This window comes from Podarcis liolepis (genome assembly GCF_965112155.1).
Source record: "Podarcis liolepis genome assembly, chromosome: 1".
NCBI classification, from domain to species: Eukaryota; Metazoa; Chordata; class Lepidosauria; order Squamata; family Lacertidae; genus Podarcis; species Podarcis liolepis.
In genome coordinates, this window is record NC_139554.1 from 21,089,661 (window position 1) to 21,211,556 (window position 121,896).

The following is a 121,896-nucleotide window of genomic DNA, read 5'->3' on the forward strand; positions in this document are numbered from 1 at the left end:
TGTTTTTGTGTGTGTTTGTTTGTATTCTATAATTTGTGAAAACTTAATAAATATCTTTTTTTAAAAAAGAACTTTGCTTCAGGATGAGAACAGAAATCGTGCTCTGGGGGCGCAGCAGCAGCAGGAGGCAATTCTCTATCTTTGAGAATTCCTGGAGAACAGGCGAAGTCCCGGCAGACTGGAGGAGGGCAAATGTTGTCCCTATTTTCAAAAAGGGGAAAAGAGAGGACCCAAATAATTACCGCCCAGTCAGTCTGACATCAAGACCAGGGAAGATTCTGGAGCAGATCATTAAGCAAACAGTCTGTGAGCACCTAGAAAGGAATGCTGTGATCACCAATAGTCAGCATGGATTTCTGAAAAATAAGTCATGTCATACTAACCTGATCTCGTTTTTTGACAGAATTACAAGCCTGGTAGATGAAGGGAATGCAGTGGATGTAGCCTACCTTGATTTCAGCAAGGCATTCGACAAGGTGCCCCATGATATTCTTGTAAAGAAGCTGGTAAAATGCGGTCTTGACTATGCTACCACTCAGTGGATTTGTAACTGGCTGACTGACCGAACCCAAAGGGTGCTCATTAATGGTTCCTCTTCATCCTGGAGAAGAGTGACTAGTGGGGTGCCACAGGGTTCTGTCTTGGGCCCGGTCTTATTCAACATCTTTATCAACGACTTGGATGATGGACTCAAGGGCATCCTGATCAAATTTGCAGATGACACCAAACTGGGAGGGGTGGCTAACACCCCAGAGGACAGGATCACACTTCAAAACGACCTTGACAGATTAGAGAACTGGGCCAAAACAAACAAGATGAACTTTAACAGGGAGAAATGTAAAGTATTGCACTTGGGCAAAAAAAATGAGAGGCACAAATACAAGATGGGTGACACCTGGCTTGAGAGCAGTACATGTGAAAAGGATCTCGGAGTCTTGGTTGACCACAAACTTGACATGAGCCAACAGTGTGACGCGGCAGCTAAAAAAGCCAATGCAATTCTGAGCTGCATCAATAGGAGTATAGCATCTAGATCAAGAGAAGTAATAGTGCCACTGTATTCTGCTCTGGTCAGACCTCACCTGGAGTACTGTGTCCAGTTCTGGGCACCACAGTTCAAGAAGGACACTGACAAACTGGAACGTGTCCAGAGGAGGGCAACCAAATTGGTCAAAGGTCTGGAAACGATGCCTTATGAGGAACGGCTAAGGGAGCTGGGCATGTTTAGCCTGGAGAAGAGGAGGTTAAGGGGTGATATGATAGCCATGTTCAAATATATAAAAGGATGTCACATAGAGGAGGGAGAAAGGTTGTTTTCTGCTGCTCCAGAGAAGCGGACACGGAGCAATGGATCCAAACTACAAGAACATTAGGAAGAACTTAGAACTTAAACATTAGGAAGAACTTCCTGACAGTAAGAGCTGTTCGACAGTGGAATTTGCTGCCAAGGAGTGTGGTGGAGTCTCCTTTGGAGGTCTTTAAGCAGAGGCTTGACAACCATATGTCAGGAGTGCTCTGATGGTGTTTCCTGCTTGGCAGGGGGTTGGACTCGATGGCCCTTGTGGTCTATTCCAACTCTATGATTCTATGATTAGCTAAAGTGGTGCTTCAGGTTAAGAACAGTTTCAGGTTAAGAACGGACCTCCAGAACAAATTAAGTACTTAACCTGAGGTACCACTGTATGCCACATTCCACCCATTTCTCCCAAAAAGACTGTCTCTTGATCTTCCAATCTGGATTACCTCACAAGGTTAATTTAGCATGAGCATTTGGATCAGCTGTTAGCTGAAGAGCCAATATATACCATGTGAGCTGACTTATTAACATGAATGACGACCCTGAACCTCCCCAATTTGCTTTGTTACGCAAGGAGCTATTGTACATTAACATATTTGCAAGGCAGATGATGTGAAACACTCCCAAAACAACCCCTTTGGTTTGGTTTGTTAATCAGAAAATCAAACAATAGAAGCCATTATTTAGATAATAAATAACTTGAGGCAACCATGTAAAAGCTGGAGAGGTGGGGAAACAGGCAAGTTCATGCTGCTGGCTCTGACTTCTCAGGATTATCTCCCGTGTCTTTTCTGCTGATTAGAAAGAAGGTCTTCAGTAACCTTCTGTGCTCAAAGCAGCGGCTTTACCACTGAGCTGGAGTCCTTCCCCAAAGGAAAACTGTTCAAACTGTTGCAATCTCATAAAGGTCAGAGAGATGGGGAAACTGTGTTAGGCAAGTGGGCTAGACCAGCTCTAGCTTCTGATAGGCATCTCTCACGTCCTTCCTTTGTTTAAGAAACTATTCTGGCAATGCTGCTGATGATGTAGCATGATGCTGCAGAATATGATTGGTTATTTGGGACACTTAATTGAGGGAGTGGCTTGTTGACCACTGAGATTGCATTGGACTTCATTGAGGATTTTTCCATATAAGTATCAAGTAGTCAAGATTCAGAGCACATAGAAGCAGGAAGTCTGAGTGAGAAAGACCACCTTGCACTCTCAAACTTTAGGTACAACATTGGGTACTTTGCTGGAACTCTCACAGTGGGAAACAGATCATCATATGATCTATGAAGGTAACATACAATACTATGTTTTAAAATGGTTTTTTAAAAATCTGCGAGTTGCTTGTTGCCAGAATATTTTCCTGCTGTCCTTGCAAACACCTATTGAATTTCTTAAATCTTAACTTGGTATGTGTGCTTCTGGGCCGGGGGGATGCAAAAGCAATACTTTCATTAGCCCAGTGCTACAAGGATGAATGTTAAGGAGTGTACTTGTGGGGTGTGAGCATACATTTGAGGTGATCCTATGCAAAGGACTAGGTAAAAAAAGGTAAAAAAAGGTAAAGGACCCCTGGATGGATAAGTCCAGTCAAAGGTGACTATGGGGTTGTGGCACTCATCTCGCTTTCAGGCCAAGGGAGCTGGCGTCTGTGCACAGACAGCTTTCCGGGTCATGTGGCCAGCATGACTAAACCACTTCTGGCACAACAGAACACTGTGACGGAAGCCAGAGCACACGGAAACACTATGTACCTTACCCAATGGTACCTATTTATCTACTTGCACTTGCATGCCTTTGAACTGCTAGGTTGGCAGGAGCTGGGACAGAGCAATGGGAGCTCACCCCGTCCTGGGGATTCAAACCACTGACCTTCTGACTGGCAAGCCCAAGAGGCTCAGTGGTTTAGACCACAGCGCCACTATACCCATTGCAACTCGGGTCATTCCTTTCAGTTATTAACCTGTTTCTCATATGTACAAGGTGATTCAAAGCAATGCTTCAAATTAGCCTTTTAATGGAACCCCAGCTTGAGATTAAACTTGCCTGAATTTAAACCAATCCACTCTTGATTAAAACAATGTTCCATAGACAGCCAGACCACAACTCCAATTTGTCACAGAAATATTTTAAATTGGAAAAGTATGCACTATTTGCAGTGCCAGCAAACTACATCACTTTCTTAGGGTAAAATAAAGATAAACTTTGAATTATTAGCATGAAATTCCAGGCTCTGGCTTGCCAGTCAGAGATTTGAATCATGCAAATTGAACAAATAACTACTGACTGGTGAGCTTGGCATTGATACCAGGAAAGGTCCTAGAACAGATAATGAAACAGACTTAGAAAAGAATGCTGTGATTACTAAAACCCAACATGGGTTTCTCAAAAACAAGTCACGATAGATGAATCTCATTTCATTTTTTTTTAAATATAAACTTACAAGTTTGGTGGATCAGGGGAATGATGTGGATGTAGTGTATCTTGATTTCAGTAAGGCTTTTGACAAAGTCCCCCATGATATTCTGCATTATATTCTCCATATATATGTGCAGAGAAGCTGGTAACCTAACCTGTGGGCTGCATGAGATAACAGTTAGGTGGATTTGTAGCTGGTTGACTGACCAAACACAAAGAGTGCTCACTAACAGCTCCTTACCATCCAGGAAAAAAGGGGACAAGTGGGGTCTGCAGGGTTCTGTCCCCAGCTTGTTGTTGAGGGGATGCTAATTAAATTTGCAAATGACACCAAACTGGGAGGGGGAACTAATGCTGCAGAATACAGAATCGGGATTCAAAATGAACAGATTGGAAAACTGGGCTCAACCACGGGGAGGTTCTACACTTAGGTAGGAAGAACCAGCTGCACAAATATGAGATGGTGGACGCCTGGATTACTAGTAGTACAGGTGAAAAGGATCTAGGGGTCTTAGTAAACCACAAGCCTAGCATGAGTCAACGGTGTGATGCAGCAGCAAAAAAGCCAAATGCTATTCTAGGCTAGTCCCAGCAATGAGATAGGATCCACCACTGAACGGACTCCCATAGGTCAATCATCATAAAGAATGCCATCTGGAAAGCAAACACCTCAAGAGAGTTTCCTGTGTTCAGACATAATACCAATCCATGGCTTGTTTGGGTGGATGTTATGTTTGATGCACCTCTTACCTATGTATCCAGACACCATGTCTTCTTTCTTCAGAACTTTCTTTGCTTTTCTATTTTCTTGTCTCATGTGTCTGTAGGTTGGCAATTGTATGGAGCTTGGGGTAGTGGCAAACAAAGCATGGTTATACATGGCTGGGGAGTTCAGGCATAATGCCAAACAACAGTTAAAGCAAGTCCTGGTCTGTAAGGCAAGCAGTTTGTGGTTTGCTGCCCAAAACAAACCATGGTTAGTCTGCACTAGGTTCAGACATTCAAACAAACCACATTCTGGCTCAACAAACCACAGATTGGCTTTATATGCAAACTAGGCAATGACTATATTATTGTCACTGGATCTAGTAACAGAAATGTCATTCTTTACAGGTTACTTTCAGAGGAACACAATGCCTCATTTCAATCTGTACTTGATTTTTGCTGGACTCTTAGCTGTTGCTAACTGTCAGACCGGTCGACCAGGCAATTTATCCTATGAGAAGATAGCCCCAGGGAATGCTGAGTTTGCCTTTAAATTCTACCGCCAGGTTGCTGCAGAGGCTCCTAAGAAAAACATTTTATTTTCTCCTACAACCATTTCCATGCCCTTGGCTTTGCTGGTGCTGCCAGCCAAATCTACCACTCGGAGTCAGCTTTTGTCAGGACTTTGCTTTAACCAGACAGATATCAGCGAGCAGGAAATTCATAGAGGTTTCCGTCATCTTATCCAGAAGCTAAACAGTACTGAGGCCGAAATCCAACGGAGCATTGGGAATACCCTTTTCCCAAATAAGAAATTTAAGCTGCGGAAAAAGTTCTTGAATAATGTCAAATATTTTTATCAGGCTGATGTTCTTCCTACTAACTTCGAGAATGCTACAGAAGCCGAGAACCAAATCAATAACTACATAAAGGAGAAAACCCATGGAAAAATAACTGATATTGTCAAGGATCTTGATACAAGAGTTATATTGGTGATTATAAGTTTTCTTTACATGAGAGGTAAGTCAGATGGAGTTTACTTTATTATTATTGCAGGGTGTTGTAACTAACTTAAAATGTCCACTGCTTAAGCACTAGTGCTAGATACTGCTCAATCTGTTGTATCTGTTGCAGGAGAGCCAACTTGAATAAAATACTGGGGGGCCCAGGTAAGTCTTGCCCCACCAAATTGAGCACATGGCAGAGCACATGCAGACCATTTGAATGGCAATGTCTATCAACTTGAGGGCAGGGGAGGAAAAATGACCTTCTCCAATGGTATTGCCCTGCTGGTAATAACTAACCTTCAAGATTATCACTCTTTCTGCTTGTAATGAGATGGGTTCATTTGGGAAGAAGAGCTACAGAAACTGCGTTCAGCATAGCATGTAGTCTCCCGCCACCCCGGAGCTTTCCCTATTGGCTCAGAATAAGGCAAATACCATGGGTTTCTTCTGTATTCAGATGAATACTGAACCAAACCATGAGGGCAGACAGATCTGGGCCTTGTCAGACTAGAAGCAGGATGCATACAAGGTGGGATAATTCAAAGCAGGGCCCCTGAAGAACTCTGTAGTGCTTTGCAGATTCAGCTCTTTAAAAAAGAAAAAGAAAGCTTCTCGCGAGCATCAGCTAAAAAGTTGAAATATACTCAGAGTCGAGTGTGGATTTCATGCTCTTTATTCAGCTCATAGTAATGAGGAATGAAAGTTCCCCCACAATATCTGCTTTATATACATTATTTACACAATGGGCCGCACATGATTGGTAATTCCAGGATTCTCCTGTAGGCCAATCAGGTTGTGGATTCACTTCCTCCTGGAGCTGGATTGGGTGGCTCCTGCGGACCAGTCATACTGCTGCATTGTTCTAGGACCAATCAGACTGCTGCATTTTGGATGCTATTTAACTCAGTACATAACAAAAGTGTATTCTCTTAACTTCCTGCATACATAATTATTCCTGGGTTAAATGATGGGGGAAGGGAAAGCAAAAGGTGAGGGAAAAAAGAGCTCTATTGTGATTGATAGGTTAAACTTGTAATTGGGGCAATACTGTGGTACCTCGGGTTACATGCGCTTCAGATTACAGACTCCGCTAACCCAGAAATATTACCTCGAGTTAAGAACTTTGCTTCAGGATAAGAACAGAAATCGTGCTCCGGCGGCGTGGCGGCAGCAGGAGGCCCCATTAGCTGAAGTGGTGCTTCAGTTTAAGAACAGTTTCAGGTTAAGAATGGACCTCCGGAATGAATTAAGTTCTTAACCCGAGGTACCACTGTAGTTTTAACTGGAAAGCAAATCCCTTTTAGTTGTCCCTCCATGTCTTATTAAAAGTGTGCAGCACAAAGGACCCTGGCCCAGTTTGTTCACAATTTGGCAGGTTTCTGATCAAATGGCAGCTCTCTCATACTTGCAAAGGTCAGACCCACAAAGCACTACGGGATATTTAAGTGACTCATTTTTTTTGCCCACCCCAGAATTGTAACATCAGCCTTTGCTGGAAATAACACAGCATCTGTCCTTTTGAAATTTTGCAGGAAATTTTGCATGTGATCTTGCCTGCAAATTCCATTCAATTCCCCACCACTACCACCATAAGAAAGTTAATGGGAATTAGTTGCAACTTTGTAGACTTTATCAATGTTAGAGAGGCTGTTATGCCTACAAATTCCATCACGTTCTAGCAAAAGGGGGGGGGGAGAGTTACAATCACTGTTGTTCTTCAGATAATGAAGGGGAAGTGGACTAAGCAGATAGACTGACAGCTGAATCAAGCAGGTTACAATGAGACTTCTGGGTTGGTGCCTCCGGTAATGGTGGAATTCCTCTGATGGGGAGGAATTTGCTCCGTGGGAATTTGGGTCTGGCCGCCATGGCGAAGGCGGAGACCCGCAAAAAATCACAGGCGGGAGAAGCCTGTGAATGTGGGATTCGGCGGGCACCCTTTGCACCTCCCCTACTTGTGGGGAAACCCAGTTTCGGGGGTCCGGAGCGACGTGGGGTGAGCGGTGCGGTGCTTCGAATCGTCTGCTTCTTCCACGGAGTGGAGCCGCATAGCTGTTGCCGGAGAGCACTGACTTTTTCCTGTGGACAATTTGACTTCAAAGTAATTACCAGTGAGTAGAGCTGAAGTGGGAGAATTGGATTTTTAAACGTTTAATTTGGTATCGAAACGGGGAGGTTCAATACAGGAAGTCCACCTTCCCCTTTTGTAAATAGACTGAAGCAATGAGGCTGCAAGCTGAAATTTTGGAAAGCCTTTTGTAAAAGACTCAATTTCCATCGGTAAAGAACATTAACCCCCCCCCCTTGGAGGCAGGAGAAGGGGGGGGGGGAGTTGTGGACTGAGTATGCCTGCAGGAGAGTGAAGAGAGCTAAAATACCGCCGCTCTGACCCTGCTAGCAGGACTGACGTTTTTTGGATTGTTCATTGACAGCGTTTAGAACATTCATTGACAGTTAGCTAAATAAGAGAAATACATTGTTTCTACTGTCTCCGGCTGCTTTTAAAAAGGAGTAAAAGTAACTGAAAACTGAAACTAACTTTGGATTGTTTGAACTGTGTTTAAAAGAGGACATTGACTAATATAAATAGAAACTGTTTTCCCCTAGTGGAAGCCTTTGAAACTGGTTGCTTTATAAGAGCTGGACTAGGGGAATTTCCAGCTGCAAGATAAAAAACTGTGAGACTCTGGGACTGACCTTGAATCTTTTAAGTGTTATGGCAAATGGAAAGGAAAAAACAGACCAGTCAACTGCTGAAAAAACATTAAGGTCTGGGAGGAATTGGCAGCAACCCAGGAGAGGCTCAACATCAGGCCCCCCTGCTTCTTCTGCTGCTGCCTCTGCACCAGCACACTCAAAACCAAGAGGAATGTCGACAGAAGAGGCCTTAGCGGTTGCATTACATAAGATAAATGATTCACTGGAACAACTTCACAAGAAAATAGACGGGATAAATGCAAAAGTGGATGTTGCAATTACTAAAATCAACTTAAATACAGAAAGTATGAACAATACCAATACAGAAACCACCCAGAAATTGATACAGGAATCTACTTTGATACGGCAAACTGCGGAGGAAGCCAGGGAGAAAGCCGTTGCTGCTGAATGTAAAGTAACACAACTGGAGAGAGAGAGAGTCCCAGCCCTACAGAGGCAACTTGATGAACATAAGTTGACGCTTGCTATGATTAAACTTAAAGAAAAACAGATGAATCTGAGGATTAGAGTTCACCTTTGGTGGACATGCCCAAGGATTAAGACATTCTGGGAGATGATTTATAACGAAATGAAAAAGGTATTTAAATATACCCTCCTGAAGAAACCAGAGGTCTTTCTCCTGGGCATGGTCAGCCAATTGGTGTTAAAGAAGGATAGAATTTTTTTTACGTATGCAACAACAGCAGCAAGAATACTCATCATGAAGTATTGGAAGACACAAGATTTACCTACCCGGGAAGAATGGCAGATGAAGTTGATGGACTATATGGAGCAGGCGGAAAGGACAGGCAGAAACCGAGACCAGGGAGAAGAGTCGGTGGAAGAAGACTGGAAAAAGTTTAAAGACTATTTACAGAAATACTGTAAAATTAATGAATGTTAGAAGAATGTTGGAATGAAGTTATATGGCTTTAGTAGAAATGTTATAAGGAATTAAGTATAAATAGATTAATAGAATATTAAAGGAAAAATAAGGTTAGAATGTGTTAAGATAATTATAGGATAGAAAACAGAGGAAGATGGAAAGGAATTGCTGAAACAATTAACAGAAGTGGAATACAAAAAGGGAGGTGTGAGGAGGTCATTGAAATAAGTGAATGAAGGATGGGATATTGAAGTTGTTTGATGTGTTTTGGATTGTTTTTGTTTTGTTTTGTTAATGTGTTGGTGTTGTGTGGTGTTTGTGTGTTGTGTTGTGTTGTATTGTATTGTACCTTTTTGTGTATTGTTTAAATTGTTGGAAAAGCAATAAATATTATTTATTTATTTTTTTAAAAAAGCAGGTTACAATGAGCCTCAGACTGAGGTGAAGCACTGAACTGAGGTCCAAATTCCATCTTGAGGGTAGTGCATGTTTCTTGATGGAGCATCAAGAAGAAACTGTAAGCCAATGAAATGAGGAAAAACAACCAGGAACCATCAGTTCCCAGACTTTTAGGGCAGCTGGAGTGGAAACAAGATCTCCTAGCAGAACTCTGCAGACTCACTGTCTCTGGAAGCCTAGCAAATGGCTGCTTCTGAGATAATAATAATACTAATAATACTAATAATAATTTATTTATACCCCGCCCATCCAAACCAGATCTTATGGGAATGACCTGTACCCTCTTGTTTTTGTCCTCATTAGATTATTGGGAAAGTCCTTTTAATAGTCAGAACACTCGAGAAGAAGACTTTTTTGTGGATGAGCAAACAACAGTGAAAGTTCCCATGATGATCAAAGACAGCACTTTTAAGACGTACTATGATGAAAGTCTGTCCTGTGAGGTGGTGCAGCTCCCTTACAAAAGCGGTGCCATAGCATTCTTCATTCTGCCTGATCAAGGGAAACTGAAGCAAGTGGAAGATGGTCTGAACAGAGACGTCTTGCTAAAATGGATGAAATCAGTGAGGCAACAGTAAGTCTGTGTGCTCTAGCAGACAAATCACCACAAAGGGGGCATTACACCTGGAACAAGCAGGACTTTAATAGCCATTCCTGCTCACTGGGTGACCTGAAGCAAGTCCGCATCTTTCAGCCTCAGAGCTGTGATTATCTTGTATGATTAAATAACAGGGAGCAGAACCCTTTGTTCCACCCTGATCTCTGTGGAAGAAAAGCAAAATCCATCAGTGCTAATAAGCCCACATCTCTTGCACAGATGTTTTCTGATTCTAGAGCGAAATGCTTACAATACAGATTCAAGTCCTTATTCAATGTGTCCATGGAACATGATACAATCTAGGGCTTCCTGTTCTCTTCACAGAGAACAGAAAATGCAAGCTGCTGGACAACACTTCCCTGTTCTTTGGTGGCGGCGGCGGGGGGGGGGATACACCCAACCTTTTATTTCATAAGTACATCGTAACAAATTACAATATAATTAATATTTAAAATATTAGATTTAGCGAGCATTAAAATTACTCTCGTGTGTGTGTGTGTGTGTGTGTGTGTGTGTGTACTAACCTTAGGCTGGTTATATAAATATATATTCAATAGGCACAAAAGAGGTTCTAATGGAGTTTACTATTCAAAGTTCTCATTGAGTACAGGTGTTACCATCTGCTAGTACTGCTTGAAAACAAACCCAAAGATGTCATGTACAGTGGACACAAATAGTGCGCACGCCTGGTATAAGTAGGAAGACACACTAGGACCACAACTTTATTAACATTTAAGAGAGGAAACCTGCCATGAACACTTAATTACAATGTGGGGGAGGGGGGAATGAGGCCACCTAGTGACCTCCTCCATCCCTCTTGTGGTGGATCAGCTTAAGCTTCAGTTCAGAGACTGAAAAGTAGCTACTTGGCCAGTTATTAATCTTCCCAACCATGCTTAAAGTTCTCTAATCCCAAAGTCTCATCTCCCCTGAATTGTCTATGATAGTCCTTTTCACCTTCTTGGCACCTCTTCATTACCCAGACTGCCCCGCTAGCTGCAATCAGTTATTCATGGGAAGGACCATAGCTGAGTCACAGAACACATGCCTTGCATGCAGAAAGCCTCAGGCCTCATCTCAAGGCAGGGCTGGATTTCACGGCCTTTGTCTGAAATCTATGAGAACAGCAACCAGTCATGGTAGACCAGGAATGGCCCATCCTGTTTCAATGCCTGAGGCAAAATGGGAAGGTGCTTTCCCACAGCTGTCTTGACACCAAAACCCACCCCCACCCCCTGCGAAACCTTCCTTATCTGGGTTCTAGTTAGCTCTCAAAAGATCTTGGCGAAAGCTGCTTCCATCTCTTCTCCGTCGGTGGCAGGGTGGGTACAGCGCCCACAAGGGGACCACCTCTTGGGTGCCACTGCCCAATGCAGATGCTTCAGCCCATTGCATGGGCAGGCTGGCCCTGTTGTCAACAATACTAGGCTAAGAGGGCCAATGGTCTAAATCAAAAGAAGAGTCCTATTTTTTTATCCCTGATTTGTCCCTTAGAAAACACTGCAAAGTAAATCAATTCACCCATGGATTGGCAGTGAAACCAAAAGAAAACCTGCCCTGAAATAAAACTCAGGGGAGTGGTCTACATTTCTATGCAGCCTGTTTGTGATAATCTAAGCCTGTACTGCATTCTGGATCGGTGGGCTGGTTCAAGCAAACAGCAACTGTGTATTGAGGCTGTAGATGGGCTGTTTGTCTCCTTTGGCACCACATAGGGAGAATTGCTCCCACTACCACCACTGATGCACTTAGCATCTGAGAGAAGGAACAGTAGTCACATACAAAATGTTATATTCAGCAGAGGTCTATGTGTGCTTAAATCCACCATATTGACTCCATTCCTCTGACTGAAACATAATAAAAGTTGGGGAAAATGTTTAATCCAAAAGGAAATACACATTTTTAATTTAAAGCTGTGTGAATATTAGGTAGCATTTTTACACTGTTGTGCTTATTTTTACAACTTTAGTCTTGACATTTTTTATCTAGCCAAACTGTAAAGTGTCTACAAATTGTGTCATCTAAACATTTTCTAAGAGTGAAATCTTAATAGCCTCTGATTCTACTTTCAATAGGAGAATAGTACTTCACCTTCCAAAGTTAATGATTCGTGGACGCTATGATCTTACAGAGATACTAAGTAGAATGGGTATAACTGAATTATTCACAGACCAAGCAGACCTCTCTGGAATTACTGGGAAGCCTGAGGTGAAGGTTACTAAGGTAGGTTTATCAAAATTCAACATAGTGTAAGAATTGAACATAAGACTCCACATTGATATGTTGCTTTCTGGGTCTGATATATATTTGAGGGTTCAAATAAAGTTGAGGTTTAGAGTACTTGAATGTGGCACCACACATGGAGATCATTCCCTTGTAAGCAAAATTCATGTGCACAGTGTCTTCTACATGAAAACAAATACAACTTAAGATACACTTGTGCAATTTTTCACATGTGGAAGAGTGCTCACATTTCCTTCCATCCAGAATTCCTCTCAATAGATGAAAAAAATCATGTGTGAAGCAAGTCTAAGATATGATCTCTAATAAGGCAAGGCTGTCCAGGCACCCTGCTCCTCAGGCTTCTATACAATACCCACAACTCTTTAAAATGCTGCTCTGACTGTGTGTTGGGAGCAGCATAGGGCTCATTGGTGTCATGGGACACAGACCATTGGAATCACACATCATTAAGTATCATTTTGGAGAGGAGAGATCATAAGGAAACCTTCTCAGTTTCTTCCTCCAGGCTAACAGGTGCAAGATGACACTTTACACACACACATGATTGGTTGGGAGGGTGAGATCAAGAGATCACGAGAGTAAGAAGTGACAAAGTCGACAAAGACTTTCAATGGATTCCTCTGAAGGAGCAGGAGTCTCTCATATACTTAACTCTGGGTCACTGTCTGTACTAATGTTTGTTTGCTTTCTTTACAGGTTATTCACCAAACTTATTTAAATGTCCATGAGAATGGCACTGAAGCTGCAGCTGTCACTTTTACTGAAATTGGACTTACGTCCCTCCCACCTGAAATTAAACTAAATCACCCGTTCATGTTCTTAATTATGGACAGGCTTACTGAGGCCATCTTACTCTTCGGGAAAGTTGCAGATCCCACAAAGAACTAAGAAGTCACCTAGTGCTCTTCCTGCAGTGCTGGCAGTTGAGTGCCGCTTAAATATATAGCATGCGTGAAAAGATACTTAGATTTCATTTACTATGCTTGGGCTGTCACTATCACACCTTCTAAAACAAATCAAATGCTGATGTGATACACGGAAATCTATTAAAGCATTTTGTGTTTCTTTCTGCAGCAGAAAATGAATAACCAAAGAGATGCATGCTAACCAGTGTGCGGTGCATATCATCCCTAAGATCGCAGTCTTGAAAAACATGTTATTAATTGGATGAAAGGAGTATGATCTTGACAGCAGCATCTCAGTCACTGTATGACAAGTTTGTAGATCAGAGGAAGGACAGCAGTGCCATCAAATATTCCCTGTTCCTCTATGCCAGGGAAGATGAACCTTAGGCCATGGGGCTGAATGTAAGCCTCTGAGATCCTTTCTATCTGGTTCTTGGGACTCTCCCAAGGTCACACTCTCTCCGAAGCCACACCCCCTACCAGATCTCCTTTGTACCTTCCTTTAATGGTTTGGACTGGCTGGAATGTGCCCTTATATGTCTTATAGGGTCTTTTTCTTCCTTTGTTGGAGGATAAAGAGAGGACCGCTCACCTTTTCCAGTGGGTGGCATTGCGGCTGGGCATCCAATAGTGGGCACCCAATAGTGCTCCAGCGCGGGGGCAGAGTTCGGCACCCCCTTCATGCGTATCCCTGGCCACATTGTCAGAGTTGGGTGGGGCCATGCCCAGCTGGTCCTGTTGGGCAATCAGCACTGGTGATGGGCAGGAGATTCACCCATGCCCCAGACACACCACGGTTAAAAGTGGGGTACAAACTAGCCTACTGTACAAAGACAAACCTTGCATTCATTTCTCTACCTACTCTCGTCTCTGGCCCTGTGCCCTCCACCACTGAGAGAACCCCAAAGGGGATTCAACCCTTGGGAGATAAAGTTTTCCCACCTTTGTTTTATGGCTCTCGAAGTATGCCATCTGGTAATTGGTCTAATACTGGGGTCTGCAACCCGCGGCTCCGGAGCCGCATGTGGCTCTTTTACACCTTTGCCACGGCTCCGGGGCGGATACTAGCGAAGGGAGGAGGCGCATTGTGCACCCCGACACTCGCCACTGTGGCGGGCGCTGTACTGGCTGTGACGTCGCATGGGGCGGTGCGTGCGTTAGTCACGCACCGTCCCGACGTCACCTTTCCGCCCGCTGTCAGATCGCGGCTCCGGATATATATTTGTTTTAAATGTCGCAATGGTTTTGCGGCTCCCAGGTTTTTTCCCCTTCATAAACTTGTCCAAGTGGCTCTTTTTGTCTTAATGGTTGCAGACCCCTGGTCTAATATATTTAATCTCCACTTGCACACCATGAGCTATAGCTTATTCTTTCAAGCTAAGCCATTGTGGTGGGGGCAGAAGCAAACAAACAAGCCTCCAAGCTTAGGTCATCAGTCCACTGGCTGGTTCCCTCCTTGCTCCCCTACAGGACCCCAACAATCTAGTTTCCCCTCTAGAGAAGTTATAAGAATTTGTGCCACAGCTGATATGAAACTTTGAGCATGCAAACTAAAACAGAGAAGCAAGAAACTAAAGCACACATGCAGTGGAGTGGGGTGGGAACAATGGGACTCCAAGAGACATTAGCACAAACAAAATGAGAGAAAACAAATGGAATGAAGGATGAATGATTAAGATACATAGGTGTTTGTTGTGGGTGGGTGGATTGGAAACGAGGATGGTCAGGCAGAAAAGGAGAACCCCATACCTCATTCTGCCACACACACCCCATGCCTACATTCTCCCAGAAGCTAAAAGTGGTGGTTTGTTATGCCTTGGCCTTTTTCTGGGTTTTCCTGAAAGTGACTAGCTTTTCTTCCTGCTTGACAATCCACCCCTTGACAGCCCTGAATCTCTCTGGGCCATCCAACTCGACAGGTGGTGATCTAAGACTCGCTCAGTGGCTCTGGACACAGTTGATTTTTCCTCTGGGTAAAGGCTCCATTTCAGTGGTAGCATATCTGCTTTGAACACAGAACATTTCTGAAGCTCTCCTTATCAAGAGAAAGGACATGTGAGGTGTTCTTTAGAAGTTGAAGCTGGTTGTCTCAAGTTATTTATTTTCTAAATAATGGCTTCTATTGTTTGATTTTCTGATCAACAAGCCAAACAAAAAGGATTGTTTTGGGAGCAATTTATATAAACTGCCTTGCAAATACATAAATGTGCCCTGGCTCCTTGCGTAGCATGGAAAAATTGTGTGATTTCATGTTACTGAGTCAGATTGCACAATTAACAAGGAGTGTAGAGGAAGATCAGGGAGTGTCCAGTCTACTGAGCTGACTATTTCCCCCCAACAATTCATTGCTGCCCTTTTTCTTTTCTAAGAAATGAAACCACCGACTAAGGAAATGCCCAGGGCTATAGAGGGGAACAGGTGAAGCAGGTGAAACCCTTCATTTTGATAGGACAGGTCTAGCTTTTAATCACAGTGAATTATGTTAGCAGTGCATCCCAATCACAATGATTTGCAGGAGGGGCTTTAAAGTAAACATGGATTAGGGTTGCTAGAGCGGGGCCCAAGTGGATGTGTTATTGGTTTGGCCAAATTCTTTCCCAATTATTCTTTTTCCTAATAACTGATTAAGAATTATAGCTTTCTCATTTATTCTTCATGAGGGATACTTACAATGAAGGCAAAAATCTCCTAGTACAATGTTGTTCCCAACCTCAAGTGGGGATGAATTTGCCACACCCCAACTCCTCTGAGAAGACGACTCAGAATGATTTTGTCCTGGCGAGAAGTTGGGGAAGGGTCAGGTAGGCTATCAGGCCAACCCATCATATTGTAAGAACTGAACCAAAGACTGTTGAGGCAGGGGATTAGCTGTGGGAGGAGCTTATCAGACCTAGCAGGGCAGCAGTTGAAGAAGGAGCAAAAAGGGTTTTCTTGTGTGTTTCTTTGTGGCTGATTAGCTGTTTTCCCTGTGCAAAGGTCAGAGGGGGCAGGGTTTCTGTTGAGGCAGGGGATTAGCTGTGGGAGGAGCTTATCAGACCTAGCAGGGCAGCAGTTGAAGAAGGAGCAAAAAGGGTTTTCTTGTGTGTTTCTTTGTGTCTGATTAGCTGTTTTCCCTGTGCAAAGGTCAGAGGGGGCAGGGTTTCTGTTGAGGCAGGGGATTAGCTGTGGGAGGAGCTTATCAGACCTAGCAGGGCAGCGGCGCGCGCAGTTTCATCCATCTTTTAGTTTTAGGGGAGCTAAAGTTCTCAAGATGCAGGGGGAGGGAACAGCTGCAGTCGCCTGCGGTTCCTGCGCAATGTTTGCCATCTTGCCAAAGGTTGCAGGCAGCTTTACCTGCAGCAATTGCATGTTGATTGCCCTCTTAAAAGACAAAGTCCAGCAACTGGAGGAACGTGTAGCTACGCTCCAAAGAATTAGAGAGCTGGAGCTCTTCTTGGAAGCAACAGAGCACACCGTCTCCACCAAGGAGGAGACAGGGGACTCCCCTGAGAAGGAGGCTAGTTCACCAACACAGGAGCCAGATATATGGAGAAACGTGACTCAAAGAAGTAGGAGGCCCAGGGTTCGCTCTGATTGTTTAGAAATACACAATCGCTTTGAGGTCCTCTCCCCTAACATGGAAGACGAAGAGCAGACTCCATTTGAGGATCTCTCCCTCATTACAGTCGATCAGGTATATGAAGACGAGCAGCAAAGTCAGTCTTCAGGGAATGTGCAGGCGATCTTGGAATGGACAGCTCACGGAAGAACCCCGACCAAACCTAAGAGGAGGCGTGTAGTGGTGATAGGGGATTCCCTACTGAGGGGAACAGAAGCAGTGATCTGTGGGCCTGACAAGATGTCTCGGGAAGTGTGCTGTCTCCCCGGGGCTAAGATCCAAGATGTAACTGAACGACTGCAAGGAATCATAAAACCCACTGACAAATACCCCTTCCTCTTGGTTCATGTGGGAACCAATGACACTGCAAGCAATAGCCTCCAGAAGATCAAAAGAGACTACGAGGCTCTCGGCAGGAAATTGAAGCAGCTAAATGCACAAATTGTCATCTCATCTGTCCTCCCAGGGAAAAATAGTGGAAGTGAACAGCTGGCTTCGCAAATGGTGTAAACAGGAACGGTTTGGATTCTTAGATCATGGACTGCAGTTTCTTGAAGATGGACTTCTGGCAAGCGATGGGCTGCACCTCACAACGGTTGGGAGAAATGTTTTTGCCAAAAATCTCAGAAACCTCATCAGAAGGGCTTTAAACTGACTAATGTGGGGGAGGGAGACAGTGCTCCTGAAGGTAGGAGTCTATCAATTGATGAAGATGATCATCCAAATGTCATAGACCAAATGGAGCAAACAGCACGCAGACCTAGTGGTGGGAGGAAAAAATCCTTAAATAAGAGACACGGGGGAATGATTAATGGACTTCAATGTCTGTACACTAATGCGCAAAGCATGGGAAATAAACAAGATGAGCTTGAGCTCTTGGTACAGCAAACTAAATATGACATAATAGGCATCACTGAAACCTGGTGGGATAAGTCCCATGATTGGAATGTAATAATGGGGGGATACAATCTATTTCAGAGAAACAGACCAGACAAGAAAGGAGGAGGAGTGGCGTTATATGTCAGGGATGTGTATACCTGTGAAGAAATCCAAGATTTAGAACCTCAAAGCCAAAGTGAGAGCATTTGGGTCAAAATTAAGGGAGAGAAGAATAACAGAGACCTCATTGTGGGAGTCTACTATAGATCCCCAAGCCAAACGGAGGACATAGATGATGCCTTCCTGGAACAGATGGCCAAGCATGCAAAAGGAAGGGAGATAGTAGTAATGGGGGACTTCAATTACCCGGATATTTGTTGGATGTCAAACTCAGCCAAGAGCATAAGGTCAAACAGATTCCTCACTGGCCTTGCAGACAACTTCATTGTCCAGAAAGTGAGAGAAGCAACAAGAGGAACAGCCATTTTAGATCTGGTCCTAACCAATGTTGATGACCTGGTTAGTGAGGTAGAAGTGGAACGATCATTAGGCGCGAGTGATCATGCTCTTCTGAAGTTTACTATACAGCGGAAAGGAGCAGCCAAGCATACTAGGACTCAATTTCTTGACTTTAAGAAAGCCGACTTCATAAAACTTAGGGAAGTGCTGGGTGAGATCCCATGGACAGTAATACTAAAAGGAAAGGGAGTTCATGATGGCTGGGAGTTTGTTAAGAGGGAGATAGTAAAAGCACAACGTCAGGCAATACCAATGAGACGGAAACATGGAAGGTGCTTAAAGAAGCCAGGGTGGCTATCTAAAGAACTTTTAACTGAGTTAAGATTAAAAAAGGATGTGTACAAAAAATGGAAAAGGGGGGAAACCACCAAAGAGGAATTCAAACAAATAGCCAGCACGTGTAGACACAAAGTCAGAAAAGCTAAAGCACAGAATGAACTCAGGCTTGCTAGAGAGGTTAAAAGCAACAAAAAAGGCTTTTATGGGTATGTTCGTAGCAAAAGGAAGAACAAAGAAACAGTGGGGTCACTCAGAGGAGAAGATGGTGAAATGCAAACAGGGGACACAGAAAGGGCTGAACTCCTCAATGCCTTCTTTGCCTCAGTCTTCTCCGATAAAGAAAACAATGCCCGACCTGAAGAATTTGGAGCAAATGATTCAGCAGAGGAAACACAGCCCAGAATAACTAAGGAGATAGTACAAGAATACTTGGCTAGTTTAGATGTATTCAAGTCTCCAGGGCCAGATGAACTGCATCCAAGAGTATTAAAAGAACTGGCAGATGTGATCTCAGAACCACTGGCAGTCATCTTTGAGAATTCCTGGAGAACAGGCGAAGTCCCGGCAGACTGGAGGAGGGCAAATGTTGTCCCTATTTTCAAAAAGGGGAAAAGAGAGGACCCAAATAATTACCGCCCAGTCAGTCTGACATCAATACCAGGGAAGATTCTGGAGCAGATCATTAAGCAAACAGTCTGTGAGCACCTAGAAAGGAATGCTGTGATCACCAACAGTCAGCATGGATTTCTGAAAAATAAGTCATGTCAGACTAACCTGATCTCGTTTTTTGACAGAATTACAAGCCTGGTAGATGAAGGGAACGCAGTGGATGTAGCCTACCTTGATTTCAGCAAGGCATTTGACAAGGTGCCCCATGATATTCTTGTAAAGAAGCTGGTAAAATGCGGTCTTGACTATGCTACCACTCAGTGGATTTGTAACTGGCTGACTGACCGAACCCAAAGGGTGCTCATCAATGGTTCCTCTTCATCCTGGAGAAGAGTGACTAGTGGGGTGCCACAGGGTTCTGTCTTGGGCCCGGTCTTATTCAACATCTTTATCAACGACTTGGATGATGGACTCAAGGGCATCCTGATCAAATTTGCAGATGACACCAAACTGGGAGGGGTGGCTAACACCCCAGAGGACAGGATCACACTTCAAAACGACCTTGACAGATTAGAGAACTGGGCAAAAGCAAACAAGATGAATTTTAACAGGGAGAAATGTAAAGTATTGCACTTGGGCAAAAAAAATGAGAGGCACAAATACAAGATGGGTGACACCTGGCTTGAGAGCAGTACATGTGAAAAGGATCTAGGAGTCTTGGTTGACCACAAACTTGACATGAGCCAACAGTGTGACGCAGCAGCTAAAAAAGCCAATGCAATTCTGGGCTGCATCAATAGGAGAATAGCATCTAGATCAAGGGAAGTAATAGTGCCACTGTATTCTGCTCTGGTCAGACCTCACCTGGAGTACTGTGTCCAGTTCTGGGCACCACAATTCAAGAAGGACACTGACAAACTGGAACGTGTCCAGAGGAGGGCAACCAAAATGGTCAAAGGCCTGGAAACGATGCCTTATGAGGAACGGCTAAGGGAGCTGGGCATGTTTAGCCTGGAGAAGAGAAGGTTAAGGGGTGATATGATAGCCATGTTCAAATATATAAAAGGATGTCACATAGAGGAGGGAGAAAGGTTGTTTGCTGCTGCTCCAGAGAAGCGGACACGGAGCAATGGATCCAAACTACAAGAAAGAAGATTCCACCTAAACATTAGGAAGAACTTCCTGACAGTAAGAGCTGTTCGACAGTGGAATTTGCTGCCCAGGAGTGTGGTGGAGTCTCCTACTTTGGAGGTCTTTAAGCAGAGGCTTGACAACCATATGTCAGGAGTGCTCTGATGGTGTTTCCTGCTTGGCAGGGGGTTGGACTCGATGGCCCTTGTGGTCTCTTCCAACTCTATCATTCTATGATTCTATGATTCTATGACCCTGCATTGTTACTAATGGAGCTTCTCAGGCCAGAGGTATAACCCTGTCTGAAGGTTCAAAGAAACAATTGCAGCTTTACAGACACTTCTGCAATGTTTGCGCATGTGGAAGGATGAACACTTTTCCTTCTATCCAGAATTGACCTCAATATATGGAAAATTCATTATATTTGAAGCAGGTCTAAGAGAAAATCCTTGATGAGGCAATGCGTCCAGACATCCTGCTCCTTAAGCTTCTCGACAATTGCTAAATAACCTCCTTCTTGGTCAAGGTTCTCTAGGCAATACCAAACATAAAACAATGCCCACAGCTCTGTTTACAATGTTGTTCTGGCTCTGTGGTGGGAAGACTGTAGGGCTCATTGATGTCATGGGATACAGACCAGTTTCCCTTTTATGTTCTGGCCGCCACCTTCAATTGTCAGTAAAAGTCATCAAGAGATGAGCACATAGTTTTTCTGCAAGTGCTCAGTCATGGTGCTCTCCCACTGAACTATTGATGCGCTCTCTTAAAGGTGATAAAGATGGGGAAATGGAGTTAGACAAATTAGTCATGCCACTTCCTGCTTCTCAGAAGCACCTGCCATATCTGTCCTATAGATAAGAAAGCCTCCAGGGACCTTTTGTATGCAAAGCAGATGCTCTATCACTGAGCTAGAGCCCTACTGCAAAGAAATTACTGTCAAAACTAAGGCAACCTCATAAAAGTTAGAGAGATGGAAAATTGGGATTAGACTGGTTGGCTATACCAGGTCCAGCTTCTCAGAAGCATCTCCCAACTCTTCTAATCTCCCAAAATCTTCAGGAACCACGTAGCAATTGGGTCCTTTTGTTAACACGTGTTAAGATCAGGAATACCTTTTTTTAAAGGTCACTTGAAAATGATGCAGATGTGTGGGAGGCTTCTACTCCCATTCACTTGAATGCAGGTAAACTCCAGGGTGTGATTGGGGACCCTGATTAACCGGGATCCCTGAGAGTTCTACTCATGTTCAAGCAAATGCTAGTAGACTTTCTCCATGCAACCAACAGAAATATAGCTTTAGATCTAAGGCTTCCATATAGAGTTCTTGCATTCCCAGAGGACCTGCAACTACCCTGACCTACATGACCTGAAGGTGCTGCTGTGCAATGCCAGGTCAATGATTCATAAGACCACTGCCATCCATGACTTGATCATGGATGGAGGATTTGACCTGGCATGTGTAACAGAGACTTGGTTGGATGAAGCAGATGGACCTGTTCTTGCCGCTGCTTGTCCACCAGGTTTCTCTTACGCACAGCAACCCAGGCCTTGTGGGCGGGGAGGGGGGGTTGCAGCGATTTTTAGGAAGTCATTAGTTTGCACCAGGTGTCCTATTGGGAAGACCCAGTTCTCTGAGTGCATGTTCTGGAAGTTGGGCAATAGGGGCAGTACAGGATTCCTTTTGGTGTACCGACCTCCCCACTGCACCTAGGATTCCCTGTCCGAGCTGCTTCAGGTCGTGGTGGATGTTCTCCTGGAGACACCTAGTTTGGTTGTCCTAGGGGATTTTAATATCCATGCCGACACGACCTTACAAGGGGCCGCTCGGGACTTCGTGGAAAGCAGGGCCTCCATGGGCCTGTCCCTGAATAAGTTTGGCCCAACCCATAGCCGCAGACATGCCTTGGACCTGGTGTTTAACTCTATGGATGTTGGTGATCTGACACTAAGTAAAAGTAAAACGAAAGAAGTGCCATGGTCAGACCACTTCCTGGTGCAACTTGACTTCTCCGCGACCCTTCCCCTCTGCAAGGAGGTGGGACCGATTCAGATGGTCCGCCCCCGCCACTTAATGGATCCAAATGGTTTACAGAGAGTGGTAGGGGATGCTTTATCCCATGTTGATGGCCCTTCAGCTGATTCCCTGGTGGCCCACTGGAATGTGGAGTTAACCAGGGCTATTGACTGTTTGGCTCCGAAGTGCCCTCTCCGATTGCATGGAGCCCGGACAGCACCGTGGTTTCCCCGGACCTGAGGGCAATGAAACAATCGTTGAGACGGCTAGAGAGCCGGTGGCGGATGACCCATTCTGAAGCTGACCAGACACAGGTTAGAGCTCAGTGTCGAGCCTACCAAGTGGCGGTAGTGACGGCGAAGAAGACTTTCTTCACCGTCTCTATTGCATCTGCAGAAAACAGCAGCAGGAGACTTTTTCAGGTGGTCCGCAATTTAGCGGAACCACCTGCTACATCGGGGCCCAGTACGGGCCACATGATCTGCTGCAATGATTTTGCAAAGTTTTTTTGCAGATAAAGTTGCTCAGAGGCCACCGTGGGAGCAGGGCCGGGGCGGGAGAGTGCTAGAGTCCTGTCTAGTCAAATTGCGTGGGATCAATTCCAAGCTGTTACCTCCAAGGATGTGGACAGGCTGCTTGGACGAGTGAAACCAACCACCTGTCTCCTTGATCCCTGCCCATCCTGGCTTATAAAAGCTAGCCGGGAAGGGCTGGGTGATGGGCTTCGTGGGGTGGTGAATGCTTCCCTCCGTGAGGGAGCCTTCCCAGACCCGCTGAAAGAGGCGGTCATTAAACCGCTTCTTAAAAAACCATCTTTAGACCCGGCCACTATGGCCAACTATCGCCCAGTCTCAAATCTTCCATTCTTGGGCAAGGTGATTGAGCGAGTGGTTGCTGAACAACTCCAGGCACGCCTGGAAGAAGCGGACCATTTGTATCCCTTCCAGTCGGGATTCAGGCCTCATCACGGGACTGAAACTGCCTTGGTCGCACTGGTTGATGATCTCCGGCGGGCTAGGGACAAAGGTGAGAGCTGTTTCCTAGTTCTGCTGAATCTCTCAGCGGCGTTTGATACCATCGACCATAACATCCTTCTGGACCGTCTTGAGGGGCTGGGAGCTGGGGGCACTTTCATACAGTGGTTCCGCTCCTTCCTCCTGGGCCGTGTTCAGAAAGTGGTGGTGGGGGGATGAGTGTTCAGACCCCTGGGCTCTCACTTGTGAACCTTAGGGTTCTGTCCTCTCCCCGATGCTTTTCAACATCTACATGCAGCCGCTGGGAGAGATCATCAGGGGGTTTGGGCTGGGTGTTCATCAGTATGCGGATGATACCCAGCTCTACCTCTCTTTCAAATCAGAACCAGTGAAGGCGGTGACGATCCTGTGTGAGTGTCTGGAGGTGGTTGGAGGATGGATGGCGGCTAACAGATTGAGATTGAATCCTGACAAGACAGAAGTACTGTTTCTGGGGGACAGGAGGCGGGCAGGTGTGGAGGATTCCCTGGTCCTGAATGGGGTAACTGTGCCCCTGAAGGACCAGGTGTGCAGCCTGGGAGTCATTTTGGACTCACAGCTGTCCATGGAGGCACAGGTTAAATCCGTGTCCAGGGCAGCTGTGTACCAGCTCCATCTGGTACACAGGCTGAGGCCCTATCTGCCTGCAGACTGCCTCGCCAGAGTGGTGCATGCTCTGGTTATCTCCCGCTTGGACTACTGCAATGCGCTCTACGTGGGGCTACCTTTGAAGGTGACCCGGAAACTACAACTAATCCAGAACGCAGCAGCCAGACTGGTGACTGGGAGCCGCCGCCAAGACCATATAACACCGGTCTTGAAAGACCTACATTGGCTCCCAGTATGTTTCCGAGCACAATTCAAAGTGTTGGTGCTGACCTTTAAAGCCCTAAACGGCCTCGGTCCAGTATACCTGAAGGAGCGTCTCCACCCCCATCTTTCTACCCGGACACTGAGGTCCAGCACCGAGGGCCTTCTGGCGGTTCCCTCACTGAGAGAAGCCAAATTACAGGGAACCAGGCAGAGGGCCTTCTCGGTAGTGGCGCCCTCCCTGTGGAACACCCTCCCACCAGATGTCAAAGAGAACAACTACCAGACTTTTAGAAGACATCTGAAGGCAGCCCTGTTTAGGGAAGCTTTTAATGTTTGATGTATCACAGTATTTTAATATTCTTTTGGAAGCCGCCCAGAGTGGCTGGTGAAACCCAGCCAGATGGGCGGGGTATAAATAATAAATTATTATTATTATTATTATTATTATTATTATTATTATTATTATTATTATTATACCCACATCCTCCTTCTAATGCTCTGTGAATTACAATGCACTACAGTGTCAACCATTCCCGGGTGGCTAAGCTGTCATAAACCCCACCACCACAGCTCTTACTGTCAGAAAGTTCTTCCTGATCAGAATCTCCTCTCTTGTAAGTTGAATCCATTGAATCGAGTCCAACCCTCCCGGGCAGGAGAAAACATGCTTGAAGAGTTTGGATTTGATATCCCGCTTTATCAGTACCCGAAGGAGTCTCAAAGCAGCTAACATTCTCCTTTCCCTTCCTCCCCCACAAGAAACACTCTGTTTCTCCTTTCCCTTCCTCCCCCACAAGAAACACTCAGAGAAGTGTGACTGGCCCAAGGTCACCCAGCAGCTGCATGTGGAGGAGCGGAGATGCGAACCCAGTTCACCAGATTACGAGTCTACCGCTCTTAACCACTACACCACACTTGCACCATCTTCCATATAACAGCCCTTTAGAGCATGGGTAGGCAAACTAAGGCCTGGGGGCTAAATCTGGCCCAATCACCTTTTAAATCTGCCCCCCGGACAGTCCGGGAATCAGCATGTTTTTACATGAGTAGAATGTGTCCTTTTATTTAAGATGCATCTCTGGGTTATTTGTGGGGCCTGCCTGGTGTTTTTACATGAGTAGAATGTATGCTTTTATTTAAAATCACCATCATCAATCTTTATTACGGTCCAGAGACCCAACAAATCATTACAAAGCAATGCACAATTCAGACAGCCTACCTCCAGGTTAAACAAGCATTTTGTTCAGACTTAAAGATAGGGATCATTGGTTCTTGCAAGCACCGATAAAAACTTTGCCACTGCTAATGTTCTAGCGTTTGTCTGGTCTTCCAATAGGAACCTGACATAGTGAGCCTCTGATTTTCCTGGGAAATGCATCACTGGGTTATTTGTGGTGCATAGGAATTCATTCATTTCCCCCCTCAAAATATTGTGCAGCCCTCCACAAGGTCTGAGGGACAGTGGACCGGCCCCCTGCTGAAAAAGTTGGCTGACCCCCGCTTTAGAGATTTGAATATGGCTATGATATCTCCTCTTTCCCAGGCTAAACATATTTACTTCAATCGTTCCTCATGAGGCTTGGTTTACCTCCTCTGCACCCATTCCAGCTTATCAATACCCTTTCTAAATTGTGGTGCCCAGAACTAGCCATAGTATTCCCGGTGTGGTCAGAATAAAGCAGTACTGTGACTTCTCTTGTCCTGGACACTATAGTTCTGTTGATGTAGCCTAGAATAGCACTAGCTTTTTTTTGCCACTGCATCACACTGTTGACGCATGTTTAGCTTGTGGTCTCATTCATGATAGGATCAAAAAGGGCTAGATAATCTTAAAAAAATAAAAATAAAAATCCATTGCTAGCACTTTACAAGTTCTCAGTTGCACCACTAGGGTATGCCATTTTAGGGGGTGGAATTTTTTTGCAAATTTCTTCAGTGAGGGGTCTTAAAAATACGTTTTGGGCATAAGGAATTCAAATCTGCTATTATTGTTGTGACTGGACAACATTTAGCTTGGTAAATCCTACTGGTTAGGATGATGGTAGTAGTAGCATTGCCCGACAAGTAATTTTTAACACACCGATGAAGAGTCTTCAACCTGTAAATGAAGCAAATGCAGATACAGCACAACATTAGTTGTGTGTGTAGTTGTGTAATTGTAATATGCAATTCAATATAAAGCATGTAGCGTATATAAGAATAACAATAATATAATTATTAATATATAATATAACTGCAAGTACTTGGGAATCATTTTTCATGATTTTTATGGAATTTGACACACATTTTTTTCACAAAAATTAAAGGAGGCATTTTTTTAATTCCACAAAAACGTTAAAAAGTAGTTATTTACCAAGCAAAACTATATTACTTTAACCAATCTTTTGAATTCCCAAATCATCTTGCACCCCTCACCCATTTTTGGAATTTGAAAATTAAAAATTCAACACGCCCTATCACGGAATGCCAAGTTTTGGTGGCAAGAACTCTGACCAAGGCAATAAAGTATTCCATGATTTATCACCAATATTGTTCTTCCTGCCTAATTTTCTGCTAGTTTATATCATCAATTGCAGTAATCTCACTTTCCTTGACATCCTCTTTTCCCTCTGTATGTTTTCCAGAAATATCTCCAAATCCTGTCCTATCCCTCAGTGCTGGTTTCAACAAGAGTATACTCAAATTCTTATTCTTCAGTTGCTTTCTGGGTACAAAGGTATTTCAGGAAGGACCCATCTTGCTTTGCTTGCTCCTTACTTTTTCTTGCCTTTCATTTGCAATGCTGAGCTCCAGGTGGTTGTTTCTTTTAGAAGCCATAGCTCATTCAAAAAAATGAATACAGTTTCTAAAGAAGATTAAGATGTGACTGTAAGATTTATAATTAAGTGCATTCTCTCTCTCTCTCTCTCTCTCTCTCTCTCTCTCTCTCTCTCTCTCTCTGTGTGTGTGTGTACGTAACCTCCAATCAACTCTATGGTATACCTATTTCATATACAGTGGTACCTTGGTTCCTGAACAGCTTAGTTGAAGAACAAATCGCCTCCAGAACGCAGCAAACCTGGAAGTATTTTTTTAAAGAAATCTTTAGAAGGACTTGTTCATCTTTAACTAATGCTCTGCTGGGCTTGAGGAGGAAATGATGGAAATCTCTATTTCCTGCCCATTGACCTTCCTTTGGTTAAAGCCACGTCTTGACAAAAGCTGGCACAATGTGGTAATCTTATCCTTCAGTAAGCAGCACAACATGGATGGAAAACAAAACATTATTGCTGCCAGCTGCTGAAACAACCTGATAGGAGAATGTTCTGCCCAAGTCAATTTTACTTTGAGATATTTTCAGATTGTTGTCATCACTTTTATCCCGAGGGTGGTCATCGTTAATGGAACAATGGTGTAACATACTGGTACATGAGTATTTGCTGAGCCTGGGTGAAACAGACACCCACAGACGTGCTCCCTACAAAATGATCTTTAGTTGGAGTCAAAATTAGCATGTGTCCATCTGATGCCTACAAATGGTATATCCACACAGAGGAAAAAGATGGAATTTGTTAGAAAGCATAAAAGTAATTTTAACAGTGAAGCCCATCGGTGTACATGTACAGCACTGGAGAGATGGCAACTGCGAAACAACATCCCTGAAATCAACGCTTGCCTTATCTTCTACAATTGGGGAAGACAAACATACAAGAACCTGGTCCCCCCCCCCCCAAGATATAATACTTGATAACCGGTCATATTATATTCAGAAATGACTTTGGCCACGTAGAAATCAACAGTTTTCTTTTCTTTTCAAGAAAGTTCTGATCTCCCCCCCCCCTCTGAGATTAAAATGACATGGACAAGAATTGACCAAATCTGGGTAACCAGGGGATTGGCTCCGAAGATCAGCAAAGTGGAGATTTGCCCCAAAACTTGTTCTGACCATAATGCTGTGAAGATGGAAATGAAATTGATGCCAATGGGTTCCTTTAGATGGAGATGAATGATACTTTGTTCAGGAATGAAGAGGTGACCAAGAAGGCCCAAAAAACTCTAAGAGACTATTTTGAGATAAACATGAATACTACAGTGGAAAAAAGAGTAATTTGGGACGCAAGCAAAGCGGTTATGAGAGGATTCCTAATACAACAGAATGCAATTAAGGAGAGAATTCAGAATGAAAAAAAGGATAAAATCCTGGGGAAAATAAAGGAAGGAGAGAAGAAACTGAGAGTAAAACCAAAGTCACAGGAGATCCTGAAAGAGATAAAGCTATACCAAGTACACTATATGAAGCTGATGAATCAGGAAATAGAATGGAAGATTAAACAAATGAGGCAAAAGACATTTGAATCGGCAAATAAGTGTGGAAAATTGTTGGCTTGGCAAATGAAAAAAAGACAAAAACTTAATACTATTACGAATTTGGAAGTTGAAGGAAAGAATATACAGAACCCAGTGGAGATTAGGAAGTGTTTTCAGAGGTATTTTAAACAACTTTATACACAGGAGAAGCAGAAAGAAATGGACATTGATCGATTTTTGAAAATAAATGGACTATACAAAATCTCTCAGGAAAAACAGCTAATGTTGAATTACAAAATAACGGATCAGGAGGTGGAAGGGGCCATTCAGAACATGCAATTAGGTAAATCTCCAGGACCAGATGGTTTGACTTCAAGATATTACAGATCTTTGAAAGAATGGTTAATTCAACCATTGAAGGAAGTCTGCAATGAAATATTGGAAGGGAGAAAGGCAGCAGAGTCGTGGAAGGAAGCTTACATTACACTTATACCGAAAACAGAGACTGAAAAGACACAGCTCAAGAACTACCGCCCCATATCGCTGCTTAATGTGGATTACAAAATTTTTGCAGATATTTTGGCTAAAAGATTAAAAAAGGTGTTAGTAGAAGAAATTCATAAAGACCAAGCAGGCTTTCTCCCGGGCAGACATCTGTCTGACAATATGAGGAATATAATTAATATTCTAGAAAAGCTACAAGTGAATATCAATACTAAGGCAGTTTTGATATTTGTGGATGCAGAGAAAGCCTTTGACAACATTTCTTGGAGTTTATGAAGAAAAATCTACAGGGGATGGGGGTAGGTCAAGGTTTTGAAAATGGTATAGGTGCAATTTATTCAGAACAAAAGGCAAAATTAATTGTGAATAATGTGGTGACAGAAGAGTTTAAGATTGAGAAAGGGACACGACAAGGTTGCCCAATTTCTCCATTGCTTTTTATATCGGTCCTCGAGGTTTTGTTAAATATGATTAGAAAGGACCAAGAGGTTAAAGGTATACAAGTGGGAGCTAAAAAGTACAAACTGAAAGCATTTGCTGATGACTTAGTATTGACTTTACAGGAACCAGAATCTAGTACTAAAAGGGTATTGGAACTGATTCAAGAATTCGGACAGGTAGCAGGTTTTAAGTTGAACAAGACGAAAACTAAGGTTTTAGAGAAAAACTTAACTGTGAATGAGAGAGAGAAGTTTCAGGAGGAGACAGGATTAACATTGGTTAAGAAAGTGAAATATTTAGGGGTTAACATGACTGCTAAAAATGTGAATTTATTTAAGGATAATTATGAAAAATGTTGGACTGAAGTTAAAAAGGACTTAGAAATATGGACAAATTTGAAGTTATCATTGTTAGGCCGAATTGCTGTGATAAAAATGAATGTGCTGCCAAGGATGTTCTTTTTGTTTCAAACATTGCAAATTTTGGATAAGATGGATTGTTTCAAGAAGTCGCAGAAAGATATTTCCAGATTTGTTTGGCAGGGTAAGAAGCCCCGAATAAAATTTAAGATATTAACTGATGCCAAAGAAAGAGGTGGATTTGCCCTGCCAGACCTTAAACTCTATTATGAATCAGCTGCTTTTTGCTGGCTGAGAGAATGGCTGCTTCTTGAAAACACTGACGTGTTGGATTTAGAAGGTTTCAACAATGCATTTGGCTGGCATGCATATTTGTGGTACGATAAGGTAAAAGCACATAAAGCGTTTAAAAATCATATTGTTAGAAAAGCATTGTTTAATGTTTGGATAAGATATAAGGATTTGTTGGAAAAGAAAACCCCAAGATGGTTGTCACCAATGGAAGCGAAGGCACAGAAAAAACTAAATATGGAGGCCAAATGGCCGAAATATTGGGAAATTCTGGAACAAGATGGAGACAGAATAAAATTGCAGAGCTTTGAAAAATTGAAAAACAAAGTGCGAGATTGACTCCATTATTATCAAATAATGGAGGCATACAATTTGGACAAAAAAGTTGGTTTCCAGGTGGAAAAATCAAAATTGGAAACAGAAAAGTTAGATCCAAAAATTAAGAATTTGTCAAGAATGTATAACTTGCTGTTGAAATGGAACACTCAGGATGAAATGGTGAAATGCGCACAAGATGTTGGACATAACATAATGATGGCTGACTGGGAACAGTTATGGACCACAGGTATGAAATTCACGGCATGTAATGCCCTAAGAGAAAATTTAATGAAAATGATTTATAGGTGGTACATGACACCAGTCAAGCTTGCAAAAATTTACCATTTGCCCGACAATAAATGTTGGAAATGTAATGAGACTGAAGGTACATTCTTTCACCTTTGGTGGACATGCCCAAGGATTAAGACATTCTGGGAGATGATTTATAATGAAATGAAAAAGGTATTCAAATATACCTTCCTGAAGAAATCAGAGGACTTTCTCCTGGGCATGGTCGGCCAACTGGTGCTAAAGGACAGAACTTTTTAATGTATGCAACAACAGCAGCAAGAATACTCATCGCAAAGTATTGGAAGACACAAGATTTACCCACCCGGGAAGAATGGCAGATGAAGTTGATGGACTACATGGAATTGGCGGAAATGACTGGCAGAATCCGAGACCAGGGAGAAGAGTCGGTGGAAGAAGACTGGAAAAAGTTTAAAGACTATTTACAGAAATACTGTAAAATTAATGAATGTTAGAAAAATGTTGGAATGAAGTTATATGGCTTTAGTAGAAATGTTATAAGGAACTAAATATAAATAGATTAATAGAGTATTAAAGGAAAAAATAAGGTTAGAATGTGTTAAGATAATTATAGGATAGAAAACAGAGGAAGATGGAAAGGAATTGCTGAAACAATTAACAGAAGTGGAATACAAAAAGGGAGGTGTGAGGAGGTCATTGAAATAAGTGAATGAAAGATAAGATATTGAAATTGTTTGATGTTGATTTGATGTTGTTTGATGTTGTTTGATGTTGATTTGATGTGTTTTTTGTTGTTTTGTTAGTTTAATGTGTTAGTGTTATGTAGTGTTTTTGTATTGTATTGTGTTGTTGTTTTTTGTATTGTTTAAAATGTTTGAAAAGTAATAAATATTATTTTTTTTAAAAAAAGAAAGTTCTGATCTTAGGCTGGCAGGTTTCTTGATACTTGAACATAAAGCACCGTATTTTTCGCTCTATAAGACACACCAGACCACAAGACACACCTAGTTTTTGGAGGAGGAAAACAAGAAAAAATATTTTCTGAATCTCAGAAGCCAGAACAGCAAGAGGGATCACTGCACAGCCTGCATTCGCTCCATAAGACACACACACACATTTCCCCTTACTTTTTAGGAGGGCGAAAGTGAGTCTTATAGAGCAAAAAATATGGTATAAGGTCCAAATTAAAGAATTTCCTATGGAAGCTTTAGAACTCAAACTAGTTTACAATTGGTTTTATACTGAACTGCAAGTTGAAAGCATTGTATTAACAGAAGGGCTATGTTAAGCCGCCTTGAGCATGGTTTGAACTGTGCAAAGGTGGGATACAAATACAACTATGCATGTAGGTAGGTAGGTAGGTTAGGTAAAGGTAAAGGACCCCTGCACCGTTAAGTCCAGTCAAAGGCGACTATGGGGTGCGGCACTTATCCCGCTCTCAGGCTGAGGGAGCTGCCGCTTGTGCACAGACAGCTTTCCGGGTCATGTGGCCATCCTGACTAAACCACTTCTGGAGTAATGGAACAGTGGGATGAGTGCCAGAGCACACATAAATTCCATTTACCTTCCTGCTGCAGCTGCAGCAGTGGAGCAAGCCGATTGGGTGCCTGGGGTGGCGTGTGTGCCCTGTGCCCAGGGGCGGGGCCAGTCACCAGGGCAGGATGCTCCGCAGGGCCTCCAAGGAGTCTGCTTGCCTCCTCCCACTCAGCCACCCTACAGGTGGGCTGACTGTTTGGGGCAGCATGGAGCCTGCTGGCGCCCAAGCCACCACATCACTCCAAGGAGAGACGTCTGGCTCAGACGCGTTGCAGGCCCAGAGGTGAGGGCCGCCTGCCATTTTGTCACCCCTTCAGTGGTGACACCTGGGGCGGCCGCCACACACCACACCGCCTTCCTCCACCCCCACGTAGCGGAACCTAGCTAGGTTGGCAGGAGCTGCTAGCTTGGCAGGAGCTAAAACAGAGCAATGGGAGCTCACCCTGTTTTGTGGATTTGAACCGCCAGCCTTCCAATCAGCAAGCCCAAGAGGCTCAGTGGTTTAACCACCATCATGTATGTATGTATGTAACTAAGCACATCCTCCCTTTAATCACACTGCCTAGGATTGCACCCCAGGGAAGTCACTTTGGTGCTGCTAACACAGCGGTTTGACTTTGCCCCCTGAGGCACACTCCATTGTCTCACGAGACATATGGATACCAGCAACAACAACAATCCACTCTGCACTCCACTGACAAAACTCTCCATACTCTGGGGGCAGAGCTGTCATAAGTCCCACTATCAAACTACAGCTCATTAGAACTGGATGCAGTTCAGTAGCTTGGCCACCACATATTGGTGTTTTTCAAACCATGGAGTGAAATCACACTTTAGTTCACGGTTTTTGCAATCTCTGGAGTGATGAAACGAAGTTCATCCTCCCTTTAATCCCTACTCAATGACAATTCACTTTGAACTTCGCTGGTGAAACTCCCCATACTCTGGGGGCTAAGTTTTCCTAAACCCCAGCTCATTGGAACTGGTACCACCACATATTTGTGTTTTTCAAACCATAAGATTGTGATCTTATCAGCTGGCACAGCATCAGATAGAAACCAGGTAGGTGTCCTTACCCAATTGGCTGCTGCAGCAGCAGGCAGAAGCAAGCAAAGGTCATAAATGGAAGGCAACCTACGGAGAAGAGAGCTTACTCTACAAGCAAGAAGCAAGAGCAAACATCTCAGCCCAAAGGAGCAAGTGTCAAAGTAATAAGAGGCACTACAGGACGTTTTGGGGGGAAACCTAGGTATGTATAAAAAGGATCTGAAAAGTAATTGTTCACAATACACCATCCAAAAAGGACAGGGTGAAAATGTTCATGATTTTCCAAATTGAGGAGGGGAGAAGTAGAACTAGACAATGAAAGTGCAGGGGAAAGCAGGGGGAGGTACGTGGGGCAGAGACAAGTAGCTGAATGCGTGTGAGTGGGGAGAGGTACAAGTTAACATCAGGCCACCTGCCCCCTTGCAGAAGTGGCTGACTCTAAAAGGTGGCATTTAACATCAGGGCCTGGTGAAGCTGCCTGAGTGGCTGAAGCAGCTCAGGACAGTCCCCAAACCAGGACACCTTGCATCGGTTTTGAGGAAGGCAGAATATAAGGCAAGCCAGTTGTGGATGATGGGCTACATCACTGGCAAGGATGATGAACTAGAGGGAACCCCAGCTGATGAAGTGTTAATTCATCACAATTTATTTATTTTAGAAAAGCAAATGGACCAATCAGGGCACAGTAAGGCGGCTGTCTGCTAAGATCCAAATACTGTGAGAATTGGAAACCCAGCAGCTGATTCCTAGGTGCGGGAAGTGCTTCATGTGATTCTAGCAGGGTAGCTGGAGGAGCCATAAACTTGGAATTTTTGGAAAAGAAGTAAAAACGAACTCCACTGCATGTACAATTGCACACACCACATATGTAGCTAGTAGGAGAATTCAACATAGTTTTAACAAACAACTTAGAAGCATTCAAGAATAGTAGCTATTTCTACACCCCACTGGGCCCCACTAATTTTGACTCATACCAACTGATTTCTTTGTTAAATCTAAACTATAACATCTTTATGGCCAGTCTGGTCAATGGATTAAAAACGTTTATTGGCAGCTATATATACCTAGAACAAAGAATGGCCAAAGAATGGTTCCAGGGCAAAGAATGACTGATCCAATAAGAAAATCATCAAACATTCTTCATTTTAGTAAAAAAAGCAAAAGCAAATCAAAAACAAAACTGAAATATACTCGGAGTCCTGTAGTGATTTCATGCTTTTTATTGCAGCTTGTAAAACAGTGATTGAATTGCTCCCCAAATCTCAGGGTTTAATATACATTATTTACACAATGAGTCCTGATTCTGCTTCCCTCCTGGAGCCTGATTGATCTTTTCCTGCAGGCCAATCAGTTGTTGCATTCTAGGATCCTACTTGCCTATTTTTCTAGGATCCAAGCTTAGTACATAACAAAAACACTTTAGCAAGTCTCTCCCTTGGAATTTTTTTAAGCACTTAATTGTGTAGAAACAAATTATTTAGTGGAAGTAGTTAAGAAATTTGAATTTGGCTCCAAATTATTATAAATTCTGAAAGGCATATATGATAGAGATTCATATATCCTTCTGTATACAAAGTAAATTACATGCGGTTACCACTACCTGCCTGCTCCATATGTGAAAATTCACTTATCCAAACATAAGGAATTATGCCCAAACCTTGCTATGCACTATGCAGATTCAGCTATCTAAACAGGTAAATTTTTCCCAGTTCCTTACTTCTTTGTTCTTTGCTATCTGGTAGCAGTCATTTCAGGAAGAAACCTTGGGGAGAATGGAGAGAGGGATTGGACAAATCCCTGATTAGAAAAGTTCCCAAAGGAAATAATGAAAACTGTCAACTTGTTATATGCAAACACTCACCTAACAAATGATTTCGAGGGAATGCATTGTGGGACCTGTATGTATTTCTGTTACATAGTTCTGTAGAACTATGCCACAAGCAACACATGAGGATGACTCATTCCCAGTAAATTTTGCTTTTGACCAAAATGAATTATTCAAGTATATTTCCATAGGAGAGTGCTAATACATTCTGTCTGGTGGTGTTTGCGTTTTCTTTTTAGTGAATCTCAAATTGCAATGAAACCAACCATCCTCCTCTCCTTGTTACTGATTGTCCTTCAAGTCCACAATGGTTATGGAGATAAAGATTCAGTTCAAGAAAGGCTTGTTTCCAGCATTGATGACTTTGCCCTTAAATTCTCCAAATTCATAACTTCACGTCAAGGTGCCAGAAAGGTCTCCAGACAAGTAGCTTCACTCCAGGGTGGCAAAAATATCTTCTTCTCCCCTATGAGTATCTCCATGGCATTTTCAATGATTGGCATGGGTGCTAAAGGAAACACCGAAAAGCAAATTTACAAAGGACTTGGATTGGAGAAAATTGACACAAGCATGATACATAAAGGATTTCAAGAGTTCCTCAAGGTGCTGACCAGTTCAAATCATCAAGGCATGGTGAACATGGGGAACGGCTTGTACCTAGCTAAGGGCATCAAAATAGCCACTAGGTACAATAAGGATCTCCAAAGTTTCTACAAATCTGAGATCTTTGCTGTTAACTTCAAAGACAATGTAATGGCTGAAAAGCAGATAAATGATTTTGTGAAGGCCAACACTAAAGGAAAAATACGTGAAGTAGTAAGAGGCTTAGATCCAAACACCATGATGGTTCTTGTGAACTATATCTACTTCAAAGGTATGTTGAAGAAAGATAAGTAATCAATATTTAAGGCTATGAATTGTTCCGTTTATTATTATTATTATTATTATTATTATTATTATTATTATTATTATTATTATCATCATCATCATTATTATTATCATTATTATTATCATTATTATTATTCCCCACCCATCTGGCTGGGTTGCAAGGAGTATACCTTCAAAACAAAGGAAGCTTTGCTAACTAAAGTACATAACTTTGTTATCATTGCCTGCCAAGTTACCAGTTGCTAAGGGGTGGCTTGAAAACTGTTGAACGTCCCAAAATATGTAGCATTCAATGCAGCATTAGAAAAGGACACGGGATGAGGCTGAGATGGCTAACCTGCAGGCTTCCAAATGTTTTTGGGCTACATCTTCCACCATCCCTAACCATTGGGCACACTGGCTGACACTGATGGTGGTGAACTCGAGCAACATCCAGAGGGCACCAAGGTCCCTGCCCCTGGATTTTTATCTACCAGACAGGAAGCAGCTCCCCTTGACTCAGTCCACGTTTGGGCCCATGAGACCCCACTATTTCCATTTCTTATCTCCCTTGCTATCTTCTGAAACAGGGGCCAGCAAACTTTTTCAGCAGGAGGCCGGTCCATTGTTCCTCAGACCTTGTGGGGGGGGGGGGCTGGACTATATTTTGAAGGGGGGAAATGAACAAATTCCTATGCCCCACAAATAATCCAGAGATGCATTTTAAATAAAAGCACACATTCTACTCATGTAAAAACACCAGGCAGGCCCCACAAATAACCCAGAGATGCATTTTAAATAAGAAGAAACATTCTACTCATGTAAAAACTACGCTGACCATCTGCGGGCTGGATTTAGAAGGCAATTGGGCATGTTCTGAAACACCAATAGCATGTTGACTTACCCTTGGCAATCTTTCTCCTTTGTCTGCACTCTCCTGATTCAACACTGCTTTCATACACATGGCTGAAGGTTAATTCTCAAATAGGCAACTAACGCTTCCTTTTTTCTAAGATGAGTGGGAAAGTCCATTCGTTCCTGGAAATACCAAAAAAGAAGATTTTTTTGTTGATGACAAGACAACTGTGAAAGTCAACATGATGAAGAAAACTGACTATTTTAGACATGTACGTGATGAAAGTCTTTCCTGCTGGGTCATTGAACTTCCTTACAAAGGAGGCGCTGTTGCCTGGTTCATTCTGCCTGACAAAGGCAAACTGGAGAAAGTTGAGGATGGTTTGAAAGGGGAAACTTTGTCCAAATGGAGAAAATCTTTAGAAGCAGGGTAAGCCTTTTCTCTGCTGTTTCTATATGTCCCTGTAGTAATTAGTATTTATTAATGCATGGAATAAAGGCACCTGTTTTTAAATCAAGGAGGACATATGTGCAAAGGACTCTGCCAACACACCAACAGAAGAGCCAAGAAACTAACTGTGGTGAAAACAATTATGTTTATTTAATATGACCCTTTAGGGGACCTGCAAAACAAATTATACTTAGCCTAAGCAAAATGTGGTGTATGAAGACAAGTTCCTTAAAACCGTGTCACTCCTGACAGCAGGGCATCTTTACAGGTGATACTCAGTGATGCAGATAAAATAATTGGAAGGGATACTTCCTTCTTTCTCTAAGTTTCCTGGTGAGCTTGACAAGTGCAGAGTAGCCCTACTGGACCTGCCCCCCTTGCCCCCAAATGTGCATGCCAAGCCTAAAGTTCATTTCCAGTGACCCAGTACAAGTCTGAATAAGGTGACCAAAGGTTGCCCTTAACCCAATACTGCCTCAGTTATTTACTCCCTGCCATCTCCTCACTTTCCTTTCCAGCCCAGACTAACAGCCAATTAAAGCAATCAAGCATTGCCACTACAAACAAATGACTCCCAGTAGTATGAAAGAGGCCAAAAAAAGAGAGAGGTTTCTTGGGGTCAGTTAGGGGCTATTGTGGGAATGATAAGGACCCTCCCTCTAGTGGTAGGATTTGCCTACCTAATGTTTCAAGATGCTGTAGGAGTCATGAACACTCATCACCATCCTATTTTCCTTCACTGAGTCAGCAGGAAAAGACGCTTGTAAGATTCTCTTACCTGCAATGAAGCGTAGAACTTTGTGCTCTGCTCTCCAAGTACAAGATTTATTTGGTTAGCAGCATATGCTCACCGTATTCCTGTAGGATTTAGTAAGCTATTCTCCTCCCACTCTTGACAGCAGCAAAGAAACACAGAACACAATCAGAACTGATATACTCAGTGGTGTTGCATGTTTTGTTTGCATGCATGTGGGACCAGGGGCTGGGTGTGAAACCCAGCACACCAGCCCAACCCTTGCTGCTGCCACCACTGAGTGGGTGTGGGGTGTGGAGGGTTCATGGGGCCACATTGCACCACCTGCCCACTCGCTCACACAGGGCCAGGCCGCCGCCCCCCCCCATGCTGCCATTCAGTGAGAAGACTTGCAGCACGGCAACAAGACCCCCCAGTGTCAGGCAGAGTAGAGGTGCCTGCAAGCTGACACCTGGTTCACGCCCCTGCCGAATCATGCGCCTGGGGCTTCAGTCCCTGGCCCTCCCCACACGACGCCTCTGGATACACCCGAAAACAAACTGCAAAATGCTTCCCTTTAAGTACCGGTATATGTAGACCTGAAGCCATAAATGCTGCATATTTCTAAACAAAGTTTCTTATCGCCTATCTTTTAACGTTTTGATTCTTGTTCAGAACGCAATTTTATTTGTCCATCCCCAAATTATCAATGGCTACATCCTACGATCTCAAAGATTTGTTGCCTAGGCTGGGCATTTCCGAAGTCTTTACTCCCAACGCTGACCTGACTGGAATTACTGGAGGTGCCAAGGTGAAGATTGACAAAGTACGTATATAAATGTGGTCAGTTTGGGTATTTCATGGTATGTGATTGGACTTTTTACAAGATTAAGTAGGTGATGGAAGGCACTCCATACCACTGAGGCCACCTGAGCCTCAAGTGACAGCAATGGATCCAGAAATGCCCCCAAACTGCATACCCACTCCTTCAAAGGGGGTGTTACCCCATCAAGAGCAGGCAACCTCCCATCCATCCAATCTAGGGGACCACCCACTAGGCTCTGGAGACAAGGATGGAACTACAGTGCCCCAACCCCAAACTCCTTGAAATGCCTCAGAAGGATACTGTGGTCAACAGTATCAAAAGCGGCCAAGAGATCAAGGAGACTGAGCAGTGTCACATTCCCCATCCCATCTCTCTCTTGATAAATATCAACAACAAGGGCAACCAAATCAGTTTCAGTGCCATGACATGGCCTGAAGCCAGACAGGAATTGCTCCAAGTAATTAGCTTCCTCCAAGGATGCCTGAAACTTGACCACCACCATCTCTAAAGTACTTGTCCAAAAAGGGGATCTTCTTCTTCTTTGGTGATCACTCGTAGCCGAGTAAGATTGTCTCCCAAGAACATGGTATTAACGGTGAGTCCATATGTGATTGTGGAGGCCAGTTCTGGATCCGCATATACAGGTGGGGACATAGGTTTCTGGGTGGGAGTTGATCACGGTGATCAACTTAGCACAAGATCAACTCTTAGCATGTTTCTCCCTTGCGTCCTGAGTTTGAGTGTCTTCAAAGCCCATGACACCTTTGGTAAAGGCTGTTCTCCAATTGGAGCGTTCATAGGCCAGTGTTTCCCAATTGTCAGTGTTTATACTGCATTTTTTTAGATTTGCCTTGAGAGAGTCTTTAAATCTATTTTGTTGACCATCAGCTTTACGCTTTCCATTTTTAAGTTCGGAATAGAGTAGAAAGGAGATATTTGCCACTGGACAATAGTGGTTTAACACTTCTGGGTGCAGGGAGAGTACTATCCCTTCCTTCAAGGCAGATGGTACCTTTTCTCCTTCCAATGAAGCATTAATCATTCCTGGTACCCACCCAGATGGGATGCGGGTGGCGCTGTGGGTTAAACCACAGAGCCTAGAGCTTGCCGATCAGGTCGGCGGTTCGAATCCCCGCGACTGGGTGAGCTCCTGTTGCTTGGTCCCAGCTCCTGCCAACCTAGCAGTTTGAAAGCATGAAGTGCAAGTAGATAAATAGGTACCACTCTAGCAGGAAGCTAAGCGGCGTTTCTGTGCGCTGCTCTGGTCATGTGGCCCCATGTATGCTGTATGCCAGCTCCCTTGGCCAATAAAGCAAGATAAGCGTCGCAACCCCAGAGTCGTCTGTGACTGGACCTAATGGTCAGGGGTCCCTTTACCCACTGAAACAAACATCTGGGCCACTTCAAATAAAGTGGAAAATTTGTTATATCCTGCCTTTATTCCATTGAGCGCAATGTGTCACTCATGTCTCTCCACCACAAACCTACCTCAGGTCGCTTTAGCTCTGCATTGTATTCCTATATCCAACACACATACATCCCGTACCCATGGGGAAGAACAGTAATTGGGGAAGTACTGGCAGACCATCCTTTGAATGAGGATAGGGGGAGCATACATGTGTCTTCTGTTTCATCTGTGATGTGTTGGAGGCTGTGGTGGTTTCCAGTAAAATACCTATTTTCCCTCCTGTGCAGGCTTCTCACAAGGCTCTTCTGGATATAAATGAAAGTGGCACCGAGGCAGCCGCCGCCACCTTTATGAGCTCTATGGTTGGAGCTGCTCCTGGGCCCCCTCCAGTTCATTTGGTCTTTGACAGGCCATACTTTTTTTTCTTAATGGCATCAGTTGATGGGCCCATGCTTTTCATGGGGAAAACAGTAAACCCAGCTCATCCATGAACATAAGGGGACCATTCCGAGGCTTCCAATGGCCAGCTTTCTTAGTGACAAAAGAGCCCCCCCTTTGTTCTACAGACGCTGTGGAATCAGCCCAATATCAAAACCAGCAGATGATTTTTAGGATGATTATGCCACTGACTACAAACTAAATGTAAAATAAAGTTGATTGTAAAACACTAGTTCTTGGAAGTAGGTGAAATTCATGTGCCTCATTTCAAATGTGTAACATGTTTCCTTCCCCGAAAAAGAACTTAGCAGAGTGCTAAATCCTACGCAAATGTCAACATGTTAAAAATGAAGGCTTTTAGATAAAGAGGGGAATGGCCCGAATGGCTCTGTTTTGGAACGTTTCGGCTCCTGAACACCGAAAATCTGGAAGTAAATGCTCAGGTTTTCAAATGTTTTCCGGAAGCTGAATGTCTGATGTGGCTTCCGCTTGAATGAAGGACCAACCAACCAATCGGAAGCCATGATTCGGTTGTCGAATGTTATGGAAGCTGAACGGGCTTCTGGAACAAATTACGTTGGACAACCAAAGTTTGACTGTAATGACATTCAAAGTACTGGCTGTGGTACTGACATAAAACATCCTAGCCAGCAGCTGGAAACTGTAGCAAAAACTTTATTCCAGCTGTTCCCCTTTACACTCTTGAAATTTCCACATACTGTAGAGACTTCACTGTGCCTGTTTTAACACTTCACCATCTCCCTTACTGGAAGGGAGACACTCACAATCTTTTCTTAGAACCAACCTGTCTGCTTTTGTCAATTGGGCACTGAAGCAGTTGAGCCCATAATACTGTACAGCTCATATTACAAACCTCAATCCTGGCATTACCTGTACATGGGACATCATTCCCCGGAGATGTGGAGCCTGGATAACAGGGGTGGAGTCAGAGTTAAACTCCTCCCAGTAGATTCGCAGGAGGTCTTGTGGGGTGCTACCTTTCATAAGGATCCCGTGAGATCCATCAAGGGCCTGGGCTGGGTCTTAAAAGGTTCACCGTGAGGGCTCAAATACCAGGAACAAAACTTTGAGGTCATGGTGGATTGTTCCATGCAGATTTAAAATATCCTCGGAGTCCTGTAGTGATTTCATGCTCTTTATTGCAGCTTGTAAAACAGTGATGAATTGCCCCCCCCAAACCTCAGGTTTTTATATACATTATTTACACAATGAGTCCCGTTTGATTGGCCGATTCTGCTTCCCTCCTGGAGCCTGATTGGTCTTTTCCTGCAGGCCAATCAGTTGTTGCATTCTATGATCTTACCAGCCTAACAGGCTGATTAACTTCCTCCTGGAGCCTGATTGGTCTTTTCCTGCAAGCCAATCAGTTGTTGCATTCTAGGATCCTACTTGCCTATTGTTCTAGGATCCAAGATTAGTACAGAACAAGATTTCTACCTATTGTGTGACTGCTGTGGAAAAGGGAAATTCCATGCATGCTTTAGGATTCCTACACAGCTTGTGACAGACATTGGTTCTCAGTTTACAGCTGCAGATTTTGAGCAGTTGCAGAGTATGACTTTGAACACATTACTTCCAGCCCACAATATCCACACTATCCTAAACTAGGGACTAAAGGCTATAGCCCAGCAAAACTCTTGATGAGCACACAACTTAGGACAACTGTTTCTGCCTTGAAATTAAATTCGCACCGACATGGCTTAATATAAGGAAAGTTGCATAATATTATGTCCAACATCCTGTGCCCATTTGATCATAACATATTTCACCGTTTCATCCTGAGTGTTCCATTTCAACAGCAGGTTATACATTCTTAACAAATTCTTAGTTTTGGGTTCTAACAGTTCTGTTTCTAATTTTGACTTTTCCACCTGGAAGCTGATTTTCTTATCCATTTTTGGAAGCCATCACAGCCTCCAACATATCACAGATGAAAAGCGAAACACATTTATAACCCTCCTATCCTCATTCCAGGAATCATTTCCCAGTGCTTTCCCACCATCAAAACACAAACAAGGAAAAAACCACAACCCCACAAACAAAAATGCACACAAGCACACATCCATTGGGTCTAAGGTTTAAATGCTTCCAGTCAGCCGCCAGTGTGTTGTGTTGTGTTATGTTACATATTTTCATGTTATAAGCCACCCTGTGATCCTCAGGTGAAGGGCAGTATATTTATTAAATGAATGAATGAACGAATGAATGAATGAGCCACTGTCGTGTGTGCAGTCTCTTCCCACTCCCCCTCTTTCGGCCAACTGCATGTCTCCAACTTGTTTCTTTTTCTGCTAATAGACACAACAAACTTTGTTGTTGTTGTTTAGTCATTTAGTCGTGTCCGACTCTTTGTGACCCCATGGACCAGAGCACGCCAGGCACATCTGTCTTCCACTGCCTCCCGCAGTTTGGTCAGACTCATGTTTGTAGCTTCGAGAACACTGCCCAACCATCTTGTCCTCTGTCGTCCCCTTCTTCTTGTGCCCTCAATCTTTCCCAACATCAGGGTCTTTTCCAGGGAGTCTTCTCTTCTCATGAGGTGGCCAAAGTATTGGAGCCTCAGCTTCAGGATCTGTCCTTCCAGTGAGCACTCTGGGCTGATTTCCTTAAGAATGGAGAGGTTTGGTCTTCTTGCAGTCCATGGGACTCTCAAGAGTCTCCTCCAGCACCATAGTTCAAAAGCATCAATTCTTTGGCGATTAGCCTTCTTTATGGTCCAGCTCTCACTTCCATACATCACTACTGGGAAAACCAGGGCTTTAACTATACGGACCTTTGTTAAGGTTAATTTCAATGGGTTTACTCAGAGTATGGGATTGATACAAACAATGACCAGGAAGTGCATGGATAGGTGCCAAGTGTGTTCAAATTTATAAACCTATTCTTTATTTCTTTCCTGTTGTTCCATATTATTCTAAAGTGGTGTTTCAAGCTGCGGTGCTAAATTCAGTTTACCTTGGCATGTTATCTATGCTTTTATACATTTACAAGAAAAATTAAACAAGTAGCTTCAGTATATTTGTTGCTGATTCCTCAGAACAGCCAAAGGAATGCTGCTCGCTCACTTGAGTCCGGAAATTTGTTCTTAACCTGAAACTGTTCTTAACCTGAAGCACCACTTTAGCCAATGGGGCCTTCTGCTGCCGCTGTGCCTGTTCTTATCCTGAAGCAAAGTTCTTAACCTGAGCTACTATTTCTGGGTTAGCAGTGTCTGTAACACGAAGTGTATGTAACCTGAAGCGTATGTAACTGTACGGGGTGAAGGGAAATCTTGGTCTACCTTGAAGACCGGAGAAATACCAACTAAAGAACAATGGCAAGAGAAGTTGATGAACTATGCAGAACTGGCAAAAATGACAGATAGACTAAGAGAAAAAGACAACAGAGACTTCAAAAAAGATTGGGAACCATTCATATTTTATTTGCAGAAACAAAGAAAGTCAATAGACTTGATGGCAGGATTTAAATAAACATTCACATTATTAGCATTAGAAAATGTTTAGAAGATAGTGAAATATGATGGTGTATTTCCGGTTATTTTCATGTCTTTAGGCTTGAAGTTACGTAATTAATAACTTTTTCTGTTAAGAGTTAGCGAAGTGGGTGAAAATAGAAACAAACCAGAAGCAGAAGTTGGGGGAAGCCTTGGAGGGGAGGGAGGGAGGAATATATAGTAAATGTTAAGAATTTGATATGTATGTAATGAATGAAAAATAAAAATGAATCATTTTTTTTTAAAGAAGAAGGGAAACCTTGGTCCACCTTATGCCGTCTTTCACTGAGTCATTGAATGTGCGCTTGAGGCTTGGCATGCATGTGAGGTGAGCACCAAGCCCACTGGGCCACTGGGTGCTTCTCAAGTCACATGCCCAAGGTGCTTGGAATGAGGAGGAAGAATTCCTTCCAAACCTTTGTTCCAAGGCCACAAGCGCTGCCTGTAAATATGCACAGAAGTATGGAGAGACTGGGTTCTGCCTGTCTTAAAGAACTTCCAGTCTGGACTGTCTTTTGATTGGCTGCTTTATTTTAATTTTCTCCACCACACTGGGTTCTGATTCGTCTTTCAGATGTGTTGGAACTTAGTGCAGCATTTCCCTAACCCAAGCAAAATTCTCACATGCAATGCAATTAAGTCTGTGTGCATGCAGTTGCCACCAGTAAAGGTCACAGAATAATTCATAGACTCATAGAATGATAGAGTTAGAAGGGGCGTAAAGGGGCATCTAGGCCAAGGAAGTCCATTCCAGTATAATATCCAGATCAAAGGAGGTGCTGGACTCTCATACCTTCGAGGCTTTTAAGCAGAGGTTGGATGCTTTGGCTGAGATTCCTGCATTGCAGGGTGTCGGACTAGATGACCCTAGGGCTCTCTTACAACTCTACAGTTCTACAATTCTACGACCCTCCTTCTTTTTATGATTGCAGGTAGTTTTCAAACTATTTTTAATGTTGTGTTTCAATGTTGTAACTCACCCTGGGACCTTAGAGTGAAGAATGGGTACTAACTAACTAACTAGCTAACTAGCTGATTAAATAAATAAAATTATTCTGACTGGGTCATCTCTGAGTGGTACTAACACGGCCTACGACCCTATGTACTTGGTTACTATGGCAAGGAGGCAAAGAGTCTCCTGATAAGGAATGATCAGGCACTGTCTTCTTGCTACAGAGACTGCAAGAGAAGGTGGAGAGGTCCAGGGGCCGATTCTTAATGCTTCGAAGTAAATTTGTCAGTTACTTTTAAAAGCCTGATCTCATACCATAAAATACCCAAGGCATGATATTTACACACGTACTTTGGAAATCGTCAGGTCGCTACGGCCAGTAATTCCAGATAGATCAGCATTGCCGCTATACACATCAGTAATGCCCAGCCTAGACAGCACCTTCTTGAGATTATAGGATGCAGACATCGAGAATTTTGGAAGGGACAGACGAATTTGTTCCCTAAACGAGAATCAGAACATTAAATCATCAGCGATGAAGAGTTTTATAACACTCAGCAATAAACTGCATTCACAGTGTCAGATCTTCATACCCTTACATAGAGGCATTTTACAGTTATAAAATAGATCCCTTCATTCCCAACTCTAATAAAGACTATCTACTTTATTCCATGCATTAATAAATACTAATTACTACAGGGACATATAGAAACAGCAGAGAAAAGCCTTACCTCTTTTTTAAAGATGTTCTCCATTTGGACAAAGTTTCCTCCCCCATAGCATCCTCCACTTCCTTCAGTTTGCCTTCATCAGGCAGAATGAACCAGGCAGCAGCACCTCCTTTGTGAGGAAGTTCAACTACCCAGCATGACAGAGTTTCATTGTGGAAATATCTGTAAAGCTCCGTTTTCCATCATGTCAATTTTCACAGTTTTTCCTTCATCAATAAAAAAATCTTTTTTATGGGTTAATTCAGCGTTAAAGGGATATTTCCAGTTATCTAAGATGAAAAAGAAATATAATAACAACAACAAGAACAACAACAACAATAATAATAATAATTTATTATTTATACCCCGCCAATCTGGCTGAGTTCCCCCAGCCACTCTGGGTGGATTCCAACATGGTGTGGAGGTGCTATGATGATATTTGAGGGCTCCACAGCTTTTGTCTCTCTCGTATGAGACTCCTGAGGAATGGAAGAGAGAAATGGTTAAGGAGGAAGAGTACAGACCACTCCTGCCATCAACAATGGCCACTTTCTGTCTAAAAGTGATGATGACCGCCCTACATGAAAATATCACAAAGTGAATTGATTTGAGCAGAACATTCTACTATTATGTTCTCTCAGTGACTGGCACCAATAATGTTTTGTTTTAGTCTTTCCTGTGCTGTTTACTGGAGGATAAAAGCACCACCCTGAGCCAGCATTTGTCAAGATGTGGCTTTAACCAAACTGAAATCAGTAAGCAGGAAGTACATTAAGATATCCATCATTTCCTCCTGAAAACCAGGAGAGCCTTATTCACAGATGAACAAGCTCTTCTAAGAAATTCATGAATTATGCCAAATGTTTTTAAATATCAAGCCGACATTTTCCCTGTTAACATTTAGAAGAAGAGTTTGGATGTGATATCCCGCTTTATCACTACCTGAAGGAGTCTCAAAGTAGCTAACATTCTCCTTTCCCTTCCTCCCCCAAAACAAACACTCTGTGAGCTGAGTGGGGCTGAGAGACTTCAAGAAGTGTAACTAGCCCAAGGTCACCCAGCAGCTGCATGTGGAAGAGCGGGGAAGTGAACCCGGTTCACCAGATTACGAGACTACCGCTCTTAACCACTATACCACACTGGCTCTAGGATTGTGCAGAAGCTGAGGTTCATATGAAGAGCTACATTGAGAGGAAAACAGATATAAACAGATGTATACTAGGGTCTCAATCTACATACATATATGATGGGAGTTCTTATATGAAATATATGTTTTAATTTACTACGTAGAACAGGACACTTAATGTTGATTGCAACACATGGTACCATGAGTACACATACCCTGTTTCCCGAAAATAAGACAGTGTCTTATACTAATTTTTGCTCCTAAAGATGCGCTAGGTCTTATTTTCTGGGGATGTCTTATTTTTCCATGAAGAAGAATACGGTACACATTTATTGTCTAATTGTGAGTCAACCAGACTCCGTCAGGGCAGAGCGAGCAACAGGCGGCAGCTTGTCCTAGTGGCAGTGCGGGCTCTCTGATTTAAAGAGACCTCGCACTGCCTGAATAGCTCTGGCTGCACTGCGGCAAAGCGTGTTCTCCTTAACAGAGAGCACGTGTTGCGGTTGGGGAACAGGCCACCCTGCCATGACTAGGCAAATTAATCTGCAACCATGGCCTTTAGGGTTAATTGGGTTGCTGGGGTAAATTGATTGTTGCCAATTTGGAGGAGGAGTCAGAAGCTTTTAAATAGAAGGGTCAGACGTAGGGACGTCCTCTTGGCCATTTTGAATTGGATCAAGGAGCAGCTTGAGACGGTTGTATTGAGACTAATTGCCCTTAGCCCCTGTATTGTTTAATTTTATTACCCCCCCTTTTTCTGCTTCCTTATCTCCCTTCTTTTCTCCCTTCTATCCTTCGCTCCCTCCCTCTTTATTTGCCTGGTTTTCTTTATTTAATTACTTGGTTATCTCTCCCCTTTAATTTTAATAACAAGCCCTTGGGGATTTGGAGGGCGGTGGGTGGGGGGGACCCCCCCGGCCTGGGCGGCCTCTTGGAGGGGTTGCAGCTGCCTTCAAGGCCGCCGGAGCGCCCGGTTGAGAGCGCGGCTTCGCGGCGGCGGATCGCGTTCGCTTAAACCCCCCCCTTTCTACCCCTACCAGCCCGGATCGGGCCTGCTTGGTGGGCTAACGCCGCGGCTCTTCTTGGGCCGCGGGCGCTCCACCCCCCCCACTTAAGAGGTCGCGGCTCCGTAGCCTGGGAGCGCGGCCTGTACACCCGCCATTTTCCCGTCCCCGTGCGCGTCCTTGCCGGCTTACCGGGGGTCGGGTGGATAGGGAGCGTCGCGGCCCAGCCTCGGAGGCGCGGCTGCCGCGCTCCCGTCTTGCCTGGGCCTCGGGGGCCGGGGGGGACGCGGCTGGTGGTGGCGCGGAGTGCGCGGGCCTTGGCCGGCCCTGTGGAGCCTCGGCGGCGTGGAGAGGCTGCCCGGTAGAGAGGCGCTGGTGCGTGGAGGCCCGCATCGGTCCGCGGCCTAGGTGCGGCCTACAATCCAGGTTGGGAGTTCTCTCCTGACTCACTGCCGCCGCCATTTTCCTTTTGCTTGTTTGCCTCTAGTTTGCGTTGTGCTCCCCCAGTGGCACGGCCCGGTACTGCATGCTCGCAGCTCTTGATTACTGAGGCCACCTAGTGCCATCTTCTGGTGGGCCTGTGCATTGCAGCCTATTGTAATTTGGTTGGTATAGGTCCACCTGGTGGCTTGGTTCGGTACGGCACCCCCTAGGTTTTAACCTGAAACTGGCAAGGCCCATTGCTGGTGGTCAGGGGGTGCGCTCCGATTTTTAAATAAGTAGGTACTTATTTGAATTTACCGCATTCCTAATTACTATTTCTTTAATAGCATTTGCTTGCAACGGTTAATTCTCATTAAGGGATAGCCAATTTTGATTATTAACTGAAAGTTTTGTTTTCCTGTTTGGAATTTCCTTCTCTTAAGTTAGCAGGCATGGCTCCAAAGAAAGTTTCAACACCAAAGGAGGCTTCAGCCCGCCCTGCCACATCTGCAAAACGACCGATCAGAGGCCCATCACAGGCGCTTCGCACATCTGCTCCAAGGCAGCCAGTAGGGCGGGTACAATCTTTGGTGGCATCCATGGCCGGTGATCCAGAAGCCCTATCTCGCTTTGCAGCGGATATGGATGGCTTTCTTCAGCAATGCTCCAGTCGGCCTTCCACGTCTGCAAGGCCGCCGCATCCAGTGGGGTCATCATCACCAGCTTCGTCTGCTTCTAGCGAGAATGAAAGAGAAGGGTTATCGGCTGGGGGCGTGGGGGTGGATTCCCAGTTAACCCAGCCTCATCGCTTACCTGCTACTCGCGGCCATTCTCGGGGGCCACGCCGTTCCTCTGGGAGGGCCAAAAGGGGGAAAACCCCTGTAGCAGCTTCTACCCGCCGTGCTGTGCTCTCTCAGCCTGCGGATGAGGTGGCTTCGGTTTTGGGTACCTCACTTGTTGTTTCTCCTCATTCAGCTCCAAGTACATCACAGCAGAGCCCTGATTCTGAGTCTTCCATCGGTGGCAGTCGTCCGGTTCCTGCCAGGGAGTACTCAGGTGGTAATCGTCGTTCCAGTCGGTCTTCACTGAAGCGTGCCAAGCAGAGGAGAGGCGATTTGTCTTCTTCCTATGCAGCCCCAAGTTCTTCACGCCAGGACCCCGACTCCGGGTCCTCTATTGAAGATAGCTTGCCAGTACCATCCAGGAGGTCATCAGGTGGTAATCGTCGCCGCAGGAGATCTTCGCGGAGGCACGCAAAACGGAGGAGGGACGACTCGTCATCCTCTTATACCAGTACGTCTTCCTCTAGTTCTGACGGTGAGGCAGATAGTTCTATCGAGCTTTACTGGGGCTTTGGCGAGGCGGCCTCGGGGCTTCCGAGGTGGGCTTGGCAACGTCGGGCCAACACGCATCGGGCTAGGTATGGGGCAGTACAGGAATGTAAGGACGGCGTTTTAGTCCCCGACGTTAAGATCTCTACCAATTCCGCCAGGGACGTCATCCCAGGTTCACATCTGTCAACTAAGTTGCGAGCTAGGATTTTGAATGGCCGTTACATTGAGATTTTTAAGCTGGCTCCTCCTTCTGAGGACCAGGAGAGGGTGAGCTCCTCAAGGAGGCGCACTGGCATGCCCAGTGCAGACAAGACTTTCGAGCGTTGGCTCGATTGTTTCCAAGTCTTTGCTGGAGTGGTCATGGCGGCGTATCCACGGAGATCTCTTCATTTACTTGTTTACTTATCTATTGTTCGCTCTGCTTTCACCAAAGCGGGTGAAAAAGCTGCGATCAAATACGATGAGAATTTCAGGCGTAGGGCGGCTAGGATTCCCTCGGCCCGATGGGACCGTAAAGATCTTGATGTGTGGACCACTTATGTGGCTCCGCTCATTGATAAAAAGGTGCCAGAACAGCAGAAAATGAGGCCAGGGACCTTTAAAACCGCACGTCGCCTAACATGCTGGGATTTTAACAAGGGTTCTTGCCAGCGCCAGGGGTGCAAATTTGCTCACATGTGTGATAGGTGCAACGGTTTGCACCCTGCTTCTTCTTGTTATTCTGGCAGGCGGCCCTTTCGTGGAGGGAAAGGGGGTTCTCAGCAAACCCCCAAAGCAACCCCCTCTGCTTCAACCTCAGGGACAGGAAAATAAGGTGTTAACTTCCCTGGCTTGTACGCCCGTTCGGCTGCCAGTCCTGCAAAGCTGGCTGCAATTCTATCCCAATAGGGAGGCTGCGCGTTATTTGAGTGATGGGTTTTCGTTTGGTTTTCGGATTCCAGTAGCCATGTCTCCCGTGGCACGGAATCCTATTAACCAGAAATCAGTTCGTGAGCTACCTCAGGTTGCTCGCAAGAAGATAGAAAAAGAGGTGACCATGCAGCGCATGGCTGGCCCTTTTAGCGACCCCCCCTTTCATAATTTGCATATATCCCCTTTGGGTATTGTCCCAAAAAAGGCCCCTGGTGAATTTCGGTTAATCCATAATTTGTCACATCCCATGGGTACGTCAGTCAATGACGTTATTCCTCCAGAGCTTTGTTCTGTAAAGTACGCTTCTCTTGATCAGGCGATCAAGATGATTCGGAAATTCGGACATGCTGCTTTATTGGCAAAGTGCGACATCGAATCGGCTTTTCGCCTTTTGCCAATTCACCCAAAGGATTTTTGGTTGCTGGGTTTTAAGTATGAGGGCAGCTATTATTTCGACAAAGCTATGCCTATGGGATGTTCAATTGCATGTGCCGCTTTTGAATCTTTTAGCACTTTTTTGGAATGGGCTCTTAAGTACAAGACAGGAAAGGGCGGAGTCACTCATTATTTGGATGATTTTTTATTGGCCGGGGCTGATGGTACAGGCGACTGTTTGCTGCTACTGCAGGCGTTTGCTGATATCACGCAGGAACTCGGGGTTCCGCTTGCTGCTGATAAGACCGAGGGTCCCTCCACTCAGCTTACTTACCTGGGTATCCTGCTGGATACGGTTGCTCAAACCTCTAGTTTGCCGGTTGACAAGCTGGTGGCTTTGAAAAAGGTTATAGAGGAATTGCTCCCTTCGAAGAAAGTGTCTCTTAAGCAACTACAGTCGCTGTTAGGACACCTGAATTTCGCTTGCAGAGTAGTGGCCCCTGGGCGCCCTTTCTGTTCCCGTTTGGCTCGACTCACTTCAGGTTTGAAGGCTCCACATCATAGGGTGCGCCTTTCTAGTGAAGTGAGGGCCGATCTGTCCATGTGGTTAGAATTTCTAGAGGAATTCAACGGAGTGTCATTATGGCAAGATACGTTGAATTTGCATAATGACTTCCAGGTTCATTCTGATGCTGCAGGTTCCCTGGGCTTTGGTCTCTATTGGAAGGGCCGATGGTGTGCTAAACGTTGGCCGTCTGAGTGGAGGGGAGGTGAGATTACGCGGGACCTAACTTTTCTCGAGTTTTTTCCCATTGCAGTGGCAGTGCATTTGTGGGTCGAGGAGTTCAGGAACCGCCGTGTCTGCTTCTGGACTGACAATCAGGCGGTGGTGACGGTGCTGGCCAAGCTGTCGTCACGTTCTCCGCGGGTGTCTGCCCTTCTGCGTGCTTTCGTACTGCACTGTTTGCGTTGTAATATAGTTTTTTCTGCACGTTTTATTCCGGGGGTCTCTAATGACATCGCTGATGCTCTGTCCCATTTTCAGATGGAGCGGTTCAGACTTCTGGTTCCAGAGGCACGGATTCTTCCGGAATATTTCCCGGATCATCTCTGGAACCTTGGCAGCGATTAGTTTTGCAGGGAGTAGCGGCATCGGTTTCCCCCTCCACCTTGCGTTCCTATAAAAAAGTCTGGGACGATTTTTTAACATTTATGCGCCAGTCTGCCAGCGTAATGCGGGGGGCCCCACCCACTTCTTCGCAAGTGTTAAGATATCTGGCACACTTATTTCATTTGGGGCGGGCAGCTAAGACAATTAAGATGCAAGCAGCTGCTATTGCATTCTTCTGTAAAATATTTTTTGATACAGATCCTTGTGCTAAGTACATTGTTCGCAAGGCCCTTGAAGGTTGGGGTAGGCTTTGTCCTCCCCGCCCAGTTAAAAGGCACCCCATATCTTTTGACATGCTGAGCAGTATGCGGAAAAAGCTGCGGGTGGTGTGCTGGTCAAAGTATGAGGCTCGCCTATTCTCGGCTGCCTTCTCCATCGCCTTTTTTGGCGCTTTAAGAGTGGGTGAAATGGTCGTGGAAGATCATAGGGATGGTCATTCTTGGGGTCTTTTCCTCCAAGACGTGCAGTTAGCCCCTACTGAATTGAGGATCACAGTTCGGCATTCTAAGACTGATCAGAGAGGTAGGGGCGCCCTGATTCGTCTCCCCGCTACGGGAGTTGCAGGCCCTTGCCCTGTAAAAGATATGAGCAAGTACCTGGAGGTGCGCATCCGAGGGGATGGGCCTCTGCTCAGGCATGAGGATGGGTTGCCACTGTCAAGGCAGCAATTCACTAAAGTGATGCGTAAGGCAATTCTGGCTTGTGGTGGCGCAGCAAGGGATTTTGCCCCTCATTCATTTAGAATTGGGGCTGCCACAATGGCAGCTCATTGGGGATTGTCAGCTGCCAGGATAAAGGATCTGGGCCGTTGGAAATCAAATGCTTTCAGAGGTTATGTTCGCTAATGTGGTTATTCTGTTTGATTATGTTTCCAGGTCCGGCGCCTGTCCGAGTGTGGATGGTGGGGCACAGCATCATCCATTGGGCCGGTGTCGCAGCACGTCAGGTTGGTGTGGGTCCAGGTCTTGGCCTTCCTCCGCATGTTCAGCTGTCTTGGCTTTCCAGACGAGGTATGCGATGGTCGGAGCTCCTGCCGCGGATCCGGAGCCAGTTGCTTCGCGAGGGGCCGCCATCGGCTATCGTAATACAGCTGGGAGAGAATGACCTGGTTGCTATGGACTGTTTTTCCCTACGTGCTGCAATTTGGACTGACCTGGGGACATTGCGGGCAATGGTGCCTTCAGCTAAGCTATTTTGGTCCCAGCTTTTGCAAAGATGTGTGTGGAGGGGCAGTCGTTGCCCAGTCGCCATTGAAAGGGCCAGGAAACGCATCAATTTTGCTGCAAAGCGCAGGATTGAGGAGCTGGGTGGAGAGGTTATTTCTCACCCCGCGATTCTTTTTAAGATGCCATCCTTTTTCCGAGATGATGGTGTGCACCTTTCAGCTTCAGGGAATGAGGCTTGGTTAGGTGCGGTGGTTGCCAAGCTGAGGTCTTGGCTGGGGCTGTGAGTGGTTTGGCGGTGAGCTGGAGGCTCCATGGCGGTTAGGCATTTGGTTAATGGGTGCTTGGAGGGGTAAGTGCCTACCCCTCCAAATGATGCGGAAAGGGAATTCCGTTAAAGGAATCCAGGGGCTTGCCATTCTTTTGTCCTTGTCCGTGGAGCCGGACTTGGGCCGTGCAAGCCCCACCGGAACATGTGGGTGAGAAGCGAGGACTTGTTTCCCGGTCTCCCTTCTCATCCAATACGTGTTTCCCACGCTGGCTTCCGGTGGAGTCCGGAAGGACCAGCCCTGTCCTTGAGGGCCAGGACAGATAGTCATAACCAATGCCTAAGCAACCACTCACAATTTTTTGTATTTTGAATAAAGTTGTGGCCAAAATTATGCCAAAAACCTTAAACAAAAATTAAGTGTGAAGTGTGTAATTATTTGGGGGGTGGAACTGTGGAACTCAACACGCAAATCAGTGAGCTGTGCAGCGCCGCCCGCTGCTACGGTCAGAGGAGTCAGATGCCTTATGGTAGCTTCGGGGGCCTTATATTCCGGGGAGGCCTTATGTTCGGGGGAGGCCTTAATATCGGAGAGGTCTTATTTTCGGGGGGATGCCTTATATTACAGCGAGTGGCAAAACTGGAAGTAGGTCTTATTTTCGGGGGATGTCCTACTTTCAGGGAAAGACGGTAGTACCTGAGGAATGGAAAGGGGAGCTGTTTGAGTACAATAAAATGGGAGAAAACGGACATATTAAATTTCCCAATGCCCTCTCTTGCCTCCTCCACAGCTCTGCCAAATTTTTGCACAGTGCTGCTGGAAGAGGGGATGTGGGCTTAGTGAGGCTTTCCCGATTGGGGAATGGGCTGCCAGAGACAGAGGGAGGCGCGAGGAGAAGCAGCGTGGGAAGGCTCCTTTCGACAGGGAGGGAAGGAGGGATCAGGATCAGCTACACGGCCCCCTTTGACAAGGAGGGAAGGCACTATCAGGATCCACATCGTCTATGTGGCTCCCTTTGACGGGGAGGAAGAGGAAGGAGGCAGGGAGGCAGGGAGTGCAGGCACTATTGGGGTCGGTATCAGCTGTGCGGCTCCCTTTGGTGGTGGTGGTGGTGGGAGAATGGAGAGGGGGAGGGATCCAGATCCGGATTAGCTGGGCAGCTCCCTTTGACAGGGAGGTGGGGAGAGAGAAAGGGCTGGCTTGGGAGAGAGAGAGAGTTGCTTTGTGGGGGGGGTGGCTGGTGGGGGAGAGAGCTGCTTAAGGGGAGTGGGGGGATGGCTTGGGGGATACAGAGAACTGCTTTAGCAGGAGAGAGAGAAAGGGCTGGCTTGGGGAGGGGCAGGCTCAGACGGGGGGGGGGGCATATCGGCCACTTGGGCCGGGCCTCCGATTCCAAAGGGGGCCTCGGTCAGCATATTTATCTTGTTCTCCATTTTGTCTTTATATGCAGATATGGGTCAAGCCTTGAAATAAAATTATTTGTCAGCATAACTTTTGTGAAAATTATTTATATACTTATTTATAAGACTTCAGTTACCCCAGGGTAAAAAAAAAAAAAGTGGGCCACATTATCTACCTGGCCTGGGCCTCTACCTGGCTCTGCAAGGCTCTGGGAAGGGAGAGAGAGAAGCTGACTGGCTCCTCAGAGCAATAACTTTTGCCTCCTTCCCCACCCCTTAAACTCCCCCCTCCCATGTCCAGTTAGCCACCTCCTTCCACACACACACACACACACACACACACCTTTTGCATGCTCCTCCTCCCTCCAATGACAATGGGTAGATCACTGCCAATTTTTTATACTGCGTAGATGGCAGCCAATTTGAAGTTGGATATGCCTGTTCTAGTGCAATAGTGCTGTTTCTCTATTAAGGAAAAATTTGGCAGAGCTGTGGAGGAGGCAAGAGAGGGCATTGGGAAATTTAATATGTCCATTTTTCTCCCATTTTATTGTACTCAAACAGCTCCCCTTTCCATTCCTCAGGTACTATGTGTACTCATGGTACTAGGTGTTGCAATCAACATCAAGTGTCCTTTTCTACGTGGTACATTAAAACATATATTTAATATAGGAACTTCCATCATATATGTATGTAGATTGGGACCTTAGTATACATCTGTTTAAATCTGTTTTCCTCTCAATGTAGCTCTTCAAATGAACCTCAGTTTCTGCACAATTCTAAATGTGAGCAGGGAGAATGTCGGCTTGATGTTTAAAAACATTTGGCATAATTCATGAATTTCTTAGAAGAGCGTGTTCATCTGTGAATAAGGCTCTCCTGGTTTTCAGGAGGAAATGATGGAAATCTTAATGTACTTCCTGCTTACTGATTTCAGTTTGGTTAAAGCCACATCTTGACAAATGCTGAATCAGGGTGGTGCTTTTATCCTCCAGTAAACAGAACGGGAAAGAAAAACAAAACATTATTGCTGCCAGTCACTGAGAGAACCTGATAGTAGAATGTTCTGCTCAAATCAATTCACTATGTGATATTTTCATGTAGGTCAATCGTCATCACTTTTAGACAGAGTGGCCATTGTTGATGGCAGGAGTGGTCTGTACTCTTCTTCCTTAAACATTTCCCTCTTTCATTCCTCAGGAGTGTCATATGAGAGAGAGAAAAGCTGTGGAACCCTCAAATACAATATGATACGATACGATAATCTTTACTGTCATTGTCCCCTACAGAACAATGAAAAAATCTACATCAGACATTCAAAAACCCACAAGCCTGCTATCCCAGCCTGGTTAGCCCCTAAAATGCTGATACCCCATAACTGGATACAATATACTCACATAAAGGCTACCTTACACGACGTTTAAAACCAAAATCACATTTGGATAGAAACTGTTTTTCAGGCAGCTAGTCCTAGTCTTTATAACCCTGTACTTTCTTCCAAAAGGCAGAAGCTGAAAGAGATCATTTCTGGAGTGCGCACTATCCTGCACTATCTCTGCAGCTTTCTTATGGCACCTGGATGCATAGATTTGATCCAAGGTGGGAAGAGTGCACCCAATTATTTTCTCCACAGTCTTTACAACCCTGGACAACATTGTTTTTCCCCGACCATGAAGCTCCCCAACCACACACACAGACCATAAGTTAATACACTCTCAACAGTACAATGGTAAAATTCCATCAACAGGTCCTTTGAGAGATTATTTTTCCAGAGGATTCTCATAAAATATAACCTCTGCTGTGCTCTCTCCACCAAGTCTTTGATGTTTCCTCCCCAGGTTGGTCATCTCTCAACTCCATTCCCAGAAATCAAAACACCAAAACCTGTTCCACACACTTCCCCTCAATAATAAGTTGCTGAATATTCAATTTACATTTTCTAAACTCCACAATAATCTCATTTGTTTTCTTTGTTTTCTTTAAGTTAAGGAGTATCATCATAGCACCTCCACATCACATTTTCCCACTTGTGTCACCATGTGTTTCCCCATGAAAGCTTTAGAAATCCATCTACTTTACAGTTGGTTTTACACTGAGTTAAATCACACTTTAGTTCATGGTTTTTGCAATCTCCGGAGTGATGAAATGAAGGACATCTCCCTTTAATCCCTACTCAATGACAATTCACTTTGAACTTCGCTGGCGAAACTCCCCATACTCTGGGGGCTAGGTTTTCCTAAATCCCACTGTTTAACTACAGCTCATTGGAACTGGATGCAGTTGAGTTGCTGAACCACCACATATTTGTGTTTTTCAAACCATGAAGTCGTGATCTTATCGGCTGGCGCAGCATCAGATACAAACCAGGTAGGTGTCCTTACCCAATTGGCTGCTGCAGCAGCAGGTAGAAGGAAGCCAGGGTCATAAATGGAAGGCAACCTAGGGAGAAGAGAGCTTACTCTACAAGCAAGAAGGAAGAGCAAACATCTCAGCTCAAAGGAGCAAGTGCCAAAGTAATAAGCAGGACGTTTTGGGGAAAACCCAGGTATGTATACAAACGATCTGTGAAATGTTTGTTGATAATTCACCATCCATAAGGGGCAGTGAAAGCTAGCTGAATGAGTGTGAATGGGGAGACGTACAGGTTAACGTCAGGCCACTTGCCCCCCTTGCAGAAGTTTCTGACTCTCAAAGGCTGCTGTTCTAGGAGCACTAGGCCCTGGTGAGGCTGTATACCCCCTGCCTGAGTGGCTGAAGCAGCTCAGGACACTCCCCAAACTAGGGCACCTTTCATTAGTGCTGGGGAAGGGAGAATGCAAGGCAAGCCTGCTGAGGATGTTGGGCAGCATCACTGGCAAGGATGATGAGCGACAGGAAGCCCCAGGCAGTCAAAGCAAGTTATGCAGATGTGTGAAAGGACAATAAGTAATCCCCATTTACTGAATCATTTGATCAAATAATTTGATCTGACCAATAAGGGCACTGTAAGCTCCCAATGTCTGCTGGGATCCAAATCCTGGCAGAACGTACAACTCAGAACGTACAACTAGGCCACAGTCAACAAATGAGAATGACACATTCCCAATAAATGTTACCTTAGAACAAAAAGAATTCCTTTGAGTAGGTTTCCATAGAAGAGTGCTAATGTGTGCTAAAGAGAGCCAGTGTGGTGTAGTGGTTAAGAGCGGTAGTCTCGTAATCTGGGAAACCGGGTGTCAGGGAACTGCCATCGGAGGAACAGGTGGGGAAAGGGCTCACGGAGGCTGGGAGGGACTCAGCAGCGGAAGCAGGGACCAGCAGGGGGAGAGGTGAGTCTCTGGAGGAAAGTCTCACGGAGGCTGAGAGAGACTCAGCAGCTAAAGCAGGAACTAGCAGCGTGAGAGGTGGATCTCTGAGGGAAAGCGAGCAAGAGGGAGGGCTCAGGGACACGTCCAGCGAGAACAGTGGGGAGGTGTCTGAAGCTCCCATAGGGAGACCCATTCCTCGCCGGAAGCTGTCACGCCGCGAGTCCCAAAGACGTGTTTCCGTTAAGGAGCTTTTATGCTGGAAGCGCTTCCGAAAACAACCACTGTTGGAATCTGCAAGTGACTAGAGCAGACATGTCTGAGGAGCTCTGTCACAGACAGAGGTTTGTGGAGTTGCACAAACTCTGAGGGACTACGATTTTACGCACAAGCAGCTCATCATCCCATCACACCGGGTACACGTCTCCGCTCCTCCACATGCAGCTGCTGGGTGACCTTGGGCTAGTCACACTTCTTTGAAGTCTCTCAGCCCCACTCACCTCACAGAGTGTTTGTTGTGGGGGAGGAAGGGAAAGGAGAATGTTAGCTGCTTTGAGACTCCTTAAAGGGAGTGAAAGGCGGGATATCAAATCCAAACTCTTCCTCTTCTTCTTCTAATATATGCTGGTGTTTTGTGTGTGTCTGTGTGTTTAGGAAATCTCAGATTGCAATGAAACTCGCCATCCATTTCTCCTTGTTACTGGTTGTCCTTCAAGCCCACAATGGTCATGGAGATAAAGATCCAACTCAAGAAAAGCTAGCTTCCAGCATTGCTGACTTTGCATTTAAATTCTCCAGACAAGTAGCTTCACTCCAGGGTGGCAAAAACATCTTCTTCTCTCCTCTGAGTATCTCCATGGCGTTTTCAATGATCGGCATGGGTGCTAAATCCAACACCCAAAATCAAATTTACGAAGGACTTGGATTGACATCAATTGACACAAGCAAGGTCCATAAAGAATTTGAACAGCTCATTCAGATGCTGAACAGTCCTGGAGCTAAGATGGACATAGGAAATGCCATGTGGATAAAACAGTCACACCAAATTCTTCCTAAGTTTTCAGAGGATGTCAAAAGTTTGTACAAAACAGAGAGCTTTAACTTTGAACAATCCTCAGAGGCTGAAGAGCAGATAAATGCTTACGTGGCAAAGAAAACCCATGGGAAAATTACTAAAGCAGTTGAAGGCTTAGATCCAAAAACCCTCATGGTTCTTGTGAACTATATCTACTTCAAAGGTATGTTAAAGAAAGATAAGTTACAAATATTTAATGCTTTGTATTGTTCAATCTGCTAAAACTGGAAGGAATAAGTTATCCCTTCAAAACAAAAGCATTTCTACAGTGAAACCAACAATTTAGTTGAATGTTCTAAAACATACAGCATTTAATGCAGAATTAGAGAAAGACAGGTGTTGAGGCTGAAGTGGCTAACCTGAAGGATTCCAGATGTTCTTGGGCTGCATCTCCCACCGATTGGCCATGCTGGCTGATACTGATGGTGGTGAAGTCCAGCAACATCAAGATCCTTGACCCTGGATGCTTCTAAACCACACAGGAAGCAGTTCCATTTGACTCAGTCCATGTTTTGGCCTGCAGGACCCCACTCTTCCCATTTCTTGCTGTCTTCTGATACATCAATAGCAGGTTGACTTACCCTTGGCAATCCTTCTCCTTTGTCTGCACTCTCCTGATTCAACAGACTGCTTTCATACCCATAGTTGAAGGTTCATTCTCTAGCAGGCAGCTGATCCAGTTCTGATCCAGTTCTGCTGGATCTCTCAGCGGCTTTTGATACCATCAACCCTAACATCCTTCTGGACCGTCTTGAGGGGCTAGGAGTTGGGGGTACTGTTAACCCCCAACAAGAGTTTGGGTGTAATCTTCGATACCTCCCTTTCTATGGAGGCGCAGATTACAGCTATAACAAAGGCGGCATTTTTCCATCTCCGCCAAGCTAAGCAGTTGGCCCCTTATCTCTCTCGCCCTGACCTAGCCACTGTGATCCATGCGACGGTCACCTCCAGACTGGATTATTGTAACTCGCTTTACGTGGGGCTGCCCTTGAGACTGACCCAGAAACTCCAGCGGGTGCAGAATGCCGCAGCGAGACTCCTTACGGGGTCTTCACTGCGGGATCACATTCATCCGGTGCTATACCAGCTGCACTGGCTCCCGGTGGAGTACAGGATCAGGTTTAAGGTGCTGGTTTTAACCTTTAAAGCCCTATACGGCCTAGGACCCTCGTACCTACGGGACCGCCTCTCCTGGTATGCCCCACAGAGAAACCTACGGTCTACAAATAATAACACCCTCAAGGTCCCAGGCCTCAGAGAGGTTAGGCTGGCCTCAACTAGAGCCAGGGCCTTCTCGGCTGCAGCTCCAACCTGGTGGAATGCTCTGTCACAAGAGACTAGGGCCCTGCGGGATCTGACATCTTTCCGCAGGGCCTGCAAGACAGAGTTGTTCCGCCAAGCTTTTGGTCAGGGCGCAGCCTGACTCCCTCCTCTGGCAACCTGCACAGAATTTTGTTTAATCGGTTGCCATCAATTTGATTTTAACTAATTTTTATAATGAAATATTTTTAGAATGTGTTATTATTTGATTGTTATTTGACTGTTGTTAGCCGCCCTGAGCCCGGCTCGGCTGGGGAGGGCGGGATATAAATAAAATTTATTATTATTATTATTATTATACAGTGGTTTGACGCCTTTCTCCTGGGTTCTTCTGGACATGGGTCCAGAAAGTGGGGGGGGGATGAGTGTTCAGACCTTTGGGCTCTCACTTGTGGGGTGCCTCAGGGGTCTGTCCTCTCCCCCATGCTTTTTAACATCTACATGCAGCCGCTGGGAGAGAACATCAGGGGGTTTGGGTTGGGTGTTCATCAATATGCGGATGATACCCAGCTCTACCACTCTGGTAAATCAGAACCAGTGAAGACAGTGAAGGTCCTGTGTGAGTATCTGCAGGGGGTGGGAGGATGGATGGCAGCTTATGGATTGAGGTTGAATCCTGACAAGACAGAAGTACTGTTCTTGGGGGACAGGGGGCGGGCTGGTGTGGAGGACACTCTGATCCTCCTTGGGGTAACTGTGCCCCTGAAGGACCAGGTGCGCAGCCTAGGAGTCATTTTGGACTCCCATCTGTCCATGGAGGCGCAGGTTAATTCTGTGTCCAGGGCAGCTGTTTACCAGCTCCATCTGGTACGCAGGCTGAGACCTTACCTGCCCGCAGACTGTCTTGCCAGAGTGGTGCATGCTCTAGTTATCTCCCACTTGGACTACTGCCCTCTACATGCGGCTTGAAGGTGACTTGGAAATTACAACTAATCCAGAATGCGGCAGCTAGACTGGTGACTGGGAGTTGCCGCCAAGACCACATAACACCAGTCTTGAAAGACCTACATTGGCTCCCAGTACGTCTCCGAGCACAATTCAAATGTTGGTGCTGACCTTTAAAGCCCCCTAAACAGCCTCGGTCCTGTATACCTGAAAGAGCGTCTCCACCCCCATCGTTCAGCCCGGACACTGAGGTCCAGCGCCGGGGGCTTCTGGCAGTTCCCTCATTGCGAGAAGTGAGGTTACAGAGAACCAGACAGAGGGCCTTCTTGGTAGTGGCACCTGCCCTGTGGAATGAGCTCCCAGCAGATGTCAAGGCAATAAACATCTATTTTACTTTTAAAAGGCAACCGAATGCGGCCCTGTTTAGGGACATTTTTAATGTCTGCCTCTTTATTGTTTTTAATATGCGGTTGGAAGCTGCTCAGAGTGGCTGGGGAAACTCAGCCAGATGGGCGGGGTATTAATAAATTATTATTATTATTATTATTATTATTATTATTATTATTATTATACTTCTTTTTCATCTTAGATGACTGGAAATATCCCTTTAACCCTATATTCACCCATAAACAAGATTTTTTTATTGACGAAGGAAAAACTGTGAAAGTTGACATGATGGAAAAAACGGAGCGTTACAGATATTTCCGCGATGAAGCTCTGTCATGCTGGGTAGTTGAACTTCCTCACAAAGGCGGTGCTGCTGCCTGGTTCATTCTGCCTGATGAAGGCAAAGTGAAGGAAGTGGAGGATGCTATGGGGGAGGAAACTTTGTCCAAATGGAGAACATCTTTAAAAAGGGGGTAAGGCTTTTCTCTGCTGTTTCTAAATGCCTCTGTAGTAGTTAGTATTTATTAGAGTTTGGAACGAAGGCATCTATTTTAAAACTGTAAAATCCCTCTATTTAAGGGTATGAAGGTCTGACACTGCAAATGCAGTTTATTGCTGAATGTTATAAAACTCTTCATCGCTGATGATTTAATGTTCTGATTCTCGTTTAGGAAAGAAATTCATCTGTTCCTTCCAAAATTCTCCATGTCTGCATCCTATAATCTCAAGAAGGTGCTGTCTAGGCTGGGCATTATTGATGTGTTTAGCAACAATGCTGATCTATCTGGAATTACTGGCAGTAGAGGCCTGAAGATTACCAAAGTACGTGTGTAAATATCATGCCTTGGGTATTTTATGGTATGAGATCAGGCTTTTAAAAGTAACTGACAAATTTACTTCGAAGCATTAAGAATCAGCCCCTGGACCTTTCCACCTTCTCTTGCAGTCTCTGTAGCAAGGAGACTGTGCCTGATCATTCCTTATCAGGAGACTCTTTGCCTCCTTGCCATAGTAACCAAGTACATAGGGTCGTAGGCAGTGTTAGTACCACTCAGAGATGACCCATTCAGAATAATTTTATTTATTTTGTTAGTTACTTAGTTCCCATTCTTCACTCTAAGGTCCCAGGGTGAGTTACAACATTGAAACACAACATTAAAAATAGTTTGAAAACTACCTGCAATCATAAAAACAAGGAGGGTCGTAGAATTGTAGAACTGTAGAGTTGTAAGGGAGCCCTAGGGTCATCTAGTCCAACCCCCTGCAATGCAGGAATCTCAGCCAAAGCCTCCATGATTGACGGCCATCCAACCTCTGCTTAAAAGCCTCAAAAGGACCTCCCTTGATCTGGATATTATACTGGAATGGACTTCCTTGGAGCATCTTAAGCAGAGGTTGGATGGCCACCTGTCATGGATGTTTTAGTTGAGATTCCTGTATTGCAGGGGGTTGGCCTAGATGCCCCTTCTAACTCTACCATTCTATGAGTCTATGAATTATTCTGGGACCTTTACTGGTGGCAACTGCATGCACACAGACTAAATTGCATTGCATGTGAGAATTTTGCTTGGGTTAGGGAAATGCTGCACTAAGTTCCAACACATCTGAAAGACGAATCAGAACCCAGTGTTGTGGAGAAAATTAAAATAAAGCAGCCAATCAAAAGACATTCCAGCCTGGAAGTTCTTTAAGACAGGCAGAACCCAGTCCCTCCATTCTTCTGTGCATATTTACAGGCAGCGCTTGTGGCCTTGGAACAAAGGTTTGGAAGGAATTCTTCCTCCTCATTCCAAGCACCTTGGCCATGTGACTTGAGAAGCACCCAGTCGCCCAGTGGGCTTGGTGCTCACCTCACATGCATGCCAAGCCTCAAGCACACATAAGGTGGACCAAGGTTTCCATTCTTCTTTAAAAAAAATAAATTATTTTTTCTTTTTCATTCATTACATACATCTCAAATTCTTAACATTTACTATATATTCCTCCCTCCCTCCCCTCCAAGGCTTCCCCCAACTTCTGCTTCTGGTTTGTTTCTATTTTCACCCACTTCGCTGACTCTTAACAGAAAAAGTTATTAATTACGTAACTTCAAGCCTAAAGACATGAAAATAACAGGAAATACACCATCAAATTTCACTATCTTCTAAACATTTTCTAATGCTAATAATATGAATGTTTATTTAAATCCTGCCATCAAGCCTACTGACTTTCTTTGTTTCTGCAAATATAATATGAATGGTTCCCAATCTTTTTCGAAGTCTCTGTTGTCTTTTTCTCTTAGTCTATCTGTCATTTTTGCCAGTTCTGCATAGTTCATCAACTTCTCTTGCCATTGTTCTTTAGTTGGTATTTCTCCAGTCCTCAAGATGGATCAAGTTTTCCCTTCACCCAGTACTGCCTCGGTTATCTGCCCCACTGTCTCTTGAGTTGTCTTTCCTGCCCTGACTAACAGCCAATTAATAAAATGCAACTGCAGCCTAACCAATTATTCCAAAACATATGAAGTTCTGTAGAGGGGGGGAAAGGAATCATGAAGCAAAATATTCCTCCTCAGCCCCCAAATAGGCAACTAACCAAACCCCATACCATGCAGGGACGGAAGGTGGGCACTCCAATGAAAAGACTGTTTCCACAGATCGAGGCTTCAAAGCGGCTTAGTGCTTGTGTGCATTTTTGTTTGTGGGGTTTTTTTCTTTGTGTGTCTTTGTGTGTTTATTTCCTTGTTTGTGTTTTGATGGTGGGGGAAGCACTGGGAAATGATTCTTGGAATGAGGATAGGAGGATTATAAATGTGTTTCACTTTTCATCTGTGATATGTTGCAGGCCAACTAACTTAGTTGGTCTTTAAGGTGCTACTGGAAGGATTTTTTTTTATTTTGACTATGGCAGACCAACACGGCTACCTATCTGTAACTGGAACCATGTTGCAGGCTGTGATGGTTCCAAAAATATATCTTCCTTCCTTCCTGTGCAGGCTACTCACGAGGCTGTCCTGGATATACATGAAGAAGGTAGTGAGGCAGCAGCAGTGACCGCTGTACAGATTGGTCCCAAATCTGCGCGCCTCTCCTTTCCAATTAGACTAGTATTTGACAAGCCATTCTTTCTCACCATATTGGCACCAAATGATGGACCCATGCTTTTCTTTGGGAAAGTAGTGAACCCTGCTCGAAAATGAACATTAGGTGGACCATTCAGAAGCTTCCAATTACCAGCCATCTTAGTGATGAAAGAGGACTTTCCCCCTTTCTTTGATAGAAGAAAGCGTCATAACCAGTAGTTGTTTTTAAGGACAACTATGTTATCGACAGCAAACTGCGTGTACAATAAAGATAATTTTAAAACATGTCTCTATTTCATTTTTAATATAATTTTTATGAAATTTTCTTTTTTACAATTAATAATATTCATTTAAACAACCTTAAAATATCAATGACTTCCCTTCTTCTCTTTCCGTGGTTTGTTTTGCACAACATAAATCCCTGCATATTTTACATGAATTAAACCATTCAGTATTCCATTATTACATCCATCACAACTTATTTACACTGTTGAATTTATCTTAATGCTGGCAACGTTTTCAAGTGTACACAATGCCCCCCCCCATATATTCAAGTGTACACAATTCCCTCCCATATATTCAATAAACATTTTCCAATCTTCTTTAAACAGCTGTCCATGGAGGCACTGGTTAATTCTGTGTCCAGGGCAGCTGTTTACCAGCTCCATCTGGTATGCAGGCTGAGACCCTACCTGCCCATGGACTGTCTTGCCAGAGCGGTGCATGATCTAGTTATCTCCCACTTGGACTACTGCACTCTACATGCGGCTTGAAGGTGACTTGGAAACTACAACTAATCCAGAATGCGGCAGCTAGACTGGTGATTGAGAGTGGCTGCTGAGACCACATAACACTAGTCTTGAAAGACCTACATTACCTCCCAGTACGTTTCTGAGCACAATTCAAAGTGTTGGTGCTGACCTTTAAAACCCTAAATGGCCTCAGTCCAGTGTACCTGAAGGAGCATATCCACCCCCATCGTTCTGCCCAGACACTGAAGTCTAGCGCCGATGGCCTTCTGGCGGTTCCCTCACTGCAAGAAGCCAAGTTACAGGGAACCAGGCAGAGGGCCTTCTCGGTAGTGGCGCCCGCCCTGTGGAACGCCCTCCCATCAGATGTCAAAGAGATAAATAATTACCTGACATTTAGAAGACATCTTAAGGCAGCCCTGTTCAGGGAAGTTTTTAATATGTAACGCTGTACTGTTTTTAACACTGATTGGGAGCTGCCCAGAGTGGCTGGGGAACAAATAATAAATTATTATTATTATTATTATTATTATTATTATTATTATTATTAGTAAAAATCAATGGGGGGGTAACAAGAAATTTTCCACACCATGTACCACCTGACCTTCCTACGCTTCTGGGTGGGGATCACCTTTCCCTGTGCCCCCCCATTCCTCCTGGAGTTTGTGTGTTTCCCTGAGTCTGCCCACCTGCCCTTTTGTCCTAGAATCCACTAGGGACACCTACAAGGGCTAGGGTTTTCTGAGCACAGTACAAACAATAATAACATAATAATTTATTATTTATACCCCGCCTATCTGGCTGGGTTTCCCCAGCCACTCTGGGAGGCTTCCAACAAAGACCAAAAATACACTAAAATGCAACTCCTGGCATTTATCCTGTGACATTCCGGTCACACAAAATCCAAGCTCTGATTAAAGATGGAGAGAGAAATTCAAAGGACATTCACTTTCCTTACTGTGCAGCAGCATGCTGTTCCAAATCACCCTGAAAGAGTGGTGATTCAGGTCCTTGATCTCTGAGAGACCCAGTCCTTGCTGTCAGAAAGGAAATGGCCCCCTTCAGCCCAATTACCCCTAAAGGAGGCAACCCACTGATTTCTTCTAGCAGTGGAGGAGAGTGCAGCTAGCCATAAACCAGAGAAGCAGAGAGACAGAGTGAAAACGGGAGCCTTCAGATCCAATCTGCAAGGTCCCAGTTTTGAAGCTTGGTCAGAGAACAGACTCACTCACACGGCATGCCACTTACATTCCTCCCTTCCTACTCACCCCCGGTGGATTTCTGGACATCCTGCTGGCTTCTAGCTGGGCTTGTCCTGGGAAAACCTCTTTATCACCAAGACCACTGAATCATCTGTGGATTTTCATCCACAAACACTCAAATTTTGTGTTGTGCACGGATGAAATCCTTATCCAGGTCCCATTCAGATGGCCTTGAGTGACCTGGGTCCCCATACAGGCCACCAACTGTGGTAAGAATTCACCTCTACACCACTTTGTTCATTACCCAGGTGAGGAACTTTTGAATAAACCACAGAACCAAGGAAACTGTTTTCAAGTCCAGCATCCAGATTTATGAACCCAGCGTTCCTTGTAGCTATTGTAATAGGACAGAGTTCACTCAACTCAATGTGCCAGTTGAGAAGGTCTGCCCTGAGGAACTTCAGAATAAAAGCTTATATTGCAGTTCGAGCACAGCAAACAAAGTCATAAAACATCTTCACATATGCCAGGAAAGGTTACATGTCATGAGAAGTAAAGCACACATGGCTCCATACTGGTAACTTCACCCCCACACCTTAAGAAGTAGATTCTTCATAATCACAGATATTTTATCTAGCCACATCAACTGGTAGCAATGCTCAGCATTCTAAAGATGTTGATGTCTCATTTAATGAACTTTTATGACAACAAAAAAAGACAGCAAGATTTAATAACAAGCTAATCACGCCCTAAGATTTATCATATATTCTTTTATTGTATTGTCTCAAGTCAATGCACGTGAAATTAAATTTAATCTGGCATTATCTGGTTATATATTTATTTTGCAGCCGGGAATTAAGTGGAACTGTTGCCTAAACAGCTGAAATGGTGCCGGAATGTAATTCACAAGTTCCAACAACATGACAGCTGCATTATCAGCAGGAAGGGAGAGCATTTTGTATAGGTGCCTTGTTTAATGGTTTGAAATGCACCACACATTCGCAATAGCAGCTGAGGCTCCCCTCTTTGTCGATAAAGCCTTAGGGAGCCTTCCTTTTTAACACGTTGGCATTTCTCTAAGATTCAGCGATTTACTTTCTATGTTCCTTTTGAAGGCATAAATGACGTTACAGATCTGAAATAGCAAATGGATGTTCCCTTGGTGTGTCATGCTTGAAGTGGGTTCACTATTTTCCCCATGAAAAGCATTACCCAGTCCTCTGGTGCCCACATGAAGAGAAAGAACGGCCTGTCAAATTTGAGTAGAACAGGACTTGGGGCACTGGGTCCAATCTTGTCACTTCCAAAGCTGACTGCAGCTGCCTCCGTCCCTCTTTCATTAACATCCAAAACAGCCTTGTGAGAAGCCTGCACAGGACGGAAATACATAAATATATATATATTGTTGGAAACCATTGCAGCCTCCAACAGAACCTCAAGTGAAGAGAGAGCCACTGATTTTTAAAAGGGCGCAGTTGTTTCTGCTCTTACACTAATGCATGCATTTACATACGTGTGCATATTGGCAAATATGCACACATATGTAAAATATGTGCGATATAACATTGTGCCAGCAGATGGCGATGTGGAGTCCTGTTTTTCTCTACCTGTTTTCCCCTCTTAAATTTCCAATGCTTTAAACTTCGTCACTTTTTTTGATCCAGCCTAGGAGTTTTACTGATGGCAACTGAATGCACACAGACAAAACTGCGTTGCGTTAGAGAACTTTGCCTTGGCTATGGAAATTCAGCACTAAACTACTGTGGACCAAGCAGCAAATATACTGCAGCTGCTAATTTCATAAATGAATTAAAGCATACACAACATGGCAATGTAAAATGAATTTAGAAGCAATGAAAACAGCTTTGTGGCTAGAAACGACACCTTAAAACAATATAAAAAAATAATGATGAAATGAAGGAACAGACCACGATGCTCGGCACCTATCCATGCTCTGCTAACCTCCAGATTGGTCCAAAATGCAGCAGCAGGGTACTGGCTAGATTTCCATTTAATAATAAATAATAATAATAAATTTTATTTATATCCCGCCCTCCCCAGCCGAAGCTGGGCTCAGGGCGGCTAACAACAATAAAACAGTACAACAGTACAACACAACACAACACTCTAAAATCATTCATTATAAAATTAATTCAAATCAAGCCACTGGCAACCATTGGGCCAGAGCTCTGCGAAGATTGCCGAGGGAGGGAGTCAGGCTGTGCCCTGGCCAAAGGCCTGGTGGAACAGCTCTGTCTTGCAGGCCCTGCGGAAAGATGTCAAGTCCCGCAGGGCCCTAGTCTCTTGTGACAGAGTGTTCCACCAGATCGGAGCCACAGCTGAAAAAGCCCTGGCTCTAGTTGAGGCCAGCCTAACCTCTCTGTGGCCTGGGACCTTCAAGATGTTTTTATTTGAAGACCGTAAGTTTCTCTGTGGGACATACCAGGAGAGGCGGTCCCGTAGGTACGAGGGTCCTAGGCCGTATAGGGCTTTAAAGGTTAAAACCAGCACCTTAAACCTGTACTCCATCGCGAGCCAGTGCAGCTGGTATAGCACTGGGTGAATGTGATCTCACAGCGAAGACCCTGTAAGGAGTCTCGCTGTGCTTCTCCCCGCCACCAGCCCCACAAGCTTCTCCCCGCCACCAGTCCCACAAGCTTGAGGGACAGCGGGGAGGCGCAGCACGCCATCCCAATGTCCCCCGACCTGGTTTGGAGGCTGGTGGCAGGGAGAAGCCCGCTTCTCCCTGCCGCCAGCCCCACAAGCCTGGGGGACAGCGGGGAGGCGCAGTAAAAAACTTTGAAGTTTTAGAAGACAGAAAGGAAAAGACAGAAGGGAAAATGCAGGGTCCCACGTGCCAAAATGTGGACTAAGTAGAGGGGCACTGTTTCCTTTGCTAGAAGCATCCAGAGACAGGAAATTTGGTGCGCTACAGATGTTATGCCCTAGCTGGCATGGCAATGGTCAGGGATGGTGGAAGATGTAGTCCTGACCCAGAACATCTGTAGGGGCAGAGCTTTGTCACCCCTCCCTCAACCCTTGCCCTTCTTTAATATTGTAATATTTCATTGAACTTATGTATTTTGGAACTTTCAACTCTTTTATACTTTACAAACTCTCAAAAATTGGTCTGTAATATACTATTACAAAAATCAGTTCAAGACATGCAACTTTAAAGCCACCCATTTGAAAGTGATAACTTTTCCACCATTGCCTGCCAGATTATGTACTTTAGAGAGTAAATGTTCCTTTGTTTGTCATTCCTGCTATCTTCAGGTGATTAAGCAATTCAAAGCATTAAATATTTGTTACTTATATTTTTTCAACATACCTTTGAAGTAGACATAGTTCGCAAGAAACATGCTAGTGTCTTGAGCTACGTTTCTAACCATTTCGGTTATTTTCCCACGAGTTTTCTTCTTCACATAATCATTTATCTGCTTTTCAGTCACTACATTGTCTTTAAAGTCAACAGCAAAGATCTCAGAATTGTAGAAACTTTGGAGATCATTATCGTACTTCGTGGCTATTTTGAGGCCCTTAGTTAAGTAGAAGGTATTCCCTATGTTCACCTTGCCTGCTTTTTTTGAAGTGGTCAGCAGCTTGAGGAGCTGTTGAAATCCTGTATGTATCTTGCTTGTGTCAATTGTCGTCAATCCAAGTCCGCTGTAGATCTGATTTTGGGTTTTAGACTTAGCACCCAGGCCAAGTGCTGAGAAAGCCATGGAGATACTCACAGGAGAGAATAAAATATTTTTGGCACCTTGACGTGAAGTTACATGTTTGGAGAATTTAAATGCAAAGTCAGCAATAATGGAAGCTAGCTTTTCTTGAAGTGGATCTTTATCTCCATGACCATTGTGGACTTGAAGGACAACCAGTAACAAGGAGAAATGGGTGGCGAGTTTCATTGTGATTTGGGATTTGCTTAAAACAAACAAACAAAAAAACAAACAAACCGAACATAACACAACACAGAATATGTTAGCACTCTCCTTTATAAACCCACTGAAAGGAATTCATTTTGATCAAACGCAAAATTCATTGGGAATGAGACACCCTTATTTGTGAGTGTGGCCCAGTTCTACAGAGCTATATAACAGAAATAATTCACTCTGCATACAGGGATGCAACCCACCATCTCCAGCAGGTTTGCGTGATCTCCTCCCTTCCCCAGCACCAGTGCAAGGTGTGCTAGTTAAAGGAGTGTCCTGTGGAGATGGTATACAGCCTCAGTGGAGTCTTTTCCTAACGTTACTGGCATTTAAGAATGGCAGACAGCCTCTTAAAAACAGCCACTTCAGCAAGGAAGCACAGGGCTTGAGATTAAGCCCACACACCTTCATGAGCTATCTAGTTTACCTCCTACTGCTTTTGCCTGCAATTTCGTTCTATATTTCTACACCCCCCCCCCAAAAAAATGGCCAATCATAAACATTTCCATCCTTGTCCCTTGTGGATCATGAATTGTGAACAAACGTTCCATGGATCCTATTTTATACCTAAAGGGAAGTTTTTTTATACCTAAAGGGAAGTTTTATGATATTTTAGTGTTTTTTGGTTTCTATGGAAGCCGCCCAGAGTGGCTGGGGAAACCCAGCCAGATGGGCGGGGTACAAATAATATATTATTATTATTATTATTATTATTATTATTAAAGTGGGTTTATTATAAAATGTTCCCTGGTACCTTGGCATTTGGTCTGTGGGGCCTGAGATGTGTGGTCTTCACTCTTGCCCATAGAGTAGGCTCTCTTGCTGGGTTGCATTCAGTTTATAGCCCTGGCAAACTTCTACTTCCTGCTGCAGCAGGAAGGTAAGGGTAATTAGGTAAGGACACCTAGCTGGTTTGAAAAACGCGAAAAGTACAAAACTGCCTTGGCTGCCCAGTTGGAAGAGAGATGGCAGTGGGGGGGGGTGTGTGTGTGCGGAGCGTGACCTTGTTGGCTCTCCCTGAGGTTGTAGAACACAGTAGCTTTCTGGATTGGCCCAGGGAGATGGTGGATGGGGTGGGAGCACTGTATTGTTGCACCCTACCCAGTCTCTGAGCTTCAGCCTACAGCCCGTACTAGCTTCCATGTGCTGCCGCTGGAACCAATTAGATCAGGACATGTTTACTTATTCTTTTTGTTACAAACACGTCCTTCTCTAATGGGCTGCTGCAGTGGTAGCTGGAGGTTAGCTACATGTTTTGATCTGATTGGATCCAGATGTCCACGTGGGTGCCTCCCAAATTCAAGTCCAGTAGGTTGTAGCTTACTAGTGGGATTTAGGATAGTTCAGCCCCCTGAGTACGGGCAGTTTTGTCCGTTGAGTGGGTGATGTTTGATATTTTACTATGTTTTACATATGCTGTAAGCTGCCCAGAGTGGCTGGGAAAACCCAGGCAAATTAACATTCTCTTTGGATGCCTCAGAACTCAAATACTGTATTTTTCGCCCTATAGGACGCACCAGCATTTATCCCCCCCCCCCGGGTGCGGGGCTGGGGCGGGGGAAGCCCGAGCTATCCGCAAGCTGTGGGAGAGCTGTGCGAAGCCAGAAGCCTGGGGCGTGCTGAGCTCAGCGCGCCCCAAGCTTCTGGGTGCAGGCAAGCTCTCCGCTAGCCATGGGAGAGCTGCTCCCAAGGCTTGCGGAGAGCTTCCAGAAGCCTGGAGAGCGAGAGGGGTCAGTGCGCACCGACTCCTCTCGCTCTCCAGGCTTCAGCGAAAGCCTGCATTCGCCTCATAGGACGCACACAGATTTCCCATTCATTTTTGGAGGGGGGAAAGTGAGTCCTATAGGGCGAAAAATATGGTACTTTACAACTGGTCTTAAAGAGAATTATTTGCTGAAATCTTTAACATGGACCAATGCTTACTCTTACACTATAGTTTATATTCAGAAACCAATGAACCTCTTAACTTCAGAACAGAGTTTGTATCATATCTCAAATTGCCTGATCAACCTGGACTATTGATAACCATCATCTCGACTATACTTGTTACACAGAGGGCTCAAAGGAACTTAACGGTAGAATTCAAAACATGAGCATAAATAAAAATAAGCAGGTTTTGACATCCTAAAAACTCTGTCGATGCAGGGGACAGCCTTCTTCAACCAACTGGGAATCCCACAGAATTGCAAATATTGAATTAGATGGGAAAGTGGCTCTTTGAGGCTGAGTTAGTCAACATTGTGTCACTGTAGTCATTGTTCTCAAAAGATGAACCTGCTCTGAAAGTCCATTGTCCCTAGTTAAACCTTCCTGATTAATCATCTTTGATTGACTGACTACCTGCTCATACTACTTTTTTTATTATTATTTCTTCCTACAAATCTATTTAAGATCAGATCTTAGCATTGCTCATCTCTCCATTGCTGTTTTGCTCCAGCTACAGAACCTTTGTGGGGAGTGTTTCTGCAGGATCACATGGGTGTCCAAATATACATGTCTGTCCGACCATCCCTCCCATTAACAATGGTCACCCTCTGGTTAAAAGTGACAACAACTAGCCCTACTTAAAAAAACCCCCCAAAGTAAAATTGACTTGGGCTGAATACAGTGGTGCCTCGCAAGACGAAAAGAATCCATTCTGTGATTCTCTTCGTCTAGCGGTTTTTTCGTCTTGCGAAGCAAGACCATTGAAGGATTAGCAGATTAGCGCTATTGGCGGCTTTTAGCGGCTTTTAGCGGCTTATCTGCTGATCGGATCAGCTGATAAGCGGCTTAGCGGCTTAGAAAAAAAGGGGGGGGAACCAGCAGGAACTCGCAAGACATTGTCGTCTTGCGAAGCAAGCCCATAGGAAATTTGTTTTGCGAAGCACCTCTAAAACGGAAAACTCTTTCGTCTAGCAAGTTTTCTGTCTTGCGAGGCATTCGTCTTGCGGGGCACCACTGTATTCTACAATCAGGTTATTTCAGCAGCTGGCAGCAATAATGTTTTGTTTTCATCTTTGCTGTGCTTTTTACTGGGGGATGAAAGTGCCACAGTCGGATCCTCCACACCAGGGATGTCTTCAGCATATGTGCCACCAGGGTGCAAAGATCTGCCCAGCATCCCAAAATTTAGTTTAGCCCCCAAATTAACTTTTATTATGCTTATGTCAGACACCACTCTTACGCCTTATCTCTTGATTATGAAAGAAGGGAGGAGAAAGAAACAAACTTTTTTTATTTCCTCATTTATTTTATAATGCACTTATACTCGTTGAGTCTGACAAGTGCCGCCGTTGTGAATGACAAGCGCCGCCGCTGGCGCAGCGCGTCTTTCATAAATGAGTGCACAAAGTTGAAAGTCCTTTAGTAAAACAGTAGGTATACATTTCGGTAATGCCCAGGTATATATGTATTTGGTTTTTCTAGCATGATCAAAATCATTTATTATTTCATAACAGGTAGATAATTAAGAGCTTAGGCAGCTTCAGCAGCGGCCCTGCTCCACACTGAACCAGCATTTGTCAAGACGTGGCTTTAACCAAACTGAGGTCAGTGAGCACATAGAGATTTCCATCATTTCCTCCTGAAACCCAGGAGAGAATTGATCACAGATGAACAAGTTCTTCAAAAAAAAAAAAAAAAAAAAACTAAACTAAATAAACTAATGCATGAATTATGCCAAATGTTTTAAAATGTCAAACTGGCATTTTCCATTGTGCAGAAGCTGAGGGTCACATCAACAGCTACATCCGCCTAGAATTCAATTAACCTTCCCACCATAAACTCATCCCAGTTATGCCTCCTGATCTTGCTGAGAGCACTGAAGCTATAACACTTCCGTGTTCTGATGAATACATATCAGATGCTCTACCCTCCATGCTTATCTCATCTTCCTATATGTGTTCTGTGCCCATTTAGATTGCAAGCGTGCATACTGTGCCTCTAACGCTTGTTCTGTTTGTTCTGCTAGTTTCACTGTCCATTAGTTCCACTATTCTTGTGCCAGCCTATTATACCAGTATATCAACTTAGTAGAGTTCCACACGACCCTATATCCTTGATGTATCTATTTCCCCCTTCTCCTAATTTAGTTAGGTACCTTCAGCAATGAGCAATGTTTGCCTCCTTGGCAGCCCATTGAGGCATCTGGCCTTTTCTCCTTCTGCCGGCAGCTATGAATTATGCTTAATTTAACCTTGAGAGAGCAGAACCTAGTATTCAAATAATTTCAATCAATAGTGGGTGCTTCAGACATGCTTCACATCCATTCCCAAAACAAAAACAACAAACATATGGTTACATGAAACATACTCAATAAACACACAAGACGTAACTGGCTGTACATTTGAATAAATAAGGTATACTGTTCATTGACCCTGATGTTGGGAAAGATGGAGGGCACAAGGAGAAGGGGATGACAGAGGACAAGATGGTTGGACAGTGTTCTCGAAGCTACCAACATGAGTTTGACCAAATTGCGGGAGGCAGTGGAAGACAGGAGTGCCTGGTGTGCTCTGGTCCATGGGGTCACGAAGAGTCAGACACAACTAAACGACTAAACAACAGCAACAACATTCATTGTATCAAATTGTAGATTTCAACGGAAGTCTCATAAAGTTCAACAGAAAAAGCAGAAGACCCAGTGGATCAGTTCATTCTCCAGTCAGTTCATGCATAAGGTTCATACAATGAATAGTATACCTTATTTATTCAAAAGTACAGCCAGTTACATCTTGTGTGTTTATTGAATATTTATCACATCCATTCCCATCTGCCTTCCAGCTTGGCCATAGCACCAAAACTGCCTTGGCTGCCCAGTTGGAAGAGAGATGGCAGTGGGAGGGGGTGCAGAGCATGACCTTGTTGGCTCTCCTTGACCACTCTGAGGTTGTTGAACACAGTAGCTTTCTGGATTGGCCCGGGGAGATGTGGGGTGGGGTGGGAGCACTGTATTGTTGCACCCCCCCCCCCCAGTCTCTGAGCTTCAGCCTACAGCCCTTCCACGTTCTGCTGCCGCTGGAACCTATTAGATCAGGGCTTGTTTACTTATTCTTTTCGTTACAAACATGTCCTGCTCTAATTGGCTGCTGCAGTGGTAGTTGGAGGTTAGTTACCTGTTCTGATCCGATTGGATCCAGATGCCCATGTCTACACGGGCTTGACTCAGCTATGCCACTGCATCCAATTCCAGTGAGTTGAAGTTTGATCCTGGGATTTAGGACACTGGAGCCCCCTGGGAATGGGGAATCTTATCAGTGGAACGGACAATGTGTTACAATTCAGTGGGATTAAAGGGAGGATGTGGAGAGTAGCAGTCCCTCTGGAAAAGCAAATAAAATAAAATAAAAATCTATATGGAGGCTTTAGAACAGAAACAAGTTTTCAGTTCCTTTGAAACTGATCCAAATGATGAAACCTTTAACTTGGAACCAGGTCTACCCTTTCAATTTAATTTATATATTCAGTGATCAAGAAAACTGTTGGTTTCCAATCAGAAATTAGTGGCTATCTAGCACAGCATCCTTTTCTCAGCGAGGTCAACTGGAAGCCTCTGGCAAATCAGCAAGCACAAGAGTACTCTTCCCTCTTGGTTTCAGACAACTTGTGTTCGGAAGTATACTGCCTCTGAAAGTGAAGACAAAACATAGCCATCATGGTTGGTGGCCATTGACAGCCCTCTCCTCCATGATTTTTTCCAATCCTATTTTAAGGCCATCCAAGTTGGTGTTCTTTACTGCCTCTTGAGGGAGCAAGTTCCATAGTTGAACTGTGTGCTGAGAGAAGAAGTCCTTTCTTCTATCGGTCCTGAAGCTTCCCCATTCAGTTTCTCACTCGCCTTTTCTCTAAACAAAAAAGTCCCACATGCAGCAACTTTACTTCATACAGGAGCTGCTCTTCATCATTTCTGAACCTGTTCTGCCTCTGCAGTATCCATTTTGAGGTGAGGCAGCCAGAACCGTACACAATATTCCAAATCATCTTGGCGGGAAAGTACAAGTGGAGTGCCACAGGATTCTTTTCTGGGCTCATTGTTGCTCAACATTTTTATAAATGGCCTGGATGAAGGCATCGAGGGGGATGCTAATCAAATCTTCAGATGGTTCCAATCTGGTAGGGGGAGCTAATGTCACTGAAGATATAATTGGCATTCAAGATTTCCCTAACAGATTGGAATACTCAGCCCAAACTAACAAAGTAAATTGTAATAAAGATAGATTTCAGGTTCTGTACTTAGGCAGGAAGAAACAGCTGTAAAAAAATAAGATAGGAACACCTGGCTTGCCAGTAGTATATGTGAAAAAGAACTAGGGGTCTTCTTAGGCCACTAGGAACAGTGTGATGAAGCGGGGGGGGGGGGGGGAGAGAGAAAAGAAAAAAGCTAATGCTATTCTAGGTTGAATCAACAGAAGAACAGTGTCCAAATCAAGAAAAGCATACAGTCGTACCTCAGAAGTCGAACAGAATTTGTTCCAGAAGTTGAAACGTTCAACTTCCAAAGCACAGCTTCTGATTGGCTGCTGGAACCTATTGCAGCCAATCAGAAGCTGCAGAAGCCTCGCCAGATGTTTGGCTTCCGAAAGAACATTCAAAAACTAGAACACTCACTTCCGGTTTTTGATCGGGAGCTGAAACGTTCGACTCCCAAGGCATTTGGGAGCCGAGGTACAACTGTATTCATATTGTATTTTATGTTTCCATATGGATTATTAGCATATATTGCTCCATATTTCTCCCTTCCCCAAAATTCATTCATGTAACATATTTCTGATTGATATTACTATCATCGTAGTTTTCCAAAAGAATCACACACCTCTTAAATCTGTGCAGTTCACAGAAATACCGTTTACCTTCCCGCCGGAGCGGTACCTATGTATCTACTTGCATATCAAAATATGCTTTCAAACTGCTAGGTTGGCAGGAGCTGGAACCGAGCAATGTGAGCTCACCCCATCGCGGGGATTGGAACCGCCAACCTTCTAATCAGCAAGCCCTAGGCTCAGTGGTTTAGACCACAGCGCCACCCATGTCCCTCACTATCTGCATACTACCTTTAATATCAACAAAACTGCAACACACTGACAAATCTCCCCATTTCTAGAGGACTAAGCTATCCTAAATCTCTTTATCAAACTACAACTCACTGGAATTGGACACAGCTTGTGAGATATAAAAACACTGGTCCCAATTGGGACCCTTGAAATAAATTCTGAGTAAAGTTAGTGAAGCAGCAAAAATTTATTTAGTTATCACAAAAACATACTTGCAAAATGGGTGTCCAAAGCAGGCACCCCCAGTTCAGGTAAAGATGAGTATATTGTTAGGATATTTCCGTTCCACCTTAAAAGGGAGCAGGCTTTTGTGAGTCACAGAGTCTGCGCATGTCCTGTTAACAGGATGTTTATGTTGCTGATATTCCTTTCGTTTTCAGTTGGCCAGAGATGCTGACACAGAACGGTCTCGTTTTCTTTTGTTCTGTTAAACGCTAAATAAAGTCTGTAAATTATGCTCTTCTGTGATGCAAGCTTTTGACTGCTTTCTGCTGAAAGAGGGTGCACCAAGCCCTGGAATGTGGCTAGGAATTTCTGAGGCTTTGTGCCCCTAACTGTTGGATCTGCGTGACTACGGGAGGCCGATGGAAACTCCGAACTCCGGCTTGGGGGCCATGATGGAATTATCTCCCTGGCAGTTTCCCAACAACAAGGTTATGGGCCCAGATTCACGGCACCTACAGGAGAGTAAAGCTGCAACAGACTGTGTTTGAGGTATGTTGGGGGAAAAGCGAAAGGAAGGAAGGAACGCTTTTCTTTGATCTCCGGCAAGGCTTAATTGGCCTGGGAGCCGAGCCAGAAAGAGTTCGTGATTAATGGCTGCCAAGATAAGGAGTCTTTCAACTTAAAATAGACTCACGGCTAATGCCAAAAGCTGGAATGGAATTTTTCCAAGCTTCTGGAAATGCTGAATGCCCTAAGTTGGATGGGCAGAATTATGAAACTTGGGCAAAATGGTGTGAATCTTTGCTGCGTCAGTTTGGGGTGTGGCATGTCGTTTATGAAGCCCCCCCAGTTCCTCTGACAGAGAAATGGAGATCAGCTGATTCGAGAGCGATTGACATAATAGTCCTATCCGTATCTCTTGAGGAAATTAAGACGCTGGCTGGCAACACCACTGCACGTGCAATGTGGACTGCTTTGAAAAAAGCTCACAAGCCAATAATCCCAGCCCAGAGTTTGACTGCATCGGAGGTCCTAGCTGTTTCCCAGAATGCGAATGAATGCAGGGATGCTGAGGGCACCAGTTGCAAGCTGCAGGGGGAGCTGACCGTCACGTCATCCCAGGCAGCATTCCAGCCTCCAGGGGGAGCCAAGGAGTCGGCAGCTAAGAGCTCTGGTTCTCGTGAGAACCAAGGTCATCGCCTTTGCAGAGGCCGGAAAGGCAAAGGTAAACAGAGCCACAGGCAGACACCTGCAGATGGCCAGGAGCAGAGGGAGGGTGAAGAGCCCGCGCAAGGGGAAAACAAAGCATTGTTTGCTGGCACGGCTTCACCAAAGGCTAAAGGCACGTCTGCAGATGGCCAGAAGCAGGGGGGCAAGCTGCAAAAGCCCACGCCAGTGGAAAGCAAGGTTTTGCTTGCTGGCACAGCTTCACCAAAGGCTAAAGGCACGTCTGCTGGCCAGGAGCAGCAGGGGGGCAAGCTGCAAAAGCCCAAACCGCTGGAAAACAAGGGTTTGCTTGCTGTAAAGACTGCTCCAACAGCCAAAGGCAGATTTATTGTGGACTCAGGTGCCAGCCGCCACGTTTCCAAGGACAGGCATCTCTTTATCTCCTTCAAGCCTCAGGAAGGTGAGATCCACCTGGCTGATGGAAGGACGTTGCAAATTGCTGGAGAAGGGACTGTGAAACTTGCAAGTTTGCACACAACCATCAGCGGTGTACTGTATGTTCCAGGAGCTGCGAGCAACTTGTTGAGCGTCCCACAGCTTACTGGGCGTGGTTTTCAGATTTCCTTCAAGAGGAGCGTCTGTGTCATCAGTAAAGGCAAAGAGGACTATTTGCATGCAAAGTTTATGGATGGTTTGTTCCATATAACTTATGAGGACACTGCTGTTGTGTCAAATGCTGATTCTTGTTGTGTTGCACAAACTAACAAAGTTCTTCATGCAGGTTGCATTCATGATGCGCATCGAAGGTTTTGTCACCTCTCTTGGAAGGCACTGGCCAAAATGCCAGAGGTGGTTGAAGGTTTGAACATCAAACCCTGTAAATTTCACATGAAATGTGTATCTTGTGCAGAGAACAAGGTGAAGGTTGCTCCAAAAGGCAAGGAGTCTAGCAGGCAGGCTTCCAAACCCTACCAGCTAGTACATGCGGACCTGGTTGGGCCACTTGCGCCCTCTATAGGAGGAGCAAGGTACTTCATGATTCTGATTGATTCTTTTTCCAGGTACATTCATGTGTATTTGCTCGAACAGAAATCACAAGCGTTTCCGAAGTTTAAGGAATTCTGTGCTTGGTTGGAGAATGTGCACGGTAAACGTATTTCTTGTTTTTTTACTGATCGGGGCGGGGAGTTTACTTCTCAGCAGTTTGAAGCTTTCCTGACTGAGAAGGGAATCCAGCATGACATGTCAACGCCCAGATCGCCATGGATGAATGGTCTTGCGGAGAGAGCAAATCAAACATTGCTGCAAGGAATCAAAACCTTGTTGCATGATGCCAATCTCCCTGATAAGTTTTGGGGGGAGGCTCTGGGGAATTTGGTTTACAGTTATAATCGCAGATTGTCATCACCCATTGGTTGTACCCCCTATGAGAAGATGTTTGGCAAGAAACCCAACACCAAACACATGAAAATATTTGGTTCGGACATGTGGGTACGCACACAACAAACCAACAAGCTTGGGAAGTGTGGGGCACATGGTTTGTTCATGGGGTACAAAAAAGGTGCATACAGGGTGTGGATGACTGACTCTAAGTCCATAAAGTTCACAAGGAGTGTTGAGTACAATCCTAAGTGGGGGGAAAATGTGGGAATTTTCCAGAGTTACCCAGAGGAGGATGAAGGTGATGTCAAGCAAGCAGCTAAAGATGAGAAAGCTGCTGCTGATGAGGATGATGATGATGATGATCAGAGTTCGGATTCCAGTTCAGTGGGCGGCGCTGCTGCTGATGTCAGTGAAAGTGATGACACAGCAGACTACCAGAGCGCAAAGGCCTCAGTCAGACCATCTGATGCGTCTGACAATGAACTGGAAGAACCACTGTTCACCATTGGTCACTTTTCTCCTAAGAAGGAGGAGATGAGTCCAGAAGACTTGCGTCTAGTATGCAGATCTGAAAGGGCGACCAAAGGCAGACCTCCAAAGAGGTATGCTGATGAGTTTGCTAAGACAGCAACTGCTGTTCTTACTAGCTCAGAGAAGGTGTGGGAACCTTCAAGCTTCAAAGAGGTTCAGGAGTTAACCTCTAAAGATGCTGAGCCTTGGCTTAATGCCATGAAGGCTGAAGTTGATTCCTTGAACAGGAACCAAACTTGGGAACTGGTACCGGTAGTCCCAGGAATGAGACTGGTTGGCAGCAAATGGGTCTTCAAGGCCAAGACAGACCAGAATGGCAAGGTAGTCAGACACAAAGCCAGATTGGTTGCCAGAGGTTTTTCACAGGTACCAGGACAGGATTACCACGAGACCTACTCACCCACAGTCAAATATGAGAGCATTCGGCTGATGCTCAAGGTCGCTGCGGAGGAGAAACTGCATGTTTCCCACCACGACATTAATACAGCTTTTTTGTACGGGATTTTGGGGGAGGAGCTGTTCATGCTTCCACCTGATGGGATGCAGATACAGAAGGGAATGGTCTGTAAACTGCGGAAATCCTTATATGGTCTCAAGCAGAGTGCCAGGTGTTGGAACACAAAACTCACTGAGACATTGCTTTCTCTAGGTTTTCACCAGGGTAAAGCTGATCCATGTGTGTTTGTCAAGGAGGAGGGGCAAAACAAACTGTATTGTTTATGTTTTGTTGATGATCTTCTGATGTTTTGGAAGAATCAGGCTTTTTACCAAAGCACCCTAGCTCAGCTGAAGGAGCACTTTGACATGAAGGATCTTGGTGAGGTATCCAACTATCTTTCTCTGCAGGTGGAGAGGGACCAAGCAGGTAATTTTCTGGTACACCAAACACAGAAAATTGCTGATGTATTAACCAGGTTGAATTTGGTTGATGCAAACCCAGCAGACACACCGATGGTGACAGGTTACCAGGTAGACAGTACTGCTGAAGCGTTTTCTGACACAACGCTGTACAGATGCATTCTAGGCAAACTGAATTTCATTGCCAGATGTTCAAGACCTGACATAGCTGTAAGCTGTAATCTGCTTAGCAGACATGCCAACAATCCTACGGTTCAGGATTGGAAAGCTCTGAAGCGCATAGCCCGCTATTTAAAAGGGACTATGCACTACAGGCTGAGGTTTACCAGTCAGAAGACTGGAGGTCTTGAAATCTTTGCAGATGCAAGTTTTGGAAGTGACACCACGGATGGTACAAGCACTTCTGGAGTATGCTACATGTACAACCACTGCCTGTTTGACTGGTTGTGCAAGAAGCAGACAACAGTGAGCCTAAGTTCCTGTGAAGCAGAACTCAATGCTTTGTCATTTTCACTCATGGATTGTGAATGGTTGATGCAACTGTTTAAGGACATCAGAGTGTCTGTGAAATGTCCTGTACAAGTGTATCAAGACAATAGATCGTGTTTGGCTTTGCTGAACTCCGAGAGTTGCAAGCAGAGAACCAAGTACTTGCAGATTAAGCTACATCGTGCAAGAGAGTGTATTCAGAAAGGACTGATTCAGGTGTCCTACATGGCAGGAAATGAAATTCCTGCTGATCTGTTGTCTAAGGTTGTTAACAAAGAGCAACTTAAGGTTTACACACAAAGGTTGCAATTGGGTGAACCACAGGTACTACAGGTTACACGGAAAGGGGGAGGATGTTAGGATATTTCCGTTCCACCTTAAAAGGGAGCAGGCTTTTGTGAGTCACAGAGTCTGCGCATGTCCTGTTAACAGGATGTTTATGTTGCTGATATTCCTTTCGTTTTCAGTTGGCCAGAGATGCTGACACAGAACGGTCACGTTTTCTTTTGTTCTGTTAAACGCTAAATAAAGTTTGTAAATTATGCTCTTCTGTGATGCAAGCTTTTGACTGCTTTCTGCTGAAAGAGGGTGCACCAAGCCCTGGAATGTGGCTAGGAATTTCTGAGGCTTTGTGCCCCTAACTGTTGGATCTGCGTGACTACGGGAGGCCGATGGAAACTCCGAACTCCGGCTTGGGGGCCATGATGGAATTATCTCCCTGGCAGTTTCCCAACATATATATCACCTGTCTCCAAGTGCAAGTCCTTCCTCTGTGCGCAGAGGTCACCACCTATCGCGACTGCCTAATTAAAATATTAAACTCTCTGTCCCCGCTGGAACCTCCCATTTCCCTTTACCCAAATAAGGAAGAATGTTCCTATGCTCTCAAACATTTGCTCAATCAATAAGCCACATTCCGACCACCTTTTAGAGTTACATGAATTCTATCCTGCTGAAGCTTCTCTAGATAAACCAGATTCTATCAAGGACAAGTCTTTTTATCACCTCACAGCTGCGATGGTGTCTCTGGGAAACTGCAAAGGCCCCAGTCGGGGGAAAAGAGTCACTAAGGCAACGTTGGAAGACAGCCAAAGAGCCACTTTGTCTCTTGTGGTCAATACTGGAGCTACACATTGCCTAGTGCCATCTGGTGGCCTGCTTCGGAACTGCAAGTCTCTAAAAAATGGACGCTACGTGTCACTGGCTGATGCTTCCAAAAGACAGCTCACTGAGACTGGAATGCTTTACTGTTCCTTTATAGATCCTGAAGTGCTTTTGTGGTGCCTGAGATTGCCAATTCTCTTTTAAGTGTATCAGCTCTTGTTGCTGACGGTTTCAATGTGATGTTTGCTAATAACATGTGCTCTTTTTACAGGGATGGGAAGAAGCTATACAGCGTTGAGGGCAAAGATAGGCTGTTCGTGGTGGAGATGCCTATTGCTACTGTTGCTGACCCCCCTGAAGAGGCACAAGTGCAGTGTGCAAACGTACCACCACATGATAGTTGTGTTCACCTTTGGCATTGAAGATTTTCACATGTGTCATGGTCTTACGTTAAGAAGGCCCCTGAGAACACAGTTGGGTGCAAATTTAAGGGTTGCGATAAGTTCCTTGACTGCAGAGCGTGCAAGCAGGCCAAGGTAACCACATGCACATATCCCAGCTCAGACAGGAGGACCAGCAGACCCTTTGAGCTGGTTCACGCAGATTCATGTGGACCAATGCAGGTGGCTTCTTTAAGTGGATCGAAGCATATTCTTGTGCTGATCGATGATTTTTCGAAACACACCTGGTTGTTCACACTTAGACACAAGAGTGAGGCAGCTGCATTGATCAGGGATTGGATCACAGCGATAGAGCTGCGTTTTCCCACCAAGATGGTTTTGTTTCAGTCTGATCGGGGGGCGGAATTCACTGGTTCTGCGCTGCAGAATTTCTTCAGAACAGAAGGGTATCAGTCACAGTTTGACAGCACCACATAGTCCCCAAGAGAATGGGATTGCAGAGAGGAAGAATAGAACTCTTCAGGAAGCAGCAAATGCTTTGCTTTTTGATTCAGGTCTCCCACAGCGCTTCTGGGTGGAGAGCTATCGAACTGCATGCTTCATACAAAACAGTGTTCAATTCAAGTGTAGGGGACACACCCTATTTTCTGCTGCATGGTAAGAAGCCCAAGGTGGATTTCTTGTGTGTGTTTGGCTGTGAGGCTTGGGTTCTCATCCCAAAGGCCAATCGCACAAAGGGCGAACCAAGGTCCAGGAAGATGATCTTTGTAGGCTATGAGCCGGGTTCAAAGGCGTGGCATTTCGCATATCCCAATGGCAATCAGTCTAGGCTGCTTATTAGCTGCAGTGCTGAGTTCTGTGAGCAGAATGGTTGGCGACGCGTGCATGGGAACCCAGACGTTCTTTCAGAACAGTTTGACTCAGATGATGAGGAAGAGGAGGAGGATGAAACTGAACCTGTTGCTGAGGAACACAGTCCACAGACACAGGAAGCAGTCCAAATCTTTGTTGATGATATCTTGTATATGGCACAGACAGATAAACATGTGGAGAAGTTTGCTAGGGAGCTTGGGAAGCGGTTCAAGCTCAAGCAACTTGGAGCTGTTAGGTTGTATCTAGGCGTAGATGTGTCAAGAACAGAGGGTGGAAGTTTTTTGCTGAGTCAGAAAGGTAAGATTGAGCAACTGCTTCAGAAGTTCAGGATGTCTGAACTCCCATGGAGACTGGCTACGTGAAAGATTGTCAGCAAGTAGAACGCGCTGTGTTTGAAAATGCTGAACTCTTTCAGTCAGCTCTGGGTAGTCTGCTGTATCTTTCCCAGTGGAGCAGACCAGACATAGCGTTTGCTATCAATCTGCTCAGCAGGGAAGCTTCAAGTCCAAGTGTGCAGGCCTGGAATGGTATCAAATGGGTGCTGCGTTACCTTCAGGATACCAAAGACTTTTGCCTTAGGTTGTCAGCTAAGGGTGACGTCAAGCTGACTTCGTGGATGGATGCGGATTGGGCTAACCTCCAAGATCGCAAGTCAGTGTCAGGCCTAGTAGTGAAGTTTGGGAACTCAGTAGTTGGGTGGCGATCCCGGAAGCAAAGTCTCATAGTGCTTTCGTCTTCTGAAGCTGAGTTTAATGTGCTATCTGAGGTTTGCAGAGAGCTTGAGTTCTATGTGTGTTTGGTCCACAAAATCTGTGGACAGAAGTGTTTGCCCATCGTTGTTTTTGAAAACAACCAACCGTGCCTGAAGTTGGCAGAAACGGGGCAATTTAAGGCAAGGACCAAACATCTAGACATACGTTTCCAAAATGTGTGTCAGAGTGTTCGTGAGGGATTAGTTGCACTGAAATACTGTCCCTCAGCCAAGAACCTCGCTGATGGTTTCACGAAATCACTAACCTTCCAGAGGCATGGTGAGTTCTGTGAAGGTCTGTGTTTGGGGTGAGCATTGTTGCTTGTTTTCCCCATATGCAGGGCAAGAGGGGGTGTGGAGTCTGGTGGTTATAGGGTTAACCTCCTGCAATGTCCTGTACCTGGGGGAGGAGTCTCTACATGAGGCTGTGCGTCACAGTTCTTTGTCTGTGAGAGACTTACTTTCAGTTTGAGTCTGAGAGTCCTTCGGCACGGAGCGGAGAGAATGCAGCAAACCTCCGATGGTTGTAATGAACTGATTTATGGCTTGTAAATAAACGCAATAGAGATAGAAGAAGCTGTCTCTAGACATGATTTATTCCTCTTTCTCACACGGATGGCAAGACCTCTGCGACACTGCATTTTCTGCCCAGGTCGTCTCCAGCAAAGTGTGGCCCAGGGAAGCGTGACTGGACGGCAGATTTATTGCACAGATACTGACCCCAATAGTGCCTGCACTCCCTGCTCTTCCTCCCCATCAAAGGGAGCCACATAGAGGATGTGGATCCTGATAGTGCCTACCCTCCCTCCTTCCCTCCCTGTCAAAGGGGGCCGTGTAGCTGATCGTGATCCCTCCTTCCCTCCCTGTCAAAGGGAGGATTCCCATGCAGCTTCTCTTCGTGCCTCCCTCTGTCTCTGGCTGGCCATTCCCCAATCGGGAAAGCCACACAAAGCCCGCATCCCCACTTCCAGCAGCACTGTGCAAAAATTTGGCAGAGCTGTGGAAAAGGCAAGAGAGGGAATTGGGATATTTAATATGTCCGTTTTCTCCCATTTCATTGTACTCAAACAGCTCCCCTTTCCATTCCTCAGGTACTACCGTCTTTCCCTAAAAGTAAGACATCCCCCGAAAATAAGACCTACTTCCAGTTTTGCCTCTCACTGTAATATAAGGCATCTCCCCGAAAATAAGATCTCCCTGATAATAAGGCCTCCCCTGAACATAAGGCCTCCCTGGAATATAAGGCCCCTGAAGCTACCATAAGGCATCTGACTCCTCTGGATCGTAGCAGCGGGCGCCGCTGCACAGCTCACTGATTGGCCGCAGTGCAGCCAGAACTATTCAGGCAGTGCGAGGTCTCTTTAAATCAGAGAGCCCGCACTGCCACTCGGACAAGCTGCCACCTGTTGCTCGCTCTGCCCTGACGGAGTCTGGCTGACTCACAATTAGACAATAAATTTGTACCGTATTCTTCTTCATGGAAAAATAAAACATCCCCAAAAAATAGGACCTAGTGCATCTTTAGGAGCAAAAATTAGTATAAGACACTGTCTTATTTTCGGGAAACAGGGTATGTGTACTCATGGTACCATGTGCTGCAATCAACATTAAGTGTCCTGTTCTATGTAGTAAATTAAAACATATATTTCATATAAGAACTCCCATCATATATGTATGTAGATTGAGACCCTAGTATACATCTGTTTATATCTGCTTTCCTCTCAATTTAGCTCTTCATATAAACCTCAGCTTCTGCACAATCCTAGAGCCTGTGTGGTATAGTGGTTAAGAGCGGTAGTCTCGTAATCTGGTGAACCGGGTTCACTTCCCCGCTCCTCCACATGCAGCTTCTGGGTGACCTTGGGCTAGTCACACTTCTAGAAGTCTCTCAGCCCCACTCAGCTCACAGAGTGTTTGTTGTGGGGGAGGAAGGGAAAGGAGAATGTTAGCTACTTTGAGACTCCTTCAGGTAGTGATAAAGTGGGATATCCAATCCAAACTCTTCTTCTAAATGTTAGCAGGGAAAATGTCAGCTTGATATTTAAAAACATTTGGCATAATTCATGAATTTCTTAGAAGAGCTTGTTCATCTGTGAATAAGGCTCTCGTGGTTTTCAGGAGGAAATGATAGATATCTTAATGTACTTCCTGCTTACTGATTTCAGTTTGGTTAAAGACACATCTTGACAAATGCTGGCTCAGGGTGGTGCTTTTATCCTCCAGTAAACAGCACAGGAAAGATAAAAAACAAAACATTATTGGTGCCAGTCACTGAGAGAACCTGATAGTAGAATGTTCTGCTCAAATCAATTCACTTTGTGATATTTTCATGTAGGTCAGTCGTCATCACTTTTAGACAAATAGTGGCCATTGTTAATGGCAGGAGTGGTCTGTACAGTGGTACCTCTGGTTACGTACTTAATTCGTTCCGGAGGTCCATTCTTAACCTGAAACTGTTCTTAACTTGAAGCACCACTTTAGCTAATGGGGTCTCCGACTACCACCATGCTGCCTGAGCACGATTTCTGTTCTCATCCTGAAGCAAACTTCTTAACCCGAGGTACTATTTCTGGGTTAGTGGAGTCTGTAACCTGAGGTGTATGTAACCTGAAGCATATCTGAAGCATATTGTTAATGGCAGGAGTGGTCTGTACTCTTCTTCCTTAACCATTTCCAACTTCCATTCCTCAGGAGTCTCATATGAGGGCGACAAAAGCTGTGGAGCCCTCCAATATCATCATAGCACCTCCACGCCATGTTTTTGCACCATGTGTTTCCCCATGAAAGCTTTAGAAATCCATCTACTTTACAGTTGGTTTTACACTGAGTTAAATCACACTTTAGTTCACGGTTTTTGCAATCTCCAGAGTGATGAAATGAAGGACATCCTCCCAATAATCCCTACTCAATGACAATTCACTTTGAACTTCACTGGCGAAACTCCCCATACTCTGGGGGCTAAGTTTTCCTAAATCCCACTGTTTAACTACAGCTCATTGGAACTGGATGCAGTTGAATTACTGAACCACCACATATTTGTGTTTTTCAAACCATGAAGTCATGATCTTATCGGCTGGCGCAGCATCAGATACAAACCAGGTAGGTGTCCTTACCCAATTGGCTGCTGCAGCAGCAGGTAGAAGGAAGCCAGGGTCATAAATGGAAGGCAACCTAGGGAGAAGAGAGCTTACTCTACAAGCAAGAGGGAAGAGCAAACATCTCAGCCCAAAGGAGCAAGTGTCAAAGTAAGAAGCAGGACGTTTTGGGGAAAACCCAGGTATGTATACAAACGATCTGGAAAATGTTTGTTGATAATTCACCATCCATAAGGGGCAGTGAAAGCTAGCTGAATGAGTGTGAATGGGGAGACGTACAGGTTAACGTCAGGCCACTTGCCCCCCTTGCAGAAGTTTCTGACTCTCAAAGGCTGCTGTTCTAGGAGCACTAGGCCCTGGTGAGGCTGTATACCCCCTGCCTGAGTGGCTGAAGCAGCTCAGGACACTCCCCAAACTAGGACACCTTTCATTAGTGCTGGGGAAGGGAGAATGCAAGGCAAGCCTGCTGAGGATGTTGGGCAGCATCACTGGCAAGGATGATGAGCGAGAGGAAGCCCCAGGCAGTCAAAGCAAGTTATGCAGATGTGTGAAGGGACAATAAGTAATACCCATTTACTGAATCATTTGATCAAAGTAATTCTGACCAATAAGGGCACTGTAAGCTCCCAATGTCTGCTGGGATCCAAATCCTGGCAGAACGTACAACTCAGAACGTACAACTAGGCCACAGTCAACAAATGAGAATGACACATTCCCAATATATGTTACCTTAGAACAAAAAGAATTCCTTTGAGTAGGTTTCCATAGAAGAGTGCTAATGTGTGCTAAAGAGAGCCAGTGTGGTGTAGTGGTTAAGAGCGGTAGTCTCGTAATCTGGGAAACTGGGTACACGTCTCCGCTCCTCCACATGCAGCTGGTGGGTGACCTTGGGCTAGTCACACTTCTTTGAAGTCTCTCAGCCCCACTCACCTCACAGAGTGTTTGTTGTGGGGGAGGAAGGGAAAGGAGAATGTTAGCTGCTTTGAGACTCCTTAAAGGGAGTGAAAGGCGGGATATCAAATCCAAACTCTTCCTCTTCTTCTTCTTCTAATATATGCTGGGGGTTTTTTATGTTTCTGTGTGTTTAGGAAATCTCAGATTGCAATGAAACTCGCCATCCATTTCTCCTTGTTACCGATTGTCCTTCAAGCCCAAAATGGTCATGGAGATAAAGATCCACCTCAAGAAAAGCTAGCTTCCAGCATTGCTGACTTTGCATTTAAATTCTCCAGACAAGTAGCTTCACTCCAGGGTGGCAAAAATATCTTCTTCTCTCCTTTGAGTATCTCCATGGCGTTTTCAATGATTGGCATGGGTGCTAAATCCAACACCCAAAATCAAATTTACGAAGGACTTGGATTGACATCAATTGACACAAGCAAGGTCCATAAAGAATTTGAACAGCTCATTCAGATGCTGAACAGTCCTGGAGCTAAGATGGACATAGGAAATGCCATGTGGATAAAACAGTCACACCAAATTCTTCCTAAGTTTTCAGAGGATGTCAAAAGTTTGTACAAAACAGAGAGCTTTAACTTTGAACAATCCTCAGAGGCTGAAGGGCAGATAAATGATTACGTGGCAAAGAAAACCCATGGGAAAATTACTAAAGCAGTTGAAGGCTTAGATCCACAAACCCTCATGGTTCTTGTGAACTATATCTACTTCAAAGGTATGTTAAAGAAAGATAAGTTGCAAATATTTAATGCTTTGTATTGTTCAATCTGCTAAAACTGGAAGGAATAAGTTATCCCTTCAAAACAAAAGCATTTCTACAGTGAAACCAACAATTTAGTTGAATGTTCTAAAACATACAGCATTTAATGCAGAATTAGAGAAAGACAGGTGTTGAGGCTGAAGTGGCTAACCTGAAGTATTCCAGATGTTCTTGGGCTACATCTCCCACCGATTGGCCATGCTGGCTGATACTGATGGTGGTGAAGTCCAGCAACATCAAGATCCTTGCCCCTGGATGCTTCTAAACCACACAGGAAGCAGTTCCATTTGACTCAGTCCATGTTTTGGCCTGCAGGACCCCACTCTTCCCATTTCTTGCTGTCTTCTGATACATCAATAGCAGGTTGACTTACCCTTGGCAATCCTTCTCCTTTGTCTGCACTCTCCTGATTCAACATACTGCTTTCATACCCATAGTTGAAGGTTCATTCTCTAGCCGGCAGCTGATCCAGTTCTGCTGGATCTCTCAGCGGCTTTTGATACCATCAACCCTAACATCCTTCTGGACCATCTTGAGGGGCTAGGAGTTGGGGGTACTGTTATACAGTGGTTTGACGCCTTTCTCCTGGGTTCTTCTGGACATGGGTCCAGAAAGTGGGGAGGGATGAGTGTTCAGACCCTTGGGCTCTCACTTGTGGGGTGCCTCAGGGGTCTGTCCTCTCCCCCATGCTTTTTAACATCTACATGCAGCCGCTGGGAGAGAACACCAGGCGGTTTGGGTTGGGTGTTCATCAATATGTGGATGATACCCAGCTCTACCACTGTGGTAAATCAGAACCAGTGAAGACAGTGAAGGTCCTGTGTGAGTATCTGCAGGGGGTGGGAGGATGGATGGCAGCTTATGGACTGAGGTTGAATCCTGACAAGACAGAAGTACTGTTCTTGGGGGAAAGGGGGCGGGCTGGTGTGGAGGACACTCTGATCCTTCTTGGGGTAACTGTTCCCCTGAAGGACCAGGTGCGCAGCCTAGGAGTCATTTCGGACTCTCATCTGTCCATGGAGGCGCAGGTTAATTCTGTGTCCAGGGCAGCTGTTTACCAGCTCCATCTGGTACGCAGGCTGAGACCTTACCTGCCCGCAGATTGTCTTGCCAGAGTGGTGCATGCTCTAGTTATCTCCCACTTGGACTACTGCACTCTACATGCGGCTTGAAGGTGACTTGGAAATTACAACTAATCCAGAATGCGGCAGCTAGACTGGTGTCTGGGAGTTGCCGCCAAGACCACATAACACCAGTCTTGAAAGACCTACATTGGCTCCCAGTACGTCTCCGAGCACAATTCAAATGTTGGTGCTGACCTTTAAAGCCCCCTAAACAGCCTCGGTCCTGTATACCTGAAAGAGCGTCTCCACCCCTATCATTCAGCCCGGACACTGAGGTCCAGCGCCGGGGGGCTTCTGGCAGTTCCCTCATTGTGAGAAGTGAGGTTACAGGGAACCAGACAGAGGGCCTTCTCGGTAGTGGCAGCTGCCCTGTGGAATGCCCTCCCAGCAGATGTCAAGGCAATAAACAACTATTTTACTTTTAAAAGACAACCGAATGCGGCCCTGTTTTAGGGACATTTTTAATGTCTGCCTCTTTATTGTTTTTAATATGCGGTTGGAAGCTGCTCAGAGTGGCTGGGGAAACTCAGCCAGATGGGCGGGGTATTAATAAATTATTATTATTATTATTATTATTATTATTATTATACTACTTCTTTTTCATCTTAGATGACTGGAAATATCCCTTTAACCCTATATTCACCCATAAACAAGATTTTTTTATTGACGAAGGAAAAACTGTGAAAGTTGACATGATGGAAAAAACGGAGCGTTACAGATATTTCCGCGATGAAGCTCTATCATGCTGGGTAGTTGAACTTCCTCACAAAGGCGGTGCGGCTGCCTGGTTCATTCTGCCTGATGAAGGCAAACTGAAGGAAGTGGAGGATACTATGGGGGAGGAAACTTTGTCCAAATGGAGAACATCTTTAAAAAGGGGGTAAGGCTTTTCTCTGCTGTTTCTAAATGCCTCTGTAGTAGTTAGTATTTATTAGAGTTTGGAACGAAGGCATCTATTTTAAAACTGTAATATCCCTCTATTTAAGGGTATGAAGGTCTGACACTGCAAATGCAGTTTATTGCTGAATGTTATAAAACTCTTCATCACTGATGATTTAATGTTCTGATTTTCGTTTAGGAAAGAAATTCGTCTGTCCCTTCCAAAATTCTCCATGTCTGCATCCTATAATCTCAAGAAGGTGCTGTCTAGGCTGGGCATTATTGATGTGTTTAGCAACAATGCTGATCTATCTGGAATTACTGGAAGTAGAGGCCTGAAGATTACCAAAGTACGTGTGTAAATATCATGCCTTGGGTATTTTATGGTATGAGATCAGGCTTTTAAAAGTAACTGACAAATTTACTTCGAAGCATTAAGAATCAGCCCCTGGACCTTTCCACCTTCTCTTGCAGTCTCTGTAGCAAGAAGACTGTGCCTGATCATTCCTTATCAGGAGACTCTTTGCCTCCTTGCCATAGTAACCAAGTACATAGGGTCGTAGGCAGTGTTAGTACCACTCAGAGATGACCCAGTCAGAATAATTTTATTTATTTTGTTAGTTACTTAGTTGCCATTCTTCACTCTAAGGTCCCAGGGTGAGTTACAACATTGAAACACAACATTAAAAATAGTTTGAAAACTACCTGCAATCATAAAAAGAAGGAGGGTCGTAGAATTGTAGAACTGTAGAGTTGTAAGGGAGCCCTAGGGTCATCTAGTCCAACCCCCTGCAATGCAGGAATCTCAGCCAAAGCCTCCATGATTGACGGCCATCCAACCTCTGCTTAAAAGCCTCAAAAGGACCTCCCTTGATCTGGATATTATACTGGAATGGACTTCCTTGGAGCATCTTAAGCAGAGGTTGGATGGCCACCTGTCATGGATGTTTTAGTTGAGATTCCTGTATTGCAGGGGGTTGGCCTAGATGCCCCTTCTAACTCTACCATTCTATGAGTCTATGAACTATTCTGTGACCTTTACTGGTGGCAACTGCATGCACACAGACTTAATTGCATTGCATGTGAGAATTTTGCTTGGGTTAGGGAAATGCTGCACTAAGTTCCAACACATCTGAAAGACGAATCAGAACCCAGTGTGGCGGAGAAAATTAAAATAAAGCAGCCAATCAAAAGACATTCCAGCCTGGAAGTTCTTTAAGACAGGCAGAACCCAGTCCCTCCATTCTTCTGTGCATATTTACAGGCAGCGCTTGTGGCCTTGGAACAAAGGTTCGGAAGGAATTCTTCCTCCTCCTTCCGAGCACCTTGGCCATGTGACTTGAGAAGCACCCAGTGGCCCAGTGGGCTCGGTGCTCACCTCACATGCATGCCAAGCCTCAAGCGCACATTCAGCGACTCAGGGAAAGACGGCATAAGGGGGACCAAGGTTTCCATTATTCTTTAAAAAAAATAAATTATTTTTTCTTTTTCATTCATTACATACATCTCAAATTCTTAACATTTACTATATATTCCTCCCTCCCTCCCCTCCAAGGCTTCCCCCAACTTCTGCTTCTGGTTTGTTTCTATTTTCACCCACTTCGCTATCTCTTAACGGAAAAAGTTATTAATTACGTAACTTCAAGCCTAAAGACATGAAAATAACAGGAAAGACACCATCATATTTCACTATCTTCTAAACATTTTCTAATGCTAATAATATGAATGTTTATTTAAATCCTGCCATCAAGCCTACTGACTTTCTTTGTTTCTGCAAATATAATTTGAATGGTTCCCAATCTTTTTTTAAGTCTCTGTTGTCTTTTTCTCTTAGTCTATCTGTCATTTTTGCCAGTTCTGCATAGTTCATCAACTTCTCTTGCCATTGTTCTTTAGTTGGTATTTCTCCAGTCCTCAAGATGGATCAAGATTTCCCTTCACCCAGTACAGTGGTGCCTCACAAGACGAAAAGAATCTGTTCTGTGATTCTCTTTGTCTAGTGGTTTTTTCCGTCTTTCGAAGCAAGCCCATTGAAGGATTAGCGGATTAGCACTATTAGCGCTATTAGAGGCTTTTAGCGGCTTTTAGTGGCTTATCTGCTGATCGGATCAGCTGATAAGTGGCTTAGCGGCTTAGAAAAAGGGGGGAGGGGAAAAAACCAGCAGGAACTGGCAAGACATTGTCGTCTTGCAAAGCAAGCCCACAGGAGATTCGTTTTGCGAAGCACCTCCAAAACGGAAAACTCTTTCGTCTAGCGAGTTTTGCGTCTTGCGAGGCATTCGTCTTGCGGGGCACCACTGCACTGCCTCGGTTATCTGCCCCACTGTCTCTTGAGTTGTCTTTCCTGCCCTGACTAACAGCCAATTAATAAAATGCAACTGCAGCCTAACCAATTATTCCCAAACATATGAAGGGGGGAAAAGGAGTCATGAAGCAAAATATTCCTCCTCAGCCCCCAAATAGGCAACTAACCAAACCCCATACCATGCAGGGACGGAAGGTGGGCACTCCAATGAAAAGACTGTTTCCACAGATCGAGGCTTCAAAGCGGCTTAGTGCTTGTGTGCATTTTTGTTTGTGGGGGTTTTTTCTTTGTGTGTGTTTGTGTGTTTATTTCCTTGTTTGTGTTTTGATGGTGGGGGAAGCACTGGGAAATGATTCTTGGAATGAGGATAGGAGGATTATAAATGTGTTTCACTTTTCATCTGTGATATGTTGCAGGCCAACTAACTTAGTTGGTCTTTAAGGTGCTACTGGAAGGATTTTTTTTTATTTTGACTATGGCAGACCAACACGGCTACCTATCTGTAACTGGAACCATGTTGCAGGCTGTGATGGTTCCAAAAATATATCTTCCTTCCTTCCTGTGCAGGCTACTCACCAGGCTGTCCTGGATATACATGAAGAAGGTAGTGAGGCAGCAGCAGTGACGGCTGTACAGATTGGTCCCAAATCTGCACGCCTCTCCTTTCCAATTAGACTAGTATTTGACAAGCCATTCTTTCTCACCATATTGGCACCAAATGATGGACCCATGCTTTTCTTTGGGAAAGTAGTGAACCCTGCTCGAAAATGAACATTAGGTGGACCATTCAGAAGCTTCCAATTACCAGCCATCTTAGTGATGAAAGAGGACTTTCCCCCTTTCTTTGATAGAAGAAAGCATCATAACCAGTGGTTGTTTTTAAGGACAACTATGTCATCGACAGCAAACTGCGTGTACAATAAAGATAATTTTAAAACATGTCTCTATTTCATTTTGTAATATAATTTTTATGAAATTTTCTTTTTTACAATTAATAATATTCATTTAAACAACCTTAAAATATCAATGACTTCCCTTCTTCTCTTTCCGTGGTTTGTTTTGCACAACATAAATCCCTGCATATTTTACATGAATTAAACCATTCAGTATTCCATTATTACATCCATCACAACTTATTTACACTGTTGAATTTATCTTAATGCTGGCAACGTTTTCAAGTGTACACAATGCCCCCCCATATATTCAATAAACATTTTCCAATCTTCTTTAAACAGCTGTCCATGGAGGCACTGGTCAATTCTGTGTCCAGGGCAGCTGTTTACCAGCTCCATCTGGTACGCAGGCTGAGACCCTACCTGCCCGCAGACTGTCTTGCCAGAGTGGTGCATGCTCTAGTTATCTCCCACTTGGACTACTGCACTCTACATGCAGCTTGAAGGTGACTTGGAAACTACAACTAATCCAGAATGCGGCAGCTAGACTGGTGACTGGGAGTGGCTGCTGAGACCACATAACACTGGTCTTGAAAGACCTACATTACCTCCCAGTACGTTTCTGAGCACAATTCAAAGTGTTGGTGCTGACCTTTAAAGCCCTAAATGGCCTCAGTCCAGTGTACCTGAAGGAGCATCTCCACCCCCATCGTTCTGCCCAGACACTGAGGTCTAGCGCCGATGGCCTTCTGGCGGTTCCCTCACTGCGAGAAGCCAAGTTACAGGGAACCAGGCAGAGGGCCTTCTCGGTTGTGGCGCCCGCCCTGTGGAACGCCCTCCCATCAGATGTCAAAGAGATAAATAATTACCTGACATTCAGAAGACATCTTAAGGCAGCCCTGTTCAGGGAAGTTTTTAATATGTAACGCTGTACTGTTTTTAACACTGATTGGGAGCTGCCCAGAGTGGCTGGGGAAACTCAGCCAGATGGGCGGGGTACAAATAAATTATTATTATTATTATTATTATTATTATTATTATTATTATTATTATTATTATTATTATTAAAAATCAATGGGGGGTGACAAGAAATTTTCCACACCGTGTACCACCTGACCTTCCTACGCTTCTGGGTGGGGATCACCTTTCCCTGTGCCCCCCCCCCCCATTCCTCCTGGAGTTTGTGTGTTTCCTGCAGTCTGCCCACCTGCCCTTTTGTCCTAGAATCCACTAGGGACACCTACAAGGGCTAAGGTTTTCTGAGCACAATACAAACAATAATAACATAATAATTTATTATTTATACCCCGCCTATCTGGCTGGGTTTCCCCAGCCACTCTGGGAGGCTTCCAACAAAGACCAAAAATACACTAAAATGCAACTCCTGGCATTTATCCTGTGACATTCCGGTCACACAAAATCCAAGCTCTGATTAAAGATGGAGAGAGAAATTCAAAGGACATTCACTTTCCTTACTGTGCAGCAGCATGCTGTTCCAAATCACCCTGAAAGAGTGGTGATTCAGGTCCCTGATCTCTGAGAGACCCAGTCCTTGCTGTCAGAAAGGAAATGGCCCCCTTCAGCCCAATTACCCCTAAAGGAGGCAACCCACTGATTTCTTCTAGCAGTGGAGGAGAGTGCAGCTAGCCATAAACCAGAGAAGCAGAGAGACAGAGTGAAAACGGGAGCCTTCAGATCCAATCTGCAAGGTCCCAGTTTTGAAGCTTGGTCAGAGAACAGACTCACTCACACGGCATGCCACTTACATTCCTCCCTTCCTACTCAACCCCGGTGGATTTCTGGACATCCTGCTGGCTTCTAGCTGGGCTTGTCCTGGGAAAACCTCTTTATCACCAAGACCACTGAATGATCTGTGGATTTTCATCCACAAACACTCAATTTTGTGTTGTGCACTGATGAAATCCTTATCCAGGTGCCATTCAGATGGCCTTGAGTGACCTGGGTCCCCATACAGGCCACCAACTGTGGTAAGAATTCACCTCTACACCACTTTGTTCATTACCCAGGTGAGGAACTTTTGAATAAACCACAGAACCAAGGAAACTGTTTTCAAGTCCAGCATCCAGATTTATGAACCCAGCGTTTCTTGTAGCTATTGTAATAGGACAGAGCTCACTCAACTCAACGTGCCAGTTGAGAAGGTCTGCCCTGAGGAACTTCAGAATAAAAGCTTATATTGCAGTTCGAGCACAGCAAACAAAGTCATAAAACATCTTCACATATGCCAGGAAAGGTTACATGTCATGAGAAGTAAAGCACACATGGCTCCATACTGGTAACTTCACCCCCACACCTTAAGAAGTAGATTCTTCATAATCACAGATATTTTATCTAGGCACATCAGCTGGTAGCAATGTTCAGCATTCTAAAGATGTTGATGTCTCATTTAATGAACTTTTATGACAACTAAAAAAGACAGCAATATTTAATAACAAGCTATCATATATTCTTTTATTGTATTGTCTCAAGTCAATGCACGTGAAATTAAATCTAATCTGGCATTATCTGGTTATATATTTATTTTGCAGCCGGCAATTAAGTGGAACTGTTGCCTAAACCAGTGTTTCCCAACCTTTTTTGGGCAAAGGCACACTTGTTTCATGAAAAAAATCTCGAGGCACACCACCATTACAGCCCCGTGACGTCAGCGCGCAGCGTCACGCCGGGAGGGACATGAATTGCTAGCAAATTACATAATCACCTCCTTGAGGGCTGGCTCATCTTCTCCGAAGGCAGAACCCCATTAATTAACAGCACAGACTCACACCATAGCCAAGACGAGGGGGGAAAACCTCAGTCATGCACAGTCATGCACATGTGGGGGCTAAATGAGGACGAAGACCGGGCAGAGAGCAGGGTTCAAATCACCCCACCTGGCCAGGACAATCCCTGGGTGCTCCCTTGGGCCACTCGCCTGACCCACCTCGCAGGGCTGTTGTTGCGAGGATAACACGGGGAGAACCACGCGCGCCTCCGGGAGCTCCTTGGAGGAGAAAGCGGGCGATGAATGCAATGCACGAAATATATGAGAGGCGACCAGGTTTTGCAGGTGAGGGGCCCCCGCCAGCCTCCGCTTCCAACACCCGGCGCAACGACGCCGAAGTTTCCCCCCGGGCTCGGCTCGGGGAGCAGCGCTGCTCCCCCCCGGCTCCCCTTCGCCCTCCCGGCTCTCTCTGCCGCCCACTGGGGACCCCCCTCACCTGCCAAGTCCGGAGCGCCGGTGGAAGTTGCATGCATGCATGCAGGGCGCCGCGTTGCCATTGCATTGCACTGCACTCCATGCAACGCCTGCACGCATGAATTGCCTTGCACGCCTGCCAAGGGGTCTCCCCGCGGTCCGATGCGTCCCCTCCGGCGCGGATGCAGCATTGCAAAAATAAAAAACCCCCGACGCAGCCCTACCTGGGGGGCAGCCTCCACCGCTCCGCCTCCGCGGGGATCCCCGGGCTCCATCCTGCCGCCCGATCTCCGTGGGGGCGCAGGCAGGCTGCGCGGGGTCTGCGCGGAAGAGCCCCTGCCCGCCCAGCCGCCGCCGCTGCGCTCATTCCATGGCCGGGAGAAGAGCGCTTCAAACAAAACGCCCGGCCCGCCAGGCCATGCTGGGAAACGTAGTTTGTGCACCCCGCGCGGGCGCGGAGCCCAAGGGCGAGGGGACTACGGATCCCGGCAGCCCCCGCGCCGGGGACGGAGGGGGAGAGGCCGGGTGCAGGGATGGAGGGACGGGTGGGCGAGCGAGTGAGTGAGTGGCAGCCGCCAAGCCTTGGCCGAGAGCCAGGAAGGGCCTCCCCGGAGGAGGAGGAGGAGGGAGGCGCAGAGCGGGAGGGAGGGAACCCCAGGGGTCATCTAGTGACGGCGCCCCAATCGAAAATTTGACTTAAAAAAAAAAAAAAGCTTTCAATTTTTTTAATTTTTCCCGCGGCACACCAGGCAACATCTCGCGGCACACTAGTGTGTCGCGGAACAGTGGTTGGGAAACACTGGCCTAAACAGCTGAAATAGTGCCGGAATGTAATTCACAAGTTTCAACAACATGACAGCTGCATCATCAGCAGGAAGGGAGAGCATTTTGTATAGGTGCCTTGTTTAATGGTTTGAAATGCATCACACATTCGCAATAGTATCTGAGACTCCCCTCTTTGTCGATAAAGCCTTAGGGAGCCTTCCTTTTTACCACGTTGGCATTTCTCTAAGATTCAGCGATTTACTTTCTATGTTCCTTTTGAAGGCATAAATGACGTTACAGATCTGAAATAGCAAATGGATGTTCCCTTGGTGTGTCATGCTTGAAGTGGGTTCACTATTTTCCCCATGAAAAGCATTACCCAGTCCTCTGGTGCCCACATGAAGAGAAAGAACGGCCTGTCCAATTTGAGTAGAACAGGACTTGGGGCACTGGGTCCAATCTTGTCACTTCCAAAGCTGACTGCAGCTGCCTCCGTCCCTCTTTCATTAACATCCAAAACAGCCTTGTGAGAAGCCTGCACAGGAGGAAATATATAAATATATATATATTGTTGGAAACCATTGCAGCCTCCAACAGAACCACAAGTGAAGAGAGAGCCACTGATTTTTAAAAGGGCGCAGTTGTTTCTGCTCTTACACTAATGCATGTATTTACATACATGTGCATATTGGCAAATATGCGCACGTATGTAAAATATGTGCGATATAACATTGTGCCACCAGATGGCGATGTGGAGTCCTGTTTTTCTCTACCTGTTTTCCCCTCTTAAATTTACAATGCTTTAAACTTCGTCACTTTTTTGATGTGTCTAGATCCAGCCTAGGAGTTTTACTGATGGCAACTGCAGGCACACAGACAAAACTGTGTTGCGTTAGACAACTTTGCCTTGGCTATGGAAATTCAGCAGTAAACTACTGTGGACCAAGCAGCAAATATACTGCAGCTGCTAATTTCATAAATGAATTAAAGCATACAAAACATGCCAATGTAAAATGAATTTAGAAGCAATGAAAACAGTTTTGTGGCTAGAAATGACACCTTAAAACAATATAAAACAATAATGATGAAGTGAAGGAACAGACCACGATGCTCGGCACCTATCCATGCCCTGCTAACCTCCAGATTGGTCCAAAATGCAGCAGCAGGGTACTGGCTAGATTTCCATTTAATAATAAATAATAATAATAAATTTTATTTATATCCCGCCCTCCCCAGCCGAAGCCGGGCTCAGGGCGGCTAACAACAATAAAACAGTACAACAGTACAACACAACACTCTAAAATCATTCATTATAAAATTAATTCAAATCAAGCCACTGGCAACCATTGGGCCAGAGCTCTGCGAAGATTGCCGAGGGAGGGAGTCAGGCTGTGCCCTGGCCAAAGGCCTGGGGGAACAGCTCTGCGGAAAGATGTCAAGTCCCGCAGGGCCCTAGTCTCTTGTGACAGAGTGTTCCACCAGATCGGAGCCATAGCCGAAAAAGCCCTGGCTCTGGTTGAGGCCAGCCTAACCTCTCTGTGGCCTGGGACCTTCAAGATGTTTTTATTTGAAGACCGTAAGTTTCTCTGTGGGACATACCAGGAGAGGCGGTCCCGTAGGTACGAGGGTCCTAGGCCGTATAGGGCTTTAAAGGTTAAAACCAGCACCTTAAACCTGATCCTGTACTCCACCGGGAGCCAGTGCAGCTGGTATAGCACTGGGTGAATGTGATCTCACAGCGAAGACCCTATAAGGAGTCTCGCTGCGCTTCTCCCTGCCGCCAGCCCCACAAGCCTGGGGGACAGTGGGGAGGTGCAGTAAAAAACTTTGAAGTTTTAGAAGACAGAAAGGAAAAGACAGAAGGGAAAATGCAGGGTCCCACGTGCCAAAATGTGGACTAAGTAGAGGGGCACTGTTTCCTTTGGTAGAAGCATCCAGGGACAGGAAATTTGGTGCCCTACAGATGTTATGCCCTAGCTGGCATGGCAGGGATGGTGGAAGATGTAGTCCCAGAACAGGGGTCTGCAACCTTTAAGACAAAAAGAGCCACTTGGACCCGTTTCCTAAGGCAAAAAAACCTGGGAGCCGCAAAACCATTGCGACATTTAAAACAAATATATATCCGGAACCGCGATCTGACAGCGGGCGGAAAGGTGACGTCGGGACGGTGCGTGACTAACGCACGCACCGCCCCCATGCGACGTCACAGCCAGTATAGCGCCCGCCACAGTGGCGAGTGTCGGGGCGCACAATGCTCCTCCTCCCTTCGCTAGTATCCGCCCCGGAGCCGCGGCAAAGGTGTAAAAGAGCCACATGCGGCTCCGGAGCCGCGGGTTGCAGACCCCTGCTCTATAAGATATATAAGGGCACATTCCAGCCAGTCCAAACCATTAAAGGAAGGTACAAAGGAGATCTGGTAGGGGGTGTGGTTTCGGAGAGAGTGTGACCTTGGGAGAGTCCCAAGAACCAGATAGAAAGGATCTCAGAGGCTTACATTCAGCCCCATGGCCTAAGGTTCATCTTCCCTGGCATAGAGGAACAGGGAATATTTGATGGCACCGCTGTCCTTCCTCTGATCTACAAACTTGTCATACAGTGACGGAGATGCTGCTGTCAAGATCATACTCCTTTCATCCAATTAATAACATGTTTTTCAAGACTGCGATCTTAGGGATGATATGCACCGCACACTGGTTAGCATGCATCTCTTTGGTTATTCGTTTTCTGCTGCAGAAAGAAACACAAAATGCTTTAATAGATTTCCGTGTATCACATCAGCATTTGATTTGTTTTAGAAAGTGTGATAGTGACAGCACAAGCATAGTAAATGAAATCTAAGTATCTTTTCACGCATGCTATATATTTAAGCGGCACTCAACTGCCAGCGCTGCAGGAAGAGCACTAGGTGACTTCTTAGTTCTTTGTGGGATCTGCAACTTTCCCGAAGAATAAGATGGCCTCAGTAGGCCAGTCCATAATTAAGAACATGAGCGGGCGATTTAGTTTAATTTCAGGTGGGAGGGACGTAAGTCCAATTTCAGTAAAAGTGACAGCTGCAGCTTCAGTGCCATTCTCATGGACATTTAAATAAGCTTGGTGAATAGCCTGTAAAGAAAGCAAACAAACATTAGTACAGACAGTGACCCAGAGTTAAGTATATGAGAGACTCCTGCTCCTTCAGAGGAATCCATTGAAAGTCTTTGTCGACTTTGTCACTTCTTACTCTCGTGATCTCTTGATCTCACCCTCCCAACCAATCATGTGTGTGTGTAAAATGTCATCTTGCACCTGTTAGCCTGGAGGAAGAAACTGAGAAGGTTTCCTTATGATCTCTCCTCTCCAAAATGATCCTTAATGATGTGTGATTCCAATGGTCTGTGTCCCATGACACCAATGAGCCCTATGCTGCTCCCAACACACAGTCAGCGCAGCATTTTAAAGAGTTGTGGGTATTGTATAGAAGCCTGAGGAGCAGGGTGCCTGGACAGCCTTGCCTTATTAGAGATCATATCTTAGACTTGCTTCACACATGATTTTTTCATCTATTGAGAGGAATTCTGGATGGAAGGAAATGTGAGCACTCTTCCACATGTGAAAAATTGCACAAGTGTATCTTAAGTTGTATTTGTTTTCATGTAGAAGACACTGTGCACATGAATTTTGCTTACAAGGGAATGATCTCCATGTGTGGTGCCACATTCAAGTACTCTAAACCTCAACTTTATTTGAACCCTCAAATATGTATCTGACCCAGAAAGCAACATATCAATGTGGAGTCTTACATTCAATTCTTACACTATGTTGCATTTTGATAAACCTACCTTAGTAACCTTCACCTCAGGCTTCCCAGTAATTCCAGAGAGGTCTGCTTGGTCTGTGAATAATTCAGTTATACCCATTCTACTTAGTATCTCTATAAGATCATAGCGTCCACGAATCATTAACTTTGGAAGGTGAAGTACTATTCTCCTATTGAAAGTAGAATCAAAGGCTATTAAGATTTCACTCTTAGAAAATGTTTAGATGACACAATTTGTAGACACTTTACAGTTTGGCTAGATAAAAAATGTCAAGACTAAAGTTGTAAAAATAAGCACAACAGTGTAAAAATGCTACCTAATATTCACACAGCTTTAAATTAAAAATGTGTATTTCCTTTTGGATTAAACATTTCCCCCAACTTTTATTATGTTTCAGTCAGAGGAATGGAGTCAATATGGTGGATTTAAGCACACATAGACCTCTGCTGAATATAACATTTTGTATGTGACTACTGTTCCTTCTCTCAGATGCTAAGTGCATCAGTGGTGGTAGTGGGAGCAATTCTCCCTATGTGGTGCCAAAGGAGACAAACAGCCCATCTACAGCCTCAATACACAGTTGCTGTTTGCTTGAACCAGCCCACCGATCCAGAATGCAGTACAGGCTTAGATTATCACAAACAGGCTGCATAGAAATGTAGACCACTCCCCTGAGTTTTATTTCAGGGCAGGTTTTCTTTTGGTTTCACTGCCAATCCATGGGTGAATTGATTTACTTTGCAGTGTTTTCTAAGGGACAAATCAGGGATAAAAAAATAGGACTCTTCTTTTGATTTAGACCATTGGCCCTCTTAGCCTAGTATTGTTGACAACAGGGCCAGCCTGCCCATGCAATGGGCTGAAGCATCTGCATTGGGCAGTGGCACCCAAGAGGTGGTCCCCTTGTGGGCGCTGTACCCACCCTGCCACCGACGGAGAAGAGATGGAAGCAGCTTTCGCCAAGATCTTTTGAGAGCTAACTAGAACCCAGATAAGGAAGGTTTCGCAGGGGTGGGGGTGGGTTTTGCTGTCAAGACAGCTGTGGGAAAGCACCTTCCCATTTTGCCTCAGGCATTGAAACAGGATGGGCCATTCCTGGTCTACCATGACTGGTTGCTGTTCTCATAGATTTCAGACAAAGGCCGTGAAATCCAGCCCTGCCTTGAGATGAGGCCTGAGGCTTTCTGCATGCAAGGCATGTGTTCTGTGACTCAGCTATGGTCCTTCCCATGAATAACTGGTTGCAGCTAGCGGGGCAGTCTGGGTAATGAAGAGGTGCCAAGAAGGTGAAAAGGACTATCATAGACAATTCAGGGGAGATGAGACTTTGGGATTAGAGAACTTTAAGCATGGTTGGGAAGATTAATAATTGGCCAAGTAGCTACTTTTCAGTCTCTGAACTGAAGCTTAAGCTGATCCACCACAAGAGGGATGGAGGGGTGGCCTCATTCCCCCCTCCCCCACATTGTAATTAAGTGTTCATGGCAGGTTTCCTCTCTTAAATGTTAATAAAGTTGTGGTCCTAGTGTGTCTTCCTACTTATACCAGGCGTGCGCACTATTTGTGTCCACTGTACATGACATCTTTGGGTTTGTTTTCAAGCAGTACTAGCAGATGGTAACACCTGTACTCAATGCGAACTTTGAATAGTAAACTCCATTAGAACCTCTTTTGTGCCTATTGAATATATATTTATATAACCAGCCTAAGGTTAGTACACACACACACACACGAGAGTAATTTTAATGCTCGCTAAATCTAATATTTTAAATATTAATTATATTGTAATTTGTTACGATGTACTTATGAAATAAAAGGTTGGGTGTACCCCCCCCCCCGCCGCCGCCAAAGAACAGGGAAGTGTTGTCCAGTAGCTTGCATTTTCTGTTCTCTGTGAAGAGAACAGGAAGCCCTAGATTGTATCATGTTCCATGGACACACTGAATAAGGACTTGAATCTGTATTGTAAGCATTTCGCTCTAGAATCAGAAAACATCTGTGCAAGAGATGTGGGCTTATTAGCACTGATGGATTTTGCTTTTCTTCCACAGAGATCAGGGTGGAACAAAGGGTTCTGCTCCCTGCTATTTAATCATACAAGATAATAACAGCTCTGAGGCTGAAAGATGCGGACTTGCTTCAGGTCACCCAGTGAGCAGGAATGGCTATTAAAGTCCTGCTTGTTCCAGGTGTAATGCCCCCTTTGTGGTGATTTGTCTGCTAGAGCACACAGACTTACTGTTGCCTCACTGATTTCATCCATTTTAGCAAGACGTCTCTGTTCAGACCATCTTCCACTTGCTTCAGTTTCCCTTGATCAGGCAGAATGAAGAATGCTATGGCACCGCTTTTGTAAGGGAGCTGCACCACCTCACAGGACAGACTTTCATCATAGTACGTCTTAAAAGTGCTGTCTTTGATCATCATGGGAACTTTCACTGTTGTTTGCTCATCCACAAAGAAGTCTTCTTCTCGAGTGTTCTGACTATTAAAAGGACTTTCCCAATAATCTAATGAGGACAAAAACAAGAGGGTACAGGTCATTCCCATAAGATCTGGTTTGGATGGGCGGGGTATAAATAAATTATTATTAGTATTATTAGTATTATTATTATCTCAGAAGCAGCCATTCGCTAGGCTTCCAGAGACAGTGAGTCTGCAGAGTTCTGCTAGGAGATCTTGTTTCCACTCCAGCTGCCCTAAAAGTCTGGGAACTGATGGTTCCTGGTTGTTTTTCCTCATTTAATTGGCTTACAGTGTGAAATATTTCTTCTTGATGCTCCATCAAGAAACATGCACTACCCTCAAGATGGAATTTGGACCTCAGTTCAGTGCTTCACCTCAGTCTGAGGCTCATTGTAACCTGCTTTTTAAAAAATAATAATAATATTTATTGCTTTTCCAACAATTTAAACAATACACACAAAAAGAACAATATAATACAACACACAAACACCACACAACACCAACACATTAACAAAACAAAACAAAAACAATCCAAAACACATCAAACAACTTCAATATCCCATCCTTCATTCACTTATTTCAACGACCTCCTCACACCTCCCTTTTTGTATTCCACTTCTATTAATTGTTTCAGCAATTCCTTTCCATCTTCCTCTGTTTTCTATCCTATAATTATCTTAACACATTCTAACCTTATTTTTCCTTTAATATTCTATTAATCTATTTATACTTAATTCCTTATAACATTTCTACTAAAGCCATATAACTTCATTCCAACATTCTTCTAACATTCATTAATTTTACAGTATTTATGTAAATAGTCTTTAAACTTTTTCCAGTCTTCTTCCACCGACTCTTCTCCCTGGTCTCGGATTTCTGCCAGTCATTTCCACCAGTTCCATATAGTCCATCAACTTCATCTGCCATTCTTCCTGGGTAGGTAAATCTTGTGTCTTCCAATACTTCACGATGAGTATTCTTGCTGCTGTTGTTGCATACGTAAAAAAATTTCTATCCTTCTTTAACACCAATTGGCTGACCATGCCCAGGAGAAAGGCCTCTGGTTTCTTCAGGAGGGTATATTTAAATACCTTTTTTATTTCGTTATAAATCATCTCCCAGAATGTCTTAATCCTTGGGCATGTCCACCAAAGGTGAACTCTAATCCTCAGATTCGTCTGTTTTTCTTTAAGTTTAATCATAGCAAGCGTCAACTTATGTTCATCAAGTTGCCTCTGTAGGGCTGGGACTCTCTCTCTCTCCAGTTGTGTTACTTTACATTCAGCAGCAACGGCTTTCTCCCTGGCTTCCTCCGCAGTTTGCCGTATCAAAGTAGATTCCTGTATCAATTTCTGCGTGGTTTCTGTATTGGTATTGTTCATACTTTCTGTATTTAAGTTGATTTTAGTAATTGCAACATCCACTTTCGCATTTATCACGTCTATCTTCTTGTGAAGCTGTTCCAGTGAATCATTTATCTTATCTAATGCAACCGCTAAGGCCTCTTCTGTCGACATTCCTCTTGGTTTTGAGTGTGCTGGTGCAGAGGCAGCAGAAGAAGAAGCAGGGGGGCCTGATGTTGAGCCTCTCCTGGGTTGCTGCCAATTCCTCCCAGACCTTAATGTTTTTTCAGCAGTTGACTGGTCTGTTTTTTCCTTTCCATTTGCCATAACACTTAAAAGATTCAAGGTCAGTCCCAGAGTCTCCCAGTTTTTTATCTTGCAGCTGGAAATTCCCCTAGTCCAGCTCTTATAAAGCAACCAGTTTCAAAGGCTTCCACTAGGGGAAAACAGTTTCTATTTATATTAGTCAATAATGTCCTCTTTTAAACACAGTTCAAACAATCCAAAGTTAGTTTCAGTTTTCATTTACTTTTAATCCTTTTTAAAAGCAGCCGGAGACAGTAGAAACAATGTATTTCTCTTATTTAGCTAACTGTCAATGAACGTTCTAAACGCTGTCAATGAACAATCCAAAAAATGTCAGTCCTGCTAGCAGCCCGTTTCCAGGGTCAGAGCGGCGGTATTTTAGCTCTCTTCACTCTCCTGCAGGCATACTCAGTCCACAACTCCCCCCCCTCCTTCTCCTGCCTCCAAGGGGGGGGGGTTAATGTTCTTTACCGATAGAAATTTAGTCTTTTACAAAAGGCTTTCCAAAATTTCAGCTTGCAGCCTCATTGCTTCAGTCTATTTACAAAAGGGGAAGGTGGACTTCCTGTATTGAACCTCCCCGTTTCGATACCAAATTAAACGTTTAAAAATCCAATTCTCCCACTTCAGCTCTACTCACGGGTAATTACTTTGAAGTCAAATTGTCCACAGGAAAAAGTCAGTGCTCTCCGGCGACAGCTATGCGGCTCCACTCCGTGGAAGAAGCAGACGATTCGAAGCACCGCAACGCTCACCCCACGTCGCTCCGGACCCCCGAAACCGGGTTTCCCCACAAGTAGGGGAGGCGCAAAGGGTGCCCGCCGAATCCTACATTCACAGGCTTCTCCCGCCTGTGATTTTTTGCGGGTCTCCGCCTTTGCCGTGGCGGCCAGACCCAAATTCCCACGGAGCAAATTCCTCCCGATCAGAGGAATTCCACCATTACCGGAGGCACCAACCCAGAAGTCTCATTGTAACCTGCTTGATTCAGCTGTCAGTCTATCTGCTTAGTCCACCTCCCCTTCATTATCTGAAGAACAACAGTGATTGTAACTCTCCCCCCCCCCCTTTTACTAGAACGTGATGGAATTTGTAGGCATAACAGCCTCTCTAACATTGATAAAGTCTACAAAGTTGCAACTAATTCCCATTAACTTTCTTGTGGTGGTAGTGGTGGGGAATTGAATGGAATTTGCAGGCAAGATCACATGCAAAATTTCCTGCAAAATTTCAAAAGGACAGATGCTGTGTTATTTCCAGCAAAGGCTGGTGTTACAATTCTGGGGTGGGCAAAAAAAATGAGTCACTTAAATATCCCGTAGTGCTTTGTGGGTCTGACCTTTGCAAGTATGAGAGAGCTGCCATTTGATCAGAAACCTGCCAAATTGTGAACAAACTGGGCCAGGGTCCTTTGTGCTGCACACTTTTAATAAGACATGGAGGGACAACTAAAAGGGATTTGCTTTCCAGTTAAAACTACAGTGGTACCTCGGGTTAAGAACTTAATTCGTTCCGGAGGTCCATTCTTAACCTGAAACTGTTCTTAAACTGAAGCACCACTTCAGCTAATGGGGCCTCCTGCTGCCGCCACGCCGCCGGAGCACGATTTCTGTTCTTATCCTGAAGCAAAGTTCTTAACTCGAGGTAATATTTCTGGGTTAGCGGAGTCTGTAACCTGAAGCGTATGTAACCCGAGGTACCACAGTATTGCCCCAATTACAAGTTTAACCTATCAATCACAATAGAGCTCTTTCTTCCCTCACCTTTTGCTTTCCCTTCCCCCATCATTTAACCCAGGAATAATTATGTACGCAGGAAGTTAAGAGAATACACTTTTGTTATGTACTGAGTTAAATAGCATCCAAAATGCAGCGGTCTGATTGGTCCTAGAACAATGCAGCAGTATGACTGGTCCACAGGAGCCACCCAATCCAGCTCCAGGAGGAAGTGAATCCACAACCTGATTGGCCTACAGGAGAATCCTGGAATTACCAATCATGTGCGGCCCATTGTGTAAATAATGTATATAAAGCAGATATTGTGAGGAAACTTTCATTCCTCATTACTATGAGCTGAATAAAGAGCATGAAATCCACACTCGACTCCGAGTATATTTCAACTTTTTAGCTGATGCTCGCGAGAAGCTTTCTTTTTCTTTTTTAAAGAGCTGAATCTGCAAAGCACTACAGAGTTCTTCAGGGGCCCTGCTTTGAATTATCCCACCTTGTATGCATCCTGCTTCTAGTCTGACAAGGCCCAAATCTGTCTGCCCTCATGGTTTGGTTCAGTATTCATCTGAATACAGAAGAAACCCATGGTATTTGCCTTATTCTGAGCCAATAGGGAAAGCTCCGGGGTGGCAGGAGACTACATGCTATGCTGAACGCAGTTTCTGTAGCTCTTCTTCCCAAATGAACCCATCTCATTACAAGCAGAAAGAGTGATAATCTTGAAGGTTAGTTATTACCAGCAGGGCAATACCATTGGAGAAGGTCATTTTTCCTCCCCTGCCCTCAAGTTGATAGACATTGCCATTCAAATGGTCTGCATGTGCTCTGCCATGTGCTCAATTTGGTGGGGCAAGACTTACCCGGGGCCCCCAGTATTTTATTTAAGTTGGCTCTCCTGCAACAGATACAACAGATTGAGCAGTATCTAGCACTAGTGCTTAAGCAGTGGACATTTTAAGTTAGTTACAACACCCTGCAATAATAATAAAGTAAACTCCATCTGACTTACCTCTCATGTAAAGAAAACTTATAATAACCAATATAGCTCTTGTATCAAGATCCTTGACAATATCAGTTATTTTTCCATGGGTTTTCTCCTTTATGTAGTTATTGATTTGGTTCTCGGCTTCTGTAGCATTCTTGAAGTTAGTAGGAAGAACATCAGCCTGATAAAAATATTTGACATTATTCAAGAACTTTTTCCGCAGCTTAAATTTCTTATTTGGGAAAAGGGTATTCCCAATGCTCCGTTGGATTTCGGCCTCAGTACTGTTTAGCTTCTGGATAAGATGACGGAAACCTCTATGAATTTCCTGCTCGCTGATATCTGTCTGGTTAAAGCAAAGTCCTGACAAAAGCTGACTCCGAGTGGTAGATTTGGCTGCCAGCACCAGCAAAGCCAAGGGCATGGAAATGATTGTAGGAGAAAATAAAATGTTTTTCTTAGGAGCCTCTGCAGCAACCTGGCGGTAGAATTTAAAGGCAAACTCAGTATTCCCTGGGGCTATCTTCTCATAGGATAAATTGCCTGGTTGACTGGTCTGACAGTTAGCAACAGCTAAGAGTCCAGCAAAAATCAAGTACAGATTGAAATGAGGCATTGTGTTCCTCTGAAAGTAACCTGTAAAGAATGACATTTCTGTTACTAGATCCAGTGACAATAATATAGTCATTGCCTAGTTTGCATATAAAGCCAATCTGTGGTTTGTTGAGCCAGAATGTGGTTTGTTTGAATGTCTGAACCTAGTGCAGACTAACCATGGTTTGTTTTGGGCAGCAAACCACAAACTGCTTGCCTTACAGACCAGGACTTGCTTTAACTGTTGTTTGGCATTATGCCTGAACTCCCCAGCCATGTTTAACCATGCTTTGTTTGCCACTACCCCAAGCTCCATACAATTGCCAACCTACAGACACATGAGACAAGAAAATAGAAAAGCAAAGAAAGTTCTGAAGAAAGAAGACATGGTGTCTGGATACATAGGTAAGAGGTGCATCTAACATAACATCCACCCAAACAAGCCATGGATTGGTATTATGTCTGAACACAGGAAACTCTCTTGAGGTGTTTGCTTTCCAGATGGCATTCTTTATGATGATTGACCTATGGGAGTCCGTTCAGTGGTGGATCCTATCTCATTGCTGGGACTAGCCTAGAATAGCATTTGGCTTTTTTGCTGCTGCATCACACCGTTGACTCATGCTAGGGTTGTGGTTTACTAAGACCCCTAGATCCTTTTCACCTGTACTACTAGTAATCCAGGCGTCCACCATCTCATATTTGTGCAGCTGGTTCTTCCTACCTAAGTCTAGAACCTCCCCGTGGTTGAGCCCAGTTTTCCAATCTGTTCATTTTGAATCCCGATTCTGTATTCTGCAGCATTAGCTCCCCCTCCCAGTTTGGTGTCATTTGCAAATTTAATTAGCATCCCCTCAACAACAAGCTGGGGACAGAACCCTGCAGACCCCACTTGTCCCTTTTTTCCCTGGATGGTAAGGAGCTGTTAGTGAGCACTCTTTGTGTTTGGTCAGTCAACCAGCTACAAATCCACCTAACAGTTATCTCATGCAGCCCACAGGTTAGGTTACCAGCTTCTCTGCACATATATATGGAGAATATAATGCAGAATATCATGGGGGACTTTGTCAAAAACCTTACTGAAATCAAGATACACTACATCCACATCATTCCCCTGATCCACCAAACTTGTAAGTTTATATTTAAAAAAAATGAAATGAGATTCATCTATCATGACTTGTTTTTGAGAAACCCATGTTGGGTTTTAGTAATCACAGCATTCTTTTCTAAGTCTGTTTCATTATCTGTTCTAGGACCTTTCCTGGTATCAATGCCAAGCTCACCAGTCAGTAGTTATTTGTTCAATTTGCATGATTCAAATCTCTGACTGGCAAGCCAGAGCCTGGAATTTCATGCTAATAATTCAAAGTTTATCTTTATTTTACCCTAAGAAAGTGATGTAGTTTGCTGGCACTGCAAATAGTGCATACTTTTCCAATTTAAAATAATATTTCTGTGACAAATTGGAGTTGTGGTCTGGCTGTCTATGGAACATTGTTTTAATCAAGAGTGGATTGGTTTAAATTCAGGCAAGTTTAATCTCAAGATGGGGTTCCATTAAAAGGCTAATTTGAAGCACTGATTTGAATCACCTTGTACATATGAGAAACAGGTTAATAACTGAAAGGAATGACCCGAGTTGCAATGGGTATAGTGGCGCTGTGGTCTAAACCACTGAGCCTCTTGGGCTTGCCAGTCAGAAGGTCAGTGGTTTGAATCCCCAGGACGGGGTGAGCTCCCATTGCTCTGTCCCAGCTCCTGCCAACCTAGCAGTTCAAAGGCATGCAAGTGCAAGTAGATAAATAGGTACCATTGGGAAAGGTACATAGTGTTTCCGTGTGCTCTGGCTTCCGTCACAGTGCTCTGTTGTGCCAGAAGTGGTTTAGTCATGCTGGCCACATGACCCGGAAAGCTGTCTGCACACAGACGCCAGCTCCCTTGGCCTGAAAGCGAGATGAGCGCCACAACCCCATAGTCACCTTTGACTGGACTTATCCATCCAGGGGTCCTTTACCTTTTTTACCTTTTTTTACCTAGTCCTTTGCATAGGATCACCTCAAATGTATGCTCACACCCCACAAGTACACTCCTTAACATTCATCCTTGTAGCACTGGGCTAATGAAAGAATTGCTTTTGCATCCCCCTGGCCCAGAAGCACACATACCAAGTTAAGATTAAAGAAATTCAATAGGTGTTTGCAAGGACAGCAGGAAAATATTCTGGCAACAAGCAACTAGCAGATTTTTAAAAAACCATTTTAAAACATAGTATTGTATGTTACCTTCATAGATCATATGATAATCTGTTTCCCACTGTGAGAGTTCCAGCAAAGTACCCAATGCTGTACCTAAAGTTTGAGAGTGCAAGGTGGTCTTTCTCACTCAGACTTCCTGCTTCTATGTGCTCTGAATCTTGACTACTTGATACTTATATGGAAAAATCCTCAATGAAGTCCAATGCAATCTCAGTGGTGAACAAGCCACTCCCTCAATTAAGTGTCCCAAATAACCAATCATATTCTGCAGCATCATGCTACAGCATGAGCAGCATTGCCAGAATAGTTTCTTAAACAAAGGAAGGACGTGAGAGATGCCTATCAGAAGCTAGAGCTGGTCTAGCCACTTGCCTAACTCAGTTTCCCCATCTCTCTGACCTTTATGAGATTGCAACAGTTTGAACAGTTTTCCTTTGGGGAAGGACTCCAGCTCAGTGGTAAAGCCGCTGCTTTGAGCACAGAAGGTTACTGAAGACCTTCTTTCTAATCAGCAGAAAAGACACGGGAGATAATCCTGAGAAGTCAGAGCCAGCAGCATGAACGTGCCTGTTTCCCCACCTCTCCAGCTTTTACATGGTTGCCTCAAGTTATTTATTATCTAAATAATGGCTTCTATTGTTTGATTTTCTGATTAACAAACCAAACCAAAGGGGTTGTTTTGGGAGTGTTTCACATCATCTGCCTTGCAAATATGTTAATGTACAATAGCTCCTTGCGTAACAAAGCAAATTGGGGAGGTTCAGGGTCGTCATTCATGTTAATAAGTCAGCTCACATGGTATATATCGGCTCTTCAGCTAACAGCTGATCCAAATGCTCATGCTAAATTAACCTTGTGAGGTAATCCAGATTGGAAGACCAAGAGACAGTCTTTTTGGGAGAAATGGATGGAATGTGGCATACAGTGGTACCTCAGCTTAAGTACTTAATTTGTTCTGGAGGTCCGTTCTTAACCTGAAACTGTTCTTAACCTGAAGCACCACTTTAGCTAATCATAGAATCATAGAGTTGGAATAGACCACAAGGGCCATCGAGTCCAACCCCCTGCCAAGCAGGAAACACCATCAGAGCACTCCTGACATATGGTTGTCAAGCCTCTGCTTAAAGACCTCCAAAGTAGGAGACTCCACCACACTCCTTGGCAGCAAATTCCACTGTCGAACAGCTCTTACTGTCAGGAAGTTCTTCCTAATGTTTACGTGGAATCTTCTTTCTTGTAGTTTGGATCCATTGCTCCGTGTCCGCTTCTCTGGAGCAGCAGAAAACAACCTTTCTCCCTCCTCTATATGACATCCTTTTATATATTTGAACATGGCTATCATATCACCCCTTAACCTCCTCTTCTCCAGGCTAAACATGCCCAGCTCCCTTAGCCGTTCCTCATAAGGCATCGTTTCCAGACCTTTGACCATTTTGGTTGCCCTCCTCTGGACACGTTCCAGTTTGTCAGTGTCCTTCTTGGACTGTGGTGCCCAGAACTGGACACAGTACTCCAGGTGAGGTCTGACCAGAGCAGAATACAGTGGCACTATTACTTCCCTTGATCTAGATGCTATACTCCTATTGATGCAGCTCAGAATTGCATTGGCTTTTTTAGCTGCCGCGTCACACTGTCGGCTCGTGTCAAGTTTGTGGTCAACCAAGACTCCGAGATCCTTTTCACATGTACTGCTCTCAAGCCAGGTGTCACCCATCTTGTATTTGTGCCTCTCATTTTTTTTTGCCGAAGTGCAATACTTTACATTTCTCCCTGTTAAAGTTCATCTTGTTTGTTTTGGCCCAGTTCTCTAATCTGTCAAGGTCGTTTTGAAGTGTGATCCTGTCCTCTGGGGTGTTAGCCACCCCTCCCAGTTTGGTGTCATCTGCAAATTTGATCAGGATGCCCTTGAGTCCATCATCCAAGTCGTTGATAAAGATGTTGAATAAGACCGGGCCCAAGACAGAACCCTGTGGCACCCCACTAGTCACTCTTCTCCAGGATGAAGAGGAACAATTAATGAGCACCCTTTTGGTTCGGTCAGTCAGCCAGTTACAAATCCACTGAGTGGTAGCATAGTCAAGATCGCATTTTGCCAGCTTCTTTACAAGAATATCATGGGGCACCTTGTCGAATGCCTTGCTGAAATCAAGGTAGGCTACATCCACTGCGTTCCCTTCATCTACCAGGCTTGTAATTCTGTCAAAAAACGAGATCAGGTTAGTATGACATGACTTATTTTTCAGAAATCCATGCTGACTATTGGTGATCACAGCATTCCTTTCTAGGTGCTCACAGACTGTTTGCTTAATGATCTGCTCCAGAATCTTCCCTGGTATTGATGTCAGACTGACTGGGTGATAATTATTTGGGTCCTCTCTTTTCCCCTTTTTGAAAATAGGGACAACATTTGCCCTCCTCCAGTCTGCCGGGACTTCGCCTGTTCTCCAGGAATTCTCAAAGATAGAGAATTGCCTCCTGCTGCTGCTGCGCCCCCAGAGCACGATTTCTGTTCTCATCCTGAAGCAAGGTTCTTTTTTAAAAAAAGATGTTTATTAAGTTTTCACAAATTATAAAATACAAACACACACACACAAAAACAAACAAGTATAATTTCAAGTCCTTATTCTCCTGAACCTCACTTCACCGACCTCCTCATACCTCCCCTTTCTGCATTCCAATTTCAACTATTTAGTTCAGCAAATCCTCACCCTTGATTTAATCTAATTGTAATCCTTTCTTTTCTTTTAGCCTAATCTTTACAGCTGTAATCCGCTTGCTTCTATAGCCGCAACATTTTAACACTCATTAATTTTACAATGTCTCTTAAGATAAATCTTAAATTTCTTCCAATCTTCTTCCGCCGTCTCTTTTCCCTGGTCTCGGATTCTGCCAGTCATTTCAGCCAGTCCCATGTAGTCTATCATCTTCATCTGCCATTTTTCCAGAGTGGGTAGATCTTGTGTCTTCCAATACTTTGCGATGAGTATTCTTGCTGCTGTTGTAGCATACATAAAAAAAGTTCTGTCTTTCTTTGGCACCAATTGCCCGACAATGCCCAAGAGAAAGGCCTCTGGTTTCTTAAGGAAAGTACATTTAAGTACCTTTTTCATTTCATTATATATCATTTCCCAGAAAGCCTTAATCTTTGGGCACGTCCACCAAAGGTGATAGAAAGTACCTTCCGTTTCTTTACATTTCCAACATTTATTATCAGACAAGTGGTAAATTTTTGCAAGCTTGACTGGAGCCATGTACCACCTATACATCATTTTCACTGAAGCAAAGTTCTTAACCTGAGGTAATATTTCTGGGTTAGTGGAGTCTGTAACCTGAAGTGCATGTAACCTGAGGTACCACTGTATATGCATTAGATCAGTTGATAAGCTCAGATGGATAATTTTAATCACTTCCTATTCTGCAGCTAAGGTATCAATTAACCATGAATGTAAAATGACAATATTTTCAATTACAACATCTGTCGGTGTATTTTTATGGCCTATCTGCTTTGAGTGCTTCAGCATTTCCTATACTGCTGGAGAGAATTACTGGATCCTTACAGAAAATTCAACCTATAACCACTATTTATAAATACTGAATGCATAGTTAGAGAAATTTGGAACAGGGAATTAGAGAGTAGTATACAGCATAAACAATAGAAAAGTGCTTTAGAAGCTGTACAGAATGTTTCCCTGAACATGAAGTTGATTATGCAAAAATTAATATTTAGAATATATGGGACTCCACAAACTTTGTACAGGAATGCACTGTCTAATATAGATATATGAGGTCTGTCAGACTGCTCTTCTTCCCAGACTCAGAGGGAAAATGGTGAAAAACAGGTTATTTATTGGGAGAGAGTGTCTTTTGCAGCTGTTGTTAACGCTGCAAAACAACATAGCACAGGACACAGCAATGGAGAAAATAGGAAATCAGCTCTGCCCAAGGCCTGCTGGATAACAGCAACAATTGGGGGAAAGAAAGACATAACATCTTATAAGGACAAGACAAAACACCACGAACAATTGCCACACACAGGAATTACAAGGATATAGTTTTAGTTCCTTACTTGTAGCTTTATAAATCATTGAATATGCCAACACAAATAGAAGTTATTAATATTGCAGTTGTTGTATAAGGGATATTATTATGACTGGAATGTAATAGAAAGTAATAAGATTTTGGAATGCAGAAATAAAGCAAATAATCAATTCATCCAGGGGGCCACTTTATCTAAATTATCTGGTTCACGCATATGGTTTCATCCATCCCATATATGCATGCATAAACAACAGTACGACTAATATTCACTATTATAAATACAAATGAATGAAACATCACTGTCATCATCATCATCATTTATGTACTGTCCTTCCAGTGATCTGAGGCTTCAGGAAGCTCTTCGCAAGCCTTGGGAGCCTGCGGGAATTCCCGTTGGGCTTCCTAGGTTTGCGGATAGCAGCCTGCATCTCGAAGCCTGGGGCACGCTGCACAGCGCGCCCCGGGCTTTGGTTCCCCGACCTGGTTTGGAGGCTGGCTTCTCCCCGCCGCCAGCCCCACAAGCTCGAGGGACAGCGGGGAGGCGCAGCATGCTTCAGGCAGATATCCGCAAGCCGTGGGAGCCCGGTGGGAAGTCATGCCGGTCTCCCAAGGCTTGCTGTGAATTTGAGGGATGGGATTAGGCTTTATGATCCCTTCTAATTCCTGGATCAGTGAATGATTCCATTGTGGAATTATCCAGGACAGGACCATAATGGCCCCTAAGTATGGGTCATTAGTATAAAAAAAGGAAGTTGCTTTGGGACACAATCTCTTTTTCCTGACTGGTGGTGAGAAGGTCAAAGGCCAGGGGAAATGTTTGTGTGGGTCTGAAGCAGGTAGAAGCCAGAGACTGCGAGCCATGCTTGCAGCGAAAGCCTTGCTTGATTTCTGTTGGAACCCAATGTGATGACTATGGGATAAACAAGACCATCTTGACCACCTGTTTAGGGAAGTTTTTAATGTTTTATATTTTATTGCTCCTCCTCCTCCTTCATGTTCTGTTAGGAGCCGCCCAGAGTGGCTGGGGAAACCCAGCCAGATGGGTGGGGTATAAATATTATTATTATTATTATTATTATTATTATTATTATTATTATTTATGTGGTGTTAGGCGAGGGGCAATATATCTGATGGGGGACATGGGTGTAGCCACAAGGGCAGCTTCCCTGCCTAAAAAAACAAAAAAAATTAACTAACTGACCGATTGTGTCACAGATAACTCTGTTTTGCCCCCATAACATAAAGCCTGCCCCACTCTAAAATAAATCCTGGCTACTCCCTTGATGGGGGACACATCATGCTTCTTCTGGGTAGTTCATCCACTATTGGTCCGTCCCCCCTGCACTCAGCTCTCATCTGTGGCTTCTAGCATGTGGCTCAGCGTGTGACAATGGCCACACCCCAGGAACAGCCTTTATACCCTCACCTGACTATATCAGGTGAGGGTAGTCATAGTAACAGAGCTATTTTAAAATAAAAAAAATTCCTTCCAGTAGCACCTTAAAGACCAACTAAGTAATGAGTGTGAAGCCACCCAATCTTAAACAACTTCTAACCCACAATAATACTACAACCAGACTTAACACGGACACTGGCACCAGAGCCTGCAATAAACCCAGATGCCAACTTTGCTGCCACATACACCCGGACAACACCATTACTGGCCCCAACAACATCACACATACCATCTCGGGACTATTTAATTGCTCATCGTCTAACATTGTGTATGCCATCAAATGCCAACAGTGTCCTTCAGCTCTCTATATTGGACAAACAGGCCAAACCTTACGCCAAAGAATAAACGGACATAAATCAGACATCAAGAATCACAAAACAGAGAAACCAGTAGGAGAACACTTCAATCTCCCAGGACACTCTATACAAGATCTCAAAGTAGCTGTTTTTACTACAAAGGAATTTCAGAAATAGACTGGAAAGAGAAGCTGCTGAATTGCAACTCATTACCAAACTTAAAACCATGGAGAGACCTGGTCTGAACAGAGACATTGGATTCTTATCTCATTATACATGACTAAGCCATTTTTCACCTTCTCACCCCTTGCCTTTTCCTGTAAGACCTATTGCAGTCATTAAGAGTCGTCAACAGGCTCATCTCAGCTATCTGCCAATCACCCATTCCCACCACCCTTCTGAGTAATACCCCTCCCCACCTTCTCACTATATAGAAGGATCTGGCAACTTCTGTTTCAGTGTATCTGAAGAAGTGTGCATGCACACGAAAGCTCATACCAAGAACTAACTTAGTTGGTCTTTAAGGTGCTACTGGAAGGAATTTTTTTATTTTGACTATGGCAGACCAACACGGCTACCTATCTGTAACTAGAGCTATTTTTGTCCTGTCTATTCATTTCATTGGGAATGAGTGGGACTAGTAGTGGATACAATCCCATTGTTACAAAAAAGAAACTAATATATTCCTTTTTAGCAATGTTATCATGGACTACCATTTTTAAATTTAAATCCTTTTAGCAATTATACTCTAGCCATAATGTAAATTGTCATTATTTGTATTATGCACCCCACCCCATGCAATACCTCACTAGCCTCTGGTTCTTCTTTCAACAGGAGAATAGAGCTTGCCCTTCCAAGGTTTACAATCTCTAGCAACTATGTTCTCCAAGAGATGTTAAGAAAAATGAATATTACAGAGATATTCACAAACAGAGCAAACCTCTCTGGAATTACTGGGAAGCCTGAGCTGAAGGTTTCCAAGGTAGGTTCCTCCAAATTCACCCTCTTATCCAAAGGCTCTATATTTTCTTTCACCCTGCATTTTAGGCCAGAGGTACACTTGTCTGAAGGTTCAGATGAATATAATTTGGGATTTAGAGTACTTGAACCACAATCCCATCTCTCATGGAGAGGAGGAGCCAAACATATTTTGTATCCCAGCTTTGCTTGAAGACAGTTGAAGGGAAGCCCCAATGCAGTTGGTCTCCCAACAGAACTTATTGAGAGACCCTGAAGCTCTACTTCTTCCTTTTCCCATCATGCCCGACCCTTGGTCATGTAGCCTGGGGTTGTGGGGAGTTGGGATCTAACAACATCAGGAGGGCTACAGCTTCCTCACTTCTGAATGCTAATGAGCAGAAAATTAGGTTTCATTAGCTTTGCGAAGACTGCAGTTAGCATTGGGGATGGAGGAGGAATGTAATTTATATGTATTACGTACCTGCTTGTATACTTGTATTACGTACCTACTTATGTCTGACCTGCTCATGCATTGTCTCTTTTTAAAACAAACAAACAAACAAACCAACAAACCTTTGATTAACCATGTGTGTGTGTACACATACACTATGTTTCTGCAGCATAATTTTGTAAGTATATTTTAAGTATATAATGTATTTTATAGAGTTGCCATATTTCAAGAATTTAAAATCTGGAGACAAAAGTTGTTCAGCTTTTGGAGGGGAATGAACCTCAAAGTTGCTGAGCTTTTTGGGGGGCAACCATCAGAACGGACAGGGCTCTTGCTTCTCATCATCATTAAGGGAGAGGCAAGATTTTCTGAAAATTCCATCACTTCCTTGAAGCTGACTGATACAAAAATATGATGCTTAGAGATGATTAGGAGGACTAGATTAATAGCCAATCAGAATGAGAAGTGACCACGTGAAGCTGTTTCTTAAGACATTCAATGGATTTGTCTGTTTCGAAGAACTAGATTTTCTCATACTAAAACCCTGATTCAGTCATTATGTTGTACTGAAGTATTGCTATCTTTCTTTGCAGGCTATTCACAAGGCTTACTTAAATGTCCACGAGAATGGCACAGAAGCTGCAGCTACTGCTGTTTTTGAAAGTGTCCCCTACTCCGTGCCCCCTGAAGTTAAGATCAACCGCCCCTTTCTGATGGTAACTGTTCATGAGAAAACCAGTACCGTCTTGTTCATAGGAAAAGTGAAGAATCCTACTGAGACATGACTGAACAACTTGTGCCGCAGCACAGAAAACTTTGGTTTCCAATATGAGGCATGTTTGAAAAGATGCTTTTAGGTATCAGGTACTAGGGCCATTGCTATAACATGTTCCCAAACAAATTAAACACTAGGTGAGTTGTCTGCAAAATCATTTGGTGTCTTGGTGAGTGATTGAGTTACTGAAATTAAGCCAGGAGTTTCTTTCCTGGCACCTGTGGGTTCCATGGCATCTGCAAAGGCTTTCACTGGTGCCCCTGGGTAGGAACCCCAAAGAGAGCTTTCAAGAATAGTAATGTTCTTCCCCCCTAGAAAGAATGTTATGGGGCAAAGTGTGCAAGTTCCTTCAAACAAAGGCTGGTAGAAGATACTGCATACCACAGATACCAGTCAGGCCCCCAGTGATAAACCTGGATTAATGAGTGCCCACACGTCCACAAAGCAGAAAGTTGCAGACCCAGGTCATGCATACCCCCTGCCACTTCACTATGCGGACCAGAAATGAAAGGCACCACACAATCAGTATGGGGTCGAATCAGGCCACAACTTTATTGACTACAGATGAAGAGGTTTGGCCTAGGCAATGGGTAACAATTTACTTCTGGACCGTCTGCCAGAAATGACTTCAAGGGTCAACCCAGCAGTGGGGATTCCTATGACTTACATCAAATGGGGTAATCCTGGCAGGGATTGCTGCCTAGAGGAGCACTGAGGCTCAGGTCCCCATTTGGGCATATGGACAGAAGCAACTCCTACACAGATCCCTTTATCTGGGTACCCAATTTCAGGAAGGTGAGGCGAGGGTACAAACGCCCCCTCCAGCCAAGACCAAGGTTACCCAGTGCCTAAACCACCAAACATCTGATGATTGCTATGATGTAGACAAAACCCTCAGGCCATAGCCAATTTGCCTGAAAGGCAATTTCCTACACAGCCCTGAAT

At 44.5% G+C, this 121,896-nt stretch overlaps 3 protein-coding genes across 3 annotated transcripts; 2 read left to right on the forward strand and 1 right to left on the reverse strand.

Annotated features, from left to right (window-relative positions):
* Nucleotides 1-5,028: 5,028 nt before the first annotated feature.
* LOC310710873 (alpha-1-antiproteinase 2-like) lies at nt 5,029-13,187 on the forward strand (the record flags this gene model as incomplete). The annotated part of the gene is made up of 4 exons (XM_083512130.1): nt 5,029-5,428; nt 9,761-10,031; nt 12,131-12,278; nt 12,996-13,187. The coding sequence occupies 4 exons, from the start codon at nt 5,029-5,031 to the stop codon at nt 13,185-13,187; spliced, it is 1,011 nt and encodes a 336-aa protein (XP_083368256.1).
* Nucleotides 13,188-50,737: 37,550 nt separating this feature from the next.
* On the forward strand, nt 50,738-121,105 carry LOC310710875 (alpha-1-antitrypsin-like; the record flags this gene model as incomplete). Its single annotated transcript, XM_083512134.1, has 7 exons — nt 50,738-50,741; nt 51,684-51,817; nt 52,912-52,982; nt 89,703-90,286; nt 92,110-92,335; nt 92,534-92,684; nt 120,770-121,105. 7 exons carry the CDS (start codon nt 50,738-50,740, stop codon nt 120,959-120,961), a joined length of 1,362 nt encoding a protein of 453 aa, XP_083368260.1. The 3' UTR covers nt 120,962-121,105.
* On the reverse strand, nt 102,410-110,550 carry LOC310710878 (alpha-1-antiproteinase 2-like; the record flags this gene model as incomplete). Its single annotated transcript, XM_083512155.1, has 4 exons — nt 102,410-102,601; nt 103,318-103,465; nt 105,536-105,806; nt 110,151-110,550. 4 exons carry the CDS (start codon nt 110,548-110,550, stop codon nt 102,410-102,412), a joined length of 1,011 nt encoding a protein of 336 aa, XP_083368281.1.
* Nucleotides 121,106-121,896: the final 791 nt, after the last annotated feature.